General features: G+C 50.5%; 5 protein-coding genes across 8 annotated transcripts in view; 1 reads left to right on the forward strand and 4 right to left on the reverse strand.

Annotated features, from left to right (window-relative positions):
- The window catches only part of LOC120762794 (pepsin B), a 5,432-nt gene extending 4,961 nt beyond the window's left edge, over positions 1-471 (reverse strand). Inside the window, exon 1 of the mRNA XM_040085562.1 lies at positions 416-471. Within this exon, the coding sequence (XP_039941496.1) occupies positions 416-471 (56 nt within the window). The remainder of the gene's footprint in view (positions 1-415) is intronic.
- A 6,777-nt stretch (positions 472-7,248) lies between these two features.
- On the reverse strand, positions 7,249-17,490 carry FRS3 (fibroblast growth factor receptor substrate 3). 2 transcript variants are annotated; one of them, XM_040085790.2, is made up of 7 exons: positions 17,407-17,490; positions 14,887-15,016; positions 14,620-14,708; positions 13,571-13,757; positions 11,605-11,766; positions 11,011-11,162; positions 7,249-10,192 (listed from the first exon to the last, which is right to left on the reverse strand). In XM_040085790.2, the coding sequence occupies exons 3-7, from the start codon at positions 14,683-14,685 to the stop codon at positions 9,311-9,313; spliced, it is 1,449 nt and encodes a 482-aa protein (XP_039941724.1). In that variant the 5' UTR covers positions 14,686-14,708; positions 14,887-15,016; positions 17,407-17,490; the 3' UTR covers positions 7,249-9,310. The 2 variants fall into 2 exon arrangements, with proteins under 2 accessions (XP_039941724.1, XP_039941725.1); XM_040085791.2 differs by having other exon boundaries at positions 9,363-10,100.
- Positions 17,491-20,581: 3,091 nt separating this feature from the next.
- On the forward strand, positions 20,582-28,081 carry PRICKLE4 (prickle planar cell polarity protein 4). Of its 2 annotated transcripts, none has more exons than XM_040085922.2 (8): positions 20,582-20,842; positions 24,809-24,961; positions 25,098-25,190; positions 25,709-25,846; positions 25,930-26,130; positions 26,339-26,525; positions 26,649-26,936; positions 27,167-28,081. In XM_040085922.2, the coding sequence occupies exons 2-8, from the start codon at positions 24,812-24,814 to the stop codon at positions 27,631-27,633; spliced, it is 1,524 nt and encodes a 507-aa protein (XP_039941856.1). In that variant the 5' UTR covers positions 20,582-20,842; positions 24,809-24,811; the 3' UTR covers positions 27,634-28,081. The 2 variants fall into 2 exon arrangements, with proteins under 2 accessions (XP_039941856.1, XP_058279502.1); XM_058423519.1 differs by lacking the exon at positions 20,582-20,842 and adding an exon at positions 21,158-22,601.
- Positions 28,082-28,262: 181 nt separating this feature from the next.
- On the reverse strand, positions 28,263-34,262 carry LOC120762971 (basic salivary proline-rich protein 1-like). The gene is made up of 13 exons (XM_040085943.2): positions 34,079-34,262; positions 33,120-33,205; positions 32,772-32,900; positions 31,553-31,711; positions 31,316-31,392; positions 31,058-31,179; positions 30,827-30,966; positions 30,642-30,740; positions 30,277-30,399; positions 29,910-30,116; positions 29,598-29,756; positions 29,012-29,119; positions 28,263-28,762 (listed from the first exon to the last, which is right to left on the reverse strand). Exons 1-13 carry the CDS (start codon positions 34,260-34,262, stop codon positions 28,580-28,582), a joined length of 1,776 nt encoding a protein of 591 aa, XP_039941877.1. The 3' UTR covers positions 28,263-28,579.
- Positions 34,263-39,660: 5,398 nt separating this feature from the next.
- MAGI3 (membrane associated guanylate kinase, WW and PDZ domain containing 3) lies at positions 39,661-97,911 on the reverse strand. Of its 2 annotated transcripts, XM_040085465.2 has the most exons (22): positions 97,552-97,911; positions 68,861-68,977; positions 66,964-67,083; positions 65,061-65,270; positions 63,596-63,770; positions 62,734-62,813; positions 61,282-61,339; positions 60,153-60,247; positions 59,359-59,547; positions 57,425-58,024; positions 56,381-56,412; positions 54,526-54,670; positions 53,929-54,020; positions 52,041-52,233; positions 51,152-51,337; positions 49,708-49,893; positions 46,245-46,338; positions 46,033-46,153; positions 45,376-45,519; positions 44,441-44,579; positions 43,132-43,221; positions 42,577-42,715 (listed from the first exon to the last, which is right to left on the reverse strand). In XM_040085465.2, the coding sequence occupies exons 1-21, from the start codon at positions 97,871-97,873 to the stop codon at positions 43,172-43,174; spliced, it is 3,348 nt and encodes a 1,115-aa protein (XP_039941399.1). In that variant the 5' UTR covers positions 97,874-97,911; the 3' UTR covers positions 42,577-42,715; positions 43,132-43,171. The 2 variants fall into 2 exon arrangements, with proteins under 2 accessions (XP_039941398.1, XP_039941399.1); XM_040085464.2 differs by lacking the exon at positions 43,132-43,221 and having other exon boundaries at positions 39,661-42,715.
- Positions 97,912-127,825: the final 29,914 nt, after the last annotated feature.

Below are 127,825 nucleotides of genomic sequence, written 5' to 3' on the forward strand. Positions count from 1 at the left end.
CAGGAGCTCACTGTGCCCCAGGAGCTGCTCTCCATGCCCGCAGGAGCTCTCCAAATCCCAGGATCTACTCCTCATGCCCCAGGAGCTGCTCTCCACGTCCCCAGGAGCTCTCCAAATCCCAGGATCTGCTCCTCATGCCCCAGGAGCTGCTCTCCATGTCCCCAGGAGCCGCTCTCCAAGTCCCCAGGAGCTCTCCAAATCCCAGGATCTACTCCTCACGCCCCAGGAGCTGCTCTCCATGTTCCCAGGAGCTCTCTGTGCCCCAGGAGCCGCTCTCCAAGTCCCCAGGAGCTCTCCAAATCCCAGGACCTGCTCCACACGCCCAGCAGGTGCCCCGGGCCGTGACCCCACACCAGCCCGCAGACCCCAGGCGGGCTCAGCATCCCCGCTCTCCGTTCTCCGCCCCCTCACCCACCTCACCGCCCCCTGGGCCAGCTGCAGGCACGCCAGGACCACCGGGAGCCACTTCATGGTGCCGAGCGCTCCGCGTTCACCCCTCGGGAGGCGGCAGCGCCGCCCGGGCTCCCGCTTTTATCCCGGGAGGCAGCGCCGGCTCTTATCGGCGTTGGCACCCGCGGCAGCCCCGGCCTCCTCAAGGGCCGCTTTGTGCTTCGGGCAGCGGGGATTCTCGGGGGCGAGATCAAAGGGGAACGATGCGATAAAGGGGCAGCGCTTATCGGGGCCGGGGGATCGGACGTCACCGCGCTGGGCAGCGGCCGAGCTCGCCAAAACCCGCGCCAAGCTCGCCCCAGGACAAAGGGACTCGCGGCTCCTGGCACGGGAGGAGAACGCTTTTGTCTGCCCTCCTTCCGCCGCCGGGGAGAGCGGGGAGGGAGGCGGAGAGGCTGTCCCGGGACACGGGTCCTTCTCCTGCTTTTCCAGGATGGTCCCCACGTCCCTTCTCTCATCTCCTCCAAGGTGGTTCCCAGCTTCCTTCTCTCGGTTCTTCCAGGATGATTCCCAGGTTCCTTCTCTTGTTTTTTCCAAGCTGATCCCCACGTTCCTTCTCTCATCTCCTCCAAGGTGGTTCCCAGGTTCCTTCTCTTGTTTTTTCCAAGGTGGTCCCCAGGTTCCCTCTCTCATTTCCTCCAGGATGGTTCCCACATTCCTTCTCCGGTTTGCTCTCAGGTGGTCCCCAGTCCTGTCCTGCCTTCTCCTCTTCCTCAGCATCCCAGACCTTCACTCCAGGACATGAGCTCATTGTTTCCACGTCCTATCTGCTCCTGCTTTCACTATTTGGACAGAAACCACCCATTTTTCCATTCATTTGTTTATTTTGTGGAGCGCACGATTCCCTCCCCATCCTATATCCAAAGGCAGGTGCTGTAACCCCCAGGAAGGTGCAACCCACCCTCGGGGTTCAACCAACACTCCACATCCTTCCACCAGCCCAGAAAGTCAGAAAATTCCTTGTTTGCTCTTTTTTTTCCTGCGAAAACAAACAAAAAAACCCCCACCAACACACATTTCCCAAATTGCCAACAAGCACCCAAAACAACCGAAACATTCTGAGTTATAACCCCAATACTCTCTAGAAAATGGCCCCAAATGGGTTTGGTCTCTAAATTTGGTACCTAAATATGGTATCTAAATATCTAAATGTGGTATCTAAATGTGGTATCTAAATTTGGTCTCTAAATTTGGTATCTAAATATCTAAATTTGGTATCTAAATATGGTCTCTAAATTCGGTATCTAAATGTCGCAGTGTCCAGTTCCACCACATCTAAATATTTTCTAGCAAACAAACCAAAGCTTTTTTGGTCATAACCGAAATATTTTCTGGCTGTTACCCAGATATTTCCCAGACCTCCTCCAGGCCTGCTCGCATCCCAAATCCAAGCACGACAAGGTTTCCTTGGAAAGGTTTTCCTCTTGGAAAAACACCTTCTCCATCGCCCGGCCCCGCTATCGCCGCTGGCGCCGTGCCAGCGCTCCGCACGGATCCCGCTCCCTCGGGAGCACCGAGTGCGTGTCCTTGGCTGGATGTCGAGGCTGTCACACAGCAATTCCCGTGTTTGCCAGCAGCAGGGATAGAAAGATCTGGTTCTGGAGGCTGGATAAAGAAGCGGATTCTGGCAGGAAGCAGAGCGCGGTTATCGGGACGTCAATGGAGCGCCCGCTCCCGGCACGGCCTGGCACAGGGGCACAGGGATGAGGCGCCCTCAGCAGCTCTCATTCCATTTTTTGGCACGTCCTGACCCAAAGTGGGGCAGCACTGAGGAATTGCTCCAGCAGGAATCACGGATTTAGGGTTTCCGACAGCAGAGCTCCGGTGATCCCGCGCGGAGCAGGGATGGCGCACGCGGGATTTCCCTCGGGACCAGGCTCTGGGAATTCCCTCTCCTCTGCTTTCAGTTTCTCTTCTGTGTTGGTTTGGTGGCCCAGCCCCAGCTCAGGGAATTCCATGTCTCCACCGCCTTTCCCGGGATTCTGCAGTGGGTGAGCCCAGCACCCAAGAGCACCCGTGGAACCCGGAGCAGGGAAGGTTCCATGGAGACCTCACAGCTCAGGTGGTCCCCAGTCCTGTCCTGCCTTCTCCTCTTCCTCAGCATCCCAGACCTTCACTCCAGGACATGAGCTCATTGTTTCCACGTCCTATCTGCAGGGATAGGCTGCAGGGAGCTGGAGAGGGGCTGTTCATCAGGGACTGGAGTGAGGGACAAGGGGAATGGGTTCAGGCTCAAAGAGAGGAAATTTAGGTTGGGTAATAGGAAGGAATTCTTCCCTGTGAGGGTGGGGAGGGGCTGGGATGGAATTCCCAGACAAACTGTGGCTGCTCCACCCCTGGAAGTGTCCCAGGCCAGGCTGGATGGGGCTTGGAGCAATCTGGGATAGTGGGAAGTGTCCCTGCCCATGGCAGGGGTGGAATGAGATGATTTTTCAGTTCCTTCCAACCCAAACCAGTCTGGGATTCCATGGTTCTCTGCCCCCGGAGCAGCTGTGTTTATGAACCCACACACACCCTCGGATCCTCCAGGAGCTGCTTTAGTGTTTTATTTCCCAAACAGGTCACAGTCCACAGGAACGGCTTCCATCACATCAAAATAAAAATTTCTCTTCTTCCTGTGAGCAAAAGATGGGTAAATAAACTGTAAATAAATGGTTGGGCTCCAGGTCGGGCATTTGAATTCCCAAGCCAGGTGAGGATCAGCCACTTCTTGATGATCAAAACCTAAAGGGGCTCTGAGGGAGCTGGGGAGGGATTTGGGACAGGGGGATGGAGAGACAGGACAAAGGAGATGGCTTCAAACTGACAGAGGGAAAGCAGCACCAGGGATTGTCCTGTGAAGGTTTCCTGTGGGTCACCAGCCCGGAGAACCATCCCATTCCATCTGTTCTGTTCAGTTCCACACTCCAAGGCAAGCCAGGAGCCGTCCTCGGGTCACAGAGCTGCTCTTCAGAGAGGCACTGCCTGGATTTCCATGGGAATAACCCAAAGGAGCAATTGCACAGATCACCTTCGCCAGAAATGTTCAGTGTCCAAGGCGCCAGCGCAGGTGACAAGGACACGAGTCACACAGGAGGGGCTCGAGGTGACACTGAGGCGTCTGAGCCTTTCAGCTGGAAAAATCCCACTCGCTCAGGGAAGGAAAACAAATCAGATCCCATCTTTGCAGTGAGCCTTTTCCAGCCCCTGGCCTGTAATTGCCAGCTTCAAAGCTGCCAGGGTTCTCCTTAATGAATTCTCCTCCAGCAACAGGAACCCAAACCTGTTCTGCTGCCTGTGAGCAGCATTTCCAGACCAGCCGAGTTTGGGGAAAAGACAAAATTCCCAGAAAGACTGAGGGCAGCCCTCCCAGAGGCTGGGATTAGGGAATGGGCTCATTAACGATCGTTCATTAATGATCCTCCACCTGAGAGGGCTGGGCAGCATCACACAGAGACAATGAGAAAACAAGGAGCTGGAAATTCCACCCCTGGTTTGGTTTTCTGCCCAGTAAACAACACAGCTGAGGTAATAAAACCAAGAATTCCTCAGAAATAACAAAATATTTCTGCAGGAATATTGATCCTTTTACCTTCACCACCTCCCCTTTCCCCCCCCTGGAAGGCAGACACTGTTCACAGGGATTCCAGCCTCCTTCCCTGAGGGAAAAGCAGGCACCTGAAATGGGTTAAAAGAGAAAAAAACCCTCCCACGTAAGACAATGGAGCGCTGGGAGAAGTTCTGTTCTTATCAACAGAGTTCTTGGGAATGGGAAGAGGGGAAGAGAAGAAGCATTTGTGCATTCACCAGGGAGGAAATACCGGGGGAAGAAATTGGATGGATTAACCCAGACTCAAACAAGAACCACTTAAAAAGGTCAAGGCAGGGATTTTCCCTCTGCCCGGCCCACGGCTGCTCACGAGACATCCCGAAATTACAATTCCAAGTGGGGGAAGGAGCCCAGCGAGGAGGGGTCAGGCCCCAGTGGGGGCACACACACCCAGTCCCCAGCCAAGCACTGGAATTCCAGCCCAGCTCCCCCTCCCAGGGCTCAGCCACCACCCAAATTCACCTCGTTTTGACACCTAAACCCTTCTTGAGGGCCAAAGTCTCAGCAAACATTTCACTGAAGCAGCTCCTTCCTCAGTTTTCCAGTTCCCAAAACACCCGGCTGAACCTTCTGAGCTTGGGACAGCGGGGAGGAGCGGTCAGAGCGTTCCCTCAGCTGCAGGTTTGGGATGGTTTTTCCTACTCTGATGGATGCACAGAGCCCGGGATGGAACCCTGAATCACAAAGGCAGATTTATGGATCATCACCAAGGGTGAGGATTGTGCTGTGGAGCAGGAGGATATTCCATGGCTGGAGGGACCACCGGGTATCCCAATCCTGTTTCCCAGCCAAGGCAGCAGCACCTGCTGCTGTGCATCCACGGGGAAAGCCCAGCAGAAAGCGTCGGACCCAAAGGAAAATCCATAAAATCCACCTTTACAAGGTTCCACGAGGATACAACACATCGGGGAAACATTCCCAACCCAAATAAAACAGCCACGGGGAAAAACCCCGGAAAGGCCCCAGATCGCAGAACCGAAAGGGTCAGAGAACACGGGCTGGAATTCCCTCCTCACATCCCAACCCAGACGCGGATCCTCCTCTGGCAGCGTTTCCCCACGGCCACTAGAGGAAGCTGCGACACAGCGCCGGGAGAATCCCAAATGTCCCCGGAGCTCCGGAGCCCCGGCACGGCCGGGTCAGCCCCAAACGCGGCTCCCACCCTTCCCTGCGCTTCCATTCCACCTGGAAAAGCAAATTTCTCAGAGGTAGCTTAGTGCGGGCACAGCTCTGGGGAAGTTTTCCAGAAAAGAGGGAGAATCGCTGGGCTGTGAACAGAACGCGCACCCTGGAACCCGTGGGCTCCATCCCGGCTGCGGGCGCGACAATTCCCATTTAATGGCTCAAACACGGAACAACCCACAACTAACAAGGGGCTGAGGCCGCCTTTTCATTCCCAAAGCTTCCCGGGGAGTTTGGGATGGCGCTGGAGGCTGCTGAGCCAGCAGGGAGAGGGGACACGGCGGGACGCGGAGCGCAGGACGCTGCTCCACGCTGGGATGCGCGGCTGCCATCAGCTCCATCCTCCCGAGGAATTCTCCTTCCCAGAGGAGGAGCAGCATCCTCCAGGATAAGCGGGATGAGGATGTGCCGGAGTGTTTCGGGCTCGTGTGAGAGACGGGACGGCTGAGAGGCGCTCGGAGCAGGATTTATTGCCTCAGCCTCATGAAGGAGTGAGTCTGTAGCGAGGTTAAGTGCCCGTGGTCGGTGGTCACAAGACCACAGGTTACAGGGGTTTTTAAAGGTTTGTTAGCCAACAGTCTGCTGGCATTGTTTTTGCTTTTGTGAAAAATGAGGTTTGCTTTCTTGGTAAAATTTAAAAGATTTAATAAAAAGACAACAGGAGACAGAGATAAAGCAAAGGGATAAAGAGCCGGGTGCTCGGCATTCAGCTAAGAGCACCCCTGTTATCCCCGGAACATTCTCGAAATATTTTCCATTAAATCAGCCTGATGCCTATTCATAAACCATTATGAATATTCATCCTTTCCCACAAACAAATTTGCATATTCCAGGAGCTGTTTCGTAGGGTCACGCCTCGGCTCCGCCTTTTTGGAGCAGGCGTGTTTCTTAGCTGTGGTTTTAATTAATCTTTATCATTACCTTCGGTTTGGGTTTTGCTCTACGCTTTTTACAGATGGTGTTTGATTGTTGGTTCTGTCAGGGTCCTCATCATATCTTCACTGGATGTTATCCCGGATAAGCAGACAGTTTAAGCACACTATATCAGCATGCCTAATTTTTGCTAATAACAGAAGTAAAATCTATATTTATCCAGCGAAGTTATTTTATATTAGGCATATAGCATTTATCTTCATACTCGTGGAAAGCCAACAATATAATATGTATTTATAACACTTTCACACCAATAGCTGATTAAACTGATGATTAAACCGATTAAACACATCTTGCAATGCAGGCTTTCTTACCCAATCACACACAAAACTACTTGCTACACCTCAAAACTTTTTTTACTATTTCTGCAACTGCTTCTATATTTACACTTTTAAGCTTTAGAACTTTCCACTCCCTAGCTTAACATGTCCCTGCTTAAACTCCAAACCCACATCCTTCCTTATGGTCTCTAGATGTGGAAGCCTTTTCCAAGGTCTCAGATGGAGCCCTGTGTTCATTTCTCTTTGGGCCTGCATGCACAGGGGTTGGAGGATTTTCTGTGCCTGGAATTCCCACCCCATGGATCTGCTGTGTGAGCACAGCCCTGCCCTGTGCGAGCACCGGGTTCTCCAAGGAGGGAAGGGAGGCCGGGGTGGGATAGCCCAGATCACCTGGAGGAGGTGAAGAGCAGCAGTTTGAGCCAGATTTCCCAACACAAAGCACACCAAAATGGGACGGGTGTGGTTTTTTATGAGCTCCAGAGGGAAATTCCCTAATCCCAGGAGCTCACAGACCCTTCCACCCCACCCTCAGGGACACGAGGCCACGCTGGTGGCCCTGGGCAGCACCCAAGGACAGCCCCAGCCCTGAGCTGCTGCCACCCAAGGCACGAAGAGCCCACCCCAGCACCTTCCCTGGAATTGAACCCGCCTGGAAAGGGCCCTCACCTCCTCCTCCACGGAAATGGAAAGCATTTCATCCTCCTTCTCCTTTCTGGGGAAAAAGGGATTTCCTATTTCTCAGCTCCAGCAGGTTCTACAGAGGCTCCAGAGGGAGCTGTGCTGCCCCAGAGAGTGACATTGACAGCTTAGAAATTCTTTATTTAAATACTTTATTTAAAGCTTATCGCAGTTAACTTTTATATATATAGATAGATAGATAGATGGATAGATATAAACAATTTCTTCTCTCACTTCCCTAAATGAAAGCTGGATTTAGGGGGATACATTACTTGGGGTGGGGGTTGTTTTGTTTTGTTTTCTTTCAAATAAAGTTATTTGTTATACATATAAAAATATATTACTTGGGTTTCCTTTCAGTTACAGGTGACACAAGGGACGGGGTGGACGAAAGAATGGAAGACGAGCACAAGGACTTCCAAAAACCAAAAGAAAAAAACCAGTGGATTGAAGCGTGTGGCACACTTGGAATTTATAGTGCAACAGCAAAGCCAAGAACTCCACGTTCCGCGACACAAACATGGCACCACTCAGACTTGGGACACGTGGCCCTGCTCCCAACAGGGTCACGGCTCAACAGGACATGACAGCACCAAAAACCAAAAAAAAAAAAAAAGGCCGGATTTCCAAAACCTGGAACTCGAGCTCCTGGCCCTTGGAGCTGGGGGACGGGGCTCTGTCCTCTTCCACGGACGTCAACAGCGGGAAACATCGAAGGACAAGGGGGACACGAGGCTTGGCCGGGCGCTGGATCCAGCTCCTGTCCCAGGAGGAACACGGACACAGCCAGCAGGGAGGTGGGGCTCCAGAGCATCCCAGAGCATCCCAGAGCATCCCAGAGCAGTGCTCTCCACAGGAACAGGCACAGGGAAATCCAGGGAAAGGCCGTGTCCCGCGGGGAGGGGCGAGGGGACGTCCCCGGGCAGCTCAGCGCGACCCCGGCGTCCAGACAAAAAAATCCACGGCGAAAGGCCACTAATGCACCCGGAATTTTAGCCCTTCCAGGTCCGCAGTTAAGGGAACAAACTGCACGTTCACTCCTGACACCGAGCAGAGGCTGCTCCCGGCCCCAGCCAGGCTCGTGGGTGTAGGCAACGACTTTGATGCCACTCCAAGCTCGGCTGCCCCGCGGCTCCGCTCCCACTCCCACGTCTCCCATTCCATTTCCCACCCACCCCGTGACAGTCAGCCCCGAGTTCATGGATTCTTCATTCCCAGCTGCTCTTTTCCACAGTGTTTTTCCCCCAAGTTGGTGGCTCAGCAAAGCCACCCAGCTCTTTTGGGACCTGTCCCCCAGGCAGGAGCGAGCCCCAGCGAGCGCGCGCTTCAGGCTGGCACCAGTTTGACGGCGAACAGGGATGCAAAGGAGCAGTTCATAAATAAATAAGGGAACAAATAAATAAACCCACAGCACTTCTCAGCAGCTGCCAAAAGGAACCCTCGTAAAAAAACAAAGCGGGGTATGGCACAAGTGAAGTTTTCTAGACCAAGCTTCCAATCTCCCTCGTGGTTGTGGCCTTTCCCTCCTCTTCTAAAGCAGGGAAGGGAATTTTAAGGATTTAGGCAATCAAGGTTTCTGTGATCACAGTGTGTGCCCATGGCTCTGTGTCCTCCTCATTTAATTGCAGCTGCCCAATTGAAATTGAATCTGAGACAGGGACAGAAGGATAAAAAGCTTCAGGAACAAACAGTGAGCTGAGGGGGGAAAGGCCACGGCGTGAGCTCCCTCCTCTCCAGGCACCACTGGAACCACAAGGCAAATCCCAGCCCTGGAGTGGCAGAGCTCTCCTGGAGATGTGAAATCCCAGCTCAGTGCAGAGCGCTCTCCTGGAGACGTGAAATCCACGGGGAACGGTTTGCACGGAGCTCCCAGAGCAGCTCAGTTTTGGGAGCACTCCCCCGTGGCACCGCCCAGCTCTGCCTCTGCCCTGCCCCACCCCAGGCTGTGCCACCTCACCGCTGGCACCTCCCGCCCGGAATCCAACCCAACCCTCCGAGTCTCCAAACATCCCACAAGGCTTGAGAAACGAGCAACACAGAGAGGGGAGGACGGACAGACAGACAGATGGACAGACAGACGAGCCTCAACAGCAGCAGCTGCAGGAGCCACGCCGGGCCCCCGGGGAACGGGCAAACAGGGAATCGGCGACACCGGGGCAGGACCGAAGCCACGACACGGGGCTGGCACTTGTGGCCCTCAGAGGGGCAGGTCAGTGCTGTTGTGCCGCGTTTTCCTCGAGGTGCCATCGTCCCTGGGCAGGGCCCGCTGCAGGCTGGACATGGCCGCTGTCTTTTTGAGGTCGATGACGGCGTACGAGTCGGTGCGGCGGGCACCGGGGCTGGCGGGGGCCGTCACCCGCGGGTCCTGCGGTCCCTTGCAGGGCTCAGGCTCCAGCTCCACCTGGATGTAGTTGAGCTGCCGCGGAGGCTCCGGGCAGGGCCGGGGGAAGTCGAAGCTGAAGACGTTGGGCAGGCGGCTGCGCCGGGCTCTGGGCAGGAACGAGCGGCGAGGCTGCGGCGCCGCGCTCTCGGAGCCCATGGAATTCTGCAGGGGCTCCTCCTCGCCGGCCTCCGAGAAGCCGTTGGGGGACGGCGTGGGTGCCGTGCCGGCCTCCTCGTCCCTGTGCCGGGCCGGCTGCAGCTCCCACACCGGCGGCAGGGCCGGAAGGTTCTCGTAGTGCAGCAGCGCCGAGCGGCGATGGGAGCAGCTCCCGTCCTCCCGGGACACCTTGGAGCGGCCAGGCCGGCACAGGGACGAGGTGCTGGGGGCCACCAGGCCGTTGAGGTTCTCGTAGACGCACTGAGGGGACGGACACCCCTCCTGACACTCGTTGTTGTTGTTGTTGGGGGGGCAGAGGTGCGCCCGGCATTCCCGGGGGTGCCGGCACAGCCGGCGGTAGCCGGAGGTGGGAGCCAGCACGAATTTCACCTCCCCCGGCTGCAGGAAGACCTGGGGGTTGCGGTCTTCCAGGGAGCAGCTGTGGTTCCTAGGGGGGAAAGGAGGGTGGGCTTCAGGCAAGGAGTGCATACGGTGCCGGCCCCTCGGCTCCGGCTCCCCGGTGTTGACGTAGGTGTGGGACTGCAAGGAGAGAAGCAGAGGGACAGTGAAAGGAGGAGACAGCAGAGAACCAGAGCAAAGCAGCTGAGAAACCACCAGGAGAGGGGAATCGGTCAGTGGGTGATGAGAAGAAAAGGGGTTTGGAAGTTGGGGAGGTTTCGGGAAGGCAAAGTGTAAAAGTTGGTTTGGGTTTTGTGGGAGAGAGGCAGAAGGAGTCCAGCTGCAGATACACACTGTGTGTCCACGTGGATGGACATCTGCAGGAATTTCCTCCTGGAAAGAGTGGCCGGGCTTTGGGAGGTGATGCCCAGGGAGGTTTGGAGTCCCCATCCCTGGGGGTGTCACCGGGATGTGGCACTCAGTGCTCTGCGTGGGGATCGGGCACTGGTGGGATTTGATCTTTTCCAGCCTCAGTGGTTCTGGGGTTCTGTGTCACGCTCCAAGCACATCTCACAAACTGTCTCCTCGAGTGGCTCACAGGGAATCCCACAGCCCCCACACCACCCTGGGGGTGGCTCAGACCAGCTGGGTTTTGTAGGAAAAAATCTAAAATTTCTACATCTGCGAGCAAAGAGCTGAACCTCGAAAACAAAAATAAAAAAGGGTCTGAATTTAGGGGTTGTGTGACAGCTGGCAGGTAACTGCCACCCAAATACCAGCGGGCTGAGGATAAAACTCAGATTATATTGACAGAACATCATTTCTAGTGAAGTGTCAAAGAGCAGGAGCCTCCAGGAGCAAAATGAAGGAGAATAAAAAGAGTGGCAAGGTGTGAGGATCTCCTGAGCTTTGAGTGAGGGAAACCCAGAATTGCACCCAGCAGTTTAGGGTGGGTTTACCTGCTCCTCAGGCCCCAGGAGGGGGTGGGTAGAGTCTTCCCCCACAGAGGAATGTCTCAGGCTGCTCACTGAGGGGTGCCGGGCTGCAGAGTAGGACAGGGATTCTCCTGGGAAGCTGTGAAATCCATTGGGAAGTCCAGTGTAGCCCAGACCTGTGAAGGGATCAAGGCAGAGAAGCGTTAAATTGGTACAAAACAGAATCATTGAACTTTCAGAGTGAGCTGGGCTCTTCTGGACACCCTGGAAGGTAAAGCCAGCCTGTCCAGGGGCCATCCCAGTGCTGGAGCGCATACACAAGGGTCAAAAAATCTAAGGAATTCCTCCTGGAGACAGGAATTGAGCCATTCCAGATGTGGCTTCCTGCAGAAACCACCTGACCCTCACAAGTGCTGCTCAGGAGAGGCCACGTGGCAGCGGTGGCCTGGAGAGACCCAGCTGAGAGGTGACAGCCTTTTTGCGCCGCCGTTTCCTCGGAAACCAAATTCCACACGGGGGCCTTAAAGCGGGAGCACACAGGGGACAGAGCCTGGGGCACTTTGATGGGAGATGTCACCCCGTGTCCCCTGGCCTGTCCCCACACTGATGGGCTCTTACTGGTGGGGCCCTGGGGGCTCCGGGCCAGCTCCCGGTCCGAGGGGTGGCTGTTCCTGGTGATCACCACGGGCTCCTCCACCACGTTGATGCTGTTGCACTGCATCAGGTCCTGCAGCAGGTTGAAGATCTCCTCTGCTCGGGAGCACTTGAAGGCAAAAATCCCTGCCAGGGACAGAGAGGAGGGTCAGAACGGCGGGGAAGTGATCCTGCTTTAAAAATTGGTGTTGTCGCCACTTCGAAATGAATTCTGATCTCTTCCGCTGTTGTTTAGCACCGTCAAGCCACGGGAAAACAACCAACAACCCTGTGGATTATTCAGGAAATAACAGCAGAAATCATGGGATACAGAACGGTTTGGGTTGGGAGAGACCTTAGAGATCATCCAGTTCCACACCCAACCTGCCACAAGCCCAGAGCTCCACCCAGGCTGGCTTTAAACCCCCGCAGGGCTGTGGGATCTCACCCACACGGGTGTGGAGGGCCAGGTGAACTGCTCACCTCCCCTATCTGAACTCCCCTGGCACCCACTCCACCCTTTTCCAGGGGAAGATCCAGGCAGTGACTCCTCAAAGCTGGACTGGGCCCTGTGCACGGGAGGGAGGGACGGGAAGATCACGTTTTTAAAAATCTTTGGGATTGAAGAGTCTCTCCCCAAAGGAGCAGCCCAGCCCAGGAGCCAATCCCAGGCTGGCACACGCACACACCAAAGCCATGGCAACAGGAACAGCCTGGCAACGAGGGCTGCTCCCAAACATCCACGTCTTCCACGTTCTGGCCCCCCAAAAAAAGAGCTGGATCTGCCTTGCATCAGGTGGGGAGCAGCAGCAGCAAGGAGGGCTCCAGGTAAAATGAATAAGCAGGATAAAATCCTACAAGGAAGGGAGAGAACTCATCAAAACACATCATCCCTCTCATTTCTGCCTAAAGAGCGCCTGGTAAAAAATCTGCAGGATGTGAGAGCTCTGCTTCATCCCCTCTGCCTGGGCCTGAACAGAACCAAACCACGCAGAGGGCAGAATTTTTATCCCTGGATTAAATTTTCCCCACTGATCCTCACCCTGCAAAAGGCAAAGCAGAAACCAAAGGACAAATTCCCTGACAGGAGAGGAAAACCCCACTGAAATAAATATTGAAGAGCAGCAGATGCCACTGCAGACTCACACAGACCCTGAGCACTCACAGGAGTCCTTCTGGAGTTTACAAACACATTAACAAAATGAGGAAACAACTTGGTTGGGTTTTTTTTCCCTCCCAGGGGATGCAGATGCCAAGGAAATGTTCAGCTCTTTTTAAAAGCAACAGAGACAGACTGGTGAAGGAACCAAGAGGCACCATTGTAAAGCTGTCATTCCTCTATCCCCAGACTATTCCCAGTGCCGCTGGTGACTTGGCATCAGCTCCTGGGTGAGTCACTTCCCTCTCCATGCTCACAGCATCGTGGAATTCCTTTCCCTCTGTCACAAAGTGCTGCCAGACCCAAAATCAGAGCTCTGGGTAGAACCAGCGCTGACCAACTTAGGGGAAGAGCACTGAGGAAAACAAAACTCAAAACAAAACTCAAAACAAAAACTGCTCTGTGGAATAAATAATCCTAAAGGGGACCAGGGAAAAGGTGCAGGTGCTGCTTTATCCTGAGCTGAAAGATGCTTAACGAAGTCTTGCAAATGCTTTTAAGCTCCTGAGGAAGGCCCAACAACCCCTCCTGCCCCAGCTGGGGCACCAAAGCACGGAGTAACAACCCCAGAAATGCTTCACCAGCACCCCCACGAGCACCAGCAAGGCGAGGCCATCAGATTTATGCCCAACTGAACGCTTGAAACCCGGAGCACCCCCCACGTGCGCACAGACGCCGCGGGGGACGAGGCTGCGGAGACGCTCAGGAATTCGGGGGGAACGCGAGGACCAGCTGCTTTTGGGGAGAGAAATCTCAGCACTGCTGCCCCCAGGGAGCCCCCCAGGCACTGACCCTGCCCCGTGTGGCAGCGGCGGCCGCTCTCGAAGGAGAAGAGGTTGGAGTCGAAGCCGTAGCGGCGCAGGCACAGGTAGGGCCACCTGACGGCGTCGCGCTTGTGCGTGTGCAGGATGAGCTCCCTCTGCGTCAGCTCCATCACCCCCGAGCCCAGCTCGTGCCCCTCGTCGTCCACGTTGGTCACCTGCAGGGGACACCCAGGGAAAATCGGAGCCAAGGATCAGCCAGTTCAGGTCTGCGCTTCGGTTGCCGGCTGGACAGCGAGGGGTGGGGAACTCCGTGGGCAGTTCCAAGGCCTGGCCACGCTTTCCATGAGGAAATTCCTCCTGATTTCCAGCCTAAACCTCCCCTGGTGCAGCTTGAGGCTGATTCCTCATCCTGTCCCTTGAGGCTGATTCCTCAACCAACTCACCGCCGCTGCCCCCTCCTGTCAGGGAGTTCTGCAGAGCCACAAGATTCCCCCTGAACCTCCTTTTCTCCAGGCTGTGCCCCTTTCCCAGCTCCCTCTGGATTCTCCAGACCCTTCCCTGGACAAGCTCCAGCCCCTCAGTGCCTCCCTTGTTGTGAGGGCCCAGAGCTGGGCAGGGCCCTCCAGGTGCCCCTGCGCAGCCCCCAGCCCAGCCCAGCCACCAAGCACTGCAGTTCCATGGATTCCCCTCCATTTCCCGCTGCCTTTTTCCCAGCTGAGTGCAAGGATTCATGGCTGGCAGGAGCTGCCAGCCCTGGAGCCCACGAGCTTGGCAGCTCAGCTGCTGTGGCTGAGCCCAGGCTCTGGAACACAGCCCTGGGCAATAAAAGGTTTTTCTCTCCAGTCCCCCATTTCCTTGCATTTCCCAAGCAGAGGCAATTTAGCAGCGAACACAAACACATTTGCAGCAGGAGTTTCTTAAGGAAAGGGGGGGAAAAAAACAAACCCCAAACCCCAAGTGATGAATTTGCAAATCCTCTGGAGGGATGTCCGTGTGCAGGGGCAGAAGTTTGCTCTCCCCTCGTGCAGCCAGAGCCGTCCCAGCCCCTCCGGCGGGGTTGGAAGGGCAACAATTTACCTTGAATTTGGTGGGATGGTTGTCTGGGATGCTGTCTGTGCACAGACAGCTGCAGCAGCTCCCCATGACGCCAGGCAGAGAGGCAATCCCTGGGGACAGGACACAGATTGTGGCACAGTCCGAGTCCCCAGCCCAGCTCTCCCACCCTCTCCCGGCATCTCCAGCCGTGCCCTCCCCAGTCCCAGTGGGTTTGGAGCTCCAGCTCTTTGCTCCTTGATTAACGAGCGCTGTAAGTGTCACACTAATTAAAACCAACAGGTCTCTTACCATCAGGCAGTTGTTGGATTTGTTGTGGAGGAGTGAGAAGGAATTCCCACTGCAGTCCTTCTACCTCCCTCGGGACTTCATGGCAAGCAGGTTTCACCTAAAACATGAGGGGAACACTCCCATCTTCCACCTGGCGAGGAGAACACAATTAAACAACGATAAAAGCAGAGAAAATTAAAAAGCAGGGGGTGGGAGAGTGACTGAACTTCCCTTCAAACATCCCAAGGAAAGCGGGTGCATTTTTGTGCTTAATGAATTACATTTATATCAACACAGAAAAAACTCTGCACGGCAATGAAAAATACTGAGCTAAAAAAAAATTAATAAAATATAAGAGATATTTTATTTCTTGGCTTCGGGATCCTACAGAGGAGTGGGGTTTACCAGGGGGGAAGAAAATAAAACTGAGCAGCCTGGGGTGGTGAGGCAGCTGCTGCTGAGGAATGTGAAGGTGCCTTCACTGCAGGGAAGGTCCTTCAGGGTCAGCTGCTCTGCTTTGGAGGAGGAGAAGCAAAAAAAAAGGCCAGAAACCACAAAACTCTCTGATATCTGACCCAGAAAACACAAGAATTCTGATATCTGACCCACTCAGTGTGAGGATCAGGCAGGCAGGAGTTGCACGCAGTAGGACTGAGAAACACTCCTGGGTTTTGCACTCATAGTGAGAAATACTCCTGTTTTGTTTTATTTTTTTTTTAAATTGTAGTGAGAAATGTGAAATTCTGCTACCCCTTGGGCAGGTAACAGGGGTGGTGCCAGGTGTGCCCTGCTCAGGTGTCTCCGCCTGATCCACCAGGGCAGTAAATGGCAATTTGGGAGCCTCTTTCCTTTGGGAGCCTCTTCCTATTGGAAATCTCTTCCCATTGAAGCCTTTTCCCACTGGGAGCCTCTCCCTCTGCCTCCCCCCTCCTCCAAATTAACCCAGGGACTGTGGAGTCAGAGCTGCCCCGGGCCCCCTTCCAGGGTGGAGGGAGTGGGAAGAGCCACACTTGAGGTGCCCAAGGGTCCCATTCCATTTTCACATCAAAACCAGCTCATAAATCACCTCCCACCGCACCTCTGCTCCTTCACTTTGGCCCTTGGAGAATTCCCCACCATGGCCCAGCCCCGCCAAGCGCCCAGAAGAGGAAAAGTTTCCTTCTGTGCAAGCTGAGAACAAACAAAGGCGGTGCCAGCTGCCCTCCTGCACACACCTGCCAGCCCTAGAGCACCACCACACCTTCCCTGTGCCACCCCACGCCCTGCCCCTGCCAGCCTCTTTGTTTTCCTAGGCTCCACGTGGATTTATTCCCCTCATGGGCTTTGGACAACGATTCAGCACAGATCCTGCTCCATCTGATCTGGGCAATGGGGGCTGCGTCCTCTGGCTGTGCTCTCCCACTCCCACCTCAGCAATTCCCTCAGGAACAACAGCTGGCAGAAAACATTCTGCCTTTGTCCCCTCTTTCTTTATTCCTCTCCTTCCACCCCCATCTGTGAGGGGTCAGCCTGAAGCGCTGTGGCTTATCAAGGGCAGTTTTTAACTGAGTGAGAACCGAGCAAATGAACTAAGAAACCACCACGAGCTCCCTGGACGCTCCCTCGGCGCTTCCCACTGCTCCTCGCTGGTGAATATTTCATCAGCATCCCTTTCACACAGACACTGAGATTCCCGAGTCTCCAGGCTCCTGCTCTGCACTCCCAACTCACCTTCCCACAGTTCAGAGCTCAGCCAGTCACAAAAACACCCCGAGAGCCCAGCACGGTTCCCCAGAGCAGGACCGGGTCCCTCCTAAGGCCATCCAGACTCCCAGGATCTGATCCCAATCAGCCCTGCTCGGACCAGGCTCTCCCGAATTCCCAGCCAGGTTGTTCCCATCCTCCCAAAGCCCCAGCCTGCGGAATCCCCCCGTGCCCTCACCCTGCTGCCAGCCTCCTGTCAAACCCAGAGCTGGAGAAGCGGCTCCCCCTAATCCCAAAGGATCGGGGCGCCCTGCACAGGGACACACAGACACCTCGCGTGGAAAAGCACCTGGTGCCACACCAACGCCTCCAGGACACGCAGGGACAGACCCAGGACATCCTCCCAGGAAAAGGAGGGAGCAGGGCGGCGAGGAGAAAGGGCTGGAGGAAAGAGAGGGATGGGGGATTGAGGAGGGGGCTGCAGGGAGGAAGCAGGGGATGGAAAGAGGAGGAAAGGGCTGGAGGGATGAGGAAGGGGATGCAGGGACAAGGAAGGGGATGCAGGGATGGAGAAAGGGATGCAGAGATGAGGAAGGGGCTGTAGTGATGGGGAAGGGGATGCAGGGATGGGGAAGGGGATGGAGAAAGGTGGAAGGGGCTGCAAGGACATGGAAGGGGATGAAAGGATGAGGAAGGGGATGGAGGGAGGAGGACGGGCCTGCAGAGCCCGGGGAGGGAACGAGGGGCCTGAGTCCCGGGGGGGTAGCGGGGAATTGGCGGCCGGGGGAGCGCGGGGAGGGCACGAGGGGAGGGGGACGGCGGCGACGCCGCGGCCCCGCTCCAGGCGGGGCTCGGTACCTGAGGCGCTCCCCGCTCCGCCGTCCGGGAGCTGCGGCCCGGGGCCCCCGGAGCGTGTCGGCGCCCCCGGCCCGGCCTTTCCCGGGACCCGAAGCGTGTCGGGGCCCCCGGCCCGGCCCTGGCCCTGCCCGGCCCGGCGGGTCCGGGGGTCCCCGGTCGGGCCCGGAGCGATCGGGGCCGGGCCGGGCCCGCCGGAGCAGCGACACCGCCAGCGCCGCGGGGCCGCCAGGGGGCGCCAGGGGGGCGCGGCTCGGGGGGCGTGGCTGGGGGCGTGGTCAGGGCCGGGGGGGGGACGGGGGGGTTTGGGGGGGTCAGGGTCAGGTTTGGGGGTCTGAGGCAGGACAGGACGCTGTGAGGGGGTCAGCGCAGGGGGATTTGGGGGTCTGGGTTTGGGGGATGCTCGAGGAGGATCGGTGGAGGGAAATTGGGGAGGGGTCTGGGGCAAGAGAGGGGCTGGGGGTCGGTGGAAGGGGATTTGGGGTTGGGGATGGTCGTGGGGGATCGGTGGAGGAGAACGGGGGAGGGGTCTGGGGCAAGAGAGGGGCTGGGGGGCGGTGGAAGGGGATTTGGGGAGTCTGGGTTCAGGGGATGCTTGAGGGGGATCAGTGGAGGGGACTTGGGGAGGGGTCTGGGGAAAGAGGGACTGGGGGGGAGCAGTGGAAGGGGATTTGGGGTTGGGAGGATGCTCGAGGAGGATCAGCGGAGGGGAATTGGGGAGGGGTCTGGGGAAAGAGAGGGGCTGAGGTCGGTGCAGGGGGATTTGGGGGATCTGGGCTGGAGGGTTGCTCGAGGAAGGGTCCGTGGAGGGGATTTTGCAGGGTCTGGGGTGGAAGGATGCCCTCGGGGGTCAGTGGAGGGGGCTCGGGGGGCTGCAGCAGTCACGGCGCCCCGTGCACGGCCCGGCCCCACCAGTCCCAGGGCTCTAAACCAGTGCAGGCAGTGCCGGGGTGGCGCTGGGGTCCCGCTGCTCCCCCAGAGCACCTCGGGGGTCTCCTGGTTGCTCAGGCTGTGCAGGATCCCGACTGCCCCGTTTGAGCCGGGACAGTTCCCAGCCGGGAGCACACGGGCAGGGCCCAGGGCACACACAGAGCCCACGAGGAGAGTTTATCCGAGCTGCAGACTTTACCATTTCCATCCCGCAATTCCAGTTTTTACAGTCCCAATCCCACCCAGGGCTCCGGCGACACCAGCCCTGGCTTCGGAGCTCCAGGAGCTGCCGGCTCCTCATGCCAGCGCTCCCGCACGGAGCCACCCAGCTGTGTCCTGCCCTCGGTGGGGACACTGCGGCCGCCGCCGGGGCCACCGCGCTGCTCCGGGCTGTCGCCATGGGGCAGTGGCTGCTGCCACCTCGGGAAAGCCCCGAGTGACCCCTCGGTGCCCGTGCTCGAGGAGGACTTTGCCCGTGAATCCTTCCGCCCTGGGGAGGGATGGAGGAGCGTGGGGGGAGCAGGGGACGAGGGGGGGCCCTGTCACCGCCTGGGGGGACAAAGTCCAGAGCAGCAGCTGGGCCGAGATAAAGCTGCAGGGACCAGTGAAATCAAAGAGTGGAAAAACAGCGAGGGGACATCGGGGACCTCAAAGGGACCCTGGGCAGCGCCAGCCCCGGCTGGACAGCCCTGGTGGGAGCCCTGTGCAGGGAGGGAGAGCAGCAAAATGGGGAGGTGCTCACCCCTCCTCCTCTTCCTCCTGCTTGTCCCCCTGATCGGGGGATTTTGTAGAGGACACTCAAACGGTTTGGGTTGGAAGGGACTTTAAAAATCCCATTCCCGCCATGGACAGGGACAGGTCCCACTGTCCCAGGTTGTTCCAAGTGATGCCTTACCTGGGCTAACTGAAAACAGAGGACAGACAAAATTAGGGGAATAAAAAGCAGTTCGATTTAGTGGAGGGCCTCCAGGTACATTTCGGGCGGACAAAGCCCCTGGGGACTACACTCAAAAATGGACCAAGCGTCACGGGTTTTCACACTTTTATAAGTTTGGTCCATTTGCATATTGGGGGTCAATCTTCCAATTACAGCTTCAGGTAATGAAGTCATTTACCCCAGGTTTGCTCTCCCCCAACTCGGTTTTGTTTCCAACTCTCAGGGCCTGAGGCAGTGAGGTGTCCTTGATCCCCAGGCCTGGAGAGGAATTGTCAAAATGGGAGAACAGCAGCTCACACTGTGTGCGGAGTTTAGAGTTCTACACTAAAGAATTGCAGGATTATAGACGTATGAAAAAGAGAAAAGCTGAAATCCTAAAGTATCACAAGCCCCATCCATGCTGGCCTTGGACGCTTCCAGGGATGGAGCAACTACTTCCATAAAGCAGCACAATAACCTGTGCCCCAACGCCGCCCTGCACGGCCTCGCCCAGCGGTGCCACGGGCTTGTCACGGAGCCTGGCACCTCCTCTGCCAAATTATCACCCCTGTGCATCTTGGCTGCAGTCCCGACCCGGATCCCAGAACCTCCTCCAGCCATCTGCACCCCTCGGGGCTCCCAAAACCAGCCACAGCTCCCGGGACCACGCAGGTGGCAGAGATCCAGCCTGGTCCCCACAGACTGGGCGAGGTTTTTGGGGATGCTGCTTCCCTTCTCATCCCCAAAGTCACATCAGCGGGCAGGAAAATCTTACGGCGTGGTGAGAAATCCACAGAAACACGACCAGGACGCTGTGCCTCGCGTCAGGCTCTGATAATTTTTTCCCCTGACTCCTGCCCGGGTGGAATTGCTGCAGCCGGAGCCCGTCTGGAAATGGCTTGGAGGAGCCTCGTCAGGTGTTCAGGGCTTGTGGAAACTGGGACATCCTGACTTGCCGCTGGCTAACTCCTTTGTGAGAGCCCAGCCAAAGTTTCTCCACCTCTAAATTGGGGTGTAATGACACTTCCCCCTCTTTCATGAAGCTTCAGCTCTTTCTGATCTCGGCAGGGAAATAAATCACCGCGCGGGATCATAAAAGTCATCAAACGGCAACCTGGGGTGAACCGAGCCGCAGATGGAGGGAAGGGCGCGGGCGCTCGGAAAATGAGAGGTAGGAGCGAGCCAGATGTCATCGGCAGCTCTTTCCCCTGTAGGGTTAATGTCCCCCCCCCCTTCCCCTCCCTGCCTGCCCTGGAATTCCAGCCATTGGCTGGCTCCCGAGGTTTAGGCTAAAAAGCCTCTAATTAGGACCCCGGCTGCCGCGGAGCCAGTGCCTGGGCAGGCAGGGGAGAAAAAAAAGAGAGAGAGAGGAAAGAAAAAAAAAAAACACCTGAAAAAAAAAAAAAAAGTAATAGTGTTTCCCTGACTGAGCTTGGATGTTTTCCTTTCGCTTTGCAAAGTTTTCCCAGCCCAGGCTCCATTCCCTCGCGTCCTCCGGAGCAGGGCGGGACGGCGGCGGCCGGCGCGGGGCTGGAGCGGGCGGCCGAGCCCGGAGCGGCGGAGCGAGGGGCCCGGAGCGCCGGCAAAGGGCAGGTACGTGCGGCTGGAAGGGACCCCCGGGCTCGGCTCTCCCGGCTCCGTGGGGAGATGGAGGTGGGGGAGAGGGAGATTGAGAGGAGGGGGCAGCGGGAGGGTCCCGGGCGGGGAGCGCTGCGAGGGGAAAGGGGAACGAGGCAGAGCAGGAGGATTTTCTGTTTGGAGATTTATTTAATTTTTAATTTTTTTTGGGGGGGGAGGGAGGAGGGGGAGATGATATCGCTGCCCCCGCGGTCTTTGTTTTCGGGAAAATGTCCCCTGAGAGCAGGAGGTGACGCCAGTTCCAGCGTGCCAGGCTCCGCCAGCCCGCAGCGGGCAGGGGCGCGGGCAGCGCCCGGAGGGACCGGGGGGCCCCGGGAAGGAGGGGTGGTCCCACCATCCCTGCTCCAGCTGGGATTGGCCGGGAATGGGATGTTTCGGGATTGGGGATGGAGCTGGGACCCTTCAGACGTGCCGGGCTGAAATCTGGGGGACACAGGGAGGGGTGGAGAGGCTTCACCCCGGTGGTCACAGGGAGAGCAGGGGTCGAGAATCTTCATCCCGGTGGTCACAGGGAGAGCAGGGGTCGAGAATCTTCATCCCGGTGGTCACAGGGAGAGCAGGGGTCGAGAATCTTCATCCCGGTGGTCACAGGGAGAGCAGGGGTCGAGAATCTTCATCCCGGTGGTCACAGGGAGAGCAGGGGTCGAGAATCTTCATCCCGGTGGTCACAGGGAGAGCAGGGGTCGAGAATCTTCATCCCGGTGGTCACAGGGAGAGCAGGGGTCGAGAATCTTCATCCCGGTGGTCACGGGGAGAAGAGGGGCGGGGGTCTGGGTCCGTACCTGCGGATGTACGAATGGGTGAGCCAGGGCGGATTCATGGGTTACTGCTCCCTGCCGTGCCTGCGCGATTGAGGGAAAACACAGCAGGAAAAGCCTTTGCAGCCCTGGCACATGCCGTGGCCAGCCAGCAGGCCACCGTCCCCTCTGGTGACACGGTGCTGGGTGGCAGAGCAGGGTGCTGAGACCCTCCCGCATCTTTTGGGGGGGCTGCAAAGGCCTTTTTTAAAGCCACGGCCACTCCCTCCGTGCCCAGCAGTGGCACCAAGGGCTGCTCCACCTGGTGCCACCCCAGGTCCAAAAGGCACCGTGGGCTCCTCGGTGAGACCGGCTCCAGGTCGGGCAGGACTTGCTGCTCCGGCTCTCCTTGCCAGACCTCGGCTTATCTCGCCCCAAAAGATACATCTTTATTGCTCTGCATCTTTATTGCTCCGCATCTTTATTCCGCTCTCCTCCAGCGCAGCTGTGTTGACGGGAGCTCAAGCAAAAACAGGTTATCCCGTGGGTGAGGCCAGCGTGGAGCTGCCAGGGCTGCTGGGCGCTTTGAGGGGCTTTTTGGAGCTGTTGTGTTTCCTGAGGATTTGAAGCAGGGATGCAGCTCCCTGGCCGTGCTGGGAACAGGGAGCCTGTGCTGAATTCCGAGCGGGCTGGGGTGGCTGGGCTCCAAGTTAATGTGTGACCTTGGCAGCAGAGGGCTGGGAGCCCACACAAGCTCCCACAGGCAGCCGGAGACAGGGGCTGCTCGCGGGGAGCCAAATCAGATTAGCATTCCCAGGAATTTCAGCCTCTTGCACCCAGGGAGCTGCGACGGCTTCCGATCCTTCGGAGAGCAAGAGGAGCTCGGGCAAACGCATCCGGAGGAGCTCCCACAGGCAGGACAAGAGGATTTACAGGCAAGGCGAACGACAGCCGGTGCCACCCAGCCTGCCCGACTGGTCTGTCACACGTCCCTTCTCGGGGACTTGCTGGCAGGGAGAAGCAGCTCCCCCAAAGTGCCACCACGGTGCCACCTCCGCCCGGCGCCCGATCCCCGGGTTTGAGGCGGGCTGGGAGCATCCCTGTATCCCCTGGCAGGCCAGGCCAGCTGGGAAGGGCAGCAGCAGGAGTGCCTGGAGGCAGCGAGGGAGGGCAGGAAGGAAGAGAGGACAGGGCCGGGGAGCAGAGGAGCCAGACCTGTTGGGGCTGCCTGCCTCTTTAGCATGGGAGGCGCGTACCTCTGTCACCGTCTGGCGCTAATTACAGGGACTTGTTTACAGCCCAGACGGCTGCCAGCCAGCGTAATCACATCAAACTGGGCTGGGCTGGGCTCTCGGGCACATCCCCGTGCGTTCACAGCGGCCGGGAGCCCTGCCCAAGCCGCTGTCCCCCATTGTCCCCCCACCCGTGCTGGTGGCCCTTGGATGGGGTCCCTGTGCTCCATGGGGTTGGGGCCAGGCCGGCACCGCTGAGTCCCCAGAGCATCGGGGTGGGGGTTTCTAATTAACAGCAAGGTTCTAAGAGATTACACAAATGCAGCTTTGAGGCTTAATGAGCCAAGCACAGCCTGGGAATGCCACCCACACCCCACGGGGAGGGAGAAACGGGGACACCTTTCCCAAAGAGGCAGCAGCAGAGGGGCTGGGCACGAGGGTCCCCAGTCAGCGTCCCTAGGGCCTCACACCACCCTGCTCCTCCTGCAGAGCCATTTCCTGGCCCAGCTGTGGTCCCTCACCAAGCCAGCAAGGCCAGGGCTCTTTTTTGGGCAACAAATAAGGAGGCAAGGCAGAATATTTCATCCCTACCCAAAGCACAGCTTCGAACAACACCCTACAACCAGACCTGCATCCCCCCGGGCTGCCCCAGTGTTCCAGACCCCAAACACCAGGAAAAAGCCAGCAGCCCTTTTGTTTTATCTCTCTGATTAGCCGATCTGCAGCGTTAATCATTGACCCGGCAGCAGGGCAGGGAAACCCGAGCTGCCCTGGCTGATCCCACCTGCTCCGGAGCTTCCCCCTTGGGGTGCCACATCCCAGCACCCCGAGGTGCTGCCCAGGGAGGGGCACACGGGGAGCAGGGGCTGAGCCGGGGGTGTTGGAGGTGTTTGGTGGGAGCAGAGGGCACACTGGGATGTCCCTGACGGAGGGCACAGACCAGCACCATCCCAGGGTGGAGCAGGGAACGGGTCCTCGTGGTGGCAGAGGTGTAGGAGAGGACCAAAACTTCGTGGTCTGGGCGTTCTCACCCCTCATCCCTGAGACCGTTTTCTGCATGGAACATTTTCCAGAGGGGTTGATCCATCCATGGTGGGCGTTGCAGGGATGAATCCCTGCGGGTGTTTGGTCACAGCCCCGTGATTTCCCCCCACGGGGAAGCAGCAGTCCGGCCCCATCCCACCCTGGCTCCCCGTGGCAGGGCGGGAAGCGTGGGCTGAGGGCGTCAGGCTCTGGGCTGGCATCCAGGGAACCCCAGGAGCCACCACATCAGCATCTCGCCTTTGTTTTGGGAAGCCGGGGCAGGAAGGAAGCGCGGTGGAAAGCGCCGGCGTGGGGAGGAGGGGACGGCACCGGATGGGTTTCCACTGCGTAACCCCGAGCCAGGCGTGCTCTGTGGGCTGGGACAGCGGGGCAGGAACAGCCCTGGGCAGAACAATGGCAGCCCGAGGGCGAGGAATTATTTTCCACGGAATTAGGCTCAACCTCGGTCTGTTCCTACTCAGGGATGGGCCACTAGACCCGGGATTAGCTGTGCCAGCAAAGGGCTGGTGGGAAAGTTCCTGCTGTGTGTGTTGCTCTTTTCCAAAACCTGTTGCAGATTGAGCTTGGACATTTGGGGTCTTCCCTGCCTGGTTTCATCCCATCCCATCCCATCCCATCCCATCCCACCCCATCCCAGTCCTTCCTTGCTCAACAGCCCCAGCTTTGCCAAATGCCTGTATCCTCGGTGTGGGTTTGCTGTAACCCCCAAAGAGAAAGGAGCCCCCCAAAACCCCCTTGGATTCCTGCAGTGGTTCAGCCAAAGGTCTCGAGGTAGTGGTGGTTTGGAGCATCACCCAGGCTGGACGTGGCCCAGGGCCCCTCGTTGGGATGAGGGATGGGATACGTGTCTCCAGGTATGGATCCCTGTCCCCTGCCTCGTGTCTGACCTCCTCTGGCTCTGTCCCCAGCTCATGTCGCTGCCGAGCCCTGCATGGCCCCAGCGGGACGAGCCCTCCCCCTGCGGCACCACCACCGGCCTCCCCCCGGCCTCGTCCGACAGCGACTCCGGCTGTGCCCTGGAAGAGTACCTGGAACCCTCCGTGGAGCCCGCGCCCCCCGAGGTGGGCAGCGCCCTGCTCTCCCCCAGCCCCGGGGTGGTTCCCACACCGCAGCACCCCGGGGTTAGACGCACATTTTAGCAACTTGGAGCTCAGCAGAGTTTAATCCCCCTCTGAAATCCTGCCCGTTTCTCCCAAGGTCCTGCCGTGCTTCGGGCCTGGCTCTGCCTCTGACAGGACCCGGCTCCGCGCCAGAGCCCTCCTGCAGCAGCTGCCTCCTCAGGACTGCGATGTAAGAGCTCTCTTTTCTGGGTGCTGCCCCCCTCCCCGGGCTCACCTGATGCCTTTTTGGGACTACCTAAAAACAGAGGACGGACAAAATTAGGGGAATAAAAAGCAGTTTTATTTAGTGGAGGGCATCCAGGTACATTTCGGGCAGAAAAAGCGCGCCGGGGGCTGCACCCAAAAATGGACCAAGCGTCACGGGTTTTCACACTTTTATAAGTTTGGTCCATTTGCATTTTGGGGGTTAATTTTTCAGTTACAGCTTCAGGTAATGAAGTCATTTACCCCAAGTTTGCTCTCCCCCAACTCAGTTTTGTTTCCATCTCTCGGAGCCTGAGGCAGTGAGGTGTCCTTGATCCCCAGGCCTGGAGAGGAATTGTCAAAATGGGAGAACAGCAGCTCACACTGTGTGTGGAGTTTAGAGTTCTATGCTAAATAATTGCAGGATTATAGATGTATGAAAAATAGAAAAGCTGAAATCCTGGGGCATCCCAGCCCAATGCCCCTGACCCCCGTGCCCCACAGGAGCGGTTCTGCCCCGAGCTCGCCGAGGAGGAGCGGCGGCAGCTCCGAGCCTTCAGCGCCCGCCGCAGGCAGGAGGCTCTGGGGCAGGGCCTGGCGTGTCCCGTGCCGGGTCCCTGCCACGGCTGTCCCTGCAGGAAGGTGAGGTGTCCCCTCCAGCACCCGTTCCCTGCCAGGGACCCGTCCCCAAAAGCCAGCCCCAAAAGTGTCCCTCTGCCTTGCAGTGCGGCCGGAGGCTGAACAAAGGGGACCCCGGGATTTCGGCGTCTCGCCTGGGGGACCAGTTCTGGCACCCGTCCTGCTTCTCCTGCCACTTCTGCCACCAGCAGCTGGTGGATCTCATCTACTTCCAGCAGGATGGGAGGATCTACTGCGGCCGGCACCACGCCGAGCTCTTCCGACCCCGCTGTGCCTCCTGCGACCAGGTGGGTGCCGGGCAGGGGGAGGCTCTGCCCTCCCTTTGGCTTTTAAATACCCCCGAGCTGGGCTGGGGGCTACAAATCCATCAGAACCACCGGTGGGCTGGAGGATTATTCCTCCCTGTGCCTTGCAGAGAGCCCCACGGGCTGGGGGCTCCTCCTCGCTCCTCAGCGGGGTGCTGAGAGGATTCGGGTGGCTGCTCTCCCGTTCCAGCTGATCTTCATGGAGGAGTGCATCGAGGCCGAGGGCAGGCGCTGGCACCTGGAGCACTTCTGCTGCCTGGAATGCGACGAGCCCCTGCGAGGGCAGCGCTACGTGATGAGGAGCGGCCGGCCCTGCTGCCGGGGCTGCTTCGAGAGCCTCTTCGCCGAGCCGTGCCAGGCGTGCGGGGACCCCATCGGTACGGCCGCCGCCCCCGGGGGCTCCCCTGCCCCACCTGGGGAGGCTGCGGAGCCGGAGCCTTCCGAGGATGGATTTTGTCCCGCGGGAAGAACCTTTCCCTGAGCCGTGGCTGTCCCCGCAGGTGTTGACGGCGAGGAGGTCACGCACCAGGGGCTGCACTGGCACGGCCGAGCCTCCTGCTTCTGCTGCAGCCTGTGCCGAAAGCCGCTGCGGGGACAGCCCCTCACCTGCCGCCGCGGCCGCCTCTTCTGCTCCGACACCTGCAGCCGGGGCCAGGACGCTGCTTCCACCGCCTCCGACTCCTCGGACTCGGCTTTCGCCTCGGCTCCATCCCCCGACTCCACGCCGCTGCCCCGGGCCGGCAGGAGCTCGGCAGCGGGGGGCTGCAGGCAGCGGGGGGAAGGCGCCGGTAGGATCCCGCTGCCCTGGGGTGGGAGCAAATCCAGGCTCTGCCCAGCCCCCGGGGACTTTCTTGGCAATGTCACACGGTGGGAAGTGGTGATAAAGCCCCAGCCCGCCTGCCACGGTGGGAGCTGGGGGTGGCCCGGTGCCGGCCCGTTGTGTCCCAAGACAACCCCGGCGGTGGGAGGGCAGGCTCGGCTTCTCCTTCCTCCCTCACGCCCACTTCCCTTCTTCCAGAGGCGTTTTTGGATCAGGCCCCGGTGCACCCCGCGTTCAGGAGCCCCGAGGATCTTGGAGCAGCCGCACGGGAGCGGAGCAGCGACGCTGCCAAGGAGCACCCAGGGGTGCCGGGACCCCCAGCCGGGCACTCCTCAGCCCCCCAGCCCAGCCCAGAGCGGCCCAACGAGCCCGGAGCCTTGGGCCACCCGCTTTTGGGGGGCCCTGACCCCCGAACAGCAGCGGGCAATGCAAACCCACACTTCCAAGCGGGCACCTCCCCTCCCCGACACGGCGCCCGGGCAGAGGATGGCACGGAGGAGGAGGACTCCTGGTGTCCCACCTGCTCCTCATCTTCGGACTCGGACTCGGAGGAGGAGGGTTTCTTTTTCGGGAAGCCCATCCCCAAGCCCGGGATGAACTCCCTGGGCAGGGAGCCCCCTGGGAGGGGCAGGGGCAGGACGGCCAAGCACTGCAGCGTGTCCTAACAGCGGGGCCGGGGTCCCCGAGTGGCACTGCCAGCTCCTGCCAGCTCCTGCCAGGGCCTCAACACGTTCCAAGCGCGTCCTGGCCGCGGCCCAAGGCCGGTGGGAGAAGCTGCTGGGATCCTTTCCCCTCGGGGGCTGCTGGCAGAGCAGAGCCTGCTGTTCCTGCCAGCCTCTCCCGCAATCGGGAACAGGTAAAGCAGGAAGGGAGCGGGGCCGGCAGCGCCTCCCACAAGGCGACAGCTCCGGGGAGAGCGGCCGGAGCTCCAGACAAGGGCAGCTGCCTGCATCACCCCACTGCTGGGGACACGTGGGACCCTCCCCTGGACTCCTCTGTGCCCCACTGCCACCTGCTCTCCATCCCTGGTGGCACCGTGTCCCGCTGCCACCGCGGGGAGGGGAGCAGGGGCACAGCTCTGCTGCTGCTGCCCGTGACGAAGCTCCAATAAAGTCTGGCTGAAATCTGAACGCAGGGTCTGCCCTGTTCCTTCCCAGCCCGTTGTGACACTGACAATGTCACCAGGGCAGGGAGGTCCCCAGGGGTGACCTCTGCCCTCTGCCACAGCCAGGGTTCACTGTGGGACCCCTCCCTTGCAGCCCCAGGAGAGCAGGAACACAACAATGGCTGCAAAGAGAACACGGTTTATTTCAGATTTAAACCCAAAAACACTGGCTGGGGTTTGGGGACACGTCCCCAGCAATCAGGAATGAAGCAGGGGGCCTCCTGCCCTCCGTCCCACTGCCTTCCAATAAAACTTTTGCTGCACTCAGGGGTTTGGGCACAGCTAAAACCAAACATACCCTGCTCACCCTCCTCCTTGGAGAGACAGAACGGGGCTGCAAACATCTCCCACAAGCTCAGCGCCCTCCTGAGCACCCCAGGGCGCTGTCACAGCCCTGCCACAGCCGCCACCAGCCCCACCCAGCTGGCAGGAGGGGGTGGCTGCCATCAGAGGCTGGCGGCGGCCAGGTCGTAGCTGTCGATGAACTCCTCCAGCTCCTGCAGGTGGTGGATGCGGCGCTGGCGGAGGTTGGCCCTGAGCGCCAGCCCCAGCGCCGCCTCCATCGAGGGCTCCTTCTGCAGCAGCATCGTGGCCACCACGGCGATGGTCAGGCTGAACTGCTGGTACGACTGCAAGGGAGGCCCACGGGGTCAGCGCCCCAAAACCAGCACCAAACGACGCCTATTTCTAGTCCACAACCCCCCAGCCACCGTCTGAGGCCCTGCAGACCCCTCGCTGCCCACAGCACCTTCCCCTGCAAGGGCCCCAAAACGCCAAATTCACAGCCCCCACCACCCAAAGCTCCTGAGGGGAGATTTCCCCATCCTGCAGCCGCCCCCAGACCCCCGGGTGCTCGTGCAGGGGCTGCCAGCACCCACCAGCTCGATCTGCTCCTTCTTGGCCAGGACGGCGGCAGAGCGGAAATCGATGCCGGCCGGGAATGGTGCCGGGAGCACGGAGCAGAGCTGCTGCAGGGCAGACACAGCCTGGGAGGTGGAAAAGGCATGGAAGGGTCAGAGGGGAAAGGGACAGAGCCAAAGCGGGGCTGCCAGCGCTGGTCACTAGCCCGGGACTGGTCACTCTGTGGAAGGAGCCCCCGGTTTGTCACCCTTCCCTCGGGTGCCAGAGCTGCCCCCGCTCCCCTCCTGCCCCAGCTTCTCTCCCTCGTTAGGCAGTAATTAAGCTGCTCTGGAGGGTTCCTCGGCTTCCTCAGAGCTCCAGTCCCAGGGCTGTTCATGCTCCAGCACTCCCGAGCCTCCGGTTACTTCCCTGGCATTTTTCCCAGCCGCCTCCCGTTTACGGCCGGCAGCGGGGCCGATACGGGCTCTGCCTCCAAACAAAGCTGCCCGGTAACCCCAGCCCGGGATCCTGCAGGACACAGGGATCCCCCTGTGCGTATGGCAGTGTCCCCAGGCCCAGGACACCGGCCCCATGTGGCACCCAGGGCACACCTGGACCCCGTACCGGATTTGTCTCACTGGACCCAGGTGGGTGCTGGGGTCCCAGGGAGGTCTCTGGTGTGGTGCAGGCACCAGGAGAAGCCTGGCTGGGCTGGGCCTCGGGTTCTGCTGCAGATCCTGGAGAGACCTGAGGGTTTTCGGGTGGCTGAAGGCTCTGCAGAGGCTGAGGGACAGAGAGTGGCTGCGGGAGGAGGCCGGGGCTGTGCTGGGACAGGGGGACAGCGCTGCCAGCACGGCCCCACTGGCAGCAGGGGCCTCACAGGGATCTAACACGGGGTGGGGACACGCCAGGAGATGCCCCACATCCCAAACTCACCCCATCCTGGGCAGCTTCTGCCTCGGCTTCTCCAGCTCCACGCGGCGGCTGTTCCCAGGGATGTGGGCTGAGCTCAGCCCCTGCCTCTCCAGAGGAGCTGGATTCCAGGAGTTCCCTCTTGGCAGGGTCTGGAGGGGCTGCTGGGCTCTGGGGATGTGACCCCTGAGCGGTGCCAGCCTCGGGGACACCTGGACTGCACGGCTCTACCTGTGGGACAAAGGGTTTGGGAAGGGGGCTGCGCCTCCCTCCAGGCTCTGCTTTAGGGCAGGAATAAAAAATATCCCTAGGGGAAGCTGGTGTGCTGCTGGTGGGGAGGATTTTGGGGAGCCTGGAGCGGATCCCGTGCCACTTCCCAGCATTCCCATACCTCAAGGTGCTCCTGGATCTCAGGATGCCTGGAGGTCTCCTCCGGAGGGGCTGGATCCGTTCCCAAAGCACAGGGATGCTGATCCTGGCTGCCCACAGGGGTCTGCCCGGCTTCCAGCTCAACCTGGGGACAGGCAATGGCGTGAGGACGCGCGTCCGACGCGGGGTTGGACAAACAGGGCGCTCAAACCCCAAGGAAATCATGGAGAAGAGCCCGGAAATATTCCACGCCTGGAAAAGAGACAGCGAGGCGGAGAGGGGCAGGGCTGGATGAGAGAGGAGGGAAATGTCCCAGCAGCCAACGAGACCCCTGAGGCAGGCAGCTCCAGAGGTGGGAGCACCCTTGGGAGCAGGGGAATCTCCTACCGGCGGCTCGGCGGCGCTGGGCTCGGCAGCCGGGCTCTCCGGGGGGCTCCCGGCCGGCCCTGGGGGCTCCGGGACATTCCCACTCCCCACCGGCGCATCCTGGAGGAAACCGGGACACCGCGGGAGGCTCAGGGTGAGCACGCTCCCGGTGCGGGACGGGGATGGGACAGGTAAAAACCCACAACCTGCGGCTGTTCCGGCCTCTCCTCAGCGCCTCGGAGGGGAGCAGGGGGCTGGGGAGGATCCGGGGGCTGCGGCTCCTTCCTGGCCGCCGGCTGGCTGCTCTTGGAGGGGGCAGGAGAGGGCTTGGAGTGCGGCTTGTGCCCTGCAGGGTGGGGAACAGCAGGAGAGGCTCCTCACCCTGCCCCGGGAGAGGCTGGAGAGCCCCGAGGAGCTGGCACAGGGTCAGCACAGACCTCGGGGGGAACGGGGACACCACGCCCGGGGCACCACGGTCAGCTGCCGGTGGTGGCTCCTGCGGAAGCGGCGTCTCCCAGGCGGGCGATGGCTCCAGCGTCCCGGGAAAGCTCCTGGATTCCTGCGGGAGCACAGCCCCAGGGTGGGGGGGTGAGGTTAGGAGGGGACTCTGTGCAATCCCAGCCTAGGCAGGGACAGATCCCAGCGGTCCTGGTGTCCCTCACTGTCACCCAGAGCCCCCCGGGCACGGCACCCACCGGGGAGGGCTGGCGGGGGGCCAGGGTGGCGGCCGCTCCTCCTCGGGGAATTCCGGCCAGGGATCAGGCGGCGGATCCTGCAGGGAACGCGCTGGGTTTAGGCGGGGAACGGGAATTTTTAGGACTGCAGAGGGTCCCCACACACTGTCCTTGTCACCAGGGCAGCGACTGGCCCCCGCCCCATTTTAGCCACTCGGTCCCATGGCTGCCGCCGCCCCCAGCCCAGCCACTCCTCACCAGGTACCAGCACTCTTCAGAGCCGTCCTCGAGTCCTTGGAAATCTTCTCTGTCATCCCAGGGGGGCCATGGGGGGCGGCTGTGGGGTCCCCATCTCCCGTCCTCCTCCTCCTTCCACGGGACATCCTCAGGGAAGGCTCTGGGGTCCCTGGGTCTGGGCTGCAGTGGGAACAGCCACAGGTGAGGACACATCCCGCTGGGATTTTCTGCTTTTCTTGCTGCTCCTCCTCCCCACTGCAATGACCCTTGGCTCCTTCTGCCTCTACTGCTCCGGGGGAAGCCCCTGCCTTGGGCTGTCCTGGATTTTTCGGTGAATCCCTCCTGGCAGCAGGATGCAGTTAGGAGGAAACAGCTCAGATTTCACCTAACTCTGAAAATTAGCAGCAGTGGAGGGGGGGTGGATGAGGCTGCCAGGGGTGGTGGAGAACACCGAGAGCAGCCTGGCTCAAAAATCCCAGAACGAAACCCCATGAGGATGCGAAACCCTGAGAGCAGCTGGCACTGGCAGGAAACAGGGGCAGATGTTTCATGGGAGGAACCAGAGGGCAGCAATTGCTTTTTTAAGGGCAAATGCAACACAAAACCCCCAACGTCCCTCATTCCATGCCGGAAAAGCTGGACCCCACTTTGGAACAGCGGAATTTCCAGCACGGCCCTCCCAGGAATGAGTGTGGGTTCCTTTCTGGAGCGCTTTAAAGTCACTCCTGGAGGCTGAGGCAAAGAGATTTGCATGGGTCTGGGTGAGCAGCATCAATCTAAACTTCAAAATTGCTAATTAACCTTGAAACTATTAATTTAATAAACAGTGCCCTGGTTATCACCATCCACACTGAGCTGTAGACAACTGGTCGAGATCCTTTAGCCCAACCATCGCCATCCACCGAAATAAAAAATTCATTTAACCCATGTAAGCGCATTTGTTTTGCCATTCTTAATCCTGGAGGGCGAAGCTTTTAAGGGAATCCTTTAAGACACAAACTGCTGGTCAGCTCCACAGCTGGATCCAGATGTTTCCAGACTCCTTTTGGGAATTCAGAAAGCCTTTCTGCATCTGGGGGTCCACGACTGGATCCAGACTCGTTTTGGGGAAGGAGTTTTGGGAGCCAGGGGCTCCTTTCTGAGCCTGGGGCTTCCCCAGGAGGGTCTCCCTGAGAAACTCCGGTGCTCTCACCATGCCTGGGACACCCCTGGGACATCTCCCCCCAGCCCTGCCCCTTACCGAGTGTATCCTGTGCTGGTGTCTCCTGTCCTGGTGCTCCCAGGGTGGCTGGTCCCAGGGTGGCTCATGCCAGGTGTCCTCGGGGCCGGGAGGGGGACACGGCCGTGACCCGTGCCACCACGGCCCGTGCTGCGGAGACACCAGAGCCGTGACACCCCCGCTGCAGCCTCGCCCCAAGCGGGGACGGGGTTGGAAGGAGCCCACCCAGCTGTCCTGGTACAGCCCAGATCCTCCCGAATCCCCCCTCCCAAACCGAGGCGGAGCAGCAGGAAGCCAGGCTGGTCCCGGGGAGCTCCTGCGCTCCCTCCCCGCTGCGGCAGCCCCAGGAGAGCCCCGGCCCCACGTTACCTCCCTGGGGAAGCGTCTCCTGCAGCCCGGCGGGGGGGAACATCCTGCCCGAGAGCCGCCCGGGGCTCCCGGAGCCGCGGGATCCGCTGGAAGGGAGAGGCTGGCTCAGCACGGCCCACAGGACGTCACTGCCGGCTTGGGGACATTGCCAGCCAGGTGCCACCCGAGGTGCTGCCAGCCCCGTGCCCCGAGCGCTGGGACACGGCCAGGGACAGTGGGACACCTCCAGAGCCACAGGGACACCCCCAGGGACACTGGGACACGGCCAGATCCACTGGGACACCTCCAGAGCCACTGGGACACCTCCAGGGCCACTGGGATACTGCCAGGGCCACTGGGACATGGCCAGATCCACTGGGACACCCCCAGGGACACCCCCAGGGCCATTGGAGTGGCCACCAGGGAGGACACAGAGGAGCTGGGGACACAAAGACCCTCTCGCTGTCCCCTGGAGGTGACACGGGGCTGGCAATGCCCTGGCACCCCCTCTGCCTGCCCCAGGCTCTGCTTGTCCCTGCCACGTGTCACCGCCAAGCCCGCGGGTCACCCGTGATGTCCCCAGGGGATGCCGGTGTCGGGACACGGGGGCTTGGATGAGTCCCCGCCAGCCTGAAACCCCACTTTTGTCCCTAAATTGCGGGGCGTCAGCCTCAGGTCCTGCAAAGCAGCATTGGAGCACGGGAGCGGAATGGGGAGCCCTGCAGGCCTGAACCCCAATCCTGAATCCATTTCCTTCCCTTTACTCCAATCCTGCGCCCCTGGACCCGGCACCCCAAACCTGTAACTTTGCAACTGCACCCCGACCCTGCAGCCCAGCCCTGCACCCCGATCCTGCAGCGCTGCAGCCCAGCCCTGCAGCCCTGCACCCCGATCCTGCAGCGCTGCACCCCGATCCTGCACCCCGATCCTGCAGCGCTGCACCCCGCTCCCCCCGCCCCGCAGCCGGGCTCATTCCACACCAATATCCGGCGGGAGCCGATCCCTGCTGAGGAGCTCTCCCGGAGCTCTCCCGTTCCTCTCCCGCTCCTCTCCCGTCCCTCCCCGCGGGAGTTTCCCTTCCTCTTCCCATCCCGCTCCCGGCGCTGATTCCGCCCCCGAGAGCAGCGGGAGCGCGCAGAGCCCGGGACGCGCCGCTCGCCTCATCCCCTGGGGCCAGAGAAACTCCTCCGGGAACCTCGGATCCAGCAGCGGGGTGGGATCGCATCAAAGACCCGCAAACTGCCGCCCATCAGCAGCCGGAGTCCCCGTGAAAGGGAGGTTCCTGCACCCCCAGGGCATGGAACATCCATGGAAGAGGAGATTCTGTCCCCCCAGGGTATGGAATATCCATGGAAGAGGGGATTGTGTCCCCCTAGAGTATGGAATATCCATGGAAGAGGGGATTGTGTCCCCCCAGAGTATGGAGTATCTATGGAAGAGGGGATCCCGACCCCCTAGAGCATGGAACATCCATGGAAGAGGGGATCCTGGGGTTCCTGCGCCTCCCGGGCGTGGAATATCTGTCCAAAGTGGGGGTCCCTGCACCCCCAGGGCATCAACCCCCCCCCCCCAGCCCCTGCCACCATCCCGCTCCAGCATCAACCGCTCCATGCCCGGGGTGCTCCCAAATTGTGCCGGGATACTTGGGGGAGCAGGATCGAGGAGGGGACAGGGAAGGGTGGGAAGGGTTTGGGGAGCAGGACAGGGCTCCATCGCACCCACCTTTGCTGCCGTTCCGGGGCAGCAGCGGGGACGGGCGGGAGCTGCCGCTGGCTGTCACCTCCCGCTGGCTGTCGCCTCCCCAAGGCGTCGGTCAGCTCCTGGCACCGCAGCCGGCTTTGGGCCCCAGCAGCCGCGGCTCAGGGGATCTCCCAGACCCGATCCATCCCTCCCCGGCGCCTCCAGCCTCTCCTCCCCCCTGTCCCCCCGTATTCCCGCTGGGAACGGCGCTGCCGGGGCTGGATCAAGGCACAGCCATCCCGCCCTGCCCCCGGCGGATTTATCACCGTCCCCTGCCCCAGGAACACCCCCGGGAAGAGCTGTGGGTTTGGCTGGGACGCTCCGATAACGAACTGGTTTGAACTGGTCAGCCCGGCCGTGCGAATTCCTGGATCCACGTGGAGGTGAGGACAGCGTGACCTTCCAGGAAAGCGGGAGGAGGTGAGGGAGGAAAGGGAGGCTCCGGCTCAGCTCCCTGATTCCAAATGTTAATAACGGAGTGTGAAATACAAAGTTGTGTTTCGTGTCAGGTAAATAAAGGGAACCTGTGTAATTGTCACTGTGAAATTGTGAAATGCGACCTGAAGTATAGAAACGTGACGTAAAAGATTGGAAACTGCTGAGAAAGCTCATGAATATGGTCAATAAATACCAGCAAACCCAATAATCAGTGTGCAGCTGGAAAACCCCCACCACTGTACCCAGCATTGTTTTTGCTCATAATTTGCCACTTTAATTAATAAATTGAATTACTGCTTGATATATTGGCTGTGTCAAGCTTCTCATTTTCAACAGGAGCGGGGAGAAAAGGGAGCCTCGGGGTGAATGTGCCGATTCCAGATGTCCCAGGGGTGCTGGCACCCCCAGAGCAGCCCAAGGAGCCCGGAGCCTTGGGCCAGCCGCTTTTGGGGGGCCCTGACCCCCGAACAGCAGCAGAATGCAAACCCACACTCCCAAACCCTCCCCGACACGATCCCTGGGCAGAGGATGGCACGGGGGAGGACGACTCCCGGTGCGACGGGTTAATGCTTTGTTCATTGAAATTGCAAACGTAGGACGAAACAACAGGAAATTTCATGACCTTTGATGAAATCCCTATATGTTATTGCTTAACAAGCGTTTGAGTTTCAGGAAAAGGAACTCCTATACCAAATAAGGAGACGAGTCGCCTAGGGGACATCTGAGGAAGACCCACTGCCTTCATCCGAGGAGCACCACGAGGCAGAAAACGACCCTCTAGCAACAAGGTGACACGTGCGCAGAGTGCTATGAAATAAACACGTCAACAGGAAAAGGAACTGTATAAAAAAGCGACTAAAAACCTGAAAACCGCGCGGCAGTTGGCGGAGCTCAGCCTCCCCTGTCGCCCAGCGCTGCATTTGCTTATGCCCCGCTTGCTGTAATTAATAAAATTCTGATTGGGACTAAACCTCGAGTCGTGCAATTTATAACACCGGTGTCCCAGCTGCTCCTCATCTGTGGACTCGGCGGGTTTTGTAATAAATGAAAACGATTCATGCTAATTGTAGCTGTATCAGTATTTTAGAAAACATTTGTCATAAAGGAAAAGTGCATGTGATTAGTGTCACAAAGCAGACGGGCCCCTTGGCGGGTGTGAAAAAGATGCAGGATGCAGTTTGAGATAAGCAAGAGCTTCCAAGCTGGATTGGCCAAAGCTGGGACCGCGCCAAGGTAGGGAGATGGGCTCTCGGCAGGTGTTATGGGATACAGGGCGTCTTAAAATAGAACCGGCCCTGGGATGGACAAAGTCGGGACTATTCCAAGGCAGGGAGTTTGGGTGGTGGTTTGATCCGTGAAACACAAGAATTATTTTTTTGGGACATAATGCTTTGTTTTATGTGACAAAACTTAGTGCGCACGTGCAAACCAGCGAGGATGTGAGGAGGAAGATGAGCCTTCATCTGAAAAAGAGCACCAAAGAAGACCCCTAACAACAAGCGGAGCATGTACCCAGTATAGTAGATCTCAAGAATTGAAGATATGAAATTTAAGGGCAATATTAATGAATATGCATCAGCACACAGTATGTAAGTTTAGGGATTACTTTGGTTTGTTCCTGAGGTAGGGTGGGGAGCCCCCTCCATACCCCGGTCAGTTTTGCTTATGCTTTATCCGAACCTTAATTATCGTTAATTAATCACTGCCGATTTTTAATTTTTTTTTATATGCTTAATTATAAAATGCTGCTCAGATAAAATTGCTGCTAAATTCGACGTCGTTGTTTATTCAATTAGACATACAGAACTTCATTTATAAGAGTTTGGTTTTTCGGGAAGCCCAAGCGCTGCAGCGTGCGCATCTCCCACAAGGCGGCAGCTCCGGGGAGAGCTCCAGACAAGGGCAGGAATCCCAAAAATTCCAAAAATCCGCTAAAATAAATGCCCCAAAGACCGCCCCTCCCAATTAAAAGAATCCTGCCCTAATCAAATTAAAACAAAAAAAAGCCTTTAAGTTATATCCTAATATTTTTTATATTTATCTTCTTATATTTTTCATTATCATTATATCTAATATATGCATATATTAGATATATGATGTATCACATATAATGTATATATGTAATATATATATATCTGACATATTTTATATTCAAACCTATGTATATAATACATTATATTATTATGTATTATAATAAATATAAAATTAAAAAGGAAATATTAAAAATAAAATTTAAAAGTAATAAAAGATAAGGTAAAAGTATAGAATAAAATAAAAAAAATACAAAACAAAAAATAACAAAAATATATATAAAAAAGAAATAATAGAAATTTAACTTTACAAAGAGATTAATTATGGGAATTGTACACTTAGGAAGTTTTCCTGGGAATTTACAGAATTCTGTGGGTATGGGGCTGAACAATGCCTGAATTACCAACATTAATTTGGTAAATTTCCTTGGAAATTTTACCCAAAGGTGTACAAAAATTCCAATTAGGATGGAAAATTGGTAAATTTCCAATAAATATTCCCTTACTAAAATCAGAGAGAGGAAAAACATTAAATAAAAGGAACACCTAACATCCAAATCCCAGCCTGCCTGCAAAACAAGCTCAGGAATTTCTAACATTAAAAACTTTTGGAATTTGGTGGAAATTGAGGGAATGACGATTTAAAATCTGCTTCCTCTGCTCTGATTTTAAAGGGAAGCGGGAATTAAACTGCTCTAGTTACTCCTGTCCAAGAATTATCTGTATTTTTGGGGAGTCACAATCCAAAGAAACTCCAGCCTCACTTGGATTTGACATCTCAAACCCTCTGTAGAGTTGGGAAGTTTCAATGGAACAGAAGAGCCACAATTGCTGGAAGAACAAAATTCCACTTGGCAAAGGTCAGGAACTTTATTTACAAATCCCTGGAGGAGGAGGAGGAGGGTGACACCAGGAACACACTCCAGATGAAAGCAAGGATTTATAGGAAAAGGCAGGAAACCAAACAGACACTCTCTGGTTACGCTCGAGCAATTATCCAGGAGTCAGAGAGAAAAGTGGGAACGCTGGACTGCGATAGGTCCTAGTGGCTCTCTCCTTTTTTTTTTTTTTTTTTTTTTGCCAGCTCCCTGGAAGAGGAAAAACAACAGGAATAAAGTTTCAAACCCGGGCAGGACAGATGGAAGCGCAGCTCCCGGGGAGCTCCGGGAATCTGGGATCGCCTGAGTGATGGAAGGGCTGGAAAAGCACAGCCAGCTGCTGGGTTTAGCGCTGGGACACAGCCAGGCCTGGCTCAGGCTTAGAGCTGGGACTGCACAACGCCCCAAAGCCGGCTTAAACATCCGGCATTACAGCCAGCACCCAGCTCCAGGAGAAACTCGGCTGGGAGAAACCCCCTGGGTGCTCCCTGGATGCTCCCTGGATGCTCCCTGGGTGCTCCCTGGATGCCCCCTGGGTGCTCCCTGGATGCTCCCTGGATGCTCCCTGGATGCCCCCTGGGTGCTCCCTGGATGCTCCCTGGGTGCTCCCTGGGTGCTCCCTGGATGCTCCCTGGATGCTCCCTGGGTGCTCCCTGGATGCTCCCTGGATGCTCCCTGGGTGCTCCCCGGGTGCTCCCCGGATGCCCCCTGGGTGCTCCCCGGATGCCCCCTGGGTGCTCCCTGGATGCTCCCTGGGTGCTCCCTGGATGCTCCCTGGATGCCCCCTGGGTGCTCCTGGATGCTCCCTGGGTGCTCCCCGGGTGCTCCCCGGATGCCCCCTGGGTGCTCCCTGGATGCTCCCCGGATGCTCCCTGGATGCTCCCCGGATGCTCCCTGGGTGCTCCCTGGATGCTCCCTGGGTGCTCCCCGGATGCTCCCCGGATGCTCCCTGGGTGCTCCCTGGATGCTCCCCGGATGCTCCCTGGGTGCTCCCTGGATGCTCCCTGGATGCTCCCCGGATGCTCCCCGGATGCTCCCTGGGTGCTCCCCGGATGCTCCCCGGATGCTCCCTGGGTGCTCCCCGGATGCTCCCTGGGTGCTCCCCAGATGCTCCCCGATGCTCCCCGGAGGCTCCACGTTCCTTGCTTTGGCAGCTTTGCCAGGGTTTCCCTCAGAATATACTGACCTCACCGTGCAGCTCCTACACAATAGGAGAACCTATGGAAATCATCCAGAAATCCATGGATTTCCAGTTATTAAGCAGCAGCAAAATGTACAAATAAACTTTAACTTACTTACTTCATCACTGTGCTGTCGGACAGGACTTTATGATTTTATACCATCTTTGCTAAACATTTGTTTTTCGAACGGGGGATTGAAGAACTTCCAATAACAAATTGCATTTATTTCCCAGAAGAGCAGCATGTTTGTGGGCAAAACCCAGATCACAACCCCGAAAGCCAACCAAGAACCCGGTTTAGACAGTGCAGAACCAACAGGCCACCAACTGGAGTTTGTTTTTAATATCTATATAAAAAATAATGAGCGATTTACAGGTCTCTCTCTAGTCAGAACCTCAGAAGTCTGTATAAAGGTGCTGTACAATATATAAACATTTACACCCAGTACATCCATACACTGCGTAGCATTCCAAGGCCACATGGCTAAGTCTGACACAGGAAGTACAGATACAAGGTCTATGGAAGGAGAAATCACACACAGGTTAAGACACCGTCAGGTCACGTGAACAGACAGAAAAATAAGAGAGGAGCTGACGGCAGGGAGATCATCTCAGTGGGGCTAATTCACCTGGAATTCAAGGGTTTGTCACTGCACTCGGCGGTCAGGCTGAGTGCACAGAGCTCAGCAAAAACCAGCCTCTGGGGAAGAACGCAGGGCAGTATCTACACCGGCTACTTGAGAGTATGGAATATTTCACAGTCCCGCTGCACCCGGGGGTATTCCTACGCGTCACGCTGCGCAGCAAACCCGGCGTCACTGGCTCACCTGGCGTCGAGCAGCTGAGCACAGTTCAGAGCTGCTTTAAAGCCTCTTGAATTCCCACAGTCCTTGGTTAAAAGCTGTTCGAGCACTCAGCTGTTCTTGTGAAGGATTCCACTCACAACTGCCTCGCTGTGCTTCGTTTAAATTTAAACATTGAACGTTTCGAAGCCAAAAGGAGATGTTCATTTGCAGAGAGTAAATCATGTTTGCAGTTTAAGTAAGTAAAGCTTAATCATTTACTCTTCTTCCTCCAGCAAACTGGACCTTTTAGGGCCTCCTTTTACCACTTTTCTGCAGTCATGAAAAATCTCAGATGTCAGGAAATCATCACTGAAACTGTGAATAAAATAACCCCCTTCCGTTTCTGTTGTTCTTACAGCCGTAGGAGTGACGTGTCAGTAGGTTCTGGTGGTAACATCTCTCTTTAAAATATCTCTGCCAGCCCAAACCATCGATGGTGTGTCTCCTGTGTCCTGTTCATCAGCAGCACTCCTTGATCACGCATTCACAGTAAACAGGGGAGAGTTCTACAATATACAGGCAAGAACTTCACTGGAAAACTTCGCTGAGTCCATCCTAAGGTCAGTTCTTACCTCTACAGAGGGGAAAAAAACCCCAATTCCTAACTAGCATTAAATAATTCAAGATGGGACTTCAGTATCAGCTCCACACTGAGGCTGAGGGTGTCACAGTGCCACGAGTGAAACCAAAGGAAATTGTGTTATTTAACAGAACCCAGAATTTTCTTCCCTCTCAAGGACGTTTGCAACCCAAATCCCCGTGAATCAAGGAACTAAAGCGATTTCGTTGTGTCAGAAAAAGCAAAATCACAAAATGACATCAAATACCGTATTTAGCTCCGGGTTTCTGCATGTGAACCGAGCAGCATCACCAGCTCATCGGCTGCCCTGGAAGTGACAGAACCACCTCAGCCGTGCTCTCCCCGACCCGGCAGGAACACGTGGGTTTCCTGATGGAAACAGGAGAGCTGCTCTAAGGAAAACACCTGCCTCAGCCCAAACCTGCCTGAGCTGTGGCTGAACCCACGCGGCAAGGGTTAGATCGACTGGCTACAGGAGACAGCTTGGCACAAGAACGGGAACTGAGTCAGGGTCACATTGGCAACGGAGGCATTAAATAACTTTGTTCAGAGTTCACAAGACTCGGGGAAGCGGCAGCAGCGCAACACTGGGAGCAGCAGACGTGGCCTGCAAAGGGACACGGGGACAGCAGCTCATGGAAGGGTTTCACCGAAGCAATCTGAAAGGTCCTTCATGGAGTTCAGATAATTTAAGAACAAATCAAACACAACCCCCCGTCCCCAACCAGTTTCTGAGGGGAAAAAAAAAAAAAAAGACAACTGTGTGAGAAGAGCCAATGCTTTAAATGACCCTTACTGGAAAGTTGATCAAAACAGGTTCTAAGAAACAGCGTCTGTGAGTCAGTCACACCCGTTTTCCAGGCACCCCTGCTGCTGGGGTGCCCTTACAGCCACTGGGGACCCTCCATGGCCCGGGAGTTATCAGTGTTTTCCTTACTGGAGAATTCCCCTCAGGTTGGGAAGTTCCATCTTTGGTTTCATTGAGCAGCTCCACCTGTCTCTCTCCATGGTGCCTGTTCAGCGTAAGAGCTTCCTTCGTTTCCACCCTCCTTTGTTTCTCCATGGAAAGCAGAGGGATATTGGAAAGGCTGGAAGTTTTGAATCTGCTGGAACCTGCGTCTCCGGAGCAGGACTTGGTTAATAAATCATCCTCAGAGGCATTTCTCCTGGAGTCCCTGAAGGGGAGGTTATGCCCACCGAACGCCGGGTAATGCTGGGCTGCAGAACACCCTTCTGTCTTTCCTGGGGTCTTCTGCTTCACCTCTTTCCTGCTGACTTCTGCTTTACCATTCCCACCTTTCCACTGCTCAACAGCCGCCTTCTCCCCATGGGATGCTCTGCCTTGGATCCTTCCCACCGTTTCTGCGCTTCCTGGCTTGCCGAGGTGCCTCTGGGGACTCGCTGACCTTCCTCGAGTTCCACTGCAGGATTCCTTTTTGTCCCTGGTTTTCATCCCTGCCTCTGTGGTTTTACTCTCACTCCTGGAACTGTCAGATTTGTGTGAGGGATTGTTTTTCTCAGGATCCCCTTTCCTGGGGCTGTGGAATCCCACGTGAGGGAATCCTTCAGCTGGCCCTGGCTTTGCTGGGCTGGCAGATCTGCCCCTTCTGGTCCCTGCTTCTGAACTACCTTTAGTGACTCCAAAGCCAGGACTTGAGGGACATTCCCATCTGTTCTCGGTTCTCTGGGGAGAAGACTGAGGCTTCCTCTCACACTGGTTTTCAGTTAAAGTGCTTATCTTGTCAGGCACAGTGTTCTCTGCTTGCTCCAGTTCCTCAGACAGCTGAACTCTGGTTAAAGCTTCTCCTGGTACTGCTAAATAACACACTTCAGATGGGGAAGCAGAATGGGAAGATGAAGGTAATAATGGTGACTGTTCTTCATATATTACATTTGATGAAGCAGGATTGTAGCTATCCCAATCACCTGCAAGCAAACGGCAAGAGATTTGATTAAATACGCAAAAAAGTAACAACTGGCAAACTACTGAGTTCATTTCAAAAAACATTATGGAGTGGAATATTTCCAAAGCTTTACTTAGCCAGATTTCTGTATTGTGTTGCTCTACAACAACGCTGAGGATGTGATTTTGGAACAAGAAAAAATATCTAGCTGATCAGAATGCTGGATCCCTGCAGGACTGACATGGTCTTGGATCAAAACGATTTTAGAGCCTACACAGCAAAATTTCAAATTAAAAATCCCTGACCTACATCGTTTAATAAAACCAAACAAACTAGAAGTGCTATGCCTAAAGAAATCTGAAACAGTGAAAAGTTGGGGTTATTCATAGCTTTGCACTTTAAAAATAGGAAGAGATGAAACAAGACATGCAGATTTACCAAGTCTTTAAGGAAAAACCAAGAAAAGCACTGAAAGCCCTTAATGTTGCTCAGGTTTCACGTAGGGACACAGACTGGAAGGAGCCAAACCTGAAGGAGGAAGAGAAAAAGCCCAGAAGTAGATACAAAAAAAAAAAAAAAAAAAAAAATCACAGAGTACAGCAAGCAAGATTTCAATCAGAAATGTGGGATTAACAGCAAGGCAAGAGGCAACAAACCCATCCCCACTCCACCACTTCCTTCACCTCATCCCAGGCCCCACTCTAGACACAGGGTTCCCTTCTGTCTGATTCTGCTTCTCCCTCAAGCTCAGAGAAAATTCTGTGACCAGCAGGGCCAGGAGTGATGCTCAGGAGCCTTTTCTAGCTCTTGGGAGGAAAGAAATTGAGAGAGCTCTAAGCAGATTTTACCCTTTGAGCGAATGCCAGCACGTGACTGAACACACAGAGGATTTGGTAGCTCCAAGTGTGTGTTTGGGGTTTTGAAAGGATAAACTCAGGGTTTGTGACTGTGACTGAAAAACTCCTTATCAGAAGTCACCCTACAATTTAGGAGGTTTAACCTAATCAGCACCTTGGTGTCAGCATCAGGGGTTACAGAGACTAAAATGCACATTTAGGAAATGAAATGCTCTTTAAAATGCTGCCACTGCCACAAGTCTCTGATTTGCAGCCTTGGGACTGAGTCAGACCCAAAGCCATCAGTTCTGAACGCTGTGGCTCCTGCAAACATTTGCTCTGCTGCTCTTCCTGGGTTTTCTTGGATTTTTTTTTTTTTTTTTTTGCCAACAAAGTTGTGATTTTCTTTTGTAGATACAGAAACCACCTTGAACCAAACAGAATCCCTTTGCAGAATAAAGTTGTCCCTTTCCTGCTTTTGGCTTTGGAAAACAAAGCATTTTGTAACTTAGAAGGCTAAAACCAGAAGTAAATATGTATGGAAACAAAATTTTCACAATACTGTAGCAGAGAGAAATTTCATTTCAATTAAAAGGCAATCAGGGTTAATCAGCATATTTTTACAGAAAAACTTGATTAGCTTGGACAGAGCTGAGAAACTAATTAGAAATATGGAATAATTTCAGATTCTGCAATACTCCCACGTCCTTGTCACGTGTTAATTTTCCCCGAAATATTCCTCGTGTTTGAAAACGGGTAACTCTCAATTTTTACATTTTAATTTAATTCAGTAACGAATGCACCGCTGTCACAAAGGCCACTGCCAACTACTGCAGTGAACAAGGAGCAGAATCTCCTCATCCCACCCTGCCTCGTGCCCTCAACACCCAACAGCCCTTGAGACAACGTACTGTGATCTGGTATCAATCCAGTCCCTGGTCTCAGCAGCAGCAAAACTTTATTTCCTCCAGCCTGAATCAGCTCGATGGCTCGTGTGTGAGTGATTCCTTGCGTAGGTTCTCCATTGATTTCCACAATTTGGTCACCAACCTGAGGGGAAAAAAGAGCAGCAGATTAGTCTTTGGGAATTTCTGACACTGGTCTTTGATTTAGAAGGAAAAAAATAAAAGAGGCAGGTGCTTCTGTTTTCCTTCTCGTGCTGAAATCCAGTGGGCATCAGTGATGCCATTGCATGGATGACAAAGAGGAATGTGACCCCAGGGTCTGGGGGTTCAGAGATGCACAGAGGTCATCCGCTCAGGAGAAGATTCCAGAAACCTCAACCACATCTTCTATTTATTCACAAGCGATGAGGCAGATCCAGGACGTGCTGGAACGTATTTTCATTCTGGATTATGGTGTGGAGGGAGCACATGGATCAACGACATCACACAGGTAAGTGTCTGAGGTCACTTATCCAGGGGAGGACACAGCACCTCCTCTACATGCACTGCCAAGCTGAACACGGCACAAACGGCTTCGATACAGGGGAAGGAATTGTTATTTCAGCTTGGAGAGATCAGTGGTGAGGTCTGGAGCCAGTCAACAACTCTCACCAGGCAGGTCATTTCAGCTCACACCAACCTCCCCTGCTGCTGCAGAGGGGCTGCAAGAGCATACCCCAAAAAGAGCTCTCTGTTAGGGGAAACTGGGAAGAGAAATGGGGAAAAAAGGGAGCAGGAGCCTGTCTGGCACTGCAAACAGCAGCCAACAGATGTCACTGGTGTGTAACAGCAGCCTGAAGAGGCTCCCTGGGTTTTGTTGAGCTCCGTCAAAGGAGGTCACCACTCCGCGTAAATTAATGTATCAACTGCATCAACAAATTGATTAGAGAAGCCAAACTTACATGGACTCTGCCATCCTTGACTGCTGGCCCATCCTCGGCCAGACGGAGGATGAATAAGCCCATGTTGTATTCCTTTCCTCCCCGGAGGCTGAACCCAAACCCTCGAGGGCCCCTTTCCAACTCCACTGGGAAACAGCCAGGATTCTGTGCAGGAAGTCAGAGGGAAGTAAAAAAAAAGAGAGATGAGGACCTCTAGGCAGATTTAACCTTCTGTTTTTCTAGAAAAACATTTCAATATTTCTGTATTTTGAGCATTTAAACAGCATTCATCCCAACTCTGGGGTCACTCAGGGTAATGGTTTTAATATAAGTTTAAACATTCAGAACATCTTTCCTTCTAAGTCCGAGATCGGCACAAAATTCTTGAAGAAACTTTGCCAAAGGGCCTGCAGTGGCTCCATTACAATCATTTTGTGTTTCTTTCATAACTATAACGACAGTTCAACTACCCTAAGGAGATAATCACAATTAAAACACGAGCAAAAACCTTCTGTGAGACACTTCAACACATTTTTACACACAACTCTTCTACCCGTATCCGACAGGGAAATGTTGTAACGTTCTGCTTTCCAGAACCTGTGGCAATGCCACTGGAGTGCCTTGATGGATGGATGAGTATTCCTTGTGTCTCCAAACCCTCTGGATGGATTTTTGTACCTGGGAATGACGGCTGCCAACACCTGAAGCAGCATCCAACTGTGCCACGTGCTTGTGCTCGGGCCAGGACAGCCGGTAACTACCAGAAACTTCTTTTCCAGCTTCACCCTCAGTAGCTCCCCTGTGGTGAAAGGTGAAAGGATGTGGATGTTACCTTCACATGAATCCCTCTGGCCCAGCTTTTCCCACCGTTCCCAGCCCCTTTTCCCAACCTGTCGGGGTTGATCGGTGCCAATCCCAGCGGTCGGTGTTGAGGGGCCGGGCTCTGCCTGGCTGAGTTTGTTCCTGATGGAGGACCACGCTGCTCTAGAATCCAAACAAAAGCAAGAGTCACAACTCGACAGATCTACAGCCAGGACAATGGTCACCACCACTGCTCCCAAGGAACCGCAGCTGCGACGCCTTGGGCTGAGCCGAGCTCACGGGGGCACAACAGAGAGAGGATTTTCCAAGCCAGGAACACAAGGACAGCTCTTGAGTTCCATGGAAGAAATTCTTAGGAATTCTATTCTTTATTTTTATTCTTTTACTCTGCTTTTCCTCAGGAAATACCAACGCAATTGTATGGATCCTGACATGGACAGAAGGGTTTGAGCCTGTTTGCAACTTGATAAACACCAGAGGGGATCAGGGTGGATCACATCCATGAAACTGGTGCAGAGGTTCAGCATCATAAGATTTTACAAAGAGATGAAGAACACTGTCCATATGAGAAGCACCCCTCTGTAAAGGTAAGGGAATGAGGATCTGCAGCAGAAATGGGAATTTGGAGGTGAAGGCCCTATCAAATAAAGGGAAACTGTTGACTCCTTTAAGGCACAGCAGAGTTTTCCACTGCCCAGCTCCAGGCAAGGTCAGGAACTGGTCCCACAGCCACACTGTGAGCTCACTGGCAGACAGTCAAGAGGAATTTTAAAGTGTGTTTTGCCTTCTCCCTAAGTAAAAAGTAACATCTTAATAAAACCATTGAAAACAGCTTCCAATTATTTTCCCCTCCACGGAAAACGGTGTGCATTTTACACTAAATCCAGTGCATTTCTGGAAAAAGCCCCAGGTTTCCAGATAATAAAATGACACTCTCACTTAAGAATAAAGAACCACAGCCTATGCAAAAAACTTAGCTAGAACCTGAATGGCAAACAGTGGCCCAAGATGGACTTTTGTGCTCAAATATAAACTAATAAGTCCTTTTCCCTTAAAGGGTTAAAAAAAAACATAAAAAATCATTCCCAGCACCAAAACTAGAGATGTTACAGCCCCATCAGGTACAGAACATTACTGCATTTCTTAATTACAAGCAAATCCCAGTAAAATACAAAAAGGGCTCAAGAAAGTTAAGGGGAGGGAAATTTAAACATATTGCACTGAATTTCTTAGGTATGTGAGACCCCCCCAAGCCCTCCACAGAACTGCCTGGTGCTGTTCCCATGACATGCCTTAAAGAGGTTTTTCTCTAGAGACAAAATGTCAACTTTTACTCCTGGTTCATCCTCAGATTTTTAATTTAGAAGCATACGCAAGAAAAACGCCATCTGTTTGTACAAATCCTGCAGCCTCCTCTTGTGTGTTCCCAGCTAATACATGACAAAAGCTGACAGGCTCTTGCTTTTGTGAGAAATGGTAAAGAATCTCTTCTGGAGCATGAAGGGAATTCATTTATTCCCATGAAAAGCAGAGATCACAGGTCTCTGAAAGCCTGAGGGGAGGGAAGGAGACCAGGCAGAGGTTTTGTTGCCACTCTCAGAGGACAAAGCTGGGCAACAGCAAACTCCGTCAGGTTCCTGCCCTGTGAGGCTCAACAGCTCCCAGCAGAAAGGGCATTTTGTGGTTCTGGAGCTGTATCCTGGACTTTCCTGAAGGCTCAGCTCTCTCCCCGAGTGCCTGGAGCCCTGACTCGCCCACGTCCATGCTGGATTCCCCCACGACACAGGGTTCTACCGTGAGCTAAACTCTTTATTTCTTCAGCTACATCAAGGGGAATTCTGAAGTGGAGCTATAGCCAGTGGAACCGGTTCTGCTTCTTTCTCTTTCATTGTCACAAAATCCTTTACATCTGAAACACGCCAACTCCAGCTCCTTTGAGCCACAGATTTTTTTCTGACTGATCTTCTCTCTGGTTTTACCACCTGCTACTGAGGGGTTCTCTCCTCTCTTTGCTGAGTCTCCGCAGGTTCTGGTTTTATCTCTGTATTTTGGCTCCAAATCTGGGATTGAGGCAGTGGGAAAGGTTTTTACACAGAGTCCATGTAAGGTCATGCATAAATAATGGTAGAACTATGACATTCAGACAACTTGTTTTGAAAACAAGTGGAAGGTGTTCGTGTGCACGGCAGGGATAGAATGAAATGAACGGGCTTTCGGGTCCTTGCAACCCAAACCAGTCTGGATTTGATGACTAAAAGCTGCAGATAAAACAGATCTAATTCAACCAACTCAAACTTCAGTTGCTTTACAAACATCACCCATGGCAACTGCTTTGAAGTGTGTCCCTTCATACTGGAATGAACCTGATTTGATTAAAAAAAAAAGATCTTAATAGAAAAATAACTTACAGAGGCCTCTCTGCTTCAAGCATTAACAAAAAGGAACACTGAGTCTTTGAAATTCTGTGTTACAGGCTGAGACGGCATGTTAAATACTTGCAATGAATGGGAAATTGCTTTATTCACAGCCTGGCTCTAGGTATTTCTTATTTCAAAGGTGAAGAAAGCCAACTTTCTGACAAAACAATGATAGGGAGTTTAATTAAACCCGTAAGCAGCATTCAAGAAAAACGCAGGGTGGGAAAACCGCTTTTCTCTCCAAATTACTGGGTTTTATATATTTACTTTTTTGTTTAGAAACAATACCACGGTGCATGCAGCGCTATATGGGAGCTGTTGTGAAGTCACAGTCTCTGAGGATGGGGCTTTGCAGTCCCCAGGGCTCACATCACTGCTCAGGTGACACAGCAGGTTTTGCAGGTGCAAGATTGGCAGGAAAACCCTGCCAAGGATTTTTTTCCCCATGTGGTGGATGTGACCCTTTTCCAAAGGGGAGCTCTGGCAGAAAGAACTGCAGCATGTTTCTGCTGCAGGGATGCAGCGTTGGGGAATCTGCGTGTTTTAACATGGGAGAAAGCAAAAACCTCAGGGTTTAAATGGAGAGATTTGAAAAGCAGGAGTCCCTGTGGCTTTAGAGCAGGGACAGAGCATCCTGGCAGCACCAGCCTCCTTGAGAACAGAGCTCTGGCAGCACCTGCAGCAGCAAGAGCCGGGCCCTGAGCTGGGGTGAGAAGATTTTCTCACTAAGCATCCTTCTGTGGCTGCTGCAGCCCCCTGAGGAGGGGTCATTTCTCTCTGGCTGGAGAATACAAGGCCTGGACAGGACATTCCTATGTCAGCAGCACTTTCTCACACATGAGAATTTCTCTCACTCCTCACATTGGGTTGTTAACACTTCTAGCTTCTTTTTGGGTACAACCACCTTGTTGTGGCAGCTCCCTCTCTCCTGCCTTCAGCTCCTCCAGAGCAAACACACGAGCTTCTAACTTATTCACCTTCCAGGGGCTGATGATGCCCAACTCAGGATATCCTAAGATGCACTCTCCTTGATTTCCAAACGTCTTCAAATAAGCCAATAAACTTCAGCAGTGCCAAATGCCCGCCTCTGAGAGCGTGGTGGCACCCTCCTTACCTTCCTCAGCCACCACGGTGAGGGTCACCACGCTGCCTGCGTCCTTGATGAGCTGCACGATGCTGTCGTGGGAAAGCTCCACGATGGACTGGCTGTTCACAGCTGAGATTCTGTCGCCCACCTTCAGCTTCCCACACTGGTCAGCCGGGCTTCCCTCGATAACCCGCCCGATCTTGTGAGGGATCACTAGGAAACAACAACAGGCACAGCAACACCCTGAGTATTCACAGGATTATGGATGATGCTCAGTGGGAAGGGATGCAAAGGCATCAAAGTCCAACTCCTGGACCTGCACGGGGCAGCCTCAAGAATCCTACCGTGAGCACAGCAGATCCCAGACCTGCCAGTCACAGAAACAAGACATGCTGAGCTGGAGGGACCCACAAGGATCATCAACTCCTGGCACTGCAGAGGACATGCCAAAATGCCAACAAATCCCACCCTGTGCCTGAAGAGCGCTGTCCAAACATTCCTTGAGCTCTGGCAGCCTTGGGCCTGTGACTACTTCCCTGAGGAGCTTGTTCAGTGCCCCACCACCTTCTGAGGGAAGAAGCTTTTCCTAATTCTCAACCAACTTCATCTGCCAGGGACTGACTCAGTCAGGTGAGGAGCTGAGCAGGGAGCCTCTGCCAGGCCACTGAGGTGCTACATCAGCTCTGTGCAGACCTGACCACTTTTCCTGGTCTCTGAGATGAACCTGCACTTGTAATAGTTGTCTCAAATTTCTTCCAGCTCTCCTGGCTTGGTCACCTCAGAGTGACACCATGCCCTGCACAGACTCTTCCAGAAGCCAGAGCTATGGGGCCAGAACAAACAGAACAGAGAAAAGAAGAAATGTTCTGAGAAGGAAAAGGAAAAAAGACTGAGCTCAGTTCCTTTCCCAGAGATGAGCACAGATGCTGAACTAGAGACAACTATGCCTGAGCCATGTCCATATCTACATCTGCCATACCAGACCAGGCTACTTTTTCATTTTGATGATCCTTCTAGACAAACACACTCAATGACAGTAAAAACTTCATTGCTTTCCACCAAATACTGTAGACTCTACTTCCTCAGACCCCCCAAACCAGAAATCCTACCTGATTAGGTAATAAAAAGCCAATGATGAAACTATGCTTCCATTAAAATGCCAATGAATTAATGCAACATCATTACGGCCTCACAAATATCTACATCCCAAAAATGCTGCCCTGTGATAAGCACACGCTCTTGGGTATGGGTTGAGTAGGATATAAATTCCCTGTTCCCCACTTCTGTCAGAGCTGGGTGAACAAGAGCATGAACATGAAGCAAGACAGACCAAGGCTCAGCTGGCTGGGCTGTGCCAGGGGGAGTGAAAGCTGACTGTGAGGGAAGCACCAGCACTGCACAGGAAGAGACAGCCCTGGAGAAGCCCCAGCGAGGCCAGGCAGGGCCAGAGCCACCAGGACACGGCACTTACCCCCAGGAGGAGGTTTGTTCTTGGAGGTGAGGATGACAAAGCCAAATCCTTCGTTCTCCTTCCGCTGCAGACGGACGTCGTAGACCTCCGGGCACGGTTGGTTGGCGAAGTCGACGCGGTTCAGCCGGGGAGAGCCGTTCTGGGCCAGCACAGGCTGTGGCTCCTCCTCCTCCACCTGCTTTTCCCCTTGCAGGGAAGGGACAAACAACAAGTAAGGAACAATCACACCAAGCAACTTCAGCACAATCACACCAAGCAACTTCAGCACAAGCACGACGCTCAGTTGTCAGCGCCAGCACGAGGAGGCAACAGCAGCTGCTAATTGAGCAGGAGGTCCTTGTCAGCTGTAAATCCCATCCCAGCTTTGTCATTCCTGCAGTCACAGACTAATCTTCTCTAAACTGTAGATCTGACACTGATCTAAAACTGCAGTAACTCAAGATCCTGCCCTGAGACAGCTCTTGTTTGAATACAGTTAATCTTGCTACACCCTGATACCAAAATACAGCACACAGAAGGTGCCTCTGCCCATGGCAGGGTGTGGGACAAAAAGAGCTTTAAGGTCCCTTCCAACCCAAACCATTCTGGCATGTCGAGAAAACAGACTGCTTTATTATGCAATTTCCATACCACTAATGGCTGTTCTAACTATCACCTGCAAAAAGGGTTGAAGAAATCACCCCTGTACCATAATGTTCAGAGCCTCTCCTGTGCGAGCACTGCAAGCTAGCGAGCAACAGAATCCAAGCTCATTAAATTATGCCTTTCTCCATTTAGGAGTTAGAGCTGAGCCTCCTCAACCTCAGGCTGCTCAGCACCAGTGCAGTAATTCCGTTCCAGAGCAGCTTCCAGAGCCCTAAGTGCTCTTTCTGGGCAAGCAGACACCTACCACCGAAGAAGATCTTCCTCCGGACGGTGAGCAGCACCTGCCCGTTGCGTGCTGCACTGGTCATTAAATCCAGGACTTGCTTGTGTGACTTCCCTTTCACAGGGACTCCATCGATGCACATCAGCTCATCCGCTGCACGCAGCCTCCCGTCCCTCTCCGCCGCTCCCAGTGGGATTATGGCTCCGATGTAAATCTGCCAGCAGAGTCCAGGGGTTTGAACGGGAACATGAATTCATCAGAACACGCAGCGGGTTAGAAGCCAGGTGAATCTGTGCAGATGAGGTCTTTTGGGAAGACTCTTTTTTAAAGATTACCTCACTGTCAGGCTCTAGCAGAAATGCAGCCAGCAAGTGTACTCTGCATAAGCTGATCTAGTGGAGGCAGCCTGGGGTCTCAAAGCATTCACCGAATACTTCAAAAATCTTTAATCCGTATTTTTGTCAATTCCGCTCTCTTGAGCATGTTTGTCAGTTTATTAAAAAGCTCAGCTTTTGAAATGAGCACACGCTGTGTGCTTATTATATATACAATTTTCTAGACAGTAATGACACAAAAGCCTCTGACATTCCTTCTACTTGTATTTTTTTTACCAAGACTGAGGCAGAATTATGGGGGAAGAAATAAAAGCTTTTGAACTAATTCAAGTTCATTTCTGAAAAGTTGCTTATAGACAGTTCCACACTTCAAGTTGCTTCAGTTCTCAGCTTTTGGTAATTAGATAATGAATTCAAACATCATCAGTTCTGCCTACCCCCACCTCAAAAAGTGCTACTAAAAATAGCACAGAGAAGAACACCACACTCTATTTCATATGCTAGAATCACTTTTGGATTAAATGGAAGATTAAGGGTAACTACAGCTAGTGCTGCTGGAGGCTAAACAGTGGTGGGCAGCTCATCAGTACACAGCACTGAAGACATCAGCTCCACACTTCCTAACAGCTATGGCTGTTATGGAAACCAAACACCACAAATGCTATAAAGTGCAACAGAAATAATATTCTCTGGGTTTGCTCTTTACTTTAAGTGCATGTTAGTGAGGGAGGAAGAAAAAAAATCAAAAAAGCTAGCACTGGATCACAGCTGGGAATGGAAAAACTGAATTCCTTCACTGTAATCAGACAACAATCTATGCAGATCTGTTCCAAAAGCTTTTTCTCTCCACTTAACAGCTTAAAGAAAAGTCCCTCATACACAGTACAAGCCTTAGTGCTTCTTCCCAGAGAGAAATGTGTGCATGTTTGAAAACAGAGGGGAGTCTCCCAAAAGCTGCCACTGGAGAGCAGAGCACGCAGGGCTGTCTGTGCTGGCACTTGCCCAGCTGCCTCCAACGCAATGCACGCTTAAAAATCCACTCGGAGAAGCAGGGAATAAAAGGGCTGTGTGGCCATCTCAAACCTCATTTCACTGGGCTGCAAGAAAAGGAACAGCCTAATGAAATTTTGACTTCCTTCCACTCAGCTGCTTCGCAGGAGGCGCCGCTCGCTGTGCACAGAACGCCCGTCGCTGAGCCCGGGCACAGCCTGTGCCAAGGCCACCACTGGGAGCAGGTGACAATGGGCAAAAGCTGGGCACTGGCACAGCCCTTCTGAGGGCTCTGAGACACAGCAACAGCTGTAGAAACACCACCAGTGTCCTCAGCCCGACAAAAAACTGCATCCGAGGATGGGCTCGGTAGTGGGAGGGCACAGAACCTTGGAGATTGGAGCCCACAAAGGGGAAAAGATAAAGATAATCTGGAGCAATTCCTCCTATCTGAAAGGTGGGTAGTGAACTGATCAGTTTTGCCATCGCTGAACTGCCTGGATGGGATGATGGGAAATGAGGATGACAAAGTGGGATCATTCCAACAGCAACACTGCGAGATAACTGCGGGCAGTTTCACTTACAGGCTGATCCGGTCCGTCCCCTCCAAGCACCCGGAAACCAAAGCCTGACTCTTGTTTTCTCAGGAAAACATCTAAATCTCTTGTGTTTGGAGCTAAGGAAAAACAAACAGTATTTCAAAACATGTAAGGAGGTATCCTGGATTCCTGAAGGATTACTAAAGGATTATGCTTTGGTGGTACACTCTGAGTTTTCTAGTGGCAAAACACAGAAACTAGAAATACAGTGATATTCTCTTTTCAAAATGGCATAATTAATTTTCAAAGCAGAAGTCACAACTACATCTGCAGTAGACCAAGATAAAAGCCAGTCTGTGACACAACTCAGAGCTACTTTTATAAGCAGCTCTGCTCCAGTTTACTTCAGAACCATCCTTGAGATTATTTCTGGAACTAACTGTTTTACTGAAAGTATGGTTGAAACATGTTTTGTCTTTTTGTTTTTCTGATCGCTGGTTGAATTATGCATTACTTGAAATGCTTTATCTGCAGCAGGTTAACAAACTCAGCAACACAGTCTCCCTAGTTTTAGTGCACGTACACCAAAAGAAAAAAATCCTTCATAATTGAGTGATTTCAAGTTGGCGATGATTTACTTACGTTTGTCCTCATAAATTGTCTTAGACTTCAGGTAGACTTCGGAAGGGTCCAGTTTAGGAGAGCCTGGTCTCACAGCAGAGGGTGGGAAGGGCATTGGCTGCGGAATGGTATCGCTGGCAGCTTCCAAACTGTCCTGCTTGTCCTTCTGAAACAGCCCACAGACACAAAATCCGTATTAAACAAAGGCATGACTATGCTTGTGAGTGCAAGAACAGTGAACACCATGCAGAAGAAAAACACAGGAAGAAAGGAACAAAATTATAGCTTTTCCAGTGGATGTGCCTGACCAGAGTATGGAAGTCTTCCTCACTGGAAGAATGAATTTCTACTGGAGACGGCTTGGAAAGGGTTTGAAGGGAGTGATGCCCAGAGAGGACTGAAGCTGGGCAGATGCTGGTGGCTACCAACACACGGGAAGAAGTGGGGCATAAAGGACTGATCACGTTTGGAGAAGACACCGAATCCTTGTCAGGCACCTGCCAGGTTCTGGTTCAGCACCAAGGGCACACGCTGCTCCACAGGCACTGCCCCCTCTCCTCTGCCAAGCACCAGAGGTGCTCCCAGCGTAAGCTGTTTGCTGGAGGAATACACATACAGGACAGGAGGACACGCCTGGGGAGCATGAGGTATTAACAACTCACTACCTGCCTTTTCATGAGAGAAGGACACCAAACATCCTTGTGGTCTCTAATCTAAACTCCCAATCAATTATGCACTAACATAACTCTAAATACTTCTCCTGGGCTGAAACCCAGCCTGAAAAACTGGCACGTGTAAGTACATCCTGAACCACAGCAGGAGGAGGAGAGATTTGCAGAGCAGATCTGCCCTTTCACCAAGAGCAGAAGAAACTGCCGAGAGCCATTCAGCAGTTTGACACCTCTTGTATGTTTATAAACACAAGAACTTGCCCTTTTAAAGTGAATTATTTTGCCACGCTGCTTAATGCCACTGAGCATCGAGCGCTCTTGTTGCTCCTCTATGTGTGCTGGAATAGAATGCCAGTCCCCAAGTCCAAACTATTTTTAGCACATTGCCATGGGATCCATGCTGACAGGGCCAGGGCCCTCCAACTGCAGGGATTTCTGCTCTGATTTATTCAGTGTGGGCAGCTGGATGCTTGCAAGGAAGAGAATCTGAAGATCTTATTGAGCACAGTTGTCTTTGAGCATGCTGAACGCGTGTGTTTGTGTCATCCCATTGCTGGGATGCAACTCAGGTGGCACTTAAACAGACGGATAAAGATAGAAAAAGAAGTTACAGCTATGTTCTGGTAATGGGGTTTTCCTAGATTGCCCTGATGTGTTCTGTACAAGAAGCATTTTTACAGAAGGATCTGCGTTCAACCAGCCTAATTTACAATAGAAACCTTCATAATAAACATTAAGCATTAATATCAAGATTATTAAATCAGAGGTTGTTTTATGCAGACCAAGGATTCTTTACTGAGCTAATACATATTAAATATGCCCCGACAGATAACTTCCAAGAACAATGAGTATCAAGCTAGGAATGTACAGCTCCACAGAGACTTGCTGGAAACACGGATCCGAAGATAAGCATTTCCAGAAGGGTGCACTAACCAGTCCATTAATTCTATGCAATGAGATGAATCAAAGGATCATAAACTTCCTTTAGAAATCCCATTTCACTTTAATAATTAGCAATGAAAAAAACAGATACTGTATTCTGTTTCCCTTTTAATGGGTACTCTGACAGCAGCTACTTAGACACAGAATTTATGCCTACCAAGCAGATGTGGTTTTGCTAAACTATCTTGCAGGCACTGAAATCCAGAGGAAATGAGATTACAAAGCAGGTCAGAAACCAATTTAAATACATCACCAATACTCACTCCTTTGGCAGCTTTAGTAGGTGAGGATGGACCTGAAAAAAATAAAACGCAATTTTAATAGCAAGTTACAAGAAATTTCAATAACATTACAGCAATTTAATCAGCTGCTCCTGGGGTGAAAATAATAGCAGCTGATTCACTGTGCTTTTAAATGGCAAAGTGACCAAAACCATCAGTTTAGAGAAGTCTAAATTAGAATTGCAAACTATACAACAATGAAAAATATCTACTTCTCTTTTTGCTAGAAACTGGTCAACTAAGTCATCCCTCAGTTCATGGGATAAGGAGACTTATGAATTTGTCTGAAGGAATTCCACTTGCCACAAAGAAATCTAATTATTTCCTTAGCTGGTAAAAGAATTGTAGCATTTGTACAGAAAAAGATCTGGAGATTTTTGCAAATGCCAGTGGCTGAAGTCAGTGTTACAATCAAGCCTGAAGGGACACAGTGCAGCCACGAGATGCTTCATAATCCATAATTCAGGTTCAGCTTCCTTTGAAAGACACTATCTACCACAGTTTTTGGGGAGAAGATGCATTTCGGTCAGCGACTGACAATCAAGGAAGAGGTATGAATAAGCAAAGGAAAAATCAGAATTTTTTCTGCTATTCCCAGTGATCAGCCCCACCTCTTTGCTAATGATTCCATCTCCTGCAATCCCCTGTTCATTCCACAGTTACTGGAATACATTTGGAGAACCTCACAAAACTCAGTCCATCATGTGCTTTGCATTATTCTGGAGACCGCATGTTTGCTTTAGCACTCCCCAGAGACTTGGAAGAGACAGTGCATAAACATATCACCATTTAATTTTTGAGGGGAAAAAAACCCAAAGAAGAACCTCACTAAAACCCCAAACAAAACCCCAGCAGCACGCTCTCAGCCTAAATAGTCAGGGCTATAAATCAAACTTAGAAGATAATGGCTCAGAGGTATAATGAGCTGCTGCTTAGCTGTCAAGACTGGACACAATTTAGGTATCACATTAAACCAGGGCTTTAAAAAGCTTATAACCAACATGACAACTGCAATTTTGTCTGTACCTCCTCTTAAGATAAGCAGGGGCACCTCTGCTCCTACTGGAAACTGCTTGAGCACCTCCACCACCTGCAAGTGGGTCAAGCTCTGCACATTCTGATGGCAAATCTCCTTGATGACGTCCCCTTTCTGTAGGCCTTGGCACCACTGGCTGTCCAGAATCATCTTCACCTTCTGGCCCGTGGGACTGTCCGCAATGGCAAACCCAAAGCCTTTCGGCCCTTTGACCAGGGGGATGGTGACCAGCTCTGGCTGGGAGCCTCCTGAGGAGGCGAAGGAGACCCTCTGCTCCGCTGAATCCACGGAAGGGCCGTTCAGGCGACCGTTGACCAACATTTTCCCGTTCTGGTCCAACACAACCGTTCCTGCCACTAAATCTTGGCCGGACAAGGAAGCATCTCCCTTGGCCACCGGCGGGCTGCTGATGACGGGCGTGGCTGTCACGATGTCCACCACGGGGTCCTCGGTGTCATCAGGAAGAGGGTACCCACGACACAACGTCATGTTCACATACTGATTGATGGGAATGAGCTGGAACATCTGGACGACATCTGCATGGGTATGGCCAAGGACACAACTTCCGTTTATGTCCACGATGACGTCACCTGTTGCAAAAGAAGGTTCGACGGTGTCAAAACCAGAAGCGAAACCTTCAACAAAAGCCTGCCTTGAGGATGTCTTGGGATATTACCTCGTGGCTAATATGGCCAAAAAGCGTAAAGGATTTCCTCTCTGCATTTATTCTATTTCATCTCGGGACACAGTGCGCTAAATATATAAAGTTTAATCTGCAGCAGATTTAAAAAATGATACTGTACAGCCATGGGAGATGAAGCAGAGCACGCACACTACAGCAAGCAGATGTCTTCCACTTTAATTCATACTGCACAGCATCCTAAACCCAATGCAGAATAAATCGGATTGTTTTGGCCCTGTGTTTATTTTAGGACTGGCTGAACTTAAGCTAGGACTGCACACACTCATGCTCCAAACTCTTATGCTGCTGCCACATGTGGCTAAGAATGCATTTTCAAAATGAAGAGATGTGGGCTGCAGATCCCAAAACCCTGTTCTGTGTTTCCATCACTTTGATGTGAAACTTTGCACTGTGGTACAATATGCCCTGCAATCTCTCCTATCCCTTTAATGCCCAGGCATCACTAAACAGGATCTCTCTTATTCCATGAACTACAGTAGGAATAGCTGCACATCTTTTCATTCCAACAGCTCTGCAGGATAGTTTTCATTTTGGCAGAGGTGGAAAACGAACCACATGCAAACAAGTTCAAACAATACATCAGCAACAAAACAGGGAATTGTTCCATTTCGTAAGTAAATAGTATTAACATTCAAAGTATGAACTCTTTTACTCATTTCAAGACTAAGAGTTTATGTTATACATAAAGAAGCATTTTGCTCCTAATGTGCAAACAGGAGGTTATAATAAGGTTATAGGCAACTTAATTACACATGTAATAACCATGAAAAAAATGTGCAAGTCTTCATGGATTGCAGGAACCCTCGTCCCTCTCCTCTCCTCACTTGTCCAGCTCACAGGACTTTGCTTCCTCATTCCTGCTGTGGGTTTTTCGCACTTTTAATAATTGGTGTCATGGTTTTTGGCAGCAACAAGGCAAAACAGACTACAATTCAAACACACTCTTTTTACTTTATTTACAGAGAGGGAAACCATTCTATGAATAAACATGAAGACAAGTGTCTTTGCTAAAGCAGAAGCACTGAAACCTTCAGAAGTGCGCTTAAAGTCGATCTAGAATGCTGCTTCTCCTTTTCAGCCACTGCTCTGCCCAGATCTTGCACAAATCTGAAAGTATTTAATTTAGAGAGGATGTGGATGGAGTCAGCCAACCTCCTGAACCTCAGGCTGTGTCCTCCAAAGTGCCCCAGGAAATGGAACTTTAGGGAAATAATACTTGACCTGGGGCAATTCTTCCATCTTGTGCAGCGGGTCCATCTTTCAAGACGTTCTTCACCTGGAGGAACTCGTCTGGCCTGTCCCCTCCGATGATTGTGAAGCCAAATCCCATGGTGCTTTTTTTCAGGGTTGTCCTTATAAGTGCCCCTGTAAGCTGGGATGGATCTCGAGTGAAGACAGACGTCCCTGGTCCTTTAGAATTATGGAATACAGAGACAGGAAGGCAGGAAACCAGGGTTGGTTCTGGTTAAGTTTTTTTGTTTATTTTTAAGGTGTCACAAAGATTAAGGATTTGGTTGTTACTGGTCAGCTTCTGAAGCATTTTTAAGGGATAAAGCAAACAGAGAGGAAAGTGCTACGCTCGTTTTCCAGCTGAATTCAGTGAATGGAAGAGTTTTTTTGAACAGATTACAACAGAGCTGTAAGCAAACCTCCCACCTCGAATTCTCAATTTTAATCCTTGAATGCCAAGCTTAAAGTAGACCAAAAGCATAAAAACTCCAGGTGTGGGTTTACCTGCACTTCCAGATGGCTCTTTTAACCCTCCATGTATTCCAAAGCTGTTTATGACAACCAGCCTCAGAACAACCAAAATGCTTTAAATGCCGTCTTAGTGTCTCATTTCGATTTTAACAAGAAAAAATCCTCCAAAAAACCCTAAACACCTTGGAGGGTAACACTGCAATGGCTAGCAAAAAGACAAGGCTGATTCCTTGAGGAACTGCAGAATTGGTTTTTTATAAAGCATACGTGCAGATAAAGATATATGTGACAAAAATCACAATATTCAGTGATACCTGATTTGGAAGGGCCAGCATCAGTCTGTCCGAGCTGTTTTTTCCTTTTGGCTTCCAATACTGGATTTTCAAACTGAGTCTTCTGGTTAATATGACTGCAGGCACACAAAAGCTAGGTCAGGATTTCAACAGAGAACATTCTGACTATTTCCCAAAACATACATCTACAAACACTATCTTTTATTAAATCGGACAAATATTATGGAGAAGTAACAAAAAACTCTCATAGCCAACACTGAAAGTATGCTTGTCCTTTCAACAGCTTTTTTTTTACTTACTTTGAGGCAAATAAAATTTTACTCGCTTTAATCAGTAGGTAGAGTTGTCATAGTTTAGAACTGGGCAAATTTGCTTTTTCTCTTCACCCATCTGCCTTTAGCGTTTACAAATGCAGGCATCACCTTTTTCCTAGTAGGTGTTAGGGAAGTACAGCAGAGGAGGGGAAAAAACCAACAAATTTGAGAATAATTCAAATACTTCGGCTTTGCAAAGCGAAAAATGTTTCCTTGTTCTCCGAAGCTACATTTTCAACTCTACCATTTTTCTTCTCCATGTTTAAGGAGAGATTTAATTTCCTCTGGCCTGAAGGAGATTCAAAGGAGCTCTTGCAGCAGTTCAGTGGTTATTGACTTTGCTCTTTGGAGACAGCAGTGATCTACAAGTTATTTTTGCTCTTTTAAAGTTATCAGGTGCCACTCTTAAGTCTTTTTGTTAAGTGCTTTTGTTATGCTAAGAAAAATGACATCAGCTCATTACCATCCATAAATTATTTTGGTTGCAACTTGTTTTCCTTCCCCGAATGAAAAACACTCCACTAAGTGTTTGAGGTCACACTGTGGATTTTCCCACGTGCCCATGCTGCCAGAAGTTTGTGCCATGAGTTTGCAAACCCAGAACTGTTTTTCCCTGGAAATATTTAACAGCTTCACAGAATCACAGAATGGTCTGGACTGGAAGGAACCTTAAAGCCCATCCAGTTCCAACCCCTAGCATGAGCAGGGATACTTTCCACTAGACCAGGTTGCTCCAAGCCCAGTCCAACCTGGCCTTTCACTGCTTACTGGCTATCAAGCACTTCAGAATTTCATGCTCGATTTTTAAGTATGCCAAATCGATATTTAGCACTTACTCAACGTAGTATGTCCCATACTGAGGGTCTTCTATTTTCTCCCACCCATAAGGAAGTTCTGCAATCAGAAAGACCAAGTTCTCCATTAGAAGGGAAAACTACCTGCAAATAGCAGAGTTTTCATTAAGGAATACCGAGACTAATGAAAATTATGAGGAAAATACAGGCCCCATTTTCTTCCCTGATGAAAGGCATCAGCCTGTTCCAGGGAATCTGAAGCCCTGTAACTCTTTCTTCCACTAAATGATGAGCTTTGTATTCAATGAAATCACACCACTTTAAATATATAATAAACTTAAAGACCTGTTTGTACTGAAAATTACATGCAAAAGGCTCCTTTTTATGGCAAATTCAGCATCTGGTAAGAGGGTGCATGCAGTCTGAAGGTAATAAGCAGTTACCACAGAGGTCAGCTTATCAAATTTATTGTTCTAGTTATCTTGACCACGGAAATTTAAATATTAGAATAATGAATATAGTCAGCCAGATATTTTAAGGATAAATTTGCCCTGCAATCTCGTTTGAGGCTGCCCTAAGTTTGACAATAACAGGAACTTCCCTAGCATAGGACAGCGTGTTACCAATTACAAATACCAGCATTGCTCCACAGGGTCTGACTAAAGACCCGGTGGGTTTATTCATTTAAGCACTGCTCATTTGGACATCCTGCATCTCCGTTTTAAGCGTGCTCTTTTTATCCTGTGGTGAGCTGCATGCATGCTTAATAAACAGCAGCACGCAGCCATGGCTCCAGCTGGCTTTGTTATGGATACATGGCTGTAAGGCTGGGCAATTTTGGAGGATGACAGGTCATTCTGAGGCTGCTTCAGCTTTTGGAACATGTCAGGCGTTTGCTGAAGACAGAGCTACCTGATACTCTTTTCTAGCAGACTAAATTGCCCAATTGTGTAAGAAATGGTTGCAGGAATTGCGTGGAGGCTACTGACCTGGAAGTCCTGAAGGAATTTAAATCAGTCAGATTGTTCCCTTAGCTTCTGCATTCAAATACTATGTCACATGCAATAGTTACCATTACCAAGATGCGTTTTGCCATACTTTCCTTGTTAGTTCTATATTCTGTTACTTACAGACCTTCTCCTTCTGCCATATTCAACCTATGCAACAGTTTCCAGTGAGATCATCACTGACATGCAGCTTTCTCCTTCAGAATGACACTGACTGGAACAAAACATCTCACATTATGCTCAGGAATGCAGATAAACCTTCCATTGAGCCAGATTCTACTACTCCAGGGAAAATACACCACGGACTTTCCCAGACTCATGTCAATTCCTACTGCCCCCAAACGGGGCACTCAGCACCACACTGCCAGCTCCAGAGTCACACCCACCAGGGAGAAGCTCCTACCACAGAAATCATGGGCTGTATCCAGCTGGGATAAACTCATACATTTCTCAGTGACAGGTGACAAATGCACTGTGAACATCTCACCTCCATCTTCACAATCTTCAGGAGCTTTGGCCTTCTTACAGAGCCGGGGATCAAGCCATGTGGTTGTCTTGGTGTTGTGACTGTGGAGCAGAACACAAGCCAGTGAGAGAACTCCTTCCCACTGAAGGAACTTTGCTTCAAGTATTTACTATTGTAGGAAACGGCAGACTTGAGATAACACAACCTTTATTTGTGCCTCAGTCACATCATATAATACTGAAAAAGAAAAGGCACCAGCACACTGGAGACTCTCCAGGGCACAGGGGAAGTGTTAGAGGCACAGATCCCCTCCCCAGCCCCCAAAAGCTCACGTGGGAACAGCAGCTGCTTCTACCTGACAGGAAAAAAGTATTTTTAGCCTCCTCATATGCTTTACTCTCAGGAAGGTTTCTGTTTCATTTTTGCTTTAGAACTCATAGATGAGGCAGTTTTACATGTGCACACACGAGCTGCTTTCCTATCCTGGGCTTTCATCTGGGCTATTTGTATTTTGAAACATCCATTCCCAGCCAAGGAGCACAAAAGCAGAGAATAAAAACTAAACAAGGTCTCAAATTTCAGAGAAATTTGACATAGAGAAGGTTTTCATGTCATACTTCACTTAGCAATACCCAGCCAGCTTTATGAGACACAGAACTTAGAACAAACAAACGGATTTTGCAGGTGGAACTACGAAGTTTTCCTGCACGATGCCAAATTGTACAGAGCGTGAAACACTGAGGACTACAAGTAAGGACTGTAACAGTAGGAATATATTACATTTCATCAAGAAACAAAAGCAGCAAGAGCAGAAGAGAGGTGAAAGCAGCTTTCCAGGCTGCAGCCACCAGCACTTCTCTCCCCCAAGGAGCGAGTTACTCACTCGATGAAGTAGATCATGCCAGTGTCCGTGTAGGCCATTTCCCAGTTCTTGGGGAGTGGTTCCAGGGTCTCATCCCTCGACAAATAATTTCTGAAGTCCATGTTGCTGCTCGTCTGGTTGTAGCTGGGAACAGGTTTCATCCAGTCAGGAGAATCTGAATGTTTTTCTTTGTTTTCTGCAGTTGTTCAGGGAAAGTGTTTGTCAGATGCTTATGTTGTTTCTCACAAAGAACCACCCTCTTAATCTGGCTACGAGTGGATGTCAAACATGTCCCCGTATGTGATGTGCATTTTTTCACGTTTTTTTTTTTCAGCTGTGAACTTTGAAAGACTGACATGAAAACACTGAACTCTGCTCTTCCCCTGCCAAACAGAATTAACCTTGTATTATGTGTCTGAGCCTACTCTGAAAAATCAACACTGGCAGAAATCCAAGTTGACTACGCTCTGTTGCTGTTTCTACAGAGAGAACTGTGTTTGCAATGCCATAAAACAACCCAAAATATCCTACTAATATTCCTCAAAGAATCAGAAGGAAACGTAGAGAAGACCCCAGCTGCCAGTAAAATAAACAACACCTTCCTACAGGGCACAGCTAGAAAAAAGATCCCAAAAATTCCTGCAGGAAACTTTAAACAGAAGCCTCTACCCTTCAGAACCGAGGTTATGTTTGATGTTCTCTGTGACACGATGGTGTCTGTGACCTTCACCCAACCACCAGCCTGACCACTGGCCCCGCTGTGGTGTTGCCAGCCCTGAAGGTGACAAGATTAGGTCAGGTCTGGTCAGTTTAAGTCTGTCCTAAACAGTCACACACAGGATCAGCTGCAAATGCAATGTGACAGCTCCTCTCCACCATCAATTTTCCCCCCTCCAGATGAGTAAGCATGACAGCAAAAGGAAAAGGGCATCCTGCCAGTCCCAGAAAGGTCCTGCTGGACACTGCCTCAGCCTCAACAGTCTTGACTCTATTTCCCTCCACAACTTCCCCCTCGGGTGGTTTCAGGTTGTGTGATAGTTCCCCTATGCACAATCATCTGAAAATTTTACACTATGAGCCAACGTTGCCCCTTAAACCAATCACTTCCCTAAAATCTCCTGAGTACAAATCCAGTAATTGCCTCAAAATTCAGCAGCAACATTTGCAGGGTATGAATTCTACTCGGTGCAGAGTAGAATTCTGTTATTTGAAGAGTGGACAAATTTTTCCTTCCCTCTCATGCAACTGGCCCGTAGCCAGCACCACATGTTCTTGACCAAGCAGCGCATTTTATGATGCAATTGCACATCTGGCGGGGAGAACAGCTGGCTCTTTTCAAAAGGTCATCTCAAAATCAAGCAGGAGCACCGGCCTGAATAGAAACTGCCTTCACACTTCACCAAAACTAAGGAAGCACGAATGTTATTTGTATAATCCTTATCCACTCAGACAACACTGCAGGGAATTCCTCCCCTTGTCAACCGACCTATCCCTCCGCTGCCATTAACTGCTTCCTTCTCCTCCTCTTCCTCCTCTTCAGGGAGAGAACTTTCCATCCTCTGCATCTTGCTGACCGACGTGGTTCTTTTCCTCTGCGACTCAGTATCAAAGTCATTGTCAAAAAGAACTTGATCCACCGGATCGGGCTGAAAGGGGCTGGGCTCTGCTGGAGGCTTTGGAGTACCATAAAAATTGCCTGAAAATGAGACAGAAATCAGGATCACTGAAGCGCTGATACCTGCTGAAGGCACTGGCAGCGGCTGTCATCAGTTTAGTGCCCACATGAACGTGTTTTGGTGAAAATTTAAAGCCTTGAAGAAGACACCAGCACTACCAAAACCCAAGCAACAGTCAAAGCTTATTTATTCACACAGTGACTTCTTGACAACGCAGCACTAACTGCCAGAAAACAAGAGGTTAACTGAAAACTTTTATCCTGCTGTAAGTTTTTTAAAGGAAAAGATGGATTTATTACTAGTAGAATTCACTAATACCCCATAAAGAGACTTAGGGAGCAACCTTAGAGGAGCAGAACAGTGAAAATCAATTATTCTTACTCTCTACACTAATTAACAGCACAACAGAAATACTTAAGTCAAAAAGCAAATTCATTTTTGTCCAGAAACAAAGTACTTATCTCCATAAAACCAGTTAACAAGTAATTGATTTTTAACACTTGCCATTTTCTACCGACAATGGCACTTGCAAAACAAAGATGTTGATTTTCATCTAAAAATTACTTTTACTTCAGAAAAAGGAACAGATTTTTCCTTCAATATTTTAATCTAAAGCACAAAGGAATCATCTGCTGTTTTCTGGAAAAGAGTTTCAGCAATTGACCTCTCTCCTGACTGCTCATATGATTTTTATTAGGGAACTGAGCACAAAGCAAGGAAGCTTCCCAGAATTCCTGCTGGGGGAACTTCTGGTGCCTGGATATGGTTTAGACCATGTAAATAAAGTAAGAAAGAAAACCCTTCTGCAAATATCAAGCAAGGGCAAGGCTCAGAGAGGGGAGAGCCAGATAAAGTGCAGCTCAGGAATAAAAATAAAAGCACTAGTTTAGCTAGCACTTAGCTAATAGATTTAATTAAGTAATTTTAGCTAGCTTAGGAATAGCTTGTACCCATTATTTCTGTGGTAGGAGCTTCTCCCTGGCAGATGTGACTCTGGAGCTGGCAGCGCAGTGCTGAATGCTCCATTTGGTGGCAAGAGGAATTTACACGAGACTGGGAAAGTCTGTGGTGTATTTTAAATTTGCTTAGGAGATTTCCACAGACAGGACAATATTATCAGATAGCGTGGGATATGGAAAACAAGAGGCACGGAGACTTTCACTGGATTGTCTACTTCTTACATCTTTTCTTTTTGCACCGTCTTTATTACTATGTTTTTCCTCACCACATTTAACAAGCCCAATTTTCCTACAGATTTGGACAACCTGGTCTAGTGCTGTTCAACTTCTCAGAGAAAAATGCTTTTGTTTCCCTGCTGGGTCAGATTTTCCCTTGCCTTCTGTCCTTTTGATGCACACCTGAGAGGAGAACAGCGCTCTGTTCTCTGAGGTTTACACAAAATTGACTAAATTCTCTTAGAATTTCTACCAGGCACAGACAAAGCTTTTCAGAAAGCTTCCCAAAATGCAACAGTGAAAATAATCTGGTGGGATTAAGAGTGGTTGAAAGGACAATCTGTGGTTTATCAGAAAGCTTTAAAACAACATCGCTCCTCCTCTTCACTCTAATCCAAACCCACACTAACTATTGACTCTCTGCTACTGTCAGGACCAACAAATGAGCAGGAAAACTGGTACCACCAGGAGTTACACCTGGCCTAAGCTCCTGGACACAAGTACTGGGTCCTGATTCCATTGAACATCACCGACATACCATCATATGTTCCACTTTCTAGTAAGGCTCCACTTTCTTCCAGCGCTTTAAACTGCTCAACAGAAATGAAATTATAGTCTACCCCAGGGACCTCCCCATCTCTGGGAGTCCTTGTAGTGCCTGCAAAAGACAGAGAAAACACCCTTGTAAGATACTTAAATGCTGCCTGCTGTACAGTTCAGTAAAGACAATGTATTTTCAAATCTTTACACAAAGATGATGTGTCACCGAGACACACAAAGCAATCACACGCAGACAAGAGATTTTCGCAGAGGTTCCTCTGATCCAGCTCCCAGCTGAAAGAGTGGAGAGAGAAGACCCCTTTGTTTATTCTTTTACCTTTATACATTTGTGGGTCTAGCAGAAGATTGGCTTTTTGGGGTTTCCACCCCTCAGCCTCAGTGGCCAGACGAATTGTCAGTTACAATTGTTTTCAGGTTAGAAATATGCAAACAAAGGACAGAGAATGAAAAACAAAGGATTTGTTTATATTACTTCTGTGGGAAAGGTAGAAAAACTGCTCTAATATTCTACAGTAACTAAAAGATCTGACTCCATTTATGAAAATCAAAAGGCTAATAAAGAAACTCAGGAAAACCAGGGTAACAATGATGTCACTCCAGTAAAGAGTCAGAACAACTGGTGAGCAAGTGAACGATAATGCATAAAAAACGGAGCCAGTACATTATACAGGAACGAGAGTTTTGGTGTTGGGGGAGGAGGAGAGAAGAAGCTGGCTGAGGTGGTAATTAAGAGAGAATTCTTTCTCATGGCCAGTGAACCAAAAACAACTTTTGTGGCAGCTGACGACACCTAGGCCAGGCAATCCCAGTCTGGGATTCTGGGAACAGCTGTGATGTTTTATTTTAACCCAGCTGTAAGGGTGCTGCATCTTTCCCTATTTCTACCAGCACCAACTCTCTAACGTGCAATGAGCTCATCGTGACTAAGCACATTTGATTTTTGGGCCACCAAATCCATAACTAGGCACAAAATTCATTTTTTAACCTACAATTCAGAGTGTAACTCAGCCACGCTCCAACCCCTGGCTGTAGGTAAATTTTATCAGTAAATTGCTGTGTTAATGCAGAGGTTCTCAAAGTGTTTTGTCTAAGGAAATAGGCCTCCCAGAGTTATAACAGCTTAATTAAAGCTCTCCTGAAAGGACTGAACTGATTCATTGCTATTCATTACTACCTACAACCTAATAGCATTTTAAAGGCATATATAATTTTTTCAGGCAGCAGCATTAACAATAGTTAGTAAATAAAAGCTAGTAACAGTGAAATGCAGTTTAAGAAAGCCACAAACTCTCAGGTGTGCTTAGAGAGAAGAAAGCAGAATTCCTGTAGAGACAAAAACTTCAATTGACAAAGTAAGTTTTTAGTACAAGGAATATTTAAACAGTCAATTATGAGCCTTTTTAATCAGCCTTCTCAGGATGAGCAAACCGTTTGCCTGTACATTCTGCTGCCTTCCACCCTCCTTCCACCCAGCTGTCCTGCTCTGACACTCAAGGTCTCAGTTTGCTCTTTGTGAAGAAAAAAACCCAACACATCGAAGAAAACCAGGATGTTTTTGCACTGCTTGACCACACTGAGAAAGATTTATTTCTTGTGGTGGCTGGGATCATTCTAGCAACAACTACTGACAAATTATGAAGAGCAACGCAGAGATATTACTGAGACAATCTGAACTTTGAATTCTCAAGTTTTTGGTGGTTTTCAGTCCATAATGTCTGTACCAACTTCAGATGTGAAACTACTGTAGCAAAGCCAGAGCTCGCTGCTGCAAGGTAAAACTCTAAACTGGATTAAGAGAGAAGGCATCTCAAGCTCACAAAGGATGTGGGAGTTAGCAGGAACAGATCAAATGGGGCTGATCTTTACATACTTACAAGGGATGGTTCTCAAATAGAGATTATCTCTGATCACTTGCTGCAGTTTGTGGTCTATCGAGCCCTTCTGGAACTGAAGGCTCAGGTAGTGCCTCAAGTCCTTGTTGATGACTTTTCCTTAAGAAGAAAAAAGAATAAATCAGAACAATTTGTAAAGCAGGATCTCACAAACAAGACCTGCGTTTCACTGTCGTAGAAGTTTCAGAAAAAGCAAGCAGCTGGAAGAGCTGGGTTGTTTTAAATACAGCAACCTCGATGGAAAACACCATTTTGTGCTATCAAATCACAGAATCCCAGAATGGTTTGTGTCAGAAAGGAACCCTAAAGCTCATCTTGTTTTACCCCCTGCCATGGGCACGGACACCTTCCACTGTCCCAGGCTGCTCCAAGCCCTGTCCAGCCTGGCCTTGGACACTTCCAGGGATCCAGGGTCACCCCACCCTCACAGGGAAGAATTTCTTCTGGCACAGTGATTTTAAGCAGAGCTGACCTGCACCATCCCCACTGATCTCTCGAACAAGAGAGTGACAGCATTTTGGGATTGTTTGAAAATCAATATAAACTATTAAAATACAAAACCTATTACCAAAATTCGAAGTCTTTACAGACAAGAAACAATTTCACTGTATTTTGAAGTAGGTTCCATTCAATTTACACCTACTCAGCAGTCACCTGAGTTCAACATTCTGTCGCACTCTTCAAATTATAAAAAGAAAACATTTCCTCCTTAAAAACATTGCATAACAGAAGGAATTTGGGGTTTTTTTTTTTACAATTACTCCTTTGCAATACCTCTGTCAGGTATCATTAGTGAATCTGTCACGTCACTGGAGATCCACGGCCCCTTCTGCACACAAATAACTGAGCTCTTGTATTACTGCCTCATCCTTCAGAGGGTACAAACCAATCTTTTGTACCGTGTCAGCCTCCCAGAAAGCACATTATATAGGGTTCAGTGACCTTGGTAAATTTAAGTTACGTATTACAGCAGAACACTCAGGGCTTTAGGGGAAAAGCTCAACCTTTGTCTCCAAACCTAGAGCGTGAGACGGGCAGCAGCAGATGGATGCTGGTGCAGCACAACAGCAGGGAAAAAGGCTGGAACAGACAACTGCTCCTGTTCAATTACATCACCAACAGGTTATGAAATGCATAAACCTGCCCCAGAAGTGTTTCTGACAGGAGCTTTTGAAGCCTGTGAGCTCAAAGCTGCTAAGGAGCCCACCTCAAACAGGTCAGAGACCCCACAGCAGTCCCCATACCAGGCCCACTCACCTACATCTTCAACCAGTTACTGTACCTACATATCAAATCTGGAAAAAATCCCAAAGCATCAAAACCCTCCCACCACTAAGCAGGTTTTCCCAACCACGCGTCACTTCCACAAAGCTGTCTGCATGTTTGGGTTGTGGCAACTTCATACTTTCCCTTCCCTTTTAGCCAAGGTGAGGGCATTTCACACCTTGCTCTGAACTCTCCAACACCATCTCAGCAACCACCACTCAGGAACAGCAAACAGAATTTCAGTCTGCACCCTCCTCCCTCCGAACAAAACCACGTACAATGAGTATCTCAAAGTGAAACCAAGATTACCTATCAGCCCTGCGGCCAGTGATGTCCACAGATAACCAAAGCACACACAAAAACACCTTAAACCCTCAAGCAAGGACAGAAGCAGCCCAGCACACCCTCGGAACAGGCAGCACATCCTGTGCTGAACACAAAGCCCTGAGCCCTGAGCTCCAAATGAAGTCAACTTCTCACCTGCTTTAACACTGTCATTTATTTAAAAATTACTTCCAAATGCACAAAAGCAGTTTGCAGTGTTGGGACAACACCTCAGCATTGTCCTCATGGCTGTCCAGCAACAGCAACTCCCACTGATGCAGTTCTCCACCCAACCCCTTCCCAAGAACGCACAGCAACTCTGATGAACTGCTCCTCACAAAACTTTGGATTTGCTTCCTGCAGCAATGAGCAAAACATGTCGTGGAATATGGAAACAAATGGGGTAATCTCCAGTAAGAAAAGCACTTTCCATTTGTTACTACAAATTACTTTATTCTTTGTAGACAAGACAGTTCCTCAACATTAAAGAAAAAAATGTTTTGCTGCTAAAATGGTCCATCCATCTCCTTGTCAAGGCCGGATCTGCACTTCAGCAATCCCAGCATATTTCACTTAGGCAGATCAATACACTCCCATTTCACCGAGGCAGAGGAATCTCTTCATCGCCTACTTTCCGAGCACTGCATGCTGGAAAAGCCAGGCAATATGTGAAAATCTGTTCTGGACACAGAATTACAGACTTTATTTACTCACTGATCTTTCCCTCTTCATGTTTAAAATTTTAAAAGCTTATAAACCCTTTTCAATAAATATCAACTCTGTTTTAAAACAAAATAAAGGCAAGGCTGCTACTAAGGGTATGCTGATATTGAGGGGTTAATATTAATACTAAAAGCTTAGAGACTGGACTATACTCTGAGACCAAGATGACTGAATTGAAGATTGACAGGATTGCCTGGGGAAAGCAGAGGAAAGTCAAACAAAATAGTGGGCAGAGGAAAAATTAGAGAAATTCACACAGAAAATGGTGTGCATTAGAAGGCAGGGAAAAAAAGCAATAGTAAGGATGCTTTAGGCAACCTCTGGTAAAAGCCAGATTATTTTCCCTCCAGGAGCTAAACATGCTTCTTTTACATTGTTTCACAGAGGCTTTTATGAAATCCTCATGTATCAGCCCCTCCAAAATGACCTGATAAATGTTGGCGTTGGTGTTTTTGTGCTGCTGAGGCGCCTCTGAAGGATGACACAGGGACCAGTCAAGAGGAATAATGTACCTCATACCACTCAGGTTCTGCCAGGTGAACAGGCACAAGACTCTTGTTTTCAGTCTTAATTTAAATTAACCAAAAAGAACTGCTTAGATGAGGAATACGCACACTGGAGTTGGGGAAGGAGAATTAAGTGACTGCAGAAAAAGAAAAAGGCTCGAGTGCCACCGCAGTAAAACACAGCGTTCTGAATTAGGGAGGCAAACAGGAGTGATGGGTACCATGGAAATGGGGGTGGTGGCTCTTACACACTGCACTGGTGAAGTGGCCTTCGCTGCTGTACCTAAGAAAGACAAAAACCAGCTATTTAAAAGTCCAACCTGTCGGTGAAATGCTCAAGAATACATGCTGCAGCTACAAACAGAGGAGCATTGCCGTGGTGCCCCTAGAACTTGACATAAAACCACATTTCTAGATCGGCAGTGTTGGTAGAACAGCAAAGTTGAATACTGAAAGATACAATGAAATTCTTAGAATCCAGTCTGGGCGGTTTTTATGTTGCTGTCTGATAATAATGCCCCGAGTACCTCTGGCTAATGCTGCTGGCATACAGAGTACCAGTGATACCCCCATCAAATGACTCTGAAGACCACGTGGAAATTTTCTATTTTGTTTTATTGAACATTTTACAGAGACACAGGCGACAACTTTCCAGAGACATGGTATTCCCTGCCTTAAGTTTCCATGCCAACACCTTCTGGAGACAGTGGCAGCTACAGGCTACCAAGGAGCTGCGGTACTGATAAGTGACTCAATAAACAGAGGATGATTTTCTTTCAAACTTTCCAAAAAATACTTTATTGTTCATTATAAAAACAAGTTTTCTAATCAGCAGTTTATTAAAAGTACGCTGCTTTACTATAAAATGGTGTAATTCATTACTAGGGCTTACACCTTCATTACAGCCTTCTGCACAAAAATGTACTGTAAGTGAACAGGTGAGAAAATGGAAATCGCATTCCCTTGATTTTGGAGGAAATCTTTTAAAATAACAGCTGAAGTCCTGATGTGCTCTACTGGTGAACAGAAGGGCAAAATCATCGAATTCTGTAATGGTTTGGGCTGGAAAGGATCTTCAAGCTCATCTTGTTTCACCTCCTGCCATGGGCGGGGACACCTTCCACTATCCCAGGTTGTTCCAGGTCCCATCCAGCCTGGCCCTGAATGCCTCCAGGGATGGGTCACCTGTACCTGGGCCTCAGCACCCTCACAGGGAACAATTCCTTCCCCAAATCCATCTAACCCTGCTCTCCGGCAGTGGGAAGCCGTTCCCCCTTGTCCTGTCACTGCAGGTCCTTGGCCCAAGTCCCTCTCCAGCTCTCTTGGAGCCCCTTTAGGCACTGGAAGGGGCTCTGAAGTCTCCCTGGAGCATTTTTTTTTCTCCAGGCTGAACACCCGTAGCTGTCGCAGCCTGGCTCCAGAGCTGAGGGGCTCCAGCCCTTAGAGCATCTCCGTGACCTCCTCTGGACTCGCTCCAGCAGCTCCACATCTTTCTGCTGTCAGTCCCCAGAGCTGGAGGAAGCTCTGCAGGTGAGGTCTCACCTGGGCAGGGCAGAATCCCCCTTCCCCTGCTGCCTTCGCTGTGGGATCAGCCAAGAACTCAGGGTGGGAGGGGAGCAGAGGGTCGGGGACAGGGCTGGTTTGTGGCTCCCAGCGCTCGCAGCCAGGGCACGTCCAGCCTCTCACCCACCAGACGGACGAGTCCCAGAACCGGAGGGTCGGGCAGGGAGGAGCTGTCCCGGCCAGACCGCAGGGATCTGCCGCCACCTTCTGGCACCTTCCTCCCGCTGATCCCCTCCATCCTGCCCCCCAAACCTCCTCTCCCCCACCCAGGGCAGTCTGAACACCACACGGTATCACACACTGCCACTGTTTTCTCACTCAGGACAGAGCAGAGGAGAAATGTAACCCGAGTATCATCGTGTACATTCAGAATTCCACACCTGTGAACAGAGCCCCAGAGCGTCCAACGGCTCTGCTCCGCTGGGCGATGCGTTACGCAAGCTGTGATTGCAAAAGGCCACCGAGTACGAAAATTCCAGTGAAACACAAGAGCTACAGAAGAGCTTCATGGCTTTGCTCGCAGTCTGACTAAAATAGGAATCCTCAGGGCTCATCGAGTGGAAAACAGTTACGGTTTAATTAAACTGGGCTGTCAATACACCCACTGAGATTAAGTGATTTTTGATGTGACTAAGCAAAAGCCGTTTAAAGAAACGTTCAGCTCCACAAATCAGGGATGCAGCCACGGGAAACCCAAGTTAGAATTAGTGTGTAACACATTAACTTTATTATATTCCCCAGCAGCTATTTGCATATGATTTCACACAAGTTCCAGATCTGAACACGTGCATTCACTGAGCACAATGAATGATCTCCAAGCATGCAAGAGATTCACTGTGTTCATGAAATGTGGAGAGGCTGGAAAAGCCCAGAGGCGACGCTGCTGTCAGTATCTGCTGTCATTCACCTGAAAGAACTTCACTGTGAGCTGCCAAATCCACACCTATGCTCTCTCAGAACAAGGAGAAGCTGGGAGGTTCAAATTCTTACAACTAATATAGAAAAGAGACTAGATCATTTTGAGAACGTCCAACCCAGCTAGCAGGTGCTTCCTCAGCTTGTGGGTTAGCAGCATAGATGGATTCCTGTGCAGAAGCTCACTGTTCCTTCAGGGAAGGGGACCCACAGTCCTGGATTTCTGAGGAGGAAGGCTGAGACTAGCAGCAAAACGCAGGCAAGCTCCCTGTCAGGTGAAATATTACATCTCAAGCTTGTTTAGTCATAGTTTGTTACATGCCATCCAATAAATTCTTGGTAATATAGTCTGGGTTACAGAACTTATAGTAGAGATAAGCCTTACAGTATTAATAAATCATTTACCAGAGTGCTCAAAATACTGACAGGGTGTTTACAGTACTAGTGGAAGAAATTAAAACCTGTTTATCCAGATTTGAGAAACAAGGTTACCACAAACTCCATTACAGAATGTACATCACAGGTGACTTTGGGGGTTTTCTTTTGTCAGTAACACAAAATCAATTCCAGAACCACCAATAACTGTGAATTTTGACTTTTTAAGCCTCCAGATTTAGATCACTCGTTGATAAAACTAAGCGGTGTTCAACACCAGCCTTCACAGGATAATGCCTTCAGATCCTGAGTCAAGGTGGTGACCGATGCAGAGAGACAAAGTTTCTCATTCCACATTCTTGAATATCCCAGCATTCTGTGCTGTTTCCTTGAAATCTTACAGAGTTGGCAAGACCCTCCCAATAACCCAGGCTATTGTAAGGAAACCAGTGGAAAACTGATATGACTTTGTGTTTGCTTGTGGAATTCCATTATTAAAGCATTTCAAGTTCTGAAGATAACTAAAATATCCTTTGGAGGGCACATCCCCAAAACACATTTGAGAAACACAAAAAGGACCGGCAACTCATGCATTGTTTATTCCAAAATATACTTGGAGCTGAGAGGGACAACATGTGAAATGTAAACAGTGGGAGCTTGGATGCAATCCTCCTGGATTTTCTTGTTGGGTGTATAGAAACACCAAAGTCAACTGTAACTGAAGGCTCTAGAGTGTGAATATCTATGGCTGGGTTGCTGATCTGCCATGAAAAAAAAAACACCTAAAAAATCTAGCTAGAGCTGTCAGTGCCATTTGGGTGGTGTATGAAAATAACTCCTGGTGCCCAGTTCACACTTGCCACTGTTCACAGATATACCAGAACCACTGAAGTGGGAAGTGAAGAATAAGCCTGGAGAGCAGGACAAGGGTGATGGCTTCCCACTGCCAGAGGGAAAGAATTCTTCCCCGTGAGGGTGCTGAGGCCCTGGCACAGGTTTTCCAGGGAAGCTGTGGCTGCCCCATCCCTAAAGGTGTTCAAGGCCAGGTTAGACTGGGTGCAGAGCAACCTGGTCTAGTGGGAGGCATCCCTGTCTGCGTATTTAGGTGATCCTTAAGGTCCCTTTCAACCTGATCACAGAATTCTGGGGTTCTGTGATCCAGCACTGCGAAACCAAGATGTTTTTAACCTTTTGCCACCTACCCTGAGCTCTTTCCCTACCAGCTCCAGGGTATCCATGAGCAGGGTTGGGGAATACTCCCCTGAACCCACCGAGGACAGCTCAGGTCTAACCACAGCCAACACCAAACAGCTTTATTTTAAAACCACCTAAAAGCACGAGCACTCATGCTCACACGCCAGAACACATTCTGAGCAGGGAGAGCATCAGCAGAGCTCCAGGCAAACGCCTGCCCCTTCCCTTCCACCTGCTCCTGGGACACGGCCGTGGCTCCACAGGGCAACCCCAGCCAGCAGGGTCATTCCTGCACCACTCCAGAACTAAGGAAAAAGCAGCAAACTGAGAACAGCTGCATTTGGAAACCTGTATGTAGGGCAGCAGTACTACTCACTTACACGGTTCCAGCACCGGTCTCTACTTTTCTTCTCTGTATCTTGTTACATCTGTAGACATTCTCAGCCTGTGCATGACTTCCACAGAAAGGCAGCATTTTAAGTTGGTTTTATGCCCTGCACTGGCAGCAAAAAAAAAAAATCTTGCATAGCCTAATGAATTACCTACAGCTTTTAAGGATTTTTAAAATGGAAATTCTTTTGAGTAAAGTTGTTCCAGCTTTCAGACTCCAGCTTCACACACACCAGTATCAGATTTGATTACAGTAATACATTGCATGCACAGAAAAATCCATTAACCATGGGAATACAGTCAGGAGAATTACCAGTGAGCAGCTTTTACTCTGATAATGCCAAGCATTTTAATACACCATTATTAAACAGGAGAACAGCAAGGCTGAGAGGTCTGTGCAGCTGTTTCTGATAGAAGATCAGGCACTGAAGGAGATATAAGAAGAACTTGAGTAATTTAAAATAATGAATGGGTTTCAAATAAAATGCAAACATAACCATTTCCTTCAATTTAACAGCGGGGAAGAAAAATGCAAAAGAACTTTACACAAGATAAGTCTGACCTTTTTTGTTATATATGGAGACTTATCTTTCTTCTCTTTAATTCTGTATTTTCTTGAGAAGTTAAAAAGCACTGAACAGATTAACAATGTTTTGCCTATTTATAAAGATTTGCTGTATTTTCAAAAATGGGGTAAACTGGCCCAAGATTTTCCACTTCAAGTCGGATGTGTTGACAGCGATGGTAAAGAACAAGAATCCAGACAAACTGCACCTGTGAGCCTCTGCCACTGTCAGGTTTGAGACAGAGAAAAGGATTTACAGGGATGCCTGGAAAAATCACTGAGACCAACCTGGGAGCTTGAAACACCTCACAAAAACCAAATATGATTAGCAAGACCTAATTGTGACTCTGTAAGTGAGTAAGGGATGTAAGGCATAAGAGGACACAGGCTTTTTGATGCCACAACAGCAGATGGATCAAATATACTGAGCAGAATAGAATATGGAATTGTTAAGGTCAGAAAAGAACTCTAAGGTCATCAAGTCCAACCATCAACCAGCACCCACTCTGTTCACCACTAAACCTCAAGTGCCACATCCACACGTTTCTTAGAACGCTTCCAGGGACAGCAACTCCACCACTTCCCTGCGCAGCCTGTTCCAAAGCTTTACAACCCCTCCCATGGAAAAAAAGTCCCAACACCTAATCTAAACCCCACCCCAGTGTAACTTGAGGCCATTTCCTGATCATGATCTACTCAAACCACCAGGAAAGCGATGGAGCTGGTACAACACACCGATGGGCTCAGACATGGAAAAGGATGTCACCACACTCGAAAGGGTCAAAACAACAATCAGAACTTGCAATGCACAAATACGTTATGCAAAATTAAGACACAAAATTGTTTTAATAACAGCACTTTATTAAAGCTTCTTAATTATGCACTCAAGGCCTTGCTGAGTTTTAATCACTATTCTGGGTAAGTAGTATCTGTTGCTGCAACACTTGTACTGTGAAGCCGAATACAGATGCTTACAGCCATGAAATAAGAGTCCTCTGTAGCTGTCACAGGTTACAATAATACATAAATCATTTAGTCTGCTCTTAATTGAAAAGTGGAGCACCAGAACAAACACAAGTAACCTGAACAATGGAGATGATTTTCCTAGGGCTAACTATGGCTTGTTTTCCTCAATTTATAAATAATCTTCCATTCATTCCCTGAAATTTACAAAGTGAGGTTTTAATTGATTCACACTACAGAAAATGCTTTACTGAGACAGCAAACAAACCCATTTGGTCTGGAAAGCACAATTAACATATCCAACTGAACAAAACGTTACTTGAGTCCCCAGGCTGTTCTAATATTAATGCCTCCCTTTGGAAATCTCCAGCTTCTGTGCAAATTCAAGCTTACTGACGTTTAATATTATTCCATGTCACACCGCAACAAGGGACCGCAGGCAGGGCACCTCTGCAGGTTAACCTGCCACAGTGTTTGGCAGAAGCTGCCAATCCTGCTGTTTGGAAGGGAGTGCATCGTGTTTCAGAAGTGATGTATGTCTAACATACCATACCTCATTGCTTAAGCAGCATGCAGCTCTACAGAATGACCCGAATGACACATTTCAATCACATCCCCAAAGAAAAATGTCCTTGCAGCTGCTCTCTATTACACAAGCCATTTAATCTACTTGGGACTTGGCACTGCTTTCCCAACAGAAGGGTGTATGGTCACATGCCAAGACCTTTTTTTTTTTTTTTTTTGAGTGTTCAGATCAGAATAGAATTTATTCAAACCACAAACAGGTTATTGCAAGATATGCAATTACACTCCGCATAATTTCCAGGCCCACTAACCTATTTCAATCTGGAGTTTGGAAGGGCAGGAGTCTGACAAAGGTACTCTATCAGCAAAGATGCTGCATGCCTGTCCTGCTGGAGCAGACAAACCTCTGGGGTGACCATCCACATGGAAAACAGAAAATGTTCCCAGAAGTGTCCTCTAGCAGTGTCAGTGAGCAGCAGTGTGTGGACCATCAAGCTGATTTACACAACAGCAAATTGGGCTTTTAAACACCAGCCCCATCCTGAACATCCCTGCTTTGCACTGCCTGCAAGTGCAACACCTCTTGTAACAGATCATTCCCGTACAGAAATGTCACCCAAGGGCTTTTTAGTGGCTCCTCAGTGCCGCTTTCCCATGAGACCCCAAGCTCCCACCAGCACAGAGACCCCCTGAGCACAAGGGTAAAGGAGCAATTCCTGCTCCAACCATTCAACTTTTAGGAAGGAATTTGAGTTTTCTTTCCAAGGAGCCTGGGAAATCCCAGCAGTGCTGCAGGGTGGGCTGCAGCATTCCCGATGGACGGCTGATGCTTCAGGCTGCAGATTGCACTGCTGTGGCTCATCACACTCCGAAGGACTCCCAGGAACCTGGAATCACCAAGACCTACGTGCCAGGTCAGCACTCCTCTGATCCAACCCACAGAAGTGCTGTCTCACAGTGGCATTGATTAGAGACATCTCCCAGTTTAATTGGAAAGCAATCCCCCCAGAGGGCTCGCTGCACAACGGGGGCAGTCAGTGGAATCACAAACTCCAGATGTGCACCAGCCGTGACTGAAGTCAGCGCCTGACTCACACAGTTCACACGGCAACTCCACACCGAGGGACGCTGTACTCAGTCTGCTGCAACACCCAAGGCCCGGGGGCACACCAGTGAGCAGCACAGCATCCCAGAAAGAGCAGAGGTGTTCATCCACGTTGATCTGTCACACCCACGAATCCCCCTGGTGTCACTGCATGAACTCCAATTCTATTATAACCCAATTTTGCAGGGAAGCTTCCGTTTACAATCTTCATCACAGGCTGTTGCTGAAGTAATCAAGTAAGGGAAGACCATTTCCTTACATGTTCAGTGAACCATCACATAATATTAAAAATGAAAGGAACTTCTTCTGCTTGCACAAGATATCCTATTATTCTACCGCTATTCATTTAATAAGATTTATTTTTAGTTACGGAACCCAGGATTTTCAATTAACTGTGAAAGAGTGCTTTCTCCAAGGAGTGCACATGTGAGGAACTGCATGCCAGCAGAGAGGAACTGCTCAGCCTCTGAGATCCAGCTGCTTTCTAGTGAAGTACAAGCACGCTGGACTTGCCCAGGCAGTGCTGGCACATCCCAGCACAGCCCTTCCCTGCAGGAACCCAGGTCACAGCAGCCAACCTGGCACAAGCACACCAGAGGTACTGACTGATGAGCCCCAAAGCGCGTCTGGGAGTGGTGCAGGATCCCACTGACAGCCACAGCTCATTCAAAGAGCCGCCAGAGGTGCTCACCTCACTATTTGGCACAGGGATTCGAATTTCTAACAAACCCAGCCAGCTCAGGCCGACAGACTCCTCCTCATTACTGATGCAGCATTTAGGTTGAAAATCCATGCATCTCCCATCACCAGTTTGCAGGAAAACATGTGTAAAACCAGTTCTAAAACCAGCTCGACTAACTGGTGTGACTTACCACAATACAGTCAGCTCTTCAGGAACACGGCTGAACTGATGCTGCCAGTGTTTAATGTTCAGAAATTTCTTTTTCTCAAATTCTAAATTAATGTTATTATTTCCCCATGCTGTGTTTACTGTTTTACCTATGCCTCTGCTTGCTGAGGAATCGTTAACAAATCACCATGAGATTCATTTTCTTAGCACACAGCTGGGTACTTGGCCTTGCAACATCTGTTTCTCAGCATTTCTTCTTTTTCTTATCTATCTGTACTTAGCTATGTGCAAAAAGAAGCTGGTAACCAACAGCTGTTAAAACATAAACCTTCAAATTAATAACTCACAGAATCATAGAATATCCTGAGCTGGAAGGGATCAACAAAGATCTTGAAGTCCAGCTCCTGGCCATGCACACAACTACCCCAATATAACAGCAACTGATGATCTTCTTTCCAGAAGTACTTCTGTAATAAAGTCTTCAGAACACCTGCATTCAAGAGACTGGCAGATTAAAAATGGGCAAATAATCTACTCATTAAAAGGATAAATCTGATTTTCATAATCAGAATTTACTGAACATTACAAGAAAATTTGCTCTTTCAGTGGTCAGTTGTACAGCAGATTCAGCTCTGGCTGGCACATATTAGTATTTCCTCTCCTATGGAGAGGTCAGGCCACTTGGGGGATACCACAGCTGTATTTCCAATTATTTTTAACTTCAGAGCAAACTTCTTCCACTATTCTACCGGATACACTAGAACTAGTCAAAGCAGAGAGAAAGAACGTGGGCAACAAGTCCACAATAACTTCATTTTCACTCTATGACTTCCAGCATAAGCCATGTACAAACATACTTCAAAAACCTAAACCATCTGAGAAGATCCTGCAGGGCCACGGCTGTAGCCAGGACACAAATGGCACAATCACTCATGGTCAGCTTCAAAGATAGCCCTCCTCCAGGTACAATAAATGACAAAATAAACATTCCAGCAGTGAACAAGAATCAAAGTCTAGAGAACAGGGCAGCAAACAACCGCTCCCCAGCAGATGTCTGTGACAACTGTCTAGCTGATAAACTATTAAATTCAGTGATTAACTTGCCCTAGTTGCTTTCAGTTTCGATAAGACTGCCCAGGGAAATGTTGGAGTCACCATCCCTGGAGGTGTTTAAAAAACCTGTTGATTTAGCACTTGAGGACACGGTTTAGTGGTGCTGGCTGAAGGCTGGACTTGGTGACCCTAAAGCTCTTTTCCAACATTAACAATTCCGCAATGCTATAGCTTAATGTTTGCCCAACAAAGTTTGCCACAAGGTGAATGCTGTAAGCAAAATAATGTTGTTTAGGTCGTGAGCCAGAAAGAGTCCTCGGTTACAGTAACAGAAGTTTCACTGCATTCGGAGCTCTCCGACTGCAGTGCATTCCACTCGGGAAACTCGCCAGCCAGCATCTGTATGGAGCTGTCTCCAAAGGCTGGAGTCATTTATATTTGCTTAAAGAGCTCACTAAATTCAAGACTGACAGAGAAACGGAATCCTTGTAAGAAAGCACTTCAAATAAAGAGACAGCTTTGAAGGCAAAGCCAAATCCAATTTCTGTTCACAAATCACAATCAACCAGAAGGCAGCTATGGCTGCGCACCCCAACAGGAACAGCCAAACCAACAGCACAGAGTTTGTTCCTGCATTTATTGCATCATTCCTTTTCTGTCATCCTTGTCTGACCCTATGGGTTCTGCAGTAATCTCTCTGAAATGCTCTACCATTGCTAGAGCACAGAGCTTGTTACCCACAGTAGATTGTGCTTATTGAAAGAACAATTCTCCCTTTTCTCCTCACTTCAGGACACATATGAACCTGAAGGTGAGAGTTTTAAAAGGTTATATTTTTGTCTGAATACCAGTATATGAAATATATCAATTGACTAATGTAATAAAACATTCAGCTGGGTGATGAAAACACACCCTGCACCTACGAGCGTAAGAATTACATACAGCAAATCTGACAGCAAGCACCCGTCCTAATCACGTTCATCATCTCACAAAACTGATCAGAATGTAGTCAGGTTCCTTCCCAGTTTTACTCTTCATATCGAGTCAGGATCAGCCAGCAATCACATAACAAGCATTTGATTGTTACTAAGTAAATCCATTTAAATTCCCAAATTCATCCTTCAGTCCCCACCGGCAGCTCTACAGCAAAGAAAAGGAACCAGACACCTTGCTGTTCAAATAAACCATGGGATGAAACAGAGATTAGCTTGTCTTTACCTGCCAGTTTAAATTCTTATTAAGAGACTAACGGGGCTTTCCCAGAGGCACTGTCAGAGCAATCAGGTAAAGCCAAAGCTGTGCTGTGTGCACAGCACATCCTCACTCGCCCAGCACAGTGGGCACCTGGAAAGTTTATGGTGCCAGGAGGGTCTGACTGGACAGGGCCAACCAACTGCATCATTTGTTGCTCTAAAAAACACCGGGGCAAGTCCAGCATGCAGGTTAAGAACAGTCTTTGCACAGCAAAATTACAAATATCCTCTGCTTCTCAATGTCATTTGCTGCAGCAATGGGGTCCAGCTAAGTTCGCAGGCATCGCTCAAATTTCCTGTGTTTGAACCAGAAGCACACTGTCACTTCAAAAAATAGATTTTATTTTTATGCACGCTTATTCGTTAAATACAGAAAGCCTCGCACTTTGCATTTAGAATTTGAGAAAAGCCTTGCACTCTGCGTTTAAAACTTAAGACTGCCAGGTGACAACAAGTGCTGAATCTTTTCCGATCACTGCAGTGTGAAGTGAGCACCGAGTTCTCATGTCCAAATTTCAAATTTTTTAGATAACACGGTAAGTTCTGTCAAAGAACCGGGTGTTTTTTGGAAAACACTTTTTCTCGTCATTTCCTTAATATCTGACATCTCTGCAGCTCCACACCAGGTACAGCAGCAGACCTCTTAAGAACACAGTTCAAATAGAAAAAAAATCCTATGTATTAGCCAAAAGGCAATAAATAAAGATTTCAGAACACATTTTATGCCACCCAAAGGTAATTCAATAAAGCAGAAAGCGGTTCAAGTCCTTTTTCCTTCTGCTACATTTCACCCACTGTAAGAAACAGCTCACAGAAAGAACTTCCTCACGTAAAAGCTTTTTTACTATTCCTACAGCATGACACTTCACATTACAGATGGGGTTTTGATGTCTGAATGGAAGAATATCCTATTTTTAGTAGGCTTTTCACTGAGAGAACAGTTGGCAGCTCTGAGTTCTTTGGAACTTCCCTGTGGACCCACTACCTGCCCTTGTGTGCAAATACAGACTGATGAAAGGGTTAATGAAGACCCCAAAGATGCCATCCTCCACTGCCCCCAAACGGCTGCCAAGGTCTGATAAAAATAACTCCATTTTAAGCAGCGTCCAGCGCCACAGTTTAAACAGTGGCTCATCTACACAAACATTTTTAATGCTCATTCCAGGTTCCCTCCCTCTGCAAAGGCCAGAGAAAGTAAATTACCTCCTGCTTCCTACCAGACACACCTGTCTGGCCTGTATTTTGTTACAGAAATTTGTGCTAAAATCTGACTGTTGCAAAATCTACTAAAGCTATGCAAATCACAGCATGGTAACGGAGTTTTCCAGTATCCAGTACTGAGAGTTCCAATTCTCAGTATTTCTGAGAAGGAATTGCTGGAGTCACACGAATGCTTCCAATGTTTCTTTAGGGGGCAGTTGCCAGCTCCAGTCAAACAGCTAACAGCTGGAAATGAAGAGCTGTGCAAGTAAGTTTTTAAAAATGTGCTAAGAACATCGTGTCAACAATGAAAATGCCTCTGATTTACAAACAGTTGTAGCTTCAGGTTTAAAACAATAGTTTCAAGAAACCCAGGGCAGACCCTGAACCCACCAGATCTCACCAACATCCACCTGTGGGGAGACGCCAAAGGCCAACCTGAGCTGTGGCCACAGAACATCTCACCTGCTCTCTGAGCTGCTCTGGGAGGGAACTTCAAGGCTCCTTCCAACTCAAGACACCCAAACCCACACATCAGCTTACAGGTGAGGTTATTTCTGCACTTCTGCTGGCACTACGGAGGGGCCCTGGAGCACAAAACAAGTTGTCACCACGCTCTCAACACCTTCTGCAGGATATTTACTATGGTAGAAAGATTAACATGAAATATTCAAATGAACAAGGCCATTCAGCCACCCAAGCCAAGTGACAGTGAGGCGTTCCCAGTGTGGTACCTTACAGCTGAGCAGACAAATGTAATTTTTCTCCTAAGTTCCTCAATTCTATATTGACAAAGTGACGGGAGATTCAGAGATTTATGCTATAAGCCCAAACTTCATCTTGAATCTGGACACTTTAAAGGGGTTAAAAGACATCCTTGGCTGCGGAGGACCCACATATTCTGAAACATTTTGCAGGATAGAAAAATATACCACACTGTACAGCGTAAATAACATTGGCTCCACTGCATTTATTTGCTATTCTGATGAACATTACGAGTCCCGTCCTAATGAATTCCTTTAGGTACTAGCAGCTTCTCCTAATGAGCATTAATTAAACTTTTCCAGCATCTCTACCTTCACCACAGAAAAGTAATTACTCACTGCTTCCCTACAGAGAGGGAAATAAAATCCACAGGATTAGGTTTTTTTAGACTGAGTAAGTAGGGCAGAGAGGAAAGCCTGCAATTTAGAGTCAAGTTGTGTAGTCCGTAATTCCACAACACCACCAGTACTTCAGGCCCTGGATTGAGTGAAACTGTTTTCCTGCTGCCTGTAAATAAACCACTAAATAGGATCTAATAATAGTACCCAAGTCTGTCACGGACAGAACTATTTGCCTTCTGCAAAATGTGTAAGAGGACACAGCACAAGCTATGACCTCAGCTGTTCTGCATGGTTTAACCCCCAGCTGCACACACCCATTCACAGTTCATACCTCATCTAGCAGGGAATACATTTTAAAAATGTTTTAGTTGCATACAGGGCATACTATTGCCCTGTAAAACAAAAAGCACAAGCATAAGTGGCATCTGAATATGTCAGATCTTAAGTCATAGAACAGGCCAGGTTATAACAATTTTTATTTTAAAAAATGTTGGTGTTGGGTTTTTTGGGTTTTTTTTTAAGCAGGAACCAACACTCACTATGAAAGAAAACCTCAGCAATTTTTGTTGTCCAGCTCATGCCGTGAGTATTTTTTTTAATATGGCAAACAATTCATTCAAGTTCACACTCCAAACATCATTTTTCAAGGAAGCACTGTCAACTAGCCAAGGCAATACATCTCTCAATACATCCCTTAGCACTGGAACACCACATTTGATTACTCTCTGGTACCACCCCTCGATGGCACCCACAGTACCAAGAATTTTTCACAAACAAGTCCTCCCTGCACCAAAGCATTTCCAATCTAATCTCACTGCCAGGAAGATTAGTGAAATTACTGAGAGATAATAGTTGTAGCACCAGAGGTAAAAATACTTCCCTGGCACTTTTGGTCAGCTGATTTTTGAGGAATTCTTTAGACCAATAAAGGATAAAACAAGCCATTAAACATAATTCCCTGGGATTAATACAGGGCTCTGCCTCTCTTTTACATAACAGGATTCTGAAATTCCTCCACTCCCCCTCCCCCAAGTACATGCATTAGGAGGAAATCATTTCTACAAACCTAAAACTTTAGGGCTTAGTTATTTCCTGATAGTTCTGTGGCTTTAGAGGAAATAAACTGGATGTTAATCCTCTTGCATTTAATGAATAGTACCAGCACTCTCTGCTGCTTTTTGCTGCAACAAGGTCATGGCAAATCTGGTGTATAACCAAAGCAAAGTTGCATCTCCAGGCAATGAAACTTGAAAGAGGGGGGGTGGCTTAAGTGGTTTGGGTGTTGTTGTTGTCTATTTGGGGAAAAAAAATGTGTCAAAATAATTTTTAAATCCATAGAATTAAAATCATAGAAAAATTCCAGATTTTTCATAGAAATCACTTAGTACAAGAGGGAAGTACTTAATCAGCATATCAACTTACACTAAGTTCAAATTATTTATCAATGGGTTTATGCTTTGGTTTTCAATAAAGTCAGCAAAAGAAGAAGTAAGTTACATACATGCACCTCTACACTCAGCTGTGGGACAAAGCTGGTAGGCAAAACCAGCTGCACAAACACCAGAAACGTGCCAGACTCAGCACATGGCCCTCACTTCTGCTTCAGTTACACTTTTGCTGTGATCTTCCAAAAACTCCTGCAGGGAAAAGGAAATCTTATATGAAAACACACACTTCTGCTTTGTGTTTCAACTAGTTTTTAAGAGAGTGATTTTCCTGCCCAGACTCACTAAGCTTTATGCTGAACATCCCTCCCTGCTACGTATTTTGTGTCCAGAATGCACAGTGCACACCCAAAACACCTAAAGTTTGACTAAACTACAGCAACTACTGAAGAGACACAGTGTTTTAAAAGGGATTACTAAACTAGACAGCAAACCACCCAGTTATCTTATGATGACATCCCAGAATCCCATCCAGCCATGGGCAGGGACACCTTCCACTAGACCATGCTCAAATATATATTTCACTTTTTTTATCTTTAAGATAACTTTGTTAAAAAGATCACACAAAGAAAAGCACGAAGTTGCCTATCAGCTGCTTTGTCTATTTCTTTATAAGTTTCGCTAACAGTCTTAACCACTACAGGAATTTCATCCTCAATGACTTACAAGACTACGTTCTTTATACTTCAAACCAAATCAGGTCATTTTTTTCTTAGAATATCAAGAGTTAAAACTCAATTATTTGGATTCACTCAGTTGCCTGATTTAATGAGCTAAGACAGACATATTTACAAATACTCTAAGACCTACTCAAATACCTTAAACCCAGTATTTTAAATTTCTTTCTGGGAACGTTGCTGGTCGTTCACCAGGAGCTGCAGCACTGTAGACACCCTGCAGCAGTGGGTGCCAGCTTGAGGCCACTGAAGACTGAAATGCCCCAAGTGACTCCACAATGAAACATTTACAAGGAGCAGACAGATTTCAAGCAGGCTTAAGTGTGCCACTCAAAACTTGGTGGCATTGGATAATTCACACAAACAAGCTGAAAGTTACTGCTCCAGAGGAAAAAACCACTTTCTATCCTAACAGTATATCCACTAACAACTTAATTTGATAAACTACACCACTGTAGTTTATCAAACAGTAATTGAGCAGCCACTTCAGAGAGATTTTTTTTCTCTCATCTGGTCTTTCATCAACTTGAAAGAGGTATTTTTTACTATGTTTTTTTCTGGCTCAACACAACACCGGTGTTTATGTCACTGTGCCCTGCTCCTACCTTGGCTGGAGGACTGCTGAAAGAGCTCTGCTGGCATTCCAGAACCTCAGTGTTCCCCTTCAGCACCAAGAAGGATCAGGAAGGCACAGACAGGGCATTCTTACTCCACCATGAGGAGACAGAATCCCCACACTGCAGTGCCACGGTCACTTCCCTTCAGACCCGGCCACGAGCTGCAGAAACAGGGCAAGAGACCTTTGCCAAAGCAAAGGGGGTCCAAGAAGACACCCTGAATCCTGAAGAGCATTCAAAACGTGTGTGGATTCTTAGTGGAGTGGAAGGGAGCTGCTTCTTTCTTTCAAATGACTGCAGTGTTTAATCTGTGATTCATCTCAAGCTGAAAGCTTCTCAAAGTGTTTTTATGTAAACCTGTAATGGTCTGTATTCAGTGTTGTAAATCTGTGAGAATCCAATATGGAATAAACATCACACTGATTCACAGGACAAGCCTGTCCTCACAGCCTGTCCCTGACTTCCACACTCTTCCCAAACAGAAATGTAAGTCTATATAGTCCAACAGAGGATGGGAGGACTGGAAGTGCTCCAGACCATGTTGGGTGAGGCTGGGAACAGTTTGGTCTATTGGAAGGCGTCCCTGGTCCTTTTCATCCCAAACCATTCTGTGATTCTATGATTGCCACGTTCCAGCGTCACTGAAAAAGCCCAGGACACACTCCCACCTCAGGTGGGCACACCTGGAGGGGCAGAGGTGTCTGCAGGCGCAGGCCTCCACCAGTTCCTACTCGGCTGACAAAAAGAGAAAACCATAAATAGCATCCATCACAAGAGGGAAACATTTCCGTGTCTCCAGTCCAAAGGCACACTGATATCAAACTGGAAAAGCCCTGAACATCAGTGCCTTCCTACACAGTTATTAATCAGCAAGTTCAAGGCATTAGAACTGTTAAGTGCTACAAGCAAATTCAAACAACTGAACCTTGATGAACTCAACTGCACGGATGGCCTCTGCACGTCACACGCCTGAAGACATTTCCTGCTATCAGGAATTGCCTGCTGTGGGTTATACCCTGCTATTTGTGCTGTGAGAGCAGAGCAGCAAACTCCTAACCCTATTCTTTTGTGCTGTTCCGGTATACTCCCTACTTATTTCCTTCGTATCGTAATTCCAACCCCCTGTCTCACCACACAGGAGTTTTTCCAGGCTGGTGACATCTTTCTTTGCTGGTGACATCTCTCCTTCTGTCTCACTGACATAAGGTGAACAGTCATACTCAAAGTATTCCCTAATAGTCAGACACCTGTGCCACAGCAGAGACACAGTGAGGGTTCCAGCTTCTCCCACCAGTGCCAGAGACAGTCCTGGACAGTCCCAGCCTCACCAAACCAACTCAGTTCCATACAACTACAGCTGTGGTTGCAGTCAGATTTTGTTAGGCTCTCAGATCAGCCTGGATTTCATCTTCACTAGCTCTGAATGCAGTGGATGTAAGAAGAGAACTACTAACAGACAATTCACAGGATCACTTTAACCCTGTAACTTGTCTCTACCACTTTTTAGAAAGAATACTTCATTACCATGCTGATGGAAAATGCATTTCCAGACTCCAAAACCCAGAATACTTCTGATATTTATATAGCACCCCCAATCCATATTCATCAGTCACCAGCTGCCAGGCTGATTGTATTTATTACCAAAGGCAATAATGAAACAGCACTGAAATAGAACACAGTAAGAACCACCATTCATGATCTGATAGAGCTACAATTTAAGCTTTTTTTTTTTTTTTTTAAACAAGTAACTGAAGAGACATGGCAATTTAGAGCTTAAATGATTTCACTTTTTAACTGTATCTCAGGAAAATAATTTCCAATGGATCAAGCCACATGAACTACACTATTCACCAAGTGAAGAGCGATACAGGATGGATAGTAAACACACTAGTGATTTTCAATTTGAAGAAGTTGCATTCAACTGAGAGCAATCACCAATTCATAAAAAATTACAGGCTTGAGAATCATACATGCTGCAAAGCAGCTTTAAGCAAGCTTTTTAAACATAGCCCTGAGAACACATTTTAAAAGCTTCCTGTCAGTTACAACTAACAAGCTGGCTGTGCTTTGCAAACAGAATCAAATTTCCACACAAACCCATTACTTTAACAGGTTGCAATAAGCACAGTGATACACACCTGAACAAAAGTTTGCTGTGATGGTGTTTCATATTAAATGCTGCACCTGGACTAATGACAGAACTTGGCTGTAGCTACTTGCACCTGCACCTTAAACAACTGGGGACAGCTTTACACAGGTTTTACAACCCCCTTGTCACCATTAGTGCCTTTAGTGTCTCCTTGACAAACACCCTTCCTGGGACAGGAAAGCAAATACCTGAGGTGGAAACACCTTTCCACCTCAAGTTCTTGCTCCTGCTTTTAAAGCTGGTAAGATTGGAAGCCATTGTATCAAACTTCTGCTGAAATAGCACCTGGGAGAAAATCCCATTCCCATCACGACCCAAAAAAAGATCAATTTAACACAAATTCAAACACCGGTTAACAACAGAGGTGACAAATTACTTAGAATTCTGATTTTTGTGATGAAGCACCGGATCAACCCAAGTCTGCAATCCTCCTATTGCATTTTTCCCCTCACCTCTGTTCAGCAGAACTGCATAAGGAATTTACTTGCAAATACAAAGAGCTCCTATTTTTCTGAATTCAAATCTAGTATTCTCAATACAGTGGCTTTGAAGAAGAAAATTGTCCCTGTTCAGGAAACAAGAAGCAATTTAACTAACAGCCCATGAACGCAACCAGAGATTTCTTAAAAGGAAGCATGGTGAATTAAAAACAAGAACCAGAAGAATGAATTTAGAGATCTTAAAACAGAGTTACAATGAAAACTACAGCAATTTTTTCTCCTATCAATTTGAATGTACAATCCTTGTCACATTTTAAGATTCCTCTTTTTTTTTTTAAGTTTTGCAGCTGAAAAATAACTTGAAGCAGATGCTTCAATAATAAAGGAGCACAGTGCATAGCAAGTTATATCAGCATTGCTTGTTTACTTTAGGAAGATTCCAAAAAGACAGTTTAGTTTCAAAGTGCCTTTGTTTCATCAAAGCAAAATGCAACTTCCTTTGAAAAATTAAGGATATTGTATCTTCTGAGATAAAATATGACCATTTTCTACAACTGACCAGCATTTCATTAAAGCCAGCCAAGAACTGAAGAGTCATACCTACACAAAAATCATTGAGATGAAATCTGCTGTTGAAACCATGACTTCCAAAGTTTCATCTTTATTTCATTCACAGATTTTAAAAAAACCCCTCCTGCCATTGCAGAGTGGCAGCAAAATTACTCTTCATGGATTTAAAACAAGATTCCTGCTGGTTTGGACACCTCAGGTTGGTGGGGGCTTAGTAAAAACCCAACATAAACACATATGGAAGAATTTCAATCAAAACTATCTACCTGCACATGGAATATCTGGAATACAAATGCTTGATTGTACAGTCCCAGCGAAAATCTGATTCCCCTAAAACAGGGGACCCAAAGAGGTGGCTTTGGAGAACACAGACAGCATCACCTGCCCTGCCACAAGATCCAGATAAATGCACCATCCCACAGGGTCTCTCCTGAGAGACATCAAGGATCGAAACAGAGAAGAAAACTGTTCTGAAGGGAGTAGAAAAGTACAAATTAGTCACAAAAGCCCCATGAGGCCTCATCATCATCTGAAACGACCACATCAAGAAAGAGCAGAATCATTAGAGGGCATTTCTGGTGCGATCATTCCCACAGCACTCATCGCAGTAAAATCTAAAGACGGAAGTATGTGAAAGGGAAAGGCAATACGGTCTGTGCCAAGAGTACATCTACATAAAGAAGAATATTGGAAGCAAGATCATAAATTACGTGAACGTCCTAATACCCAGTGGTATTAGCGCTTAAGAGTCCTCTGCATCCATACATTTAAGCTTTTTGTGCAAGGCAGCTCCCAACCTGATACAGGACAGTTTTAGAGAGACAACAGCTTCCAGCAGAAAGCATTTCCCCTCCCGTTTTCTTTTTCAACACAGCATCATTTGATGAAACTGGGATATCTCCATTCCTTACAGCAGATCTGTAGGCTCTGGGCTTTTCGTAGCGTGGTCAAACGACTCAACCTTTCCTCCGCAGTCCAGAACGGGTCAGTTCCTCGTTAACTCTCAAGCAGGGAGGGCAGACCTCCACAGCAACACTCAGTAGCCTCCACCCAACACCCACCAAAGGCCGTGGAACCTGAGCTGGATGCACAGCTCCTCAGGCTTCCCGAGTAGCACATTCCTCTCTTCCATCGTGGAGCTGGACCACTGCCAGCTTCCAAAGAAACACAGAATTAGGATAATGCCTTTCCTCTGAGAGGCAAAATTATCCTAGTGTGTGTACTCTGGTCTGTGTTTCAACACAGCACCTCTAGAATTCACTGGATTTTGTGAAAACCGCCAGGGATTGTAGCTCGTCCTCCTTAATTGCTAAACATGCAAATGTTTACCCCCACATGGAGGCTTTGTGCCTACCTCAAGCACAAGAGGAAATGTAAATGAACCTCAGATACTTGGCTTGGAATATTGTGTCTTAAGTGCTGAATCCTGCTCTGAGTCACTGGATTTGTCACCATTTTCATTCATTCTGCCTCAGAGAAGGGCCCCCCACTATGCACAAACCAAGTCATAACATTCCCATTGACTCCTGCTGGTAACAGAGGCATTAGAGATCCAGGCATTAGGGATTCATCACAGTCATGTGAAAAAATGGATCCAGCAATAAGTTGTCTTCTTGTAAGCTTCTATTAGGTTTTGATCAGGAAAGCTCTTTGGGAAGATAATGCCTCAGACTCATAAAAAATCAGTTCGGTACGAGTACATCCACCTGTCAATCCTCTCATCCTCTGCACTAATGTTCTGTAATTCAAATAAAGCAATAGATCTGAGGCACTTAGAGCTGTCACGTCACAAAACTGCAGACTGTGGTTGAGTGCACACACAGCAGCAACACACATCAGCTTTGGACTGGGGGGTACTGAACCTACTGGAAACTGCACAAAGGACTGGAGGATGATCACATTGGTTCTGTCGGTATGAGCTGGGATGTCCTCCACATGTTCCACCGGAAAAAAAAATATTAAAGCACAAACTGACACTAGCCAGAGGCCAGGCAATCCTGACTGGAGACACAAAATAAATGCCCCAGCCAGAGGAAGAGCTCCAGCCACAAGCGAACGTTGACTCTGAAACAAATCTATAGGAAATCACGGTTTAATAGCTTCAGGAACTCTGAAAAAAAAAGTTAGTCCGAAGAAGACCTTTCATCCTTTTGCATCTTGGTGCATTTTTTGATTAACGATCAGTTTTGACCCAATGGAGCCAGTGTGCACTTGCTCCAAAGGCAAGGGAGCAAACTATGTGCTCTGGAAATATTTCTCAAGTGGAAGAGCTGTAAAGCTCTGCTCATTTCTTCCCACATCTTCCTTATAGTGGCCATGAAAGGACAGTAATTGCCACAGACTAGCTGTATTCATCAAAACTTCTTAGTCTGGAAAAACACATTCCTTCCTACATAGTATCTGGCAACTCAGCCTGCAGAAAGAGGAACTTATAGATATCAGTAGTTTTGTTTACTTTAAGTCTGCCATCTAGTTTTGATGTATTTTGGTTACCATGCTGCTATGAAGAAAGAAAGCACTCAGGGTTGAGCTGATGAGTATTTTAGCAATTTCATTTACACATACAAACATCTTTCTGCCTAATTCTGAATCATCATAGAATCACCATCCTAAAATGATTTGTGTCGGAAGGGACCTTAAAGAGCACCCAGCTGCAAGCCCCCCACCACAGGGGGTGATGCCACCCCTAGATCAAGTTGCTCAGGGCCCTTGAATACGCATGCAACCACAGATTTTATGGAATCACAGAATCACAAGACTGGTTTGGGTTGGAAGAGATCTTAAAGACCATAACAAAGTTCTGTGCCTAAACCACATTTCTCCAAGCTCTATCCAATCTGGCCTTGAACACTTCCAGGGATGGAGCAGCCACAGCTTCTCTGGACAACTTGTTTCAGCGCCTCACCAGCTTCACAGTAAATAATTTTTTCCTAATATCGAATCTAAACCTACCATCTTCCAGTTTGAATCCACTCCCTTTTGTCCTACCACCACTTGTGCTTACAAAAATATCCATCTTACCTGCTGGTTCCTTTCAGGTACTGGAAGGAAGGTAGGTACCTATAGAGGATGAACTTAACACTCAAATACTATGGATGTGACTAGAACATTCCATTTCACTAATGGAAATAGAAGACCCTGCAGCAGCACCGGCCAGTTACAAAAGGCTAATGCCCTAAAATCCAAGTACCAACAGAACAGGGAAGGTCCTTGAGCACACAGCAGCCGCTGTTTGAATGCATGTAGGCAGGCAATTAGCTGAAAACCAGTGCTTCCCAAGCATGGCTAAAATACAAATGGACTCATTAGGATGAGCTGGCCCCTGGCAGCTTGCGTGCACATCCATACAGACAGCCCACTGCACAAGCTGCCCTAGCTCTCTGCACAGCTGCTTTGCTCATCTAATCAAGATGATGACGATGAACAAACAGAGGTATGGTTATCATCTCAAAGTTCATCTAGAATTTAAGTCTTATTTAGACAGCTTTGATCCCAGCATCAGTCCCAAGTGCCCCTGGCAGAGTACTCAACACTGGCCTTCCACAGACTGTGCTGAGTCAATGCCTATTGATACTGGACCCGTGGATTTTCTGGCTAGTCTGCACACACCTGGGACCATCCTCACCTGGGATGTGATACTCAGCCCCAGCACACTGGTCTTGTTCTCCCTCCTCAGCTAATCAGGTTGGACATGAAGAACCCCTTCACAGAACAGTGACTGGGCATTGGAATGGGCTGCCCAAGGAGGTGGTGGAGTCACCGTCCCTGGACGTGTTTAAGAAAAGACTGGAAGTGGCACTTAGTGCCATGGCATTGGTTGACAAGATGGTGTTAGGTCATAGGTGAGACCTCGATGATCTCAAAGGTCTTTTCCAACCTCGCTTGTTTCGTAATTCTGTAGTAAAAGACTGAATGAGAATGTTAAAGACATATTTCCTCATCAACAAAGTGGTCCATCATTTGTGATGTGCAGTTAACAGATGGTGCTCAAATTAACATTCGTATCCTTCAAGTGTCTTATCAAACAAGCCTAAACAGCATCTTGAAATTTCCATTTCAAATTTTCTATGAGCTTGCAAGAAATATCACAGAGAGATTTTACTGCTGTCAACTAAAGCTGTTACTGCCTTTCACGAGGGACTGACTATAGTATGATTGAACCAAAGCAATGCAGATCCTGCTGTTCAAGGCCACCGGGTCACCTGCAAGGACTTCACCTGGAAGATGGAGCACCAAACTCACCCTTCTAAAATGCAGGGGCAGACTGTGAGCATCAAGACCTTACAAACACCCTACAATTCAGATTCAAGGGGACAAATTCCTCACTGTCAACCCCTGACACTGGATCCCCTCAGACTTCTGTCCCAATTAGCACCCAAGCCTCAAGAGTCATGGGCACACAAAGGTCTGTTGTGGCAGAGCACTCCATGCCTTTGAAATGATGGTTTGAGTTCTGACTGGGTAAAATCATGAAACGCAGGACCTTGAAATGCAGTAACACAATTACACATCTTTGAGAATTCAGACACATTATGAGCCTACCAGGGACCACCAGCTCCTCACTCCCTTCATCTCACCCACCCACGTGGTCCCACGCATCTTCCCTGGTGCCTTCTGAAACTTGGCAGGTTTGGATGGCTCTGGATCAAAAGGGAAGCCAAATTCAAAGTCACAGGTCTTCACAGAGAATGCCTTGTCAACAACTTCCCTAATTACATATACCCTGACTGGAAAACTGCCACTGAGCAGCTGTGGCAACCTTGCAAAAAACAACCAAAACCCAGTATGTTGTAAAATACTATATTTAAGGACACTAAATCTAACAGAGAAAATGACTACAAAAATCATCTGATGTGGTGCATATGTTCCAGTACGGGAAAAATTGCTGGATCTGAAGATTCAGTTTGATCTGTTCCAAAGGTTATATAAAATCAGCCCCAAAATGCTACTTCTCTTCGTAAAACCCACCGGCGATGGGTTTACAAGCTCTGGATGACTATGCTAATCGACACAGGTCCTTACAAGACTCCAGCAGCGGTTTTTTTTCTGTTGAAAAAAACCCATTCCTCTGTTTTAACCAGTTATTAAGCCACAGGAGAATTCTGCTCATGTATTTTGGCAGCTACACTGCCACACCATGCTCACTCAGCAAGAGCCTCATCCAAGTCAGGGATAACTTACTGAAAGCCTGCTTGAAAATCCACCTCACCAAAATGCTCGGATTTGATTAAACCAGCCACTGACAGCAGCCCACTCTCCTCATTAAGGGATATTGGTTCACATGCCCAATATTCTCCCTCTTAACTCAAATATTAATCAACTTGCTGGAATCACCAGCCAGTCTCTGTTGATCTTCTGGACTCTTTTCCCATCAGTACTCTGTATTCCCCACTCCCATCCCTTCCACACCACTCAGAATTTAAGGAACAGGTAACACGTTACTGTTAATACTCGATACCTGGAAATTCTCAGGAACATCATCTGGCTCTTGCCATTTTCTACTGTTAATTGCAGCAATTTCTTCTAAATCTTTTCCGCCAGTTTTGACAGTTTGACATCTCTGTTACAGAAATTCCCAGCACAAGAACATCAATATTTCCCTCCATAGTATATACAAGAAATCCCTTTGAACTATAGTTTCATCTTCAACTTTCTCTTTTAAAAAGAGATTATTGTCTATCTTAAACAATTTGTCCCTCTTTTTAAAATCCTCTCAGTTCACATCTAACTTGCAGCTGTTTGCTCTTTTCTATCTTCTCCCTTCAGAAAGGATTTCCAATTTTGTAAATCAATACCTCCTTCAAAACCTACCAGGCTTCTGTAGGTGCTGCTAAGATGTGCGTCAGTTTCTTTTTTCTGTTTGTTGTTTTAATTTAGCAAGTTATATGAATCAGGACCAACAGCACAGTCTCTATATGGAAGATGACTTTCCATTAGCAGTCAAAAAAAGAAAACCCGACTTAGAATCTGTATCACATGAAGTCAAATAGCACCCAGCAGTTACAAAAGAAGAATAAGTGTTCAGCAAAGACGCTCTATGAGAAATGTTATAGATCCCAGTCACAGAAATCCTGATACCCATTGGGATTCAGAGAAAAACGGTTTTTCCCAAGACACCTTCTGATAAGGCAGCATGCTCCCATCTGGGTTGCCTGACCGAGAAAGCGGTAGGTACATCCAGAGCTCATGAATTAATTCATGCGGCTGCAAGTGCCACTATTCAGCATTTTTTTGACATTTAACAGGCACGTTGATAGATATGATTTTACCACAAGCATTAGTTAATTGAAGCGTACTCAAAAATAACACAAATCCGCGGAAAGAAAGAACAGCCGGAGTCTGTCCTCAGGGATTTTGTCTTTGCTAAACGGGAAACCAACAGGATAGAGCGATGGCACTCCGGTGCTCCATCCCGGCCATTCCCCACCCACCTTCGACCTCTGCAAGCAGCGGATTATATAAACACCACGGAAAACACCTCTGAGAGGAGGACGCGGTCACCGGACCCTGCGGGGGCCACCGAGTCACGCGGAGCCCCGCGAGGGTCACCCCCGCACAAACCCCGCACGGCAGCGGCGCGAACCCGAGCGGACCCTCGGGAGAAGCCACCGGGACGGGCCGGGGGAGCGAGCGAGCACCGTCCCGGGGCCGCCCCGGGGACTGCGGGACCGCCTCCCCCGCCGCATCACCCCCCTTCGGCAGCAGCGCCTTTCCGAACCCGCGGAAACTTTCCCAGCGCAGCACCTGCGCCCGGGTTTCCCCCCGGTTCCCTCCGGGCGCCGCTTCCCGCCGCGGCCCTCCCGCCGCCCCGCAGGGCGCCGGCGCGGCCGGGCCTACGCGCGGCCGGCTGGGCGGCGGCGGGAGGGCCTCGGTCCGGCTCGGCGGCGGAGGCTGCTCACCTGGGCGCACGGTCTTGAGGCGCACGGGCTCCCTGAAGTGCCGCACCACGGCTAGCGTGTCGCGATGCGTGAGGCCGCTCACCGGGGTACCGTTCACCTCCAGCAGCACGTCCCCCGGCGCCGGCGCTTTGCCCGAGAGCAGCGCGGGGCCCGGCGCGCCCTCGCCGCCCGCGGCCAGGCGGCCCGCCAGGTACGGGAACTCGCCGCGCTCGGCGCCGCCGCGCAGCAGATCGGGGTCGGGGCCCGCTGGGCCGCCCCAGGACACCACGCACTCCTGCACCTTGCTCAGCCAGTGCCGCTTCTTCCGCAGCGTCTTGGACATGCCGCACCACGGGGCGACGCTACCTACCCCGCGCTGCCGCCGCTCCCGCCCCGGCCGCGGCTGCCGCCCGACTGCCGCCCCGCCGCGCCGCCCCGGCCCCGCCTCGCCGGCCCCACCCCTGCGGGCCCCGCCCTTCCCGTCTCCACCGCCCCCTGCCTGCCTCACTGGCCGCGCCCCCGGCTGGGCCCGGACACGCCCCCGGCTGGGCCCGGACACGCCCCCGGCTGGGCCCGGACACGCCCCCAGCTGGGCCCGGACACGCCCCCGGCTGGGCCCGGACACGCCCCCGGCTGGGCCCAGACACGCCCCCGGCAGGGCCCGGACACGCCCCCGGCCGGGCCCGGACACGCCCCCGGTGCGAGGCTGCCGGTCGGGGGCAGCGCCGCTGCGGGACCCGCCTGAGGCGGGGCGTGTGGGGGGCTCGGACCTGGCCCCTCCGGGAACCCGCTGAGGGCTGCGGAACGTTCCGGATGTGGCCCCCTCGCCCGGAACGAGCCCCTCAGGCAACCCTCGCCTAGGCCGGGGTGTTCCCTCAGCCCGGAGCCTCCCAGCCAGCGCCTGTTGCTGCAGGGTCTCCTCTCAGCCGGGGCTTGCGGTGTGTAGGATCTCTCCTCAGACAGGAGCTGCCCTCAGCCAGGGCCTTGGCTCAGCTAAGAGCTCTCAGTCAGCTTCCACCTAAGGAAGGGTTTACCTTCAGCCAGGGTCACCCCTTAGCCAGGAGCCCCCCTTGGCAGCTGGGTTTGAGGTGCGTGTGAGAGGTGAGGTGGGGTGTCCACGGTCCGCTCTCATGTTTGCACTTAGTGCCTGCACAGCCAGGCAGGCAGAAACATCATTCCTATGTGTTCCCACCACAACCAGACAGGCAGAGACACCATTCCTATGTATTCCCACCACAACCAGGCGGTCAGAGACACCATTCCTATGTATTCCCACCACAACCAGACAGGCAGAGACACCATTCCTGTGTATCCCCACCACAACCAGGCAGTCAGAGACACCATTCCTATGTATTCCCACCATTCCTATGTATTCCCACCATTCCTATGTATTCTCACCATTCCCATGGCTACTGCCACTGGAGCCCGTTGGTTCAAAGTAGCTTGAGCACCTCGGGCCAAAGCAGAGCTCGGAACGGTGGGTACAATTTAGATGTAAACGTGCAGATACTTTTTCAACTGGAAAACACAAATCCAGTGGGTTTTCTCTCCACATGAGCCTGTTTATTTAGCCGTGATTCACGGATCTCAGCACAGCAATTAACTCACGCAAGGTGCAGATTACACGCCAGGTATGTGCCATGCACATCCCAGCATTTGGGAGCTGCCGAACAAAGCAAACACTAAAAAGTATGAACCACAGGAAAGTTAATTCAAAATCAGTGTCACTGCCATAAAAGCTGGAAATTATTCCTTTGAAAGCTTTCTGGTCCAAATTGCAAATTTCACTGTCCAGTCCTCAATTTTTTTTCTCTTAATCAGAGGCTGAATTTCCACTGCAAATCTCTTGTGACGTCTACAATGTTTTAGGGGTGTCTTGAAGGCTCCAGCTGTGCCCAGTGGGCTGAATTCCTTAAGGAGCAGCAGGGCTGCAAAAACACCTGAGTCCTGAGAAGGTATAACCTTGCCACTGTTTGCAAATAAAGAGGTATGACTCAAACACTGCTTTCCTTTCTGTAGGAGGAAGTGAAGAAGCTGGTGCCTGCAGAGCCTAAAGAATGTTTGCTGAGTTGTAAAACAATGGATTTTTGTTCCCATTGCTGTGTCCCTGTGTTCACCTCAGTCTGGACAACACGGTGTGTTAGAAGTATCAGATTTCAACGCTGCATTTTGCAACGGTAAATAGCAGCAAGTGAAACCACTAAGAAACCTGCTAATAACAAAACCCAGTAGCTTCTGCAACCAGGAATTTTCCAGTTCTTACAGATTTGTCTATCACTAAAGCCTGTTAGTCAATGGCTTTTACCAAAAAAAGGCAAGAATGCTAAAAGATGTCAAAAGGAGACCGATCTTATAATAAAACTATGTTTGCTGGGGTAAAACAATGTAATCCAGCCTTGTTTGGGGATATTAACCAAATGCTTCCAATGCATCTGAGGTGTAGTGCCTCCAGCACTAACGGGGTTGCAACAAGCTCGTCGTATTCCTTGCTTTTTGAGGCGCATTGGGCTGCCTGCCAACAGGCATGGAAAAAAACTGCCAGAGATAAATTTTCTTTTCACGCTCGCAGAATGAAAGCAAGAAGGCTGAAAGCTTTGTGGTGCTTGTGAACTGGACATTGAAAGGGACACTGTCACATTGTTTAAAACCAGCCTTCAGTTTTTCACATGGGAGTTGAGACAGCAGGCATGAGCTGTAATTTATGAGCTTCTGACAGTAGCTTTGCCAGATGTTCCAGAGAATACACACAGAGTCCCGTGTATTGAGTGTGGACATCTCAAGGAGGACATGAGTGTCCTTTTGGCTGCAGGGTTGGAAGTGTGTCCATCCCCTTAAGCAGAACGTTTGTCCACCCCTCACCTTAGGAAAATGCAACTCAGTCTTTTCACTGGCCAAGACTTCAAACCTTGGATAGAAATGTCCACTGCATTTACACAGCTGAAATGGGGGGCAGCTCCAAAAATGCTGAGATGTTCCAGTTAATAACATTGGTAGAAAAAGAAATAAACAAGACATGAAACTGCTGCTCTGCAATGAAAGTGCTGTTGTCTTTACCGGTATGTTTCCATATAAACTTAAAAGCCAAAACAAGCTAATTGTTGCAAATTTTATGATGCCAGGAAGTTGGGCAGGTTCATTGCACATCACGTTAACCATAATCCTCTTCTGGAGCTGCACGTCTGCCTGCCAGTCTCATTGTGTTCTGAGAGAGAAAACAGTATTGCCGAATCTATTTTCTCTGCATCACTTGCCGATCCCCCCTCTCCTCTTTCGGCACCTTTGTGGATGGTTTGGCACCACAGACAAACCCAGATGTGTGGCACTGCTCTCAGATAATGACCACAGCCTGTGGGGCTCCTTGGAGCCCTGCCCCAGCGTCCCCACTGTCACCTCTGCTGGGTGGACACTGCTGGAGGTTGGGATAGCCCCCTTAGGTCACAGGGTGGTTTTGGGACAGCCCACCCCACACAGCACATGTCACCCCATGGGACCTGCTCTGCTGGACATGGACAAACTGAAATGTGTACAGGCTGCTTGGGAACTGGCTGACAGTTTTAGTCCATTTGTCCTGCTCTCATTCCTTGTTCCAGATTGCTCATCACAGATCCCAGAAACACGGTGTCTGCGCAGCCTTGGATACGATCAGAAGGGAACGTGCCCTGCATCCCCACCAGCGCCGGCCTGCCGAGGGCTGAGGAATCATTAACTCTTGGAGCTCTCAGTGAGCTGAAAGGGGCCATCAAAGAAACATCAGAGCTCCAGCATCCCTGGTTCATCAGCCATCACACTATGGCAGCTGCAGTTCCGCTCTGCTGTTGGCATCAACACACCTGGAATGCCCCGAGAAGAGGGTGCTAAGCTCTGCCACATCGGAATGAAGGACATAAACTGCTTCAAGGCAGCACAACTTTTGGCAGGCAAGGAGGCTAGGTTTGTTTATCACACTGCCAAAGTTCAAAGGCAATCAAAACAGCAAAAACATGTCAAAGCACTGTTTAATTGGAGCATGAAGACGCACTTTCTCAGAGTGGTTAGAAAAGGAATTGTGCTGTTGTGTTTGGACTCCTTCTGAAGTCCTTTTCCTCATGCCCAATGCTTGCCACGCAAATCTTGGTGTGACGTGTAGGTCAGCAATCCTGTGCTTACAGGGAAGAGACCGCCACAGAGGCAAAATACTCACACAACATGCACAAACTCGAAATCTTCATCCTCAGCAAGGATGACATGAAAGCCAGTTGCACTGAGCAGGCATTTGTTTATGCAGAAGGGCGTTATTTCCTATTTTCCTGGTGACTGGGCACACAGGAGCTCGACTGTCTCCCAATACCACGACCTGACCACAATTTTGTTACAGCTTTTGGGAGAACCAACAAATGATGGTTAACTCCGCTGCATTAACTGAAAACAAAAACAGTTGCCAGGAAGCAGCGGTGGGCACGGTGTTCCTCCCTAACAGAGCCCTCATCTCAAACACAGGGTAACAAATTATTCAGGAAGCTCCATGCCTCTGAGGAAGCACAAACAAATCACAGTTGAATAAGAGTGGTTCAAAGCCAGGCACTTGCTGTTCTGTTGACAGACATATCCAGGACTGTCTATTTGAAAATTTCGTGACCCTAAGATACATTTATCTGAAGGAAAACTTTTAAACATGTCATAAATTAACTTGTACAGAACAGAAGCTGCCACGGAGCCAGACCTTACCAGGGAATTTTGCAAAGCTTAGAGAATAAACCCAGGCCTCAAGAGAAGTCTTTGTCACCCTGGGCTGACTAATCCCTGGTGTCTGCGCTCCTCACCTGGGAATGGAGAATATATCAACGCAGCAGGCTGTAGATGGGGATCAATGCATGCTTCACCGACGCAAAGCTGCGCCGTAAATCTGCCTGTATTTTATAAACACAGCAGCACAGCAGGCAAATGAGCGGCAGTACCAGCAGGAATGGCATCCACACAGTGGTATGTCCTTCTTCGCTCCTCTTTCTCAAGTAAATAACCATTCTTGAGCAATGCAGGACTACTGATCATTGCATACAATAGAATCTGAGAATCGTAGGATGTGATCATCAAGTCCAACTCCTGGCCCTGCACAGGACAGCCCCAAAATCCTACCACGTGCCTGAGAATGTTGTCCAAACACTTCTTGAGCTCTGGCAGCCTTGGGGCCATGACAACTGTCCTGGGGAGCCTGTCCAGGGCTCAACCACCCTCTGGGGGAAAGAACCATTTCCCAATATCCAGCTTAAACCTTCTCTGACGCAGCTCCATGTTGTTCCCTCAGTACTATCACTGGTCACCAGAGAGCAGAGATCAGTGTTGGACGTCTCCTCACTAATCCTGTAAACAGCAAGAGTGTTGAGCTGGGAATTTTAGATGTTTCAACCAAGATTTTACAGTATATCAGACAATAAATACAGTTCCTCTGTAGGCTTCAATTTTGCAGCTGTGTATATTCAACATTTTGCATCTGAAACATCACAAATCCTTTTAAACTGACACTCATGAGATGAAGGACACCTCAGTTGAAGGAAGCGCTGTAACCCTGTGACAGAGAGTATGGAAAAAAACTGACACAAAATGGTTTGTTTGTTTGACACAAACAGCTGCCAACAGGTTAAAAGCCTGGGCACGGGATGAGTCTGCTCCTGACCTGTGTTGTACTGCTTTGTACAATGACAGCAGTGTTCAGTTATCCTCAAGCTGGCAGAAAAAAAAGGTAAAAAAAGGAGGGGGAGGAGAACAACAAACAAGGTACTTCTGAAATGGGGAATAATTTCCAAGAGCAGGTGTCATGCAGGGATGTAAAGGACATACAGTAATATATTCTCAAGCACTTTTCATCTTTGCTGTGCCTCACCCACAGGAGCCAAAACTTCCAGGATAAATTTTAAAAACCCCCAAACTACAGAGATTGCTCCAAATGTGCCTGCTTCAGGTCTGGTTGGATGCTGCAGTAGAGTTAACGAGATGAACTAAGAGGACTTGTCAATGTGAATAGAAGCAGCCTATGCAAATACCCCTCCACTGCTCGATCTGGGATGCAGATGATGTGACAAAGCACTGCCAGTAAATGCAAAGTGGGGATAAAGGCCCACTCAGACACTGAGTGGAGAATCACGAGGTTTTACAGAATTACAGCATGGGTTTGAAGTCTAGGTATTGGATTTAGAGCCTAAACGTGGCAACGTGTTTAAGTGTAGATCTAGAGCTTAATGCTTTGACGAATAAACAAGGCTGGAGAAAAGCAGTAAAATGCCTGGCTGAGAGAGGCAAGCAGGACTGAGGTACTCGGGAAGCAAGGACTGAGCGTGACAGGACCAGGGCAGAGCCACTGCTGCTGAATTACAGAATCACAGATCACAGATTGGGCCCACAGTGGGTCATCTGGTCCTACCTCTCTAATTAATCAGGGTCATACCAGATCACATGGTGCTGGACCGTGTACAGACCATTCATTAATTCCAGTGGGAGAGACTCCACACGCTCTCTGGGCGCTCTGTTCCAGTGCTGGTCACTCGCACACGTATAAAGAAGTTCTTCTTCATATTCAGGTGGAACTTCCTGTGCATCAGTTTGTGCCCGTTGCCTCTGGTCCTGTTGTTGGGCACCACCAAGGAGAGTTTGGTCCATCTTCTTTGCAGCCTTCCTTTAAACGCTTACAGACATGGGTAATGTCCCCTCCTTGTCACCCTTCTTGAGGATGAACCGGCCCAGCTCCCTCAGCTCTCTCATAAGAGAGATGCTCCTGCCTCTTGATCACTTTGTTGCGCTAAGTTTAATGAGTGGGAACGGTCTGTGCTGGGATAAAACCCTGGCTGATGGGTGTCACAGGCCAAGTCTCTGCATGTGGCACTGACTGGCAAAATACACTAGTAATCCATTTATTAGGAATGACAGAAGCTGTTGGTCTGGGGATGTTTTACCATTTTTACCATCCACTGAGCCATTTCTCCTCACTTGAGAGTGTTTCTGATCATCACCCACTGAAATCCTTTACGTGACCTTCCCCTTGCAGTCAGCCTCCTTCACCAGCAGTGAGCTAGCATCCGTAAGCGGTTCAGCTCTCTCGGTGGTTTTACATCTCTAATAAGATCTGAAATATCTGCAGCAGCCTTGTCAAGTTCTATAACCCTGTTCACAGGGATTTGGGATAGCTGGCATGGTCCAAAAGCCGGTCCCAGTCTCCGTCTCATAAAAGTAATCCCCAGATCCTCTCTGACTCCTGCTCCTTTTCACCAGTCACTTTCTCTCTCTTCACTGAGTATCAGCTGCTTGAGTGGAACGGACCAGTCAAAGCCCAGAGAGTAACACTACCAACCCTCTGTGTCCGTGCACAAATTTCTCTGGAGAATGCAAAAAGAAAATCCATTTTCTCCAGAGCTGATGCCCACTCCTGAGTCCTGCACACGAGGTCTGAGCTTGTCTTTCACAGACACCTTGAAATATCTGAGCAGACTGGAACCAGTGACAGAGGACTGAGGCGTTGCCTCGCTCTCTCCGGTGCCACCAGCCCTGCTGGCAGAGGAAAGGGGTCTGAACTGCAACAACACACTGACAATTCTCTCCACTCGCAGGAAAGAGGATAAAAGAGGAGCAGCGGAATGTTAGGAAGCGAAAACCAAGTCTCCTGCCCGGCCCACATTTGGAGGGAGCTCTAGGGACACCTGGGTGTGCATCAGCCTTCTGGGATCGCCCTCTGGTGTTCCAGGTGTGATTTCGGACTGACGCAGCCAAGCTTGCTTTGACTGCTGCTGACATCGCTGACGATGTCACTTTATCGGTCTTCCAACTGCTGGAACCTTCCAGAAAGCCTCATTTGAACAGATCAGCCTTGCCCAGCTGAAGGATGCGTGCCTTCGTTATTCTGAGCAACAGCTCATGCAGATCTGGTTACATTACTTGTACAAATCTATATGATTAATGCATTCCTTGTCTTTCCATGATTCATGTTTAAGCAGCAGCATGCGAGGGTTTACACAGACTTATTTAGAAAAGACTGTCCCCATTCTTCCTTTTGAATGTTAATAATGTAGCTAGTCTCAGTAGATCTGTCATAAAAAATGTTATCAAAGGAACCAAGATAAGTGCAGAATTATTTGCTGTTTGGAAAATCCAGACACATCACAGATAGCAATAATAACACAAAATAACTTTGATAAAAGTTTTACAGAGAGCATTTTTCACAGCCTCAGCTGTAATTATAACTAATATTGAATAAGCTGCTTACAAAGACTTTAAGTTAATTTACATTTTCGTATAAGAAGTAGAATAACACACTCTGACAGAAAAAAAGTTCACCTCGAGGCAGAGGTCACCCAGCTGTAGCTACAACAGAGGCAGAACTTTGGGGTTCAGAGTTACTTTGGGTTGGGGCTGTAGATGGCAACTCACCAAAGCTCCCCACGCTTGAGATGTGAAAGTCTCCTTATTTTCTGTGACTTCCACAACGCTCTTGCTGAGAGGTGCCACAGCTGAGCATCCACTGAGAAATGAATTGTTGTCTTCCCACTGCACTGTGTCCGGTTCTGGATCGGGTTCCTCCCTTTCACCATGGTTTTCAGCACATTGCAGAGGCAGTCTCAGAACCAGGGCTTATGCACCAATGTCACTGTTCCCCCAAAAACACTGCTGAGACGCCTTTCTCTACGTTTTTTGTTATTTTTTTTTCCCTCCCGTATCCTCCCATTGCATTATGACATCCATAATTCTGGAGCTCCTGTCCTATAATTCAGTTATTAAATTATTGCCCTAAACACAGGGAAAGAGTTTTTCTTAGATTCTTTTTCCTCCTGGCAGTGTTTGTACAACAGCACTTGTCATTGTAGCCAAAATCTGATTAATATTGCTGGGTTTTGTTAATAAGTTATTAACAAAGGACAGTTTGGGAGTAAATGGGACCTACTAGAAGCTTTATATGTTTACCATTATACTCCACTGTTATCATTTAGAGGTAGCTTCTTTTGTAGTCATTAATGAATAATGACAATATGATAATCTTCAAAGCTCACCGTTCCAGCACCAACCTCTCCTCTGACTTATAATTAAGATGTCAAAGTTAATTTCCCTCTCACAAAGCAGAGACTTTTCTTTCTTTGCTGATGCATCTTTTTTACAGATATCACTTCTCAACTCCCGCTGCTGGGCTCCACCTCTCTGAAGGGTGAGGGGAGGGAGGACGCAGTGCTTCATCTTTCACTGTCAGCCCTCAAAACCAGTTTAGCAAAAAAAAAAAAAAAAAGAAAAAAAGAGTGTGTCCTGTTGCTAGATGGTTCCTGTGGGTTTGGAAACTATCTGTTATTGACATAAAGGTCAGGAATCATAAAATCAAGAAATCATTTAGGTCAGAAAAAACCTTTATGACCATCAAGTCCAACCATTAACGCAGGACTGCCAAGGCCATCACTAATCCTTGTTCTCAAGTGCCACATCTACACATCTTTTCAATCCCTGCAGGGATGATCACTCCACCACTGCCCTGAGCAGCCTGGTCCAGTGACAGACAGCCCTTTTGGTGACGAAATTTTCCCTAACATCTCATCTAAACCTCCCCTGCTGCAACTTGAGGCCATTTTTCTCTCATCCTGCTGCTTTACTTGGAAGAAGAGAGAATCATTTGGGCTGGAAAAGACTTTTGAGATCCTTGAGTCCAATGTCAGGATCTTTCACTGGTCTCCGGAGTATGGTGTGATGCCTTTTATTTTTAGGTGAATTAAATAAGATCCCTGAGGCAAAGCTGTGCTGCCTGCATGTCAAACACACCAAAATGTTTCCCTACAGCAGCCTTTTGATATGTCTGACACCCAGACTCATGCTGGGCCTGCCTAAGTGTCATCCTCGAGGATGCCCTCATCCCTTTAAACATTCATGTGCTCTTGCTCCTTCTCGTGTATTTTTATTACTAACGAGTTTCCCAGCTGATAACTCAGCACTGAATGCATTATTCAGCCTGGGTTGCTGACATTACTGCTGGCTGTCTCCATTACAGGAACATCCTCCAACACTTATGAGTGGGAATCCCAAGATCCTGGCAGAACACGGCTGTTGCTGCAGGGCTTAATGGGGAGAGGCAGTGGGATGGGACCAGAGCCAGGATCTCTGTCCAGACTCCGCTCAGCACTGCAGCGCACGAGCCCGGCTCCTCCAGCCCCCTGTGAGCCCCAGGAGATGCAAGGGAGGCAGGGGAAGCTTCTTGGGGCTGACTTGTGCTTCTTCTGTTACATTACAGAGCTGCTACTGCTGTGCCAGATCCCTTTCCCTCTTATCCCACATCCCTTTCCCTCTTATCCCACATCCCCTTCCCTCTTATCCCACATCCCTTTCCCTCTTATCCCACGTGAAGCGTGAACTGAGCGATTATCTCTGCATCACACAGCGGGGCTGTGAACCTTAATTAATTTGTGGGTTGCAGCGTGTTTAATTCCTTCATTACTTCACAGTTAATAGCATTATTTATTTGAGTCAGGGTAGTCCCCACCAAGCCTGGAAGTGTCCAAGGCCAAGTTGCACGTGGCTTGGAGCATCCTGGGCCAGTGGTAGAGGTTCCTGCCCACGGCAGGGGGTTTGGAATGAGATGAGCTTTTTAGGTCCCTTCCAACTAAAACCATTCTAAGAGCTGGTGATCAGCCACCAGTGGGCCTGGGGGGTCCCTCCCCGGGTGGGTTTGTGTCCGTGTGTAACTGTGGGGTGGGGAAAGGACGCAGGAGCACGGTCATGTCTGCATGACTGTCATCCATGTGGAAGAGGAATCTGTGTTCAGTGACTGGGGTGGTACAAGAGGGAGCTGAAGGCAAGCAGCCTTCGTGTCCAGCTGCTTACAGAGCCCGAGCAAGATGAAAATTAAACAGGCCATTAAGCAGCACTCCAGTGGATTAACATTTGTCTGTCTTGCTTACGCTGCAGGATTTCAAAATTCCTTTGAAGTTTGCATATTAGAAAATCATTTTCCAAGCCACATAACTCTGAGGAACAGCTGACTAATCCTTTAGGATTTAATGAGGTTAACTAACATGCACAGTTTTGTAGGGAGCTATCATTTGTATTTTGGTGGCAAACCTGAAAAACACTGACAATAAGTAATGTTCTGTAAAGAGCTATCATGGAAGCACGGCATCATTTTGGTAACTTCTGTAGAAGCTTCAGCTTTCTTCATAGAGCACAGGTTGGGCTTCTGGTCTTGTTCAATTATAACAATTAATAGTGAACAGAACTGTTTGCTTTTAACTCTCACTGAAGTCAATAGGATTACACTTTTCTGTTCGCCAGGTTAATTTATGGTTTTGCAGTTTCTGCTCTGACTCTTCAGGAGCCCCTTCCATGGACTGGCAGAACATCAGCAGTGTGTTCCAGCAGCTGGGGCCAATGGCAGTGGGTGCCCAGCACTGGTCATGCCCTGGAGCCACATCCCAGTTTGCCCAGCAGAGCCCAGTTCTATCCCTGGCAAGGTCTGGCACTGAGCCCTCCTCCAGCTGAGCTCCTGGAATAACTACAGAATAGAATAATAAATCATTCCATTTGGAAAAGACCTCCAAGATCATTGAGTCCAGCCTTCTCCACTCAGGAGGTTGGTTGTGGAGCACTTGTGCCTGGGGCGCCTCAAGACTGAACGGTGAACTTAATTTGGTATTTACAGAACACCAAAGCTGTGTGTAATAAGCAGACACATAAATTCATTAGGATGAAATTACAGTGATCAGGATGCAGGCTACTCAATTATTTTAGCAAGAACGTGCAATTAACGGCAGGTTCACGTTGAATGCCGCCTGCTGCCATGAAAACGTTCCGAGGATTGGCTTGCATGGGTGAAGAGAGCAGCGAGGTTTTTCCCAGAGCACAGCCTCTGGCTGAGAGATGCAGACTGATGGAAAACAGCAGTGCCTGGATGGGTGGGAGACAAGCCCGAGAGAGACAAGAGGAGCAGAGAATCTTGTCCATCACCTGGCAGCCCAGCTGACAGAGCTGGGACCTCTGGGGGTGTGAGCTCGGTTCATCAAAACTCATTGGGTATTATCGCTGCTGCACCCTTGCTGCCTCATGATTAAACAGCATGAATATTAATGAGTTCTTACAGCTTCTTGGGAAAGATCTGCCTGTTGTGGCTTACAGGTCATAGTGGTGCTGGGAGGAAATAAAACTGTGCCAAACTGTTTGCCTGTTGCTTATTTGTATCTCTCGCCTTCAGCTCATGGGAGGCTGGGAACTATTCTGGAGAAGGAGTTTCCTCAGCATCTCTTCCACTTGTGAATTATTTCATGGTAAGCTTTGTCCTAGTAATAAGTGGAAAATTCAGTGTGCAATTAATATCTCTGTCCCCCTCGGGCCTTCACAATCCTTTTCAAAATATACATTACACATACACAGCAGCAGGCAGAGAGGTGGCTGTTCAGGGGCTGTGCATGGAGAGAAGGAAGAGAAAAACAACAGGAAATCTTTTGGGATTTACTGTGTGCATAAAGCAGGAGCATCCTAGGCGTAAGTGGCACAACAGGATCTGGGAGCTGTGGCACAGACTCCTGTATGGTGCTGAAAAACCTGGCCTGGGAAAGGAGTACCTGCCCCTGGCAGGGGTGAGGGAATGAGCTTCAAGGGCCCTTCCAATCCAAAGTATTCCATGATTCTGTGAAGCTAATTTTGTAATTGCTGTCCCTCATTCCTAGGGCAGTGCTGTGGCGTGCACGAGTTCCATGTCCCTGGTCCTGTTCTGTTGTTTTAGGAGGAAGTTTCTGCAAACAGCCTGATCTTCCCACAACTCACTTCCAACTGGAATTTAACAGACACCCGTCTGCCAAACAGTGAAGAAGAACCTTTACATGCAATACTCAGTTTGCTATGCCAAGCTATACACAAAGCCTAGGTAGCAGCTGATTTAGGGGACGAGGTCGGTAAGGCAACGCTGCCAGAGCTGCAGCACGTGGCTGGGGTGAACCACCCAACCCCGTATGGTCAGGTCCCCAAAAACCAAACCTACTGCCGGGCTTAAAGCCACTGCCAAGAGCTTTCCCTGTGGCACTGAAGGGAAGGCTCTGAAGGATTACAGAAAACACCTTGTTACAGCAAAGTCACGTGGCTCTGGTTTTCACTGTCTCACTCCGTGGGGAAAGCCCGGTGTGGTGAAGCTGGTGGCACAGCAAGGGCCAGCACCAGCAGCTGCGTTTCAGACATGCTCACAGACTGCCCAGGCCAGCCTGGGAACCGGCACACACCAAACGGGGCCAGGAGCCCGTGCGCCGACTTGCCGGCAGCCGGCATGGGGCTGGCGGAGACGGGAGAACCCCAGGGCTGGCAGCACCTCCACACAGCGCACCCGTGGGCTGCTCCAAGCTCTTTACACACCACTAACTCATGTATTCCCCTGCTGCATAATTCATACCTTTTTAGCAGAAGATAAAAACTTCGTGACTGTTAATGTGCAAGTGTTTATTAACGTGAGTCTGCCAGACAGCCCTTGGATTTGGAAGGAGCTCTTGAGAAAGAGCCAAAGTCTGTCCTCTGTAAGCAGATTTTTTTTTTTTTGAAAGCTCAGAGGTTGGTGGGTACCAGTCTCCAAACAGTTCTTCGGTGGCTGCTGAGTTGCTGCTTCATCCTGGTTCTCCTGAAGAACTTGGAGCATCACAGAAGCAGAAATAAATAAATAGGTAATTTCCTTTACACAAGGTGGGGTGCTGGATGTGCTGTGTCGTTCATGCCTCTCCCCTGCACAGAGCAGTCAACCAAGCACAGAAAGGAGATAAGAGCATTTGTTCCCGCAAGGAACACAGAGAGGATGAAAAACAAGTTTTCTGTTGTGTTCCATACAAGGTTGTTTATAATGCCTGTGACTATTTTTAAGCCTGAGAAATGAAGGGCTGCCAGCTGCAGCCTGCTCTTGAGGGAAGGTGCATTCTGTTCTGGAGCACTGGAGTCAGGTGAACCAGAGCAGACACTTGCTGCCCGGCAGCCAGCACGGGGACGTTGGTGACACCACCCTCGCCATGCCCGTCCTTGGCTGCGGGCGCTGTCCTGGCAGGTGGCACCTGCTCCTGGGGTGACACCACCCTTCACAGGGACAACGGCACTGCAAAAAACCTTCCCAAAGACATTGCTGGAGGGAAAAGGCAACCTCTGGGTCTAGAGGAGGAGCAAGGTCCCCTCTTGTCGCTGCCTGCTCTGTCAGACCGTGTCTGGCGGTGTGGAGACACGGGCAGGATGAATGTGCGGGCAGGATGGAGGCGCAGAGGGAAGGGAGGCACAAGCAGGCAGGAGAATCCTGCACCTGCTGGAGCAGGAGCGAGGTTAGCTGCCTGTGAGGCTGCCCCAGGGGCCAGGGATGGGGAGCAAAGCAGAGAACAGAGGAGATAACTCCAGCTCCTTCGGCAGGATGAGCAGCCAGCCCCTTCCAAGCTCTCGCCCCACTGCTGGCACACAGGAGCTCTTGGATGCTGACAGCAGCTATTCTCAACAGCCTCTGACACAGTGAAGTGAGAAATCATTTTCCACAGCCAGAATCTCTCTCCTGAGCGTTTTGGAGAGATCTGAGGCCACCCAAACTCATGCTGTAGGGTATCATGGACACCGGAACTGGCTTCCCATGGAAGCAGTCACAACCCAACGCCTGACAGAACTCAAGGAGCATTTGGACAATGCTCTCAAGCAGGTGGTGGGATTTTGGGGTTGTCCTGTGCAGGGCCAGGAGCTGAACTCGATGATCCTTGTGGATCCCTTCCAGTTCAGCATTATATGATTCCAGGATCACTGCAGTGCCTCCACCAAGCTGTAGCTCTGTAAGGAGCCTCCCCATGGCAAACCCAGCCACCACCAGCACAGCTCTGCCTGGCTTCTCTGAGGAGCTGCTCTGTCATTTCCTAGAGGTTTGATGTGTGTTCATCAAATTGAAAGGGATTAAAAAAGAGATGAGTATCATAAATAACCTAAACAAGTCCATTCTGTACAGCATGCTGTCAATACAGATAACATTATTATTTAAATAAGAAGTTCAGAACTCTCACCTCTAAATTAAAACATCTTACTGAAATATGTGCTGATTACAAGGCAAATGTCTTTGTTCTAATTATCTTAATTATGAGCCTTTAATGTCACGAATCTGTAGAAATAAACACACTCATGAATGGCAGCACATAACAGCAGTAGCTGCATCTCCTGGCACTTGGACTGGGCTGTCAGGGTGAGGAATGAGCCGATTCCTGGGTGTGCAGGGAAGCTGTGGGGCTGAGAACGGTGTCTGCACACACCTGGCACATGAAGTGAGGGTGGCAGCTTGGACCGGCTCCATTCGTCATCCCCATTCGTACAGCTGGGCACTGAACATGGGGGAGAGTGGCTGCTTGGGAGGGGGGAGAGCAGGGCACTGGGCTGGAGCGTTTGCAATTAGTTAATTGATTTAATTAGTTGATTCGTTTCTCGTTGTTTTGCCCTCCCCGGGTGGGGCACAGCTGTGACTGCTGCGTTCCTGGAGGAGCGTTTGCCACGGAGCAGCTCTGAGGAAGGTCCATCAGCTGCGCCCTCCCACCAATGAGTCTGAGCAGAAGATCCCACAGCCACAGGGTCCCAGCAGCTCCCTCCTGCCCCAGGAGCCTCCTCACGGGGCACTGAGCTCCGTCCATGGGCACTGGGACATCAGGCAAGGACATTTCCAAGCAAAGGAGCAGCGCTGGTCTCTGCCTCTCAGAGGACAGGCAGCAATTCCCATTCTGCAGTGACACGTGGAGAGGGAGAATTAATTTCCATTTTCTCTGCTTCACCACTAGCAATTGCATTCTGCCCTTTGGGCTCCTGCTTCCCCTCCCATTGCTCGTGCCTGAGAAACGAACGAATTTACGCCGATTACTCGTCTGTGCTCTGTCTCCTACTTTTGTTTTATTCTTGCTTTAGCTTCTTATCTTTCTTTACACTCTTTTAACTTCAGTTACTGGTTTCATCTTTTCCGAGTGAGGTTCTGTGCTGCTCACAGCCTCTTTCTTATCTCTGAGAACGCTAAAAGGAATCACCCACTTTGCTCCATAGCTGGATACCCCACAGCCCTCTTGGAGAGATGGGGTGGGACTCAGTGAGAGTGATACCTGGCTGATTAGTGGGTAAAAACCCAGCAGTGGAGGGTTGTGCTGAGGAGGATGCCCCTGGACCGTCCTCAGGAGCACGGCTGCCCCATCCTCCAGGCTGCCGCGCCAGGACACGGCAGCTGGGAGATGCTGATGGATGCCATGATCCCGGGCAGCAAGTGGAGCCACGCACCTGTGGGCACACGAAATGGGCTTCATCCTCGTGGAAAACAAGCAGCCACATGGGGAAAGGTGGAGGGGCTGGGGGAACACCTCCACATCCCCCGGGGCACCTGTGAGCACAGGGGGGCTGCCAGCTCCTGCCATAGACCGTGCTGCTGCTGGGATGGCTTCTGCAAAGCAAAAACTAAAAATAGACCAGAAGCAAGTTTTATTTATGGCCACATTTGTGCGGGCATGATGGATTTCGCTCTCCAGCTGTGTATTAACCTGTGCATAGCTTGGGAACGTGGAGTTGTGCCCAAACAATTGCGATGGTGCAATTTCTGATTGAATTCCTGATCTCATGGCTGCAGATTATGAGACTCCACTTCTCTTCCAGCATTTGCTGGGTAACTTGCTCTCCTGCCCCAGCTTAGGTCTATCCTTGAATTACCAAAAGTACTTAACATCATGCAGAAGAGCTCAGCTGTACCTGTTTCCTCTCAGCTGAACAGGGACATTTTTTTTTTCCTGGTGAGGTATTTCAGCAGTGCAGGAAATCACACATGCAAAAGGTTAAGGCTATTATTAATTAAAAAACAAACAAAAACAACAACAACAAAAAAACCCAACACAAAAAAACCCCAACCCAATACAAAGAAAACCCTGACCAAATCACACTGTGTTGAAAAAAAAATTCCAACACTCATAGCCTGGGGAGCCATTGATTTTGTCCTCAAGATGACTAAAGTCAAGGTGCCTGAATTATCACAGAGGATTTTCACATTGCCTTTCACATGTAAAGCTAGAAGTAATTTTTTATGATAGCGGAATCACAGAATGATTTGGGTTGGAAAGGACCCAAAAGCTCATCTTGTTCCACCCCCCACCTGCCACTATCCCAGTTTGCTCCAAACTCTATTCAGCCTGGCCTTGGGCGTTTCGAGGGAGGAGGCAGCCACAGCTGCCCTGGGCAACCTGTGCCAGGGCCTCAGCACCCTCACAGGGAACAATTCCTTCCCCAAATCCATCTAACCCTGCTCTCTGGCAGTGGGAAGCCATTCCCCCTTGTCCTGTCACTGCAGGTCCTTGGCCCAAGTCCCTCTCCAGCTCTCTTGGAGCCCCTTTAGGCACTGGAAGGGGCTCTGAAGAATCCCTGGAGCATTTTTTTCTCCAGGCTGAACACCCGTAGCTGTCGCAGCCTGGCTCCAGAGCTGAGGGGCTCCAGCCCTTAGAGCATCTCCGTGACCTCCTCTGGACTCGCTCCAGCAGCTCCACATCTTTCTGCTGTCAGTCCCCAGAGCTGGAGGAAGCTCTGCAGGTGGGGTCTCACCTGGGCAGGGCAGAATCCCCCTTCCCCTGCTGCCCACACCGTGCAATCAGCCCAGGACTGGGGGGTTTCTGGCTCCCATCCCAGGTCCCTGGTGCCTCACCCACCAGCACCCCCAGGTCCTTTACTCCAGGGCTACTCGGTGATATTTTGCAGTGGCACTGTGTGTCATTGGAGTGTCCTGCCTGATCCTCAGCTCACTGTGTGCTCAGCTGTCCCACTGCCTGTAGAAATGTCCCTGGAGGGGTCCCTGCTGTGCCCCCAGCCTTGCAGCCCATTTTGGAGAAAGCCACTGAGCTGCGTGGCACTGGCAGGCAGCTTCAGGTTGTTTTTCTTTTCTAGCTGGACATATGGATACAGGAAATCTTTAGAGAACTTGAAAAGGAAAAGGACCTCCCCTTGAATTGCTAAACTGATGGCGTGGCTAAGAATAGCCTCCGAAGGGAGAGGGAAGATGGATGACACGAGGCATTCAGCACCTTCTCTTACTGTGCAGTAGTCTTGAAATTTAAAAAGTGAAATATCAAGTCCTGTGCAGGCGAAGGGGAATGGCCAGTCACAGCGAGGACATTTGGAGGAGGGTGTTATTATGTAAAGCAAAGCAGGGAAAGGTTAGCAAATACCACTGCTTCCCTGGGGAGCCCTTCCCTTGCCAGAGCCATTAGCGCACTGGCAGGATAACAGATCCTCTCTGCTAATTCTCTAGGTCATAAGCAAATTAAGACAGAAAAGCTGATCTGCTATCAATCTACATTAGGCACAGGAGCCCAGCTTACCTGTCCAGCAGCCACTGGTTTACAGAAAGTTCAAGGCTGGAATGTCTAAGTCTTGTCATTGAACTGAGCCCCTTTTCCTCTCAGCTCAGACAGGCTGGGTGTGGAGCTCTGGGGCAGGGCTGCACGGTCCTGGTGCCCTCGGGTGAGAGAACAGCACAGGGAGAACAATTCCTCAGAGAGTGCCCCAGGACTTCCACCAGTGCTGCTCCACCCCTCCAGGGAAATCCATGGCCACGGTGTTGGAGCTGTGCTCCATCCCCAGGGGCTCATGGGCAGAAAGAGCTTTCGATAACCTGAATTTAAAGTGATTGTTGAGATTAAAACAACCCCCTCCCAGGTCTGGAGCTGCTTCCTCCATGGACACAGCACTCTGTGGATGAGTACCCTGGGCATGGCAGGTGCTGGCAGAGTGCTCCTCTCTGCCAGGGCCATTCCATGGATGCAGAGAGTTTTGGGCTGGATGTTAGGGAGAGGTTCTTCCCCCAGAGGGTGGTTAAGTGCTGGAAGAGGCTGCCCAGAGAATGGTCATGGTCCCAAGGCTGCCAGAGTTCAAGCAGCGTTTGGGTGGATTTTGGGGTTCTCCTGTGCATGGCCAGGAGCTGATCCATGCAGATTCCTTCCAGCTGAGGATATTCTGTGCTTCCATGATTTCAAACACAAACGGGGCCCGCAAAACCTCCAGAGTGAACAAAAACACCCAGCTGCACACAACACAGCATTTCAGATCCAGCCTTTAATCTCGGGTTCCAGCAACAACCTTCTCCCCATCCAATTACTTGTCTTACAATTGACATCAAAATATTAAATTCCTAAGAACTAAAGCACTTTGAAAGTATAACCTACTTTTAAAGCAGACAAGATTTATAGTGGAAGCATTTGCTTTCTAGTCCTTGACATTATCAAAGTCACTAATGCCTCGTCAGCAGCTCCATAAACGAGGCCTCCAAACACAGGTTTCCATTTGCTGGGCACTGTTTGCTGGCTGAGCTCTGCCCATGGCACCTTTGCCCCAGGTTTGCTCAGGGTGTGATTTCGGCACAGGAAGCCCAGAAAAGACCTTTGCCATTGCAGGGAAAGGAGGTCAAACAGGCATCCTGGAAGCGTTCAAGGCCAGGGTAAAGCAACCTGGTCTAGCAGAGGGTGTCCTTGCTCATGGCAGGGGTGGAATGAGATGAGCTTTAGAGTCGCTTCCAACTCAATCCATTTGGTAATTCCATGATCCTTCAGAAGCAGCAACAGCGGGACGCTACTGAGCAAAGAACAATTTGATAAATGCTGCTGTAGCAGGAGTCCTGACCCACAGATATCACCACAAAGTGACTATCCCAGAGGAGGACTTCCCGTAGGGCCACACCACTGCCCCACAGCCACAGCCACCCATTTCTGCCCCTCTGGGGGCACTCGAGCTGCTCCTGGCTGAGCCCCTCTGTCTGCCTGGCAGGTGACAGCCCTGTCACCGTCCCCCACGACTCTGAAAGCACGAGTGAGCACGGTGTGCCCTCGGCATCCTTCTGCTCACACGCTGCCTGGCGCAGCCAGGTCTGTCCTGCGCCCCTCTCAGCATTGCTGGGGAGCAGAGGCAGCCAGAGGCACGGTGAGCTCGCTGCTGCCAGCCCCAGCATCCAGAAAAGAGCTCCGATGGGAGCTGGGGAATCTTTACACTGGGGCAAGCACCGGGCTTTTGGCAGCAGCAGCAGCGGCAGTGGTGCCCCTGGTCCGCACCTCTGCCTGGCCCCAGCCCTCATCATAAACCGCCGCACTAACCTACATGGAGAGGCATTAACTTTCACTCCTGAAATAAGGTGCAATTAGCTGGGCATAAAAGAACACCAAGTGATGCTAATTACCCTCTAAAAGATGAATAGAATTAAGCTAGAGAAGCAGAAAATTACCTTAGTGGGAGATCTGCTGCAGAGTTTAACTGAACGCGGACGGTGTAGCTGGATTGGCAATGAAGAATTTGTCTTTTAACACCGGTTCGCAAGCACCTTGACTATCGCCTTTTGTTTGCTCCTGGAAACAATCCAGGGTTTTAATTAGCCATTAACTCTTCCCTACGCATTCAGCAGTGTTGAAGGAGCCCATTTGTACTGGTTTCACATCAGGCTCCTCAGGCTGCCTCGAGGCGCTTTGTTGATCGGTAATTGCTTCCGATAGCGCGTAATTCATCACCGACCGACTCTGCTCCTCGCAGCCTGCCCAAAGATCATGGAATCGCAGGATGGTTCGCATTGGAAGCACCTTCAGGCTCACTCCGTTCCACTCCATGGGAAGGGACACCTTCCGCCAGACCAGGTTGCTCCAAGCCCTGTCCAACCTGGCCTTGAGCATTTGTAGGGACGGGGCAGCCGCAGCTGCTCTGAGCAGCCTGTGCCACCGCCTGTGCCAGAGATGGGCAGCAGCCTTCCCGGGAATCACGGTTCCTGGAGTTTTGCCACCAAACCGAGCTCCAGCCTCCCCCCGGGGCTGTTTGCAGTGCTGCTGCTCTGTGCCAGTGCTGCTGCTTTGCAGAACCTCCCAGGTCCCCACCAGACGTGATGGACTCACAAAACCAACTGGGATCTGCCCCAGGTTTACCCCCCTGCAGCCCTGAGGAAACCCGTTCTTCGGGATGCTCTCCAGCTGCTTCCCCGTCCAAGCACTTTCTGACTCCAGATCCTCCCCTTGCACAGCTCTCTTCTCTGCCTGCTGCACCCAAAGAAACGGAAACATCTGTGTAGGAGCCAGCGCCCAAAAAGGGCAGCTCTGTACGGCCACCAAGGGCACGGGGACGTGCCACGAGCAGCCAGTGACAGCCCTCAGCACCAGCGGTGTGATTTGCATGCACCACGAGCAGCCAGTGACCCTCAGCACCAGCGGTGTGATTTGCACACACCACGAGCAGCCAGTGACCCTCAGCGCCAGCGGTGTGATTTGCACACACCACGAGCAGTCAGTGATGGCTCTCAGCGCCAGCGGTGTGATTTGCACACACCACGAGCAGCCAGTGACCCTCAGCACCAGCGGTGTGATTTGCACACACCACGAGCAGCCAGTGACCCTCAGCACCAGCGGTGTGATTTGCACACACCATGAGCAGCCAGTGACCCTCAGCACCAGCGGTGTGATTTGCACGCACCACGAGCAGCCAGTGACAGCCCTCAGCACCAGCGGTGTGATTTGCACGTGCCATGAGCAGCCAGTGACCCTCAGCACCAGCGGTGTGATTTGCACGTGCCACGAGCAGCCAGTGACAGCCCTCAGCACCAGCGGTGTGATTTGCATGCACCACGAGCAGCCAGTGACCCTCAGCGCCAGCGGTGTGATTTGCACACACCACGAGCAGCCAGTGACCCTCAGTGCCAGCGGTGTGATTTGCACACGCCACGAGCAGCCAGTGACCCTCAGCGCCAGCGGTGTGATTTGCACACGCCACGAGCAGCCAGTGACCCTCAGCGCCAGCGGTGTGATTTGCACACGCCACGGGCAGCCAGTGACCCTCAGCACCAGCGGTGTGATTTGCACACACCACGAGCAGCCAGTGACGGCCCTCAGCGCCAGCGGTGTGATTTGCACACACCACGAGCAGCCAGTGACAGCCCTCAGCGCCAGCGGTGTGATTTGCACACACCACGAGCAGCCAGTGACAGCCCTCAGCGCCAACGGTGTGATTTGCACACACCACGAGCAGCCAGTGATGACCCTCAGCACCAGCGGTGTGATTTGCACACACCACGAGCAGCCAGTGACCCTCAGCACCAGCGGTGTGATTTGCACGGCTGCTCAGCCACAGCGAGCTGTTGGAGCTGTCGCCCGTCAGATGACAGCACCGGGCTCAGGGCTGCACCCAGGGCAGTCCCACCCCAGCACAGCCCACTCAGGACTGGGCTTCCCCATGGAAAGGGAACAGGGAGTTTTATCCAGAGCAAAGCCACGTGTATCCGAGACCTCGAGGAGCTTCTGCCCCATCTGTTCTGGGCAGGTGGGAAGCACACAGCTCCTGGGACTACAGATAGTGATTAACAATCTGTTCTGCTCAAGTCTTGGTGGTAAGGGGCTAGGAAAAGCTGTCTGCCAGGATCTGGAGCAAGAAAACCACCAGAATGGCTCTGATATAGCTGCAAACATGTTGGAGTCCAGGGCATTCCTTCGGCTGCCCTGGAGGGTCAGAGACCTGGACAGGGGGGTCTGGGACCCTGGCCCAGAGCCCAGAGGGACATTGGCTTTGATCCCAGTCCATGGAAAAGGCTTCCTGCACTGCGGGAGGGATTGCAAGCCACAGGAGTGTGAAAGATAGGATTTTAGCTTATCACAGGGTGAGAAAACAGTAGGTTTGGGTTTTTAGTATGGAAGTGAATGGGAGCAAGATGGAGGATTTGGGGCGTTGTCTCCTGCTTCTTCTTTCTTCCTCCCTCACTCCATTTTCTGCAGTGATGGTGGCACAAAGTAGTTTAAAGAGATTGGGTCAAAGTAGGGATGACCTTTTTAGTATAAGTGATAGGTATTGGCAAATTATGATAAATAAAGAAGCCCAGTGCAGGGGGAGTCGTCAGATGCCCAAGCAGCTGCACAGACCTTTGTTGGGCACTGAGAAACTTGTAAGATAAGAAACAATAAACAAAGTGGACAACCTTGAAAAATCAGAACCTGAAGACTCCGTCTCTTTTTTTTACATATGGCTCAGAGCTTTGCAGAAGGCAAAAAGACTCTAAAACCACCTGAATCTCGGAACTGAAAACCGAGACAAATGCTGCTGAAATGAGAAAGAACCTCTCCCAAGGGCTGTTGCCTCAAGAGCCTCCTGCTTTCCCTATTGCTCTCTGAAGCTCATATGTATAAAACCTTTTTGTTCCCACCAATGCTCCTCCTGGGTTTATGCTTATGGGAAAAGCTCATGGAATGTGCTGTGGGAACTGAAGGCTTTCAAAAGCACTTTGAGAAGCAGTGCAGGGAATGTGCTCCCAAGAACTGCTGCCGCTGCTCTCCCTGCTGCGCAGGACTTGCTGTGCCTGCAGCACCGGCTGCTTCTTCCAGCCTGGTTCCAGCTCTCCTCATTTACGAGATGCATTATTTACCAGCCTGACACGCAGCTCATTTAAAAATCAGATTTATCAGCAGAATAGTTGCACTTGCTTCCAACCAGGAGTGTTTTGCTGGGCTCGTGTTGACTCGGCAGTTTTCTGCCCAATTCATCACCAAAGGGCACAAGCACAGAGCCCTCAGCCCCTTCCCAGCCTCGGGGCTCTGCTCACAACACCACTGGGACCACCTTGGACTTGGGACTTCTACCAGCCAGCCAAGCAGGAGGAGGCCCATCCCAAGGGAATGACCTTCATGGAAGCACAATGAACTCAGCGCTGCAAAGAGCCCGGAGCCACAACAGGATCCTGCTTGGGCAGCTGGATGCTGAGCTCAAGGGACCAGGAGCCCGTCCTGCTCCACAGCACCCACAAAGCAGGGTTAGCACGGTTTGTGATGTTAGGAAAATTAATCCACGAACACCAGAGGTTTATGTCCAAAAAGGAAACTGAGGAGTGCTTTTACTTTATTTGAATAAAGGGAGAGGCCATGGGGTATTTCCCCCAGGGTGTCTCAGATTGTCAGAGGACGCAGCCTCCTTTTTATCCCAATTTCCCCGCCGCATTTCCCTCTCTCTTTCTCCATTGGCTGAGGTACCTGAGAGGTGCAGACTTCTTGAAAAGCCTAAGATTCCCCTTTTAATGTATAACCCCCCTAATTTTTAATTCTTGTGGGATTTATGGGTTTTCCCCAATGCTACTTTCATCTTTTATTATTCAATTTCATTTACAAACAAATCTATGGTTTGTAAAGGCAAGTATCTTCTTTTCCATTCACCAATCAGTAGAATCCTTCCCATTGTTTCTCTCATCTCTCAGTGGTGGTTTTATCCACCAGCAGACCCAGGGCTTGTTTTTAAAGACAAATCTTGTCATTTCTCTCAGTGACGTGCACCAGTGGTGGCAGCAGGTCCTGGTGGAGGTTCCCAGGACGCAGTGCCGGCTCCAGCGGTGCCATCCCTGTGCCCACTGTTGGCAGATCCCTGGGAGCAAGGCTGAAGGAGCAGCTGAGCATTGGCCACGCTCCTGTGCAGCGAGGGAGGGTGCAAATCTGCCTGGGAAGATCCAGGCAGCTCCTGTAAAGCTGCATCCCGGGGTGCACCACCTGCCCTGTGCCCATGGATCCCCGAGCTGCCACTTCCCAGCCCTGCTCCTCTTGCTCTGCAGCAGTCCAGCGTTGCCTGCTCTGTTGGGCAGAGCTCTGGGGGCAGGAACAGCTCACACCGAGCAGCTGAACCACGCTGCAGGAGCTGTGCAGGAGCCAAGGACACTTCGGCACATCCTGGGAAGCGTCAGTCACTTTGCAAAGGTGGGACGGTTCACGGAGTGGAGTGAAACTGGAGCTGCTCGGCGGCTGCAGATCCGCCCTGGAAAGGGGACACTGGTGCTCAGAGGATCCGTGTCCTTCCCCTGTGCGCTCCCTTCCCAGCCAGCTCCCTCTGCCCTTTTCCTCCAGCTCCGGGGATCAGGTACCCCACTGTGCCCAGTGCCAGTCTCGGGTGGGAACAAACCGAGACCCAAGAGCAGCAGCAGAGGCATGGGCACAGGAGCCAGAGCCAGGACCAGTCCTGTCTGTGTCACCCATGGCCCAGGGGCCCACAGCCACCTTGGCACAGCGGCACCTTCGCCCCGCGACGCCTGTGTGGACACTCGCCGCCCTCCTGTGCAGCCCGGAGCAGGAACGCGCTGTAAACACACATAAATATTTATTGTTCAGAGAGAGGGTTTTTGCCATGACCCAGTTTTCTTTCCCTCGCCAGGACCCGAGGGGATTAAATGAAACAGGACGTGGCCACGCACGGCTTGCCCCTGCCCACAGCAGCCCCCAGCCCAGATCAGGCAGGATGGCACCTTTTCCTCGCCCAGTGCCCCATCCTCGCAGGGCTGGTCTTTGAGCCAAGGTGGCACTTGCCTCCAGGTGCCCCGCTGCCCACCTGCAATGGGGACAAGCACAGAGTGGGGAGGTGGATGCCCTGCTTCCTGTGAGGCGCAGGAGGAGAAGCCGGGATGCTCCAAGCGGGATCAGCCCCTTTCCTGCATCAGGTCTCTCCTTCAGGAGAGGTGCCCAACAAGAGTTTCCCAGCCCCAGCCCCAGCTGGCTGCAGCACTGCTCGGTTCTTTTCCCCACCTGCTCAGGCCAGGGGCAGGTTGTGCTCCCTGGGAGCACCCACAGGCACTGGCAGGGCCGAGCGTTGCTCCCCAGCTCCTCCAGCTCACAGCGGGGTCGTGTCCTCCAAAGGCAGCGCTGCCTTATCAATAATAAAAAGCAATTTCCCCAGACAGAGCCAGGAGATTACTTCAGCCCTTCATGCGCCTCATCTGCAGCTGACAGGATGGGAAGGGCTTTAGGAAGATGCAATTTGACAGTAACACAAAACAACAACAGCATTAAGGGAAGAATAATGGCAAAGGCATCTGTCAAAAGCCTCGTATTCCTTAACCAGGAGAAGGAAATCAGAACAGTCAGGCCCAAGCAGAGGCTGAAGGGGAGGGCAGGAGTGCAGCAAGGAGCCAGGTACCACCTCCCATGGGGCATCCTGGGCACCCTGGGGTCTCAGCTTTGGGATGTGGACACAGCGAGGACTCGAGGACCTTGATGTCCCCTGAGCCGACTCCATGGGCGCAGAGTTCAGGGGAGGGAAAGGCACCGCTGTGGGTCACACAGGTGATGTTCCACATCCATCAGGGCAGGAGCCGGTGCCGTGAGCCCAGAGCAGACCCAGGGCACGGGGGGAGCCGGGCAGCACGGTGACACGTGGCACGGCTGCTGCAGGCTGGCTGCACACGGGGATGCAGCCAGGCGAGGTGCTGCCGCTTCAGCTTCTGTGAAAACAGGCCAGGGGACGTCTGATGGTGCTGGAGAGATGAGAGGAACCCAGAGAGCTGGGCAGGGCCTCAGCCAGGGGTGTGCAGCCCAGGAGCTCGCAGCAAGGGTTCAGGTGCCTGCTGCCAAGAGGGGACAGCCATCGCCATGGGGACAGCTCTGGTGACACTGAGGGAAGAGGGAACATGTTTTAGCTGGCGGTGCTGGCAGCCCTGGGGCCTCACCGCAGTCATGAGAGCGGAGCAGGGTGCAGCACCTGGGGCTGGTAGAGCCCCCTTTCCCCCCAAATCCAGGAGCAGGGAGATGCACCACTGCAGGTACTGCAGTACAGCAGGGCTCAAACCACCGAGAGACCTGTCTGGATGAGGCTGGCCCGATCTTCCCCTAACAAGGGCACTGCTTTTATGGGTGATTATGTGCCCTCCACATGTAATCTGAGCCCATGCTCAGTAATTCGCCAAAGTTCAACTCCCAGGAATGGAGCTGCCATGGAGAGACCTGCCCAGCACAGCCAAAGCTCCCAGGTCCTCCCCGGAGAGGAGCCAAGCAGCGCCTCTCCAGCCCGTGGGAATGCTGGTGCCAGGCGTGCAGAGCATGGCACGGCCCAGACAGGATCTCATTAAGAGTCTGTTGTGCCTCAAAATTAAAAAAAAAAAATTGGGGTGTGAAAGAGCGAGCTCAGAGTGAATGAGGATCTGATTCACTTTTGAATGTGGGCTGTGTGTCATGAACTGCATGGACACATGAACACAGGAACACATGAATACATGAACACCTAAACACATGAACACATGAACGCCTGAACACATGAACACATGAACTGCATGGACACATGAACACATGAACACATGAACTGCATGGACACATGAACACATGAACTGCATGGACACATGAATACATGAACATATGAACACCTGAACACATGAACACCTGAACACATGAACACAGGAACACATGAACACATGAACACAGGAACACATGAACACATGAAACACATGAACACATGAACACATGAACACAAGAACCAGAACCATGACTGTGGTTGAGAGGACTTGCCTGGGAGAAGGGCAGCACTGCCAGAGTGTTTCAATGAGCTGCTGGGCTCTTTCCCACTGAGCAGAGACGCTTCCATCCCATCCCCTCCCAGACCTTCCCCTGCAGAGAGGGTGTCCCTGACTCTCACTGAGGGCCTCGGGGATCCCCCAGCTCTGGAATGAGGGTCTCACTGGCGGCACAGTGGGTGCTGCAGGCTGATGCTTGGTGTGAGGACAGGGAGCACCCCGTGTGAAGCCTGTAATCCCCATCGTGAAGCCAGCCAGGAACATCACATCCTGCTGTCTGTCTGAGGTTCCCTCTGCCACATGGAGCCAACAGCAGTGCGAGCCCCCGTCCCCTCTGGAGCCAGGCCCCTGCAGAGCCCGACGCTGCTTTCTCCCAGGGAGCTGTGGGGTCACGACACCCCTCATAGATCCCGCTCATGGACCTTGTGGCTGCTTTGGGCTGCTCCACTGGCCCAGGCGGTGCTGCACCGGGAAGCAGCAGAGGAAAAACCTCTCCAGAAAGGCACTGGCATGGCCCCAGCACCGCCAAGGAGCTGCAGACCTCTGCAGCTGTGGGCCACGTGCCAACGCAGGGCGGCAAAACATCAGGTGCAGGAGTGACATCCCGCTTGGAAGGACACCGAGGGCCCCTCACTGTCAGAGGCAGACTCCCGAGGTTTTACAGCCTGGGCGTGGGCACCAGAGCTCTGCAAGCAGAGGCTCAGCCAAAACTTCTCCAGATCCGGCCGTGTCGGATCCGAGGGAGAGAGGACACCTCCTGTGCTATCCAGGCTCCTAGAGCTGCTGCCAGTCAATAAAAAACAGTGAAGCGTTTGATAATTGCATGCCTGGACAGACAGACAAACAGGACTTAATGAAACCTTTATTTTAAAAATATGTTTTTTAATTTAAATGCAAATGGGATGCTGCATTAGCTGTAGGTCACTTGCACTGACACACTGCTTAATTAACAGGGACGGGGCTGAGGAAGCAACAGCACAAATAGCTGGCCCTTTCCTGGGCATTTATTTTAATTAAAAATTTTCAGGACAGGATCAGTCCTGTTCAGGTTCAGCCAGACCTTTCCCAAGCCACGCAGGCTGTTAGCTGTTAATGGATCAGGGCACATTTATTTCTGCATCTCAAAATCCCCTTTGGCAAATCACCGATCACAGCGCTCTGCTCAATGGATGCTCCGGCAGCATCCAGCGTCAGGCAAACGGTGTCAGTGATAAATGTGTGCAGGGACAGCAGAGATGTTTCCAGCTGCTGGGGGAGTTACACGGATAAGTCTTCAGAAGATGCATTAAACCTGATGTGAAATCAAACCCTCCAAGTGATGAGCAGAGCGGTTATCCTGTGTTACACGCAGGTTATGTGCAAGAGGATCTTGCTCAGAGGAGATCTGCCTTTGCCAAGAGAGAGGAGCTGGAGTGAGAGCCCTGATCCAAGAGGGAGGATGCTCTGATCTCTGGTCAGGGCTCCTGGCATGGAGCTTTAACCCTTCCCTCAGCCCAGCTCTGCCTCATGTGAGAGAAATCCTGAGGTGAAACAGCAGCAGGAGATGGAGAGGGCAGAGCAGGAGCGACGCTGTGGCCGTGCCTGTCAGTAAGCAGAGTCCAGTCAGCGCCACGTCCCCCACGGAGCAGATAAACGGCAACACATTGGAGAAAAAGGAGATCAACAGTGGCCTTAACAGCGCTCCACTGCCCTCCAAATAGCAGCCTCAGCCAGGGCAGCCTCTGGGCACTGCAGGAAAAGGCCCTTGGATTAAAGGACTTGCTCTGAGCTCGTCCCTTCTCTGTTGTGCTGCGTTTCAGCTCATTTCCACCCGGGTCAGCTCAGAGCAGATCCAGAACCAGCTGAGTCAGACACAGAAAGAAGCACTGGGTGGAAGCCCAGGGCTTGGTGTGTGCCAGGTGTCCGGGGGGCTGTTCCCTTCCTCCCTGGCATCTGTGACCTGGAGGGCACAAGCAGCTAAAGGGTGTTGGGAATCTCATCTCCAGTGCACAACGGGAGCTATCCAGCCCCGTTCTCACCTGGGGAAGCCCAGATGAACATTCACTGCGTGTTCACGCCTGGCTGGAGGCAGCTGAAGCTCCCTGCGGTGCTGACCCCCGCTGCTGGTGTTCCCAGTGAGCCACTCCAGGGCCAAAGCCACGAAAATGAGGGTTTGGAGTTTATCTGTTCCCTGTACTCCTGTCTGCCTCTGAATACGTGGGTTCATTCTGGAGCAGGACCCTGTGTATCTCCCAGCTTCCTACGTGTAGGGAACAGTGACCTGGAGTTGAGGGAGCTCCCAATGCAGGTGACAGCCGTGGTTGTCTTGGGATTGGGGTCCAAACCCCCAGGGCTGGGGGTCCCATGGCCCAAGGACCGTGTTCTCCTCCCACCTCAGCTCTTTGTTTATTCCATTGCTAAGCACAGACCTGAGCGACTTGGGGCTCAATTTAGCAGAAGGTGAAGACATCACCCCACAAACGAGGGGGTAACTTTTCCAAGTGGGAGGCTGGAGGTACCCCAGGGGCACACGGGGCTGCTCCCGGGGGGCTTCACCCGGACCCCTGCCCCTGATCCCCTCCCCACGTCACACAGCCCTGCCCACCACGCTGTGCCCAGGCTCATGCTCACGGCACCAACCTGAGCCTGGAGACTCATCCAAAGGGGCCACAAGCTCCTGAGGGAGAAGCTGGCAGGCAAGAGGGAAGGTGCTTTAATGAAGCATCCAGTATTAAACCACTGAAGGATTAAAGAAAGGAAGGACTGGGATGCTCCACAAAAACCGAGTCATTAGTGAAGCCCAAGGGTAAATGCAACTGTTTTCTGTTTTTTTTCCCTGTCTTTGATGACCCAGTTTTTACTCTCATCAGCATCAGGCTTGTGTTAATTTTTAAATATGCTTGGGTAACTGAGAACATTAACTATTCATGATTTTATCTGCAATAGCTGTTGGCTCTCACACTGTGCTAGCGAGAGCTGAACTTGCCAGGGAAGGCAGTAGCTGGTTTTTCCTGAGCATCTTGTTGAAATGAGCACAGGGGTGGGGTTCCACAGCACTCCTGGATAAATCAAAGC

Source organism: Hirundo rustica, chromosome 24, assembly GCF_015227805.2.
Source record: "Hirundo rustica isolate bHirRus1 chromosome 24, bHirRus1.pri.v3, whole genome shotgun sequence".
NCBI classification, from domain to species: domain Eukaryota; kingdom Metazoa; phylum Chordata; class Aves; order Passeriformes; family Hirundinidae; genus Hirundo; species Hirundo rustica.

Coding starts and splice junctions, on each gene's coding strand:
- LOC120762971 (XM_040085943.2), bottom strand. CDS start 34,262: ATGAGGCGAGCGGCGCGTCCCGGGCTCTGCGCGCTCCCGCTGCTCTCG. Junction 32,901..33,119: donor GGAGACGCTTCCCCAGGGAG/GTAACGTGGGGC, acceptor GTGTCTCCGCAG/CACGGGCCGTGGTGGCACGG. Junction 29,757..29,909: donor CAGAAGCTGCCCAGGATGGG/GTGAGTTTGGGA, acceptor TCTGTCCCTCAG/CCTCTGCAGAGCCTTCAGCC.
- MAGI3 (XM_040085464.2), bottom strand. CDS start 97,873: ATGTCCAAGACGCTGCGGAAGAAGCGGCACTGGCTGAGCAAGGTGCAG. Junction 68,978..97,551: donor CCTCAAGACCGTGCGCCCAG/GTGAGCAGCCTC, acceptor TTTCTTCTTAAG/GAAAAGTCATCAACAAGGAC. Junction 60,248..61,281: donor TATGGGACATACTACGTTGA/GTAAGTGCTAAA, acceptor GTGTGCCTGCAG/TCATATTAACCAGAAGACTC.
- FRS3 (XM_040085790.2), bottom strand. CDS start 14,685: ATGGGGAGCTGCTGCAGCTGTCTGTGCACAGACAGCATCCCAGACAAC. Junction 13,758..14,619: donor ACCATCCCACCAAATTCAAG/GTAAATTGTTGC, acceptor TGTCCCCTGCAG/GTGACCAACGTGGACGACGA. Junction 11,767..13,570: donor CCGCTGCCACACGGGGCAGG/GTCAGTGCCTGG, acceptor TGTCCCTGGCAG/GGATTTTTGCCTTCAAGTGC.
- PRICKLE4 (XM_058423519.1), top strand. CDS start 22,338: ATGTGTGACCTTGGCAGCAGAGGGCTGGGAGCCCACACAAGCTCCCAC. Junction 26,131..26,338: donor GCTGTGCCTCCTGCGACCAG/GTGGGTGCCGGG, acceptor CTCCCGTTCCAG/CTGATCTTCATGGAGGAGTG. Junction 26,526..26,648: donor GGCGTGCGGGGACCCCATCG/GTACGGCCGCCG, acceptor CTGTCCCCGCAG/GTGTTGACGGCGAGGAGGTC.